The 144,179-nt window shown below is 46.9% G+C and overlaps 1 protein-coding gene and 1 non-coding gene across 2 annotated transcripts; both read right to left on the bottom strand.

Annotated features, from left to right (window-relative positions):
* Window positions 1-39,529: 39,529 nt before the first annotated feature.
* Window positions 39,530-142,304, bottom strand: STS (steroid sulfatase). The gene is made up of 10 exons (XM_088833768.1): window positions 142,172-142,304; window positions 124,668-124,808; window positions 121,261-121,382; window positions 121,049-121,171; window positions 115,246-115,669; window positions 105,389-105,525; window positions 75,965-76,102; window positions 66,548-66,707; window positions 52,753-52,874; window positions 39,530-40,825 (listed from the first exon to the last, which is right to left on the bottom strand). Exons 2-10 carry the CDS (start codon window positions 124,802-124,804, stop codon window positions 40,452-40,454), a joined length of 1,737 nt encoding a protein of 578 aa, XP_088689894.1. The 5' UTR covers window positions 124,805-124,808; window positions 142,172-142,304; the 3' UTR covers window positions 39,530-40,451.
* On the bottom strand, window positions 101,052-101,133 carry TRNAS-GCU (transfer RNA serine (anticodon GCU)). Its single transcript has one exon. It is a non-coding gene; the product is annotated as a tRNA-Ser (tRNA).
* Window positions 142,305-144,179: the final 1,875 nt, after the last annotated feature.

The raw sequence follows: 144,179 nt of genomic DNA, 5'->3' as shown, positions 1-144,179 counted from the left end.
CTTTACCAACTGAGACATCAGGGACAGACTTAATAAGAGAACGATAATAACAATGAATGGTATTCACATATGATCATCCACATGCTGATGTAATTTCTGGAATCAGTCAACATAAGTGCTTTTTCTGGCCCTCCCCTAAGGCTTGTGGGATCTTAGTTCACGGACCAGGGATTGAACCCGTGTCCCCTGCAGTGGAAGCACGGACTCTTAACCCCTGAACCACTGGGGAAGTCTCTTAGCATGGGTCCTTAATGTACCAAGAATGCTAGTTTCACGATGAATTTCCCAGTGCATATCTTTGCCCTCCATCTCCTTGCCCATCAACAATTTGAACCTCAGGCAACACAGACTGGTTTGGTTTATATGAAAGCACAAGAGCACAGAGGAGGACTCTGATGGTGTGACACGTAACATATCCCAGATTCTGCAAGGACAATATCTGGATGACTATGGAGGGTATCCTGTCTGATAGTGATGACACGTATTATTCAGAAAATGCATACAGAAATATGGGCTTCCCAGATGGCTCAGTGGTAAGGAATCTGCCTGCAATGCAGGAGACCTGGGTTCAACCCCTGGGTCGGGAAGATGCCCTGCAGGAGGAAACGGCAATCCACTCCAGTATCCTTGCCTGGGGAATCCCACAGACAGAGGAGCCTGGCGGGCTATAGTTCATGGGATCGCAAAAAGTCAGACACGACTGAGCGACTGAACAATACATCGGAATATAGGAATCATATGCAGTCTTTCCAAGGTCACTGTCAAGTCTCGACTGTGTACTCACACGGTAATACATGTCCATGCATAAGTCTTTCATGAGCAGTAAGTTCTCAGAATATACCAAGCCTGCCTGGCAGTTGTCTGCGGCTGTGTTCATAGGAATGCAGAACGCCAAGGTCCAAAGAGTCTCATGACCACTTTCATTCACTTCAGACATATTTATTCAGCATCTCTGGAATAATGCCTTCACATAACAGCTGCCTGTTTGTGTGAAGGATCGATTCCTCTTTGCCTTCACTATTTTTTTGACGTGATCTAATGGATACAGGTCTTCCCCGGTGGCTCAGATGGGGAAGAATCTGTTTGCAATGCAGGAGACCAAAGTTTGATCCCTGGGTCATGGAGATCCCCGGGAGGAGGAAACGGCAACCCACTCCGGTATTCCTGCCTGGAAAATTCCATGCACAGAGGAACCTGGAGGGCTCCCGTCCCTGGGGTCCCAAAGAGTCGGACATGACTGAGCACCACTTCCATCACCACCACCATTGGACACACTCTTTTCCCATTTGCAAAGAAATCCCAGATCTTACCTTTCTTCCGAGAAATCTGAGAACCCACACATAGGAAAAACACACTGTCATGAAAAGACATGGTCAAAAGACTCACTTATAAAGAAGGAAAAAACCGCCAGGCCGACTGTACATAAACTGCAGCTCCATCATTCCAAGAAAATTAGGTAACCGAGTCCAACTATTTGACACATATTTATTCCAATTAATTTCAATTAGGCAAAACAAGTGTCAATGGGTGTGCAGACAGTCACTTCCCAGACAGCTTGTCTGAGATCATTAGACATGATATTCATATATGACTATTAGGACAACTGGTAGACCAGGAATCAGTCTTTTCAGCAGTTGGTGCCATCGGGTAGAAGTTACATGGCGACAACCCTTAAATTAAACCTTCATTAAGGATGCCAATCGATCTTGACGAGCACATGAGTTCTTTCCCTCCCCATCCCCCCCTTTTTTTTTTTTTTGGTTAAGTAAATTAATAATGCATAAGAATTATGGAAACCAAGCCTCTTTTTCATCTCTTTTCTTGGTGGGGGAGGGGGAATGCTGCACAGAGGCTGGGCAAGGAGGGGCCAGGACTTCTGCAGGAGACCTTAAGTCATGAATATTCAAGGCAGAGTCCCAATCACCCAACATGGCACATCTATCTTGCAACCTGAGATCTACACGGTTGCCCATGAAAGAATGACAATTCTTCCAAGGTCTGCAGACCCTGCAAGGGGTGGAGAGTTATCCAAGAGGAGATCAGACCCATAGAGTCTTTTTCCAGGAAGAGGCTATGAAGAAGAAAAGGTCGTCAAGACCTTCCATAAGCCTAGGCCACAAAGGAAGCCCATGACAGGGTGAGCAGACGGGGTCAGATTAGACTTGTGCAGGGGACCGAGGAGAAGTCACTGAGGGCACTCTTGCTCAAAGCAATTCCTCTGGGAATGTTTTCTTGCGGAAAGGAGGTAAATCATGGGGACAACTGCATTTCTAAAAAATGTCATTTCTCAGCAGTGACAGAGGAAAACGCTTGTGTGAGAATACAGAGTATGTCTCACGCCACACAGCAGGTACACGTACAGAGAACTTGGTATGCACAAAACGTCATATGTAGATTTTATTTCTTCTAACGTCGCAACACTCCTGAGCAGTATATTCTTTCTCACACTCATAGGGCTTCTCTGGGGGCTCAGACAGTCAAGAAGGCCTGCAGTGTGGGAAACCCTGGTTCGATCCCAGGGTGGGGAAGATTCCCTGGAGAAAGGAATGGTAACCCACTCCAGCATTCTTGACTGGAGAATCCCCATGGACAGAGGAGCCTGGTGGGCTACAGCCCATGGGGTCACAAAGAGTCAGACACGACTGAGCAACTAGCCCCAACACACACACAAACCCATTGGTTTTCAGATTCTTTTTCCATATAGGTTATAGCACAATCTGTTCCGTTCTGTTCAGTCGCTCAGTCGTGTCCGACTCTTTGTGACCCCGTGGACTGTAGCCTACCAGGCTTCTCCGTCCATGGGATTCTCCAGGCAAGAATACTGGAGTGGGTTACCATTTCCTTCTCCAGGGGATCTTCCTGACCCAGGGATCGAACCCTGGTCTCCCACATTGGAGGCAGGCACTTTAACCTCTCAGCCACCATGAGTATAATTCCCTGTGATCTACGGTAGGTCCTTACTAGTTACTTATTTTATACATACCAGTGTGTGCATGCTGACCCCAAACTTGTCATTAATCCCTCCCCACCACGTTTTCTCAATGGTAACCGTAAGTTTGTGTTTTTCCAATCTGTGAGTCTGTTTCTGTTTTGTAAATAAGTTTATTTATATCATTTAAAAAATTAGATTCCAGAACAGCTGAGGCAGCAGCCTTATGTAAAAACAAAAGATAACCTAACCCCAAAATGAGCAATGTGAATAGACATTTCTCCACACAAGATGTACAGATGGCCAATAGGCCCATGAAAGGATGCTCAACATCGCTAGTTACCAGAGAAAGGCAAATCAAAACCACAGTGAGGGATCACCTCACGTTGGTCAGAATGGCCATCATCAAAAAGTCTACATATGACATGTGCTATGGAAGGTGTGGAGGAAAGGGAACCTTCCTACACTGTTAGAAAAGAGAGAAAGTGAAATCGCTTAGTCGTGTCCCACTCTTTGCAACCCCATGGACTGTAACCCACCAGGCTCCTCCGTCCATGGGATTCTCCAGGCAAGAATGGAGTGGGTTACCATTCCTTTCTCCAGGGGATCTTCCCCACCCAGGGATCAAACCCGGGTCTCCCGCATTGCAGACGGATGCTTTACCATCTGTGCCACCAGGGAAGCCACCTATACTGTTGGTGGGAATGCAAATTGGTGCAGCGACTGTGGAGAACAGTATGGAGATATCTTAAAAGCTGAAGCATACAGCTACCATATAGATATCTTAAAAGCTGAAGCATACAGCTACCATATATGTGTCTGTGCGTGCATGTGTGCTTACTCGCGTCTGTCTCTCTGCAGGCTCTTCTATCCATGGGATTCTCCAGGCAAGCATACTGGAGTGGGTTGCCATTTCCTACTCCAGGGGATCTTCCCGACCCAGGGATTGAACCTGCGCCTCTTGTGTCTCCTGCATTGGCAAGTGGATTCTTTACCACTGTGCCACCTGGGAATCCCTCCAAATAACCTAGCCATAAATGTTTTATTCCTCTTTCCCAGAAGAAGAAACTGAGGCTTGGAGAGGCGTCGGGGGGTGTCTCCCTTCATCACCACCACAGCTTGGTTACTAGAACCCCGAAACTCTTCCATCTCTGCTAGGATGTCAAGTCAGGGTCTTTATCACAGAAAAACAGCTCAGGGACCATGTGACAAATTAGGTCTTAGGCAGACGTGGAGTTCATAGCACCCGGGATAGAAAACGGTCCCTGATAAGGAATTCATACAAATCTCCAACCCACATTATGCAAAACAAGCTTAAAGACGGGAATGCGGCTGGGCCATGAACATTTAGGGAGACATCTACGTTTTAAGAGCGCGTCCCGATGCAAACTGGATTGATAGAAGGTCAATTATAAAACACTTGCTTTTAGAGGTACGCTGTTATTCAATCTTCATTTTAACGTCTATTTATCTCTCTCGAGTACTGCTTTTATTTACAATTGCTAGTGTTGCCTCTGACACTTATCTCTACGAGCTTTTGAAGGTGCTGTTTCAGGAGAAGGGAATTAAAAGATTGTCTCCATTTGTTTCCCTTTCCAATTCACTCTTTTCTTACTACAAACACAAGGACAGCTGCATCCTCCATGGGGTTTATACGCTTAACTGCATCTTTATTTTCTTTACAGTTTCTTTAGATGGTACATATTTCTTGATCTTTATTTAACAAAGATCTTTGCAGTATTTACTCTTGCAATGTCTCCCATGGATGGAAGAGGCCGGCGGGCCACAGTCCACGGGGTCAAAAAAAAGAGTCGGACACGACTGAGCGGCTAACACTTTCACTTTCAAATGAGTAAAAGCTACAAGCAAATGAATAAACTACAACAAAATTAAAAACGATAGCAACACCACCACCCAAAACTCAGAAGGCTCTGAGTTCAGTTCAGTTCAGTTCAGTCACTCAGTCGTGTCTGACTCTCCGTGACCCCATGAATCACAGCACGCCAGGCCTCCCTCTCCATCACGAAACCCCGGAGTTCACCCAAACTCATGTCCACAGAGTCGGCAATGCAATCCAACCATCTCATTCTCGGTCGTCCCCTTCTCCTCCCACCCCCAACCTTTCCCAGCATCAGAGTCTTTTCCAGTGAGTCAACTCATCGCATGAGGTGGCCAAAGTACTGCAGTTTCAGTTTTAGCATCAGTCCTTCCAATGAACACCCAGGATCGATCTCCCTTAGAATGGACTGGTTGGATCTCCTTGCGGTACAAGGGACTCTCAAGAGCCTTCTCCAACACCACAGTTCAAAAGCATCAATTCTCCGGCGATCAGCCTTCTTCACAGTCCAACTCTCACATCCATACATGACCACCGGAAAAACCGTAGCCTTGACTAGACGGACCTTTGTTGGCAAAGTAATGTCTCTGCTTTTTAATATATTATCAAGGTTGGTCATAACTTTCCTTCCAAGGAGTAAGCATCTTTTAATTTCATGGCTGCAATCAGCATCTACAGTGATTTTGGAGCCCAAAAAAATAAAGTCTGACACTGTTTCCACTGTTTTCCCATCTATTTCCCATGAAGTGATGGGACCAGATGCCATGATCTTTGTTTTCTGAATGTTGAGCTTCAAGCCAACCTTTTCACGCTCCTCTTTCACTTTCATCAAGAGGCTTTTGAGTTCCTCTTCACTTTCTGCCATAAGGGTAGTGTCATCTGCATATCTGAGGTTATTGATATTTCTCCTGGCAATCTTGATTTCAGCTTGTGCTTCATCCAGCCCAGCGTTCCTCATGATGTACTCTGCATATAAGTTAAATAAGCAAGTTGACAATATACAGCCTTGACGCACTCCTTTTCCTATTTGGAACCAGTCGGTTGTTCCATGTACAGTTCTGACTGTTGCTTCCTGACCTGCATACAGGTTTCTCAAGAGGCAGGTCAAGTGGTCTGGTATTCCCATCTCTTTCAGAATTTTCCACAGTTTATTGTGATCCACACAGTCAAAGGCTTTGGCATAGTCAATGAAGCAGAAATAGATGTTTTTCTGGAACTCTCTTGCTTTCTCCAAGATCCAGCGGATGTTGGCAATTTGATCTCTGGTGCCTCTGCCTTTTCTAAAACCTGCTTGAACATCTGGGAGTTCACGGTTCACATATTGCTGAAGCCTGGCTTGGAGAATTTTGACCATGACTTTACTAGCGTGTGAGATGAGTGCAATTGTGCGGTAGTTTGAACATTCTTTGGCATTGCCTTTCTTTGGGATGGGAATGAAGACTGACCTCTTCCAGTCCTGTGGCCACTGCTGAGTTTTCCAAATTTGCTGGCATATTGAGTGCAGCACTTTCACAGCATCATCTTTCAAGATTTGAAATAGCTCCACTGGAATTCCATCACCACCACTAGCTTTGTTCGTAGTGATGCTTTCTAAGGCCCACTTGACTTCACATTCCAAGATGTCTGGCTCTAGGTCAGTGATCATGTTATCGTGACTATCTTGCTCGTGAAGATCTTTTTTGTACAGTTCTTCTGTGTATTCTTGCCACCTCTTCTTAATATCTTCTGCTTCCGTTAGGTCCATACCATTTCTGTCCTTTATCAAGCCCATCTTTGCATAAAATGTTCCCTTGGAATCTCTAATTTTCTTGAAGAGATCTCTTGTTTTTCCTATTCTGTTGTTTTCCTCTATTTCTTTGCATTGATCGCTGAGGAAAGCTTTCTTATCTCTCCTTGCTATTCTTTGGAACTCTGCATTCAGATGCTTATATCTTTCCTTTTCTCCTTTGCTTTTCGCCTCTCTTCTTTTCACAGCTATTTGTAAGGCCTCCTCAGACAGCCATTTCGCTCTTTTGCATTTCTTTTCCATGGGGATGGTCTTGGTCCCTGTCTCCTGTACAATGTCACGAACCTCCGTCCAGAGTTCATCAGGCACTCTATCTATCAGGTCTAGACCCTTAAATCTATTTCTCACTTCCACTGTATAATCATAAGGGATTTGATTTAGGTCATATCTGAATGGTCTAGTGGTTTCCCCTACTTTCTTCAATTTCAGTCTGAATTTTGCAATAAGGAGTTCATGGTCTGAGCCACAGTCAGCTCCTGGTCTTGTTTTTGCTAACTGTATACAGCTTCTCCATCTTTGGCTGCAAAGACTATAATCAATCTGATTTCGGTGTTGACCATCTGGTGATGTCCATGTGTAGAGTCTTCTCTTGTGTTGTTGGAAGAGGGTGTTTGCTATGATTCTGTTAGCCTTTGCCCTGCTTCATTCCGTGCTCCAAGGCCAAATTTGCCTGTTACTCCAGGTGTTTCTTGACTTTCTACTTTTGCATTCCAGTCCCCTATAATGAAAAGGACATCTTTTTTGCGTGTTAGTTCCAAAAGGTCTTGTAGGTCTTCACAGAACCATTCAACTTCGGCTTCTTCAGCGTTACTGGTTGGGGCATAGGCCTGGATTACTGTAATATTGAATGGTTTGCCTTGGAAACGAACAGAAATCATTCTGTCGTTTTTAAGATTGCATCCAAGTACTGCATTTCGGACTCTTTTTTGACCATGATGGCTACTCCATTTCTTCTAAGCAGACGCGAGAGACGCCGGCCCCGGCGCAACCGACCAGGCAAAGACGCGCAGCCGAGAGGAGCTACCCCACGCCTGAGGCCAGAGCCAGTGGCCGAGAGGAGCGGCCCCACGTCCAATAGGGTGTGGCTGCGCGGGCGCAGGAGGGCGGAGAGGATCTGCTCCACGTTCAAGGTCAGGGGGGCGGCCTTGAGGAGATACCCCTCATCCAAGGTAAGGTACAGCGGCTGCACCTTGCTGGAGCGGCTGTGAAGAGATTTTCCACCACCAAGGTAAGAGAAACCCAAATAAGACGGTAGGTATTGCGAGGGGGCATCAGAGGGCTGACACACTGAAGTCATAATCACAGGAAACTAGTTGATCTGATCACATGGCCCATAGCCGAACGTGGTCCACTGGAGAAGGGAATGGCAAACCACGTCAGTATACTTGCCTTGAGAACCCCATGAACAGTATCAAAGGGCAAAATGATAGGATACTGAATGAGGAATTCCCCAGGTCTGTAGGTGCCCAGTATGCTACTGGAGCTCAGTGGAGAAGTAACTCTAGAAGGAATAAAGGGAAGGAGCAAAAGCAAAACCAATACCCAGTTGTGGATGTGACAGATGATGGAAGCAAGGTCCGGTGCTGTAAAGAGCAATATTGCATAGGAACCTGGAATGTTAGGTCCATGAATCAAGGCAAATTGGAAGTGGTCAAACAGGAGATGGCAAGAGTGAACGTAGACATTCTAGGAATCAGTGAATTAAAATGGACTGGAATGGGTGAATTTAACTCGGATGACCATTATATCTACTCCTGTGGGCAGAAGGCTCTGAAGACTGATACAAAAAGAGCCAGGAACAAGTTTCGAAGCTGAGAAGTTTTTGCTTTGGTGTTCAGAGAAGTGATGGGAGACCAAGACAATGATCAATTTAGAGTTTCAGCTGCAGAGCTGATGGGAGAGAAGGCAGGTTCTGAGCCAAGTCCACGTATGCTTTGTGATCTTGTCAAGCATCACTCAAGGATGCCGTCTCCTGTATTCCCGTGCAGAGGTTTGCAGCGTAGACCTCACACCCCTTGGAGTCCGGGAAATAATTCACAGGGTCACTGAGAACACATCCGCATTCGTCATCGTATTGAATTGTCACGGACCATTTCCACCTGGTTCACCGCTGTCCCGACAGTGCCAAAAGTTGGGAAAACTGCTGGCACCTTTCCAGTCATCAAGACATTGAATGCAAACTGTAGAAATATTCATCACCACCATGCTGTGGAATATAAGAATGCCAGTTTCATTTCAGAATGTTGTGTATTTTGGGGATGCTTATTTATTTGACTGCACTAGTTTTATTGGCAGCAAGCAGAAACTTCTACCTTCATTGCACCTAGCAGATCTTTATTTGTGGCATGTGGGAACTAGTTTCCTGACCAGGGATTGAACCTGAGGCCACCTGCATTGGAAGCTTGGAATCTCACCCACTGGACTGACAGGGAATTAATTCCCTAGAATGCTTCAGATGAAGGGGTAAACATAGCTGATTTTCTTAAATATCTAGAGTACAGGTATTTGGATTATCCTTCATGAAGAAATGGGATGTATGTGTAAAGTTCTTCCCTTTCCTAATGAAGTTCAATGTTTATCTCCAGGAAAAAAAAAAAAGTGGGCCACTGTTTGAGAAGCAAGGAAAAACAGTAGCTCCCATTTTTACTTGATACAATTACTCGTAGACCATCTATGGCCATTCATACCCGGGTATGTGGCAGACATTTTCTCGAAATTGAACAAAGTGAACCTGTCACTTCATGGAAAACAACTGACAGTATTTGTTGCCAGTGACAAATTCAAGATTGCAGGAAAAAAAATTAGAATTTCAGACGTCTTACATCTGCCACTACAAACTTGATGGGCTCCCAACACTTAAATAATTCATTCCTGAGCTGGCAATGGACAGGGAGGCCTGGCGTGGGGTCCATGGGATCACAAAGAGTTGGACACGACTGAGCAACTGAATTGAACTGAACTGAATAACGTCAGCGGTGATGTTAATAAGTGTGAGGCTTCTGTCATTCTCGCTGCTCTCTTTGTTTTTATTTTGCCTTCCCCGTTCATACATTGGGAAGAAGAAAACCTCCCAGGCTGCAGCTGCGTCCTTGGAAAGAAACAAAGAAAAAGTTGGGGAGGAACTCAATTTTCCAACACGTGTATCAGCTGACTGCTTTCTCAGTCAAACCTCCAGATGACATCTCAGCCCTGGTGGACACGTGCATTGCAGCCTCGTGAGAAATCACGCTTGGATCATGTAAAGGACCTGATGCCTGGGTTCCTGACCCATGGTGACTGTAGGATGACAAACATGCCTCATTCCAAGCCCTTTGGGTTGTGGCTTGTTGTCATTCAACAATACACAGCGGATACAATGAGTGTGCGGGCATTTCTGCTTCTATGTAAGTGACAGTCAGTATCCATGTGAGTAGCTCTTAGGAAGAGTCACCTGTCATGCTGTTGTTTAGTTGCTTCTGTCATGTCCGACCCCATGGACTGTAGCCCACCCCAGGCTCCTCTGTCCATGGGATTCTCCAGGCAAGAAGACTGGAGTGGGTTGCCATTTCCTCCTCCAGGGGATTCTTCCCGATCCAGGGATCAAAACCAGGTCTCCTGTACTGGCAAACGGATTATTTACCACTGAGCCAGCTGGTTTGTATTAATTGATACCTTTATTATTTTAATTCTTAAGAAGCAGCTTTTTATTTTTTTAAACATTTATTTATCTCCTTGTGCTGGGTCTCAGCTTTTCCTCAGAGCAACTTTATTGACACTGTGTGAACTCTTAGTCGTGGCATATGGGGTCTAGTTCCCGAACCAGGGATTGAACCCAGGGCCCCTGCATTGGCAGCTCAGAGTCTTAGCCGCTGAACCACCTGGAGGTTCCCCAACTGATGTATTATAATTGCTCATGATCTGGACATCAAAGCATCTCAGACATAGCAAGTACTTAACGAAACTTGCAGCAAATTGTTGGGAGAACATACTCATTTTAATTCACAAACACACATAAGGCGTTCCATTAGATTCTGCACATGAATATCAAGGCGATCGGGGCTTGGTTTCAGAGCTCTTGTAATTCATCACGGGTGGAGGGAGGCAGACTTGTAAATAAGCTTCTATAATTAAATATTCCACAAAGTACATTGCTGCACGAAAAGGACATTTGCAAACACTACATCACAATTATACCTTGAAGGAAGCCACAAAGCTAATGCCACTTTAGAGAGACAGACTCTGCATTCTGAAAAATCACTAGGGCTTTTTGTCATAAGTCAAATGCCTCCCCTCCGCCCAGAGATGTCCACACCCTGATCCCTCGTACTGATAAATATGTCAAGTTAGGGCTTCCTTTGTGGCTCAGCTGGTAAAGAATCCGCCTGCAATTCGCGAGACCTGGGTTCGATCCCTGGGTCGGGAAGATCCCCTGGAGAAGGGAACGGCTACCCACTCCAGTATTCCGGCCTGGAGAATTCCATGGGCTGTGTAGCCCTTGGGGTCGCAAAGAGGCAGGCACAGCTGAGTGACTCTCACTCACAGGACAGTTATGTAACTAACGTTACAGACCTTAAGATCTGGAGATACGCCTGTATTACATAGGCTGACCCAATCCCACCTTTTTCTAGCTCGAAAGTGGGAGAGAGATGGCAGAAGCCAGAAAGATGAGAAGCGTAAGAAGGACTCAGGGTCTGGCTGTTGGTTTGAAAACAGGGCGGGCAACATGTCAAGGCACACGCAGAGGGCTATGAGAAGCTCAGAAGGGCGTGGCTGCTGGCTGACAGTCAGCAAGGAAAAGGGGAAGTCAGTCCTACAGCGAGAAGTAGCCGAACTCTTCCAATCACCAGGAAGGGGTTTCTTCCTCTGAGTCTCCAGATCAGATCTCTGGCCTTCCATAACTGTGAGTGTAGTCTTATGGAACGCAGAGCAAAAATATCGAAGACACGTCGTAAACTTCGGACTTTTTTTTTTTCCTGGGAGAAAAGAAACGTGTGATGTTTGAAGCTGCTACATTTGTATTCATCATTTTATGACAGGATTAGGAAACTGATCAAACTGGTTAATCCTAAAGGAAATCAACCCTGAATATCCATTGGAAGGACTGATGCTGAAGCTGAAGCTCCAATACTTTGGCCGCCTGATGTGAAGAACAAACTCATCTGAAAAGACCCTGATGCTGGAAAAGATTGAGGGCAGGAGGAGAAGGGGACGACAGAGGATGAGATGGTTGGATGGCATCACCCACTCGATAGGCATGAGTTTGAGTGAACTCTGGGCGTTGGTGATGGACAGTGAGACTTGGCGTGCTGCAGTCCATGGGGTCGCAAAGAGTTGGACACGACTGAGTAACTGAACAACAATGAAAAAAAAAAAACAAACGGATAGACTTCAGTGGCAGGGGCAGAGGGGTGGGGAGGAGCAAATACACCCAGAACGGTGGTATCTGTTAGCATGAGCCAAGACGTGTGCCTGGGACCAAGGAGAGGAAATGGCAAGTTATCTGATGTGGCTAGATCATAAATGCAGAGAGAAGAGGGAACACAGACAGGAAGATAAGCGTCCCAGTATTTGTCTGCAGGATAGATGGGAGAAGAAGAGACTCTGTAAGAAGGATGATCAATCAGAAATAATCTAGATAAGCCACAACCAGACCCGAAATGGAGACAATGGCATCTGGAATCAATAAAAGTGTACCCACGGAAGGTCAGTTGAGCGCAGTTCAGTTGCTTAGGTGTGACTCTTTGCGACCCCGTGGACCACAGCACACCAGGCTTCCCTGTCCATCACCAACTCCCAGAGTTTACTCAAACTCAGTCCATCACGTTGGTGACGCCATCCAGCCGCCTCATCTCAGCAGTGTGAAACAGTATGAAAAGACAAAAAGCAACAGGCCCCTCTACAGCGGAGTCAACACACGTTGATGCAAATTAAATATAGAGTTTGTGAGACAAAGAGAAGACACCTTGAACATTTTGAGACAAAAGGAATCAGAAGATGGTCATGCAATTTACCCATGAGTGAGAGGTGGTCTGGGGCTTCCCAGGCGGCTTCGTGCTAATGCAGAAGATGTGGGTTTCATCACTGGCTCAGGAAGATCCCCTGGAGGAGGAAACGGGAACCCGCTCCAGTATTCTTGCCTGGGAAATCCTGTGGACAGAGAAGCTTGGTGGGCTGCAGAACTTGGGAGGAGGGGGGTCACAAAAGTGTCAGATATGACTTAGCCGGTAAACAAGAGAAGACTTGGGTGTATGTAATTTTTTTTCTTTCCCCTCCGGGAATGGGGAGGTTAATTCATTCTGTTTGGGATGTGTGGGGTTGAAGCTGTGTACCAATTTACAACACAGATCACAACTTTGAGTCAGAGTAAGAGCTCGTGGCGGTGCTGGAGGAGGCTGGGGTGGGGGGTGGGTGTTGGGAATTATTTCTAAGAGGAAGTAGTTACTGCCAGGAGTGAATACAAAATGAGAGACGAGAAAGCTCAAGGGGAAACTCTCCACATTTAACAGATAGGAAGGAGGGTGGTAGGGGGCTTCCCAAGTGACTCAGCGGTAAAGAATCCGCCTGCAATGCAGGAGACCTGGGTTCTTCCCCTGGGTCAGGAAGATCTCCTGCAGAAGGGAATGGCTACCCAAGGAGAGGAAGAAGGCACAAGGGCACAGGGAAGCTTCAAGATGAGCGATGCCAGCGAAAGGAGCATCAGTCACAGAAGCTCTGTGTGCTCAGTTAGGTAAGGGTCAGAGTGGGGGAAAGGGGACAGGGCTGGAGATGTGAACATAGAAGAGATACAGAATCTTCTGGAGGGTGGGCCAAAGGTACGGGGGTATTCGTAGATGCCAAAGAGTGTATGGCATGCGATCCAGAGGCTGCAACCACTTTGCTGTACCACTGTGTGTGTGTGTTTTAATCACAGCGCATCACAGCCATCCAAGGAGGCACCATCTGTACGTCCACCCCGAGGAGGGGACCTGGGTACAGGGTCACACGACCGGGAGCCGTGGACTTGTAATTCTCCAGGCCAGAATACTGGAGTGGGTAGCCTTTCCCTTCTCCAGGCAATCTTCCCGACCCAGGGATCGAACCCACATATGCCACAAGTAATGAGCCTGCGCCCTGGAGACTGGGAACCTTAACTGGTGAGCTCATTCAACACAAATACTGAAGCCAGAGTGGACTAGAACCTCTGCTCAGCAACAAGAGAGGCCGCCACAATGAGAAGCCCACCCACTGCAACTAGAGAGTAGCCCCCGCCCACTGCTGGCAAAGATCTGTCTAGGCAAAGCTATGGTTTTTCCAGCAGTCATGTATGGATGTGAGAGTTGGACCACTGAAGGCTGAGCGCCAAAGAATGGATGCTTTTGAACTGGGGTGTTGGAGAAGACTCTTGAGAGTCCCTTGGACTGCAAGGAGATCTAACCAGTCCATCCTAAAGGAAATCAGTCCTGAATACTCACTGCAAGGACTGATGCTGAAGCTGAAGCTCCAATACTTTGGCTACCTGATGGGAAGAGCTGACTCATAAGGAAAGACCCCAATGCTGGGAAAAATTGAAGGCAGGAGGAGAAGGGGACGACAGAGGATGAGTCTGTTGGACGGCATCGCTGACTCGATGGACAGGAGTTTGAGTAAGCTCCAGGAGTCAGTGATGGACTGGGGGGCCTGACGTGCTGCAGTCCAAGGGGTTGCAAAGAGTTGGACGCAACTGAGCAACTGGACTGAACTAAAGTGTCTTTTAATTTCATAGCTGCAGTCACTGTCCGCAGTGATTTTGGAGTCCAAGAAAGTAAAGTCTGCCGCTGTTTCCATTTTTTCCGCATCTCTTCTCCATGAAGTGATGGGACCAGATGCCATGATCTTAGTTTTCTGAATGTTGAGTTTTATGCCAGCTGCTCCCCCTGAAACCCACCGTGCACAACGCCATCAGGCGTTGAAAGCCATTTCCACTCCCCACCGTCCCATCCTTTATTTGATCATGGAGTGTTTGATACGGCGCCTCAGAGGCAATAAGAAGCAGCAAAGAACAGTTGTCTTTCTTCCAAGATACGTGGGTTGGCACAGATGTCGTATCTCAAGAAAGAAACCTGTTTGCTGCATCTGCTACAGCCTGAATTCATTTACAATCCTAACGTGATTGAAGTCTGCCTGGTTACACAACACTCAAGTCGCTTGCAAAGATGCTCAGCACAGAGGGGAGACAGGGAAGGGCAGGGAACACACCAGAGCCTCCAGCTTTGCAGAAGAGTCATTTCCTCACCATGCATCCTGTGAGAGAAAAATGAGCCTTTTGTAAAAAAAAAAAGAAAAGAAAAAAAAATGATGCTTGCAATCCTGGAAGGGAGATTCTGAGAACGTTGTTTGCTTTTCTTCTCTGAAGTGCAGAAATATAACTCCCCGGAATATGAGAAGCTCTTGGGCATTTTTCAGCACGCTGTACAGAAGGGGGATGTTTTATCCCTTCCAAGACAACAGGTTTGAGCATCACTTGTCTATAAAGTGACAAACTAACCTAGTTGCTTTAAGGACAAAACCTTGTACATTTCTGCTGATCATCCTTTCACTTGACTAGACCACTGAACTCACCAAGTGGGTGAAACACACAGGCAGCTATTGTGTTTGTTCGTGTGTGTGCGTGCGTGTGTGTGTATGTCTTTAGTCGCGTCCAACTCTTTGCAGCTCCATGGACTACATGTAACCCACCAGGCTCCTCCGTCCATGGGATTCTCCAGGCAAGAATACTGGAGTGTGTTGCCATTTCCTCCTCCAGGGGATCTTCCTGACTCACGGATCGAACTTGCATCTCTTACATTTCCTGCATTGGCAGGCGGATTCTTTACCACTGCACCACCTGGGAAGCCCACTGAGGCAGCTGCTTAAAGCCGTGATGCTATAATTCTCAGGAGCACGTTAGCTCCTTTCTTCAAAACTTCCAAGGCTCCGGTCACCTTAAAAAAAATGCACAACATAGGAGGTGCGAGTTAAGTTTTCTTTGGGGCAAAGTGAGGACTGCAGTCTGTGAGACAGCACCTCAGATGACTCTGCGAGACTGCTCCACAGAGGCAGGGGGAAGGTCAGTATAGATGTGATTTTGGTGGAGGGGGTATACATGCCAAGCAAACACATAATTTTTTGTAGAAAAAGTTTTGCTAGTCATGGGGAGCAGCCATCACCACGAGGAACTTGAGCGCTTTTCGAGATATAAGGAGATGCAAGAATTTGGTTCATCGAGTCAGCTCCTGAAAATATCCAGCTCTCTGAAGACCTGTCCTGCCAGTCTTTCCCTGAGCACAGGCGCCTCCTGTGTGCGGTCCACCCTGAGCTCCTTTCAGGGGATGTTGAAGGTCAGCAGCTGAAGCTGCACGTGTCATAATCCTTGTAGAGGTCCATGGCAAGTGGCCATAGCGAGCACCATTGTGTAGCTGACACGTGCTTCCTCAACCATAGCACTACATTTCAGCCCTTATAATTAACACACACAAAAGCATCCTCAAACACATACAGACACATGCCCATGAATGCATGAATTCAGATACACACACACACACACACACAGGTATACACACACATGAGCCCACAGTCATGAAAACATTAAAGGGCTTCCAATGGCTAGAAATAAAAGAACACTTCACCCTGCCTTCCCTGACGCTCTTTCAACCTAATGCCTACAATTTTGTCACTGCGTCCTTCTCCCGCTGAAAATGACCGCCCTCAAATGAAGTACTTTTTCCCTCACCTATAAATAGACACCATAATTACTCCTTCATGGGTATCTTATGAGGCTGAAATGACAATGGAAACAAGACTGATGACAAGCTGGAAGGCAGGTCATTAGGGAGGGTAGCAGAGGCTGCTGATGGCACCAATATCCATTCTGCACTCCATTCATAATTACAGACTTATTACCTGAGCACAGAGCTACCATGCAAAAGACTACATTTCCCAGAATTCTTGCTAAAGACTACATTTCCCAGAATACTTGCTAAAGACTACATTTCCCCGAATACTTGCTAAAGACTACATTCCCCAGAATCCTTGGTGGCTTAGTTTGCTCATGTGACTGTGTCCCAGCCAATAAGAAATGAAAGGGAAACACAAATTGCAAAATAAGCTCTTGAGTCATCTTGGAAAACAGCTTGAAGGATGATTTAAAAAAAATAAAAATAAAAAAACAAAGGGAACTTCCCTGGTGATCAAATGGCTAAAAGTCCTGGAGAACCATTGAGTGATGGTTCTGACTCCTGGGTGAGAGGAGGAAGCAGGGTTGGCATCAGTCAGTCTGACCTTGTGCCACTCAGGTGCAATCCATCCACGCTGCTCTGTCTCAGAAAAATCCATCCTTTAGACCCTGGAGAGGGCTGTGATGGTCCCAGTCACCCACTCCACACATTCCTACTCCAGGTCTCCCTCTGCAGTTTCACTGATTCATGGGATGATTTTATTTTAGCACACTATTTACCGGAGATGTATTCATACAACTTTTGTTAGCGGAATGGTATCTACGGATGTATCAGTATATTTTCAGAGGGTAATACAATTAACATCACCGTGTGAAGTTGTTGAAGGTTAAAACTGACCAAGGTTTCATTATACAACGTACGACTGTCATTATCATTCACGCTTTGCTCCTTGAGGTTTTTGTTCCAATCTTCTGTATATTATAAATGCAAAATTTTCAAAAGTGTCGCATGGTGAAATTTTGAACGAAGAAGAATTTTTTTGGTGAATTTTAATGCAGATGAATTTTCTGACTGAGTGACATAGATACTAGTGTCTCAGAAGATGACAGGTCTTCAGAATAGAGCTCTGAGTCAGATGATGCAAATATTAGACCAACAAAAAGACAAAAGACCTTGGTGATTGATTCTGATAAAGTGAACAGGAAACTCACACTGCTGGAGAGTGCTCTCTGATTCTACAGAAGCATGGACTGAAGACAACATTTCACAAGAATGAGAAGACTTCACAGGCATGTCAGGTGTAACTACTGAAGGTAATAACCTGCAAAACGTTAGTGAAATAACAGAATTCATTTTGGGCTGGTCAAAACAAAAAACGCCGGCCAGGGCAACAATTTCTGCAAAAATCCTCCGGTCAATAATGAGTGGAGTCAGGGCGGGTGACACTGGAATAGAAATCTGAAGATTCTGCACCAGTGACCTGGTTCCACCAACTACAGAGACTCGTTGGGTTCAGGGAATACCCAGGCAGACCTACCTTACAACTAGTATGTGGATACCCTGGGCATAGCAAGTGGGTCTGGTCTCAGGACTCAGCCCCTTCTTTCATATTGACAGATATCAAGCAGTAGCTAACAACGCTTTCTTTGCAGGACTTAAGTATATCCACTGGCCTAGATGGTAAAGAATCTGCCTGCTGTGCAGGAGACCTGGCTTTTGATCCCTGGGTTGGGAAGGTCCCCTCAAGAAGGGAACGGCAGCCCACTCCAGTATTCTTGCCTGGAAAATCTGAAGGACAGAGGAGCCTGGTGAGCTACAGTCCGTGGGGTCACAAAGAGTTGGAAAACAACTGAGCAACTAACAGTACATGCATCCTTTTTGGCTGCCCCGTCCCTTGCTGTGTAGCCTCCAAGCCATATTCTGTGGCCCTCTGAGATGTTTCCAGAAATTATATATTTTAATATGGACATTGTATGTATTATTGTGAACGAAGAATCCTCCTTGCTACTGACATTGATTTCTGAAATACAGATGTTCTGAATTTGCGATCACCGTGGAGCAGGTGGCAACTCCTTTCTCTCAAAACTTTCTCTAAAATACGTACTATCAAACTTTTGTTCAAACAGCTTATTGGAATGTAACATGGCCCCCAGAGGCCACTAACGCAATTGTTGATGCAAACTGAAATGGAGTCTTTGTGATAAGATGACAGAAACTCAGTCATGAGGTAATTGGCCAGATCACCCAGAATGTTGAGATTGCTTTAAAAAAAAAAATTCCCTTGCACTCTCAATAAAATAAGAATTTGGGAAATCCCTGGTGGTCCTGTGCCTTCCAGGTGGTTCAAGTGGTAAAGAATTCACCTGCCAATGCAGAGGACCAAGGAGATACGTGTTTGATCCCTGGGTTGGGAAGATCCCCTGGAGGAAGGCATAGCAACCCAGTCCAGGATTCTTGCCTGGAGAATCCCATGGACAGAGGATCCTGGCGGGCTACAGTCATGGGGTCGCAAAGACACAACTGGGCATCTGAGCACACAGTAGCGGTTAGAACTCTCTGATTTCACTGCCGAGGGTGTAGGTTCAGTCCCTGGGTGGGGAACTAAGATCCCACAAGCCACACAGCATGGCCAAAGAATAAATAAAAACACACAGCTGATAGCAACTTTATTTTGAAAATGAGACCACAAGGTAAAAAGTTCTGTAGTGAACTGACAGATTCCCTGACAATCTGCAGATTACAATTCAGAAGCAGTATCACAGGGTGTATGCCAAATGTTTACAACTGTCCTGGATCCCACGGTAGGAAGCATCTTTTCCTCTCCCTAGTCTTCTACATCGTGTCAACCACTAAGTGCTATCCACTTCATCTCCTAAAGAACTCTTGAATCTGTCTAGTTCTCACATTCTCCAGGACTACACTGAAGATTCTGATCTCTGCACTGCACCAAGAATGATCTTTTAAGTGGGATCAGCCCTGTCCTCTGATTTAATGAAATTAAAACACTTGCTCCTTGGAAGAAAAGCTATGACCAACCTAGACAGCATATTAAAAAGCAGAGACATTACTTTGCCAACAAAGGTCCGTCTAGTCAAGACTATGGTTTTTCCAGTGGTCATATATGGATGTGAGAGTTGGACTATAAAGAAAGCTGAGCGCTGAAGAACGGATGCTTTTGAACTGTGGTGTTGGAGAAGACTCTTGAGAGTCCCTTGGACTGCAAGGGGATCCAACTAGTCCATCGCAGAGGAAATCAGTCCTGAATATTCATTGGAAGGACTGATGCTGAAGCTGTAACTCCAATACTTTGGCCACCAGATGGGAAGAACTGACTCGCTGGAAAAGACCCTGATGCTGGGAAGGATTGAGGGTAGAAGGAGAAGGGGACGACAGAGGATGAGATAGTTGGATGGCGTCACCGACTCGATGCACATGAGTTTGAGTGAACTCCGGGAGTTGGTGATGGACAGGGAGGCCTCGTGTGCTGCAGTCCGTGGGCTCACAAAGAGTCGGACATGACTGAGCGACTGAACTGAACTGAACTGAACTGACGGCTTCAGTCACCATCAGTGACTTTAGACTACGGGACAGCCTTTCAGTGAGACTGCTCACACAGTGGTCCCTGCCTGTCATCTATCTCCAGCCCCATTTCCCCCTTCTTTTTTCAGCTATTCTCATGAACTCAACATGCTCTGTGATGGTGAATTTTATGAATCAGTTTGCCTGGGCATTGAGCTGCCCAGATCCTTAGCTAAACACTGTTTTCAGGGTGTGTCAGTGAGGTGTTTTCTGGATGAGGTCCATATTTGATATTCCCCTCTGAGTAAAGCAGATTGCTCTCCCGGCCTGGGTGGATCTTATCCGATCAGCTGAAGGACAGAACAGAACCAAAAGCAGAGAAGAGCCTGACCTGCAACGGCTGGCTTACAGATAGAGGAGCCCATGCAGACAGTAGCTCTGCAAATAAGCACTGAGCTTGGAAGATGATCTCAAAGCTGAGGTGAGAACTGTGGTCAGTCCCAGACAGCACACTGGTTCCAAGCTGTGAGATGTACAGCAGAGAACCCAGCTGGGCCGTGCTGCACTTTGGCTTGCAGAACTGTGACTCAACACACGGGTTTTGGTGTTGGCTGCTACGCTGGTGGTGATTCATTGCCTGGCCACGGAAAATTATCTAGGGAACAAGTAGACTTTCTTGCCACCTGCTTCAGCCAACGAAATGTGATCAGAAATGGCTGTTACAGGCAAAGATGCGAAGAATAGCATATGTTTCCTCTTGTCCCTCTGGGTTCTTCTGTCCTCTGCCCTGCTAGCCTGGGTCCCGTTGCATCGCATGGAGCAGAACCATGTCGGAAGACCCACAGGCCAATGAACAGGAGAACAAATGAGTATTCCTATGCCATTGCATTCGACTGGCTTGTTACACAGCATTATTGTAGAAATAGCTGACTAATACATGGTCACTGCCAAGACAAAGTCCGTGGGACTTGGGGCAGAGTTGACATATTTCTCTGAAGGTCTACTCCTGTGGTTGTTCGATATATGGTATTAAGCAGAACTCACGTCAAAGAGCTGAGGACCAAAGCTTCCAACAAACAGCTTCAAAACTGAAGAAATGGTTCAAACCAGAAACTGATGAGAGTATGAAAATAAACCCGTGGAAGTAAACGTCTGTCTTCAATCAGAGCCACTGAATGACACACACTCGAAGGATGTAGGTTATTGACGCAAATAAACCACATCATACATGCCTAAGAAATGTTACCTTTCTAAGTCGCCAAAGTGATGAAGTTTGCTCATTAACCATCTATATTAAGTCGAGTCCGGTGATATTTCAGGCAGTTCAAGAAGGGAGTAAAACCACGCATTCAATTCTAGATGCTAGGATCAGCACGTTAACTCAGACGGATTCTACCTAGAGAAAATCTACATCTTCTTCAGAACAACAAGCCTTAGGAAAACTGTTTCATGACTCCTCTCCCTCGAATGCGGAAACCGCTCAGACAAAAAAGGAATAATTAAACAATCGATTTGATTGAAGGGTAGAAGAAACCCATACAAGTGGTTTTGCCAGCTTTTAAGGCTTTAATTCTATGACTAAAGTTTAATTATCATTCACAAATCCCCAAGTCTCTGATATTATAGATAAGTGAAAGTTGAATGCATGTTATATAGCTTTTGGAATGACTTTAATTAGGCCAAAGCCTTATTCCTATTATTATCTTCAGATATGACTTTAGCTATTTTAAGCAAAAAAAAAACACATTTTTTGCTTTGTGGCTCCAGCATTTTTATTTCCAGAGCTAGCTAGGTTTGCATTTTGATTTTTTATTGCTAAAAATACAAATTCCCCAATATATCATTTGGAGTCTAGAACCCGGGGTAAGTTTAGAAACTGCTATTATAGGATATTCCATGAGAAATTTATTTCAAACTAGCACAAAGAAAAATTTATTTTAAAAAATTGTCCACTAAAGGAAGAAGTGGATACAAGCGTGTATGATACAATCATTTCACTGAGATTTCTAGGTTAATGAAAAATTGCATATGCTATAAATGAATTTAGTTCACTATGATTCTTACGGGACAATTCATTATTTTCAATAAACCATTTATTTTTTAAAGATTTCTTTTTTTTTTTTTTTGATGTGGGCCATTTTTAACGTCTCTGTAAATTTGTTACAATATCTCTCCTGCTTTATGTTTTGGCCAACAGGCGTGTGGGATCTGAGTTCCCTGACCAGGGATCGAACCTGTAGGCCCTGGATTGGAAGGCAAAGTCCCAAACTCTGAACCATCAGGGAAGTCTTAAGACAGCCATTTTTACACAGGTAGTTTGAAACCACTCTAAATGGTATCTGAGCTGAAGGGGAGTCCCTCAATAGTTTATTCACTTTCTGGATGCCTCAGATGACAAGAGGGTATGAAAAGGTGTCCTGCTTGGAAAAGCAATGCTTTCACCTTGACTCTTTAAGAATTTTTCCTGATTGCTCTGCAAAAACCATTGCATCGCCTGAAGAAGGCATGAAGAGGTTCTGACAAAGACTCATATAGGGGTGGGGAAGGGACAGGGAGTCATGGAAGGTAGTCAACATAACTTAAGGGGGCAAATTTTCACTCAGAGGGAACAGACATGACCAGGAGCAGTGGGTTGGGCTTCCCCAGTGGCTCAGTGGAAAAGACTTCATCTGCGACGCAGGAGATGTGGGTTTTGCCCCCTGGGTTGGGAAGATCCCCTGGAGGAGAGCATGGCAACCCACTCCAGTATTCTTGCCCGGGAAATCCCACGGACAGAGGAGCCTAGCAGGCCACAGCCCAGGGGGTTGCAGAGCCCGGCACGATTTAGTGACTGAACAGCAACAACACCCATTTAAGGTTCCTGCATGTCTTTCCTTGACTTGACAGCTCATTTCTTTTTAGCACTGAATGATATCCTAGTGTCTGGATGGGCCACTTTACTTATCCACTGACCTACTGAAGGACACCTTGGTTGCTTTCAAGTTTGGGCAGGTAGGAATACTGCGGCTGTAAACATCGGTGTGCAGGCCTTGGTGTGCAGGTAAGTTTCCAGCTCCTTTGGGACCACTGTGTATTTAATCACCTGTACAACGTGAGCAGAGGAGGAAGAATGGACAGGGAGGTCTGGTCTCGGATTAAATGGTCCAGAGACTTTGGAAGGCATAAACTTCCCAGGGTCCAGAGACGATGAAACGTTCCTGCGAAGGTTTTAGACATCATTCTGTTCAGGTGACATGTGAATTCTAGATGTCCATCCTAAAGGAGATCAGTCCTGAATATTCACTGGAAGGACAGATGCTGAAGCTGAAACTCCAATCCTTTGACCACCTGATGGAAAGAGCCGACTCACTGGAAAAGACCCTGTTGCTGGGAAAGATTGAGGGCAGGAGGAGAAGGGGACGACAGAGGATGAGATGGTTGGATGGCATCAGCGACTCAGTGGACATGAATTTGAGTGAACTCGGGAGTTGGTGACGGACAGGGAAGCCTGGTGTGCTGCGGTCCATGGAGTCGCAAAGAGCCGGACACGACTAAGCGGCTGAACAAGAAAGAGTTGTAAAGGTGAATAAAAAGTGGTCCCTCCCCCAAGGAGCTGATGGTCTAAAACGTATCTCGGATCCACCTATAACACAAGACACAAGAGCAGTGGTTATGAGTTCAAAGGGGGAAACGCCGTGTTTCCTAAAACGGAGATGATTGTAAGATCAAGAGTGGCTCATGGATTTGCGGGTAACAAATGGATGGAGAAGGGGGAATTCAAGGCATGAAGAGTGGCTGGAATATGGCTGGTTTGTTCATTAAGGTGAAGTAAAAAACCAAGTGACATCAAAAGCCCATGGTGGTTTAGCTGCTCAGTCGTGTCTGATTCTTGCGACCCCATAGACTGTAACCCCCAGGCTCTTCTGTCCACGGGATTCTCCAGGCAAGAATCCAGGAGTGGCTCTGACATAAATCAGGGCAATATCCTCTATGACCCACCTCCCAGAGTGACGGAAATAAAAGCAAAAATAAACAAATGGGACCTAATTAAACTTAAAAGCTTTTGCACAACGAAGGAAACTATAAGCAAGGTGGAAAAGACAGACTTCAGAATGGGAGAAAATCAGCAACTGAAGCAACTGGCAAAGAATTAATCTCCAAAATATACAAGTAGCTCATGCAGCTCAATTCCAGAAAAATAAACGATCCAATCGAAAAATGGGCCAAAGAACTAAACAGACATTTCTCCAAAGAAGACATACAGATGGCTAACAAACACATGAAAAGATGCTCAACATCACTCATTTTCAGAGAAATGCAAATCAAAACCACAATGGGGTACCATCTTACGCCAGTCAGAATGGCTGCTATCAAAGTCTACTAGCAATAAATGCTGGAGAGGGTGTGGAGAAAAGGGAACCCTCTTACACTGTTGGTGGGAATGCAAACTTGTACAGCCACTATGGAGAACAGGGTGGAAATTCCTTACAAAAACTGGAAATAGAACTGCCACACAACCCAGCAATCCCACTGCTGGGCATGCACACCGAGGAAACCAGAATTGAAAGAGACACGTGTACCCCAATGTTCATCACAGCACTGTTTATAATAGCCAGTACATGGAAGCAACCTAGATGTCCATCTGCAGACAAATGGATAAGAAAGCAATGGAATGGAATATTATTCAGCTATTTTTTAGAATGAATTTGAGTGAGTTCTAATGAGGTGGATGAAACTGGAGCCTATTATACGGAATGAAGTAAGTCAGAAAGAAAAACACCAATACGGAATATTAACACATGTTTTTGGAATTTAGAAAGATGGTGACGATAACCCTGTATGTGAGACAGCAAAAGAGACACAGGTGTATAGAACAGTCTTTTGGACTCTGTGGGAGAAGGCGAGGGTGGGATGATCTGGGAGAATGGCATTGAAATATGTGTATTATCATATGTGAAACAGATCGCCAGTGCAGCTTCAGTGCATGAGGCAGGGTGCTCGGGGCTGGTGCACTGGGATGAACCAGAGGGATGGGATGGGGAGGGAGGTGGGAGGGGGTTCAGGATGGGGAAGCCATGTACACCCGTGGGTGATTCATGTCATTGTATGGCAAAAACCATACAATATTGTAAAGTAATCAGCCTCCAATTATAATAAGCAAAGTAATTAAAATATGTATAATTGGATCACACACACACATACAAATACTGGAGTGGGTTGCCACTTCTTCCTCCAGGGGATCTTCTCAACCCAGGGATCGAACCTGTGGTACCTCTTCTATATCCTGCATTGGGAAATGGATTCTTCCCTACCAGTGCCATCTGGGAAGCAACATCTTTGTAACCATAGTTGGTTCTATGTCATATCCTTTAATAGGTATAAAAACACTTTGATTTTCACCTTATTTTTTTTATGACAGTAACTTTTTCCTCTTACCACCAGGTTTCCAAAGCTCACCCACAATGTCTTATGTTTCAGCTCTTCATTCCCTCCTGGAGAAGGCTTTCTGCACCGGGCAGGCTCCAAGTCAGCTCAAAACCAGACAAATAAACCATCCCTTAGGCATATGGCAGAAAGTGAAGAGGAACTCAAAAGCCTCCTGATGAAAGTGAAAGAGGAGAGTGAAAAGGTTGGCTTGAAGCTCAACATTCAGAAAACGAAGATCATGGCATCTGGTCCCATCACTTTATGGGAAATAGATGGGGAAACAGTGGAAACAGTGTCAGACTTTATTTTTGGGGGGCTCCAAAATCACTGCGGATGCTGACTGCCGCCATGAAATTAAAAGACGCTTGCTCCTTGGGAGGAAAGTTATGACCAACCTAGATAGCATATTAAAAAGCAGAGACATTACTTTGCCAACCAAGGTCCGTCTAGTCAAGGCTATGGTTTTTCCCGTGGTCATGTATGGATGTGAGAGTTGGACTGTGAAGAAAGCTGATCGCCGAAGAATTGATGCTTTTGAACTGTGGTGTTGGAGAAGACTCTTGAGAGTCCCTTGGACTGCAAGGAGATCCAACCAGTCCATTCTAAAGGAGATCAATCCTGGGTGTTCATTGGAAGGACTGATGCTGAAGCTGAAACTCCAATACTTTGGCCACCTCATGCGACGAGTTGACTCACTGGAGAAGACTCTGATACTAGGAAGGATTGGGGGCGGGAGGAGACGGGGACGACAGAGAATGAGATGGCTGGATGGCATCACCGACTCTGTGGACATGAGTTTGAGTGAACTCCGGGAGTTGGTGATGGACAGGGAGGCCTGACGTGCTGTGATTCATGGGGTCGCAAAGAGTCGGACACGACTGAGCGACTGAACTGAACTGAACTGAGGCATGAGGATTTGCTCAAGCCTGGGCTGATCTTTCCTTTTGTGCCCTTCTAGGGAAGCTGGGGGCTGCTGTTTTCCCAGATTACAGAAGGTTGGATTGTCCTCGCCAAGTTACAGTGCTCCCGAGTCCACTGTTTTTACTGAGATCCAACCATTTTCCTGGAACAAATGTTGCTTGGATTGCGGCAAGCCTTTGGTTAATTTTCGGATTCACGCTGAAGTTATCTCTGACGACTTTTTCCAGCTGTCTCACCGATTTTACGGCGAAGGGAAATTATGCTGGCCCTTGCTTTGCCATTTTCACCGCCGTCAACTTGATTGCTTTCATTGATAAAACTTTATGAAATAGATGCTAACGCTGGCCACAGGTTTTCCCTTCCTTGTACACACGTCCTGTTCTGGTGTCACTCTGTCATTACTCCCTGTGACCGCTGAAATCTACGGATCAATCTTCTGCCTCCGGATATGGCCATGGAACCTGTTCAGAATGGAAAATAATATACACACACCCGCACAGACTTGCAACCTATCTGTACCCTGGGTTGCCCTCACCTACGGATGTTGAAACCACTGGGTCAGACAAGGCTTGAGGACAAGCTTGGGCCAGCCTCCTTCCTGGAGAATGAATGGGCCCACATGGAGAGGGGAACCCCGAGGTTCCCACCGTCACAGGTGAAGTCACAGTAAGCCAGTCACCTCATATAGATGCCAGAGCCAAGATCCGTGTAGACCGTTCTAGACAGGAAACAGCCACCCGGCACAGCCTGAATGTCAAGGTCAGGGGCTAAATAAATGAGTCCTGCATGAAGCCAGTAAGTTCTGCGATGTCGTGACACACACAGAGAACCGTGATGTATTTATGTCTGTTGATCATCTTCCCTCTTTACCCCTATGAAGATAAATACTTACACTCAGGAGGAAAAACAAAAGATGTAACCATTTGGGCAGACTATCTTGCAACGTTAAAACGGCTATGTTCTGATCCAGGCATGATCATGGGAACTTCTAAAATAGTCTCACTACAACTGTATCTGAAGATGGTGACGATGCCTGAAGCTTGGGGGTGAAGTCACAGAGGGGTCAGTATTACAGTCTTTCTACTTCCGGGTTTGTTGGCAGTTTTCCACCCTGCAATGCGTTCTTTTAAAAAAATTTACAGTTAGCAATTGCCTTGCACTCTTTGAATCCTGTGTTTCCGTTTGGAATAACGTCGATGAGACTGAATTTTAAAATGCCAGTGTTCACCCAGTGCCTCTCTCAAGATGCATACTACACTATTTCATTCTAAGCTTTCCTTTCACATTTCTGAGGTTTCACAGGGCAGATTGAAAGCGTTTTCCTGTCAACGTGAACCCCCTGCAATCCGAATCAAATTATAAATAAATGATCCTTAGTCATATCACATGTAATAAAAAAAAATTCAGTAGGGACAGTCTGCTCTAGGTTTGTGTCATATTTTGTGTTTGATGGAAATGTCTTGCTTTTCTAACACCTAAGATACTGGCTGGAAAGATTGAAGGCGGGAGGAGAAGGGGTCGACAGAGGATGAGACGGTTGGATGGCATCCCCGACTCAACAGACATGAGTTTGAGCAAGCTCTGGGAGTTGGTGATGGCCAGGGAAGCCTGGCGTGCTGCAGTCCATGGGGTTGCAAAGAGTCGGACACAACTCAGCAACTGAACAACAAAATATTGGCAACTAAAATGGACCATGTGGTAATCAGAGGGTTGAGTTCTGTGTTGGAAAGAACCCTCTATTTCTCTGCCAAGATAAGAGAAAATGTAGGGCGATGTGATTAACTCCCCGCATTGGCAAATCCATATTTTATGGTTCAGGAAAATATTCTTCTAACAACTAGGAAATGGTTTAGGGTACTATTTCAGTTTGCATTTGTCCTTATAAACTACAATTAAAACAGTAGGAAAGATATATCAGAATGGGTTTTAATGTGGTCCTGCCGAAAACACGTTCTAATTAGGTAATCTTCTCTTATTAGAAGAATTAAAATGCAATCTTCGAAATTGTGTTTAATCATAATGGTGCCTTAAAATTCAGCAACCACTCTCACCATCTTCCATTCTCAGGCGCTGGAGTGACTTACATCATGAAAATTGGATTATTTTATGTTGGAATTCAGTCTTCAAAATTAGTGATTTAGAGTCCCATTCATTCACTTGGTCAAAACCTTTTTCTTCCATGAGAGTGAAAAGTGAAAGTGAAATTAGCTCAGTCATGTCTGACTCTTTGCGACCCCATGGACTGTACAGTCCATGGAATTCTCCAGGGCCAGAATACTAGAGTGGGTAGCCTTTCCCTTCTCCAAGGGATCTTCCCAGCCCAGGGATCAAACCCAGGTCTCCCACATTGCAGGCAGATTCTTTACTATCTGAGCCATCAGGGAAGCCCAACACAGTCTCCAGGGCTGCTAGCAAGCCCAGTTTTGTCACGGCCATCAGTTTCTAGAAAGGGCAGCTCGCCATCCACCTGTTAGGGATCCTGCTTGGCCAGATCTCATTGAAAGAGAATCCAAGGGCCCTGTCACTTCCTAGAACAAATCACCACTTCTTCGGAAGGGATTTCTGGCATTTCTAGGAAACTTCCAGGCCACAGAGAAGCATAGAGGCCATCTTCTGCAGAGACGTATGCATTTTTAGAGCATGGAAAGTGATGATCTGACGCTGGACTCCCTGCATGTTCTAGACGTACAATACACTGAGGGGTGAAGCTCAGAGATTCTGGCTCCCCTGTCTGCCCCAGCGTGAAATAGTTGTGTGGATAGGAGCATTCATCAAGCGCTTTCTCGTGCATTCTTTAGGGTCACCGAAGATGGACGATTACGGGGTAATTGCCACGCTGCGACCCGTGGCGACTTCGCTCCTCTGACCTCTAGTTTATCATCTCTTAAGAGAAACGCACCATAAACAGAAGTGGGGATGATTAAGCTTTGCTTTCACATGCAACCCTAATCTTCCTCTTGCCTTTTCCACCCCCTCTCCTGCCGGAAGACGTTAAGTTACTGTCTCGTTTCCACCTGGCCCTTCTCTTTGAATTGTCATCCTTGTTGAATTTAAGCAAGCATACACAGGCAGAACCATTTTTAGTCCTGGAAAACCTCTAACATTCCTGTGATGGAAATTGCACAATATGGCTTTAAATATTTTTTTCCTAACACAAGTTGCCCTTTAAATTATCGCCATGGGAAAACAATACACTATATAATTTTTCTTTTTTTTTTGGCACCAGAATTCACTGAACAGTCTTGGGCTGAAAATTAAAAGGGCACACAATACGAAGGATAAAAGGTCAGAAGGGGGTTTACTGGCATTTAAACTTATAATAGTAGGATGCAAATAAATATCACTGTTTTGACTATTGTGTTCTTTTTACTTTGAACACAGTGTCAAAAATTTTTAACACACAATTAAAGAAGGTTAAACATTTTGAACATATTGAAAAGGGTACTCAGTGTAGGGCTTGTTGTTATCGTTAAAGCAGACACTCTGAACTCCTACAATCCTCACTAAGTTTCCATGTGATGTAACATGTTACCCAGTGATTTATTTATTTTTTTTACCTCCATGATGTGCATGCAGGAAAGGTTAGGAAATGTGTACATTTCTGCAGATACAGTCAACCTAAATGTTAATTTTTGTGTTTTTTTTAAATTTGTTTGTTTGGTCCTCCTGGCCCAAAGCCATTCTCATTTTTCTTCTCCTCTAACAACCTAAAATCTCTTTCTAAGCGTGCGTAAGCTCAACTATTCCAGTGTTCAAAATGTCCCAAGATTTCTTAGGACATAATCTCCAAGGAGGAAAAAAATGAGAGATGAAATATTTGGCAAAATTTAATCATGATTCCTTTGGAGAGAGGGGTGACATGAGTTAGTCAAAAAGAACATACTTAAAGAGGCAGTGACGACATTTAAACCCTCGGACACTCAAGGAACAAAAGGACTATTCCTGGCTCACCCTGCACGGGCTTCCCTGGTGGCTGAGATGGTAGGAAACACGCCTGCCAATGCAGGAGACCTCGCTTCGAGCCCTGGGTCGGGAAGATCCCCTGGAGAAGGAAATGGCAACCCCACTGCAGTATTCTTGCCTGGAGAATCCCATGTGGACAGAGGAGCCTGGAGGGCTACAGTCTACGGGGTTGCAAAGAGTCGGACACAAGTGAGCGAATAACACTTTCACCCTAGATGGTCACCCTGGGTCCTCTGAGGCTCCGCTTGCTGTCATCTTCACCCAGAGGCCCAACCTCTATCTGAGATGCTGGAAATTTTTCTCCTAGCAACAGGCCCTGCAGCTCTCAGCTAACAAGGGACATTTCTCCCAACACACAAGGTCACTACGCCTGAGGACCACGGATCAACCCACAGGTCTTTAGAAATGGTCTCATTGCCGGCTGCATCACAGTCAATGCACACACACAAAACCACGTGCCTATTTCCTTGAATGCAACAAACCAGCTCCACCAATCTGATCTCTGTTTTAATGAGCAGGACCCTCACACTGTTTCCTTCACTCCGGAAGTGCCCCAGGTCTGTATGCTAGCTCATGGATTCGATGCTTGGGTTGAGTTCACACAATGTTCTCCAGTCCTCATTGTCAGGCCAATCAAAATAACAAGCTCGATCAGTGACTTACGTATCCAGCTCCTTCTCCACCACAGTCTAACCAAGGCTGCCATGTATGGCGGCTCAGGTTGCCCACTGAACAAACAGAGGAAACACAGCCTCCTATGGTGGAGTGTGCCTGTCACCCCCGGAGTTGTGCAGGAGGAAGCACACACAGCCACACATGGAGATTGTGAAGATCTATCCATTTACTTTTTTAAATGAAAACATCACGGCATAAATCTGAGCATAAAGCATATTTACATCCTGTTTTTTGTACGCTTCCTCATCGGTAACAAGAGAATCATAACATCTGATAGACACGCGCGTATGTGCGTGCTAAGTCACTTCAGTCGTGTCCAACTCTTTGGGACCCCATGGACTGTAGCCCGCCAGGCTCCTCTGTCCATGGGATTCTCCAGGCAAGAGTACTGGACTGGGTTGCCACGCCCTTCTCCAGGGGATCTTCCGGAACCTGGGATCGAACTCGTGTCTCCTGAATTGCAGGTGGATTCTTTATCACCAGCACCAGCTGGGAAGCACCTGATAGAGATGTAGTGACGATTCCAAGACCAGGAACCCAGAGAAGACTTGGAATCAGACCGAGGATGAAGGAGTCGAGTCAAACATCATTCCACAGGCCAGCCTATCAGAGCAATGCGTGGGCCCTGGGACCTTTTCCCACTTCACCTTCAGGGCGACGAAATATGTCGCGGAAACTCGCTTATCTCTGCTTCTGCTGGTACAGCTGGGAGCACGGCTCCCTGATACAAGCTCTAATGGATGAGCTGTCTGATGACTCTCTCTCTCAGCAGTCACCGACCCAACGCTTTTGATGAAATGCCACGAGTGCCCTTTTCGGAATTATCTCAAACTCTTAACTTCTCCCAACCTTTTCACGCGGCACTTGTCACCTTTGCTGAGAGGCACTACAGGACGCGGCTTTCCAGCCTGGCTGCAAAAATGCTCCTCAGATTCCAACACGGAACTGATGCTCTGCGTAAACGGAATGTTTTCGATGCTGCCTTATAGAGGGAAGAGGCATCTTGTGCTTTAATTGGATATATTAAACACAAGCTACATGGCACTGTTTCAAAGGCTGCTGAAAGAAGTTGTCATAGAAACATTACGTCATCTTTTGATCTTTTTTTCTAAGGGCAAAATCTGATCAACAGAAACTAAAATATGACATTCGCTGGACTCTTTTACATAGGCACGGGAAATGTTTTTGAAGGTATTTCAAAAGTGATAAGGTTTACAGGGAATGAAAAAAACAATATTCCCTGCAGGATACCTGGTCCTGTCTAAAACTTGCATCAGACATTTGGTCCAGAAGACCAAAAAAAGTTCTTGAAATTCGGTCCTATCAAAGACGTCCACAAGCAGGTGAGGTCCATGCTAAAAGATTTTGGATGGGACGAAATATCAAGGACCTTTTGGTGTGGACCGAGAAGTCTCCATGGGCATTCTGAAAAGGACTGATTATAAGCAAACATCAACAACCTTTTGAGGGCTGCCCTGGTGGTCCAGTGGTTAAGAATTCACCTGCCAGTTTACAGGGGACGCAGGTTCAATCCCTGGTCCAGGAAGATCCCACATCCTGGGTAGCAACTAAGCCCATGGGCCCCAATTACTGAAGTCCGCGTGCTTCCACAGCTTGAGAGAAGTCACTGCAATAAGAAGCTTCCGCACCCCAACCAGAGAGGACCTCCCCCAACCTGTGCAACCAGGGCAAGGCTTCAGGCAGCTGTGAAGACCCTGCACAGCCAAAAAGAAAAGAAGAACATTTAAAAAGAAACTCTTGATACGAATCAAATGCCTCAAGAACATTTTGGACAGGACCAAATCTGGATATTTGGCTAACTAGAATATTTTATATAAAAAAAAATCTGAGTCCCTTTGGTTCACCCAAAACTATCACAACATTATCAATTGGCTACACCTCAATACAAAGTTTAAAAAACAAAGCTTTTTAAAAATGTATTCATTATTGAGTAGGAAATGGCAAACCCACTCCAGTATTCTGCCTGGAAAATTCCATGGACATAAGAGCTTGGCAGGCTACGGTCCATGGGGTCGTAAAGAACTGGACACACCTGAGTGATTGAGACACACATCCAAAGAGAAATAAAGCATACTTGGCAAGAGATGGGACACCATTCAGAAGTAAAAGGAATCTTTAAAAAAAGATATACTCATTAGAAGATTTGCTATTAGAAATAACATCTCTCCTAGGCATCGATAGTATCTTTTTGAAATCTGCTATCTTCCTGTAATCAAGGAAGCTAAATGTCATATTCCGCCATGAGAAAGAATCTCCATGTTTAATCAATCATCAGGTTGTCAGCTGTGTAAAGAATCCAGCTCTGTTTCTCACGCACTGAGACGGTAGGTGCAGAATCAGTTCCCCATTCAGGGCCGTAGGCAGGTGGCGGTCATGCACAGTACATTTTTAAGTTCCTTTTTCCCACCTTCTAAAGGTTGAAGGCCTTTAAAGAATTAAGGCATAGTCCATATATCCATGTCCATTTGATCTGTCAGGGACATTACATAGTCTGTCTATATCAGCTTATACTATGAATAATGATGCAACCAACATGGTGGTGCAGGTATCCCTTTTGAGATCCTGATTTCAATTTTGGGACAAAATCCCCCAGAAGGGGAGATGGCTGGATCATATGGCAGTTCTATTTTTAATGTTTCGAGGAGCCTCCATAATGGTTTGGGGGGGTTCCCTGGTGGCTCAGAGGTAAAAAATCCACCTGCAATTCAGGAGATGCAGGAGACTCGAGTTCCATCCCTGGGTCAGCATTAGGAGATCCAGGAGACTCAGATTCAATCCCTGGGTTGGGAGGATCCCCTGGAGGAGGGCACGGCAACCCACTCCAGTATGCTCGCCTGGAGAATCCCACCGACAGAGCAGCCTGGCGGGCTACAGTCCATGGGGTCACAAAGACTCAGACACAACAAAAGCAATTGAGCACACACCCACAGTTTTTCACAGGAGCAACATCATTTTGCATTCCCACCTATCGTGTAGAGGGTTGCAACTTCTCCACAGCCTTGCCAAGACTAGTTGTCTTTTTTTTTTTTTTTTAATATTAGACACACCTGAACTTTAAAAATGAGGGAAGTCTTGCAGTCAACAACAACATGGATGAATCTTGGTAGGGCAGATGCTCAGTGAACTAAGTCACAGAAGGACAGCCACTTCGTGGTCCCACGTGTGTGAAGAAACACACAGAGGCGGAGAGCAGAATTACGGTTTGCCAAGGGGTTGGATGTTTTTGGGCTCCAAAATCACTGTGGATGTTGATTGCAGCCATGAAATTAAAAGACGCTTCCTCCTTGGAAGGAAAGTTATGACCAACCTAGATAGCATAGTAAAAAGCAGAGACATTACTTTGCCAACAAAGGTGTAGTCCAGGCTATGGTTTTTCCAGTGGTCATGTATGGATGTGAGAGTTGGACTGTGAAGAAGGCTGAGCACCGAAGAATTGATGCTTTTGAACTGTGGTGCTGGAGAAGACTCTTGAGAGTCCCTTGGACTGCAAGGAGGTCCAACCAGTCCATTCTAAAGGAGATCAATCCTGGGTGTTCATTGGAAGGACTGATGCTGAAGCTGAAACTTCAATCCTTTGGCCACCTCATGCAACGAGTTGACTCACAGGGAAAGACTGCGATGTTGGAAAGGATTGGGGGTGGGAGGAAAAGGGGACGACAGAGAATGAGATGGCTGGATGGCATCACCGACTCGATGGACGTGAGTTTGAGTGAACTCCGGGAGTTGGTGATGGACAGGGAGGCCTGGCGTGCTGTGATTCATGGGGTCACAAAGAGTCGGACACGACTGAGCGACTGAACTGAACTGAAAGGGTTGGAAGCTTGGCGTGCTGCAGTCCATGGGGTCGCAAAGAGTTGGACAGGACTGAAGGCCTGAACTGAAGGGGTTATACGGGTGAGGAGAAGGGGGAGTTTCTATCAACAGATACAAAGTTTCAGTTATGCAGAAGGAATAGATCCCCTGTACAACTCTGTGCCTGGGGGTTAAGAAGATTGTATCCTGTCCTGCAAAAGCTAGGAGGGCAGATCTCATGCTGAGCAACGTTCCCATCATAAAGTCAGAATTATAAAGAAAAATTCGTGCATAGGCTTCTACTCAAAGCAACACCAGTAAATTGGAAACAAACAAAACAAACAAAAACCCTTTTTGCAATCTAGGACATTCTCATAAGAGTGTCAGGTTTATATAATATGGCCGTGCAGGCTTGCTTAGTCGCTCAGTCGTGACCGAGTCTCTGTGACTCCATGGACTGTAGCCTGCCGGGCTCCTCTGTCCATGGGATTCTCCAGGCAAAAATACTGGAGCAGGTTGCCATACCCTCCTCCAGGGTGTCTTCCCGACCCAGGGATCGAACCCAGGTCTGCTGCATTGCAGGCGGATTCTTTACCAGCTGTGCCACCAGGAAAGCCAAGCAAGTATATTAGTTGAGATAAGGAACTCCAGCTGCTGTTATGCTAACAACCTCCAAATCTTAGTGTCTTCAAAATAAAAAGAGTAGATCTTTTTTTAAAAAAAAAATTATGTTTATTTGGCTGTAATGGGTCCTAGCGGCAGCATGCAGGATCTTCTGTCTTCATTGTGGAGATGCTTGATTGTTTAGCTGTGTGGGATTCTAGTTCCCCGATTGGGTATCAAACCCAGGACCCTTGCATTGGGAACTTGGAGACTTGCCCACTGGACCACCCAGGGAGGTCCCCAGAAAAGATGAGATCCTGTTCAGGTGTCAGTCTTCTGTCGATCGGGGAAACCGTGGTTTCTCTGGAGCTGCCCCAGGTGGCGACTCACGAGATCCAGGCTATTTCATCACCATCCTCCCGCTTAGGACCATCTCAGAGTCCTTACCCGGATGTTCTGCATTGAGTAGCTACAAATAGAGCTCGGTGTGGGAAACTTTCTGGCTGGGCCTGAGTGCCTCAGTGGCCCCGAAGGTAAAAGAAAGTGGAGAAAATCTTCTTGCCCAGTACCCAGTACCGCGATGACACCACACATGAGACAGTTTCTGCTTCACCTGCAGCTACAGAGGGGTCCCGCCCACCCAAGCAAATGCCACATCTTTGTGTGTGACCGAGTCTTGCACCCTGCGTTACATTTAGATGACATCCATTTCAATAGGCAACTCAAAGTTCATATTCATAGAAACATATTCACTGGAAATGTTTTTTTATTATGCAATCAATCAAAACCATGGAATGAATATATTCTTGTTATCATGGAGATGGTTACAACGGAGTTACGTGAAAAAAAAGATTATAATACAACTGGTTATAATTCATTTCTGTAACATGCATCTGTGTGCGTGTGTAATGTCATTGTATGTGAAAGTGAGGTTGCTCAGTCGTGTCTGCCTCTCTGCAACCGCATGGACTGTAGCCCACGAGGCTCCTCCGTTTGTCCATGTGATTTTCCAGCAAAGAGTACTGGAGTGGGTTGCCATTTCCTTCTCCAGGGGGATCCTCCCGACCTAGAGATTGAACCCAGGTCTCCCATATTGTAGGCGGACGCTTTTACCATTTGAGCCACCAGGGAAGTCCAGCGATTGTGTGTATAAAATCTTAAAAATATACTCAAAAATATTTACGGTGTTTTCTGCTTGATGGTCAGGTTAAAAGTGATTCTTTCTCTTCGCTAGTGTGTATGCTGTATTTTTTTAATAATTATATATTTTTTTGTAATAAAAAATACTTGAAGATAAATATAGGCAAGGGCATAAAGATAGCTAACACTTTCTTAGGACTTACAGCATGCCAGGCACCTTACAACTATGATCCCATTGAATTTACTACAAAGCTTTCATTGGAAATTGACCAGCAGCTGTAGCAACACACAAGTGGGACACGACCTTGGAAGCCAAGAGATGGTCAGGGCGTCCACACTGCCCTCTAATCACGAAAGTCAGGGGCTACCTTATTTATTATTATTACTTATTATTTCTCATCCATCTGTGTACTCCCCACCCTTCCCCGGAGCCTCTGACATTCTGTAAAGATCTACTGAACTGAAACCCTAGCACTTAACATCATACCCCAAACATAGTAAACACCCCGCCAGGCTCCTCTGTCCATGGGATTCTCCAGGCAAGAATCCTGGAGTGGGTTGCCATGCCCTCCTCCAGGAGATCCTCCCAACCCTGGGATGGAAGCCAGGTCTCCCACATTGTAGGCAGACTCTTGACCAGCCGAACATTGTGCACACTTGCTAAATTGAGCCCCGTGGAAAACCAAGCAGGAGAGAATTTTTAATTGCCAGGGAAAAGTTTATTTTCATTTCAAGTGAACGTGACAATGAGATTCTGGGAAACCTTCACAGATGCGACCACGTCACAGATCCCATTGTTCAGACACGTGACAAAGACTTTTCCTGTTTCTTCCGGGGATGTCCTTCAGGCCCACCTGACATGAGTTCCCCTTCCGGAAACCTTCATGACCTCTGACACACAGGTTGCAGTTGTGATTTTCACACAGCCTTAATGATGTTGCCAAATCGTGCCTGTCAATAGGTCACTGTTAGCTGAAGCTTTGTACGCCTGTGAAATGCTAGAAATATAACGATATACATATATTTTTTTTTCAGAAAGAATTTGTTTAAAGCTTCAAAACCCACAAAGAACAGGACATACAAGAGATCATACCAGTGGGAACTCAAATGTCCCGTTGTGCGTTCCAAGCCAAACTTTCAGGTGGCAAGTGGTAATTATGATTATTACAAACAAAGCTGATCTTCAAATACACTGAAACAGAATGGAGATCTAAGCGATTCTGAGGCAAATACTCAAAAGCTCATTGTGAGTCTAGAGGTAAACGTGTCCTTTGTTGGCGGTTACCCGTGTACAGATTAAACAATCAACGCGACACAAAGCTGTGCGTTATCAACATCTGCAAAAGTCCTTCCACTGTTTTTAGCCTCAAACACAATGTTCTGACATCATAAAATGCCTTGTAAAGTCCATGTGCATTGAGTGTGTCCAACTCTGAGCAAATGAGGTCATCTTTTGACACGTAAGTTGGTAACAGGGGCCTTAGATGGGTTTCGCACGATAACAGCAATAATTCTAACACACTAGTAACATGCTTGTCCATCCTTTCATGAGACTATTTCCTGAAACAGCATGACACGCTTCTGGCAAATTTCTAGAAGGAGAAATCTGAATTAAGAGAAAGAATCCTGCTTGCTTTCCAACTCTGAACCATTCCCAGGGAGGCGGAAGGAATCATTTGTCCTTTTTTTAAGACAAAGAAAGATTTAAATCTGAAATAACAGGCTCCTGGTTCATCCACCTCATTAGAACTCACTGAAATGCATTCCCTTTTCACAGGCGAGTAATATTCCTCCATGTATATGTACCAAGTGAAGTAAGTCAGAAAGAGAAAGACAAACGCTGTATATTAACAGATGTATATGGAGCTTAGAAAGATGGTATTGATGATCCTACATGCAGGGCAGCAAAGGAGACAGAGATGTAAAGAACAGACTTTTGGACTCGGTGGGAGAAGGCAAGGGTGGGATGATTTGAGAGGACAGCATTGAAACATGTATATTACCATATGTGAAATAGATCATCAGGGCACGTTTGATGCATGAAGCCAGGTACTCAAAGCCAGAGGGATGGGGTGGGGAGGGAGAAGGGTGGGGTGTGTGGCTGATTCATGTGGGTGTATGGCGAAAACCACCACAATATGGTGAAGCCATTATCCTCCAACTGAAATAATTAATTTTAAAAAATTCTGAAAGAGCAGACCGTAAGGAGGGGGTCGGGAGATGTTGTCGGAGCTTAGACATTGTTCAGCAGGGACAAAGAGTGGAAGGCAGAGACCACTGTCAGACAGCCAGAGACGCGCTTATACACATTTTTCTCCAAAGTGCCTGGACGGTAAGGTCCACGCATCTGGGGTGGGGGGGCGGGCAGAGTGTTCCACTGACCCGCACTCCCATGGGATCGAGAAAACCCTTGAGCCAAGAGCAGACAGACGCAGAGACATGTTCGCTACAGAGATGATAGAGAGGCAGTGGGACCACAGCTCCCGTGCACAGATGAGTGAGTGAATCCTCACCATGTTCTTGGAGCGCGTATAGGGTCTGAAGGTCACCTAGGTATTCTCCACTCAGGGGAACTCTTTGCCCAGAAGGGGCTGGTGGTCCAGACTTGGGAACTATCTCCAGCTGTGGCCCCTGTCTCCCAGTCTCCTCCCCGTTAGGCCTCATCCCTGCATTCCTGAGGTCTCAGGAAATGTAATTCAAACGGAAGCATGCGTGTCACGACCGACTTGAGGCACAGATATTGCTTACCCACAGGGTCAGGCCAACAGAACACAAGGACGGGCATGAACCACCATTTTCTCGTCATGAAATTCGGCATCAATATGTCATGGGTATGGGTCTGCAAGAGCTCGAGATGTCATGGGTATGGGTCGTGGACTGCTTATGTCTGATTGCTAGTGTCTTCGTGGCTATGGGTTGTGGACTGCTTATGTGTGATTGCTAGTGTCTTCATGGGTATGGGTCGTGGACTGCTTATGTCTGATTGCTAGTGTCTTCGTGGGTATGGGTCGTGGACTGCTTATGTCTGACTGCTCGTGTCTTCGTGGGTATGGGTCGTGGACTGCTTATGTCTGATTGCTAGTGTCTTCGTGGGTATGGGTTGTGGACTGCTTATGTGTGATTGCTAGTGTCTTCATGGGTATGGGTCGTGGACTGCTTATGTCTGATTGCTAGTGTCTTCGTGGGTATGGGTTGTGGACTGCTTATGTCTGATGGCTTGTGTCTCCCCCACCCCATATCCCCCGCCCCTGTGAAATAGCATACATTTCACACGCTAATAATTCTGAATCTGTTAGAGGGGATTTCTTGTGAATCTGTTAGAGGGGATTTCTTGGGCTGCAGAATCGCTTAAGTTGGACTTTTAGTTCAGAAACGCCGTTCAGCCAAGGGACAGCAGGAGCCAAACAGCGCGCTACAAATGACAGGCTGGAAACACACGGGCCGGAGAGGTGTGTCTCAGCTTTGACATTTGCTGGGAGAGCTCCCCAAAAGACAGTCACACAAAACACATCTGTGAGCCTCTGTTGCTTCTCCTTCAACAGTGACGAGCTTCTAAATATTGCAAACTTCTCAAAGAAAGACACATATCCACATACAAACATGGATAGCATGAAGAGTGTTTCATACCCATTTGCAAATAATACTGACAGTAATCGCCTTTCAGTCACCAGAAGATGGCAACTTAACCATCATCCGTGATTGGGCAAGATGTTCTTTTACTCAGGGTAAAAAAGTGGCACAGGTTAGATTTCAGTAAACACTTAACATATGCTTCGCTCCCACGCGACACTCTCTAGGGGAAATCCTGGTGGCCGGTGCATCGAGTCAGCTGTAGGGTAAGCGACACCTTTAGCCGTGGATCGCGCTGTCTGAGAGGTCAGCAGCTCGCCTGTGCCCCTTCCTGCCCTCCAGCCGCACAGGTGTTGGACACTCATTGCCCAGTCGCCATCCACGTGAACAGCTGGCCTTGGAAGACGTCACTAACATTTGTGTCTCTGTTTATTGCAAACGTTGACTTTTCCCTCCCCTGGGGGAAACAGGTGTGTGTCTGCGTGGAGGGGGGTCTTGATGGAGCCTCCAGGTGTCTGGGGAGGAGGGAGGCGGCCAGGGATGCCTTCCCCCAGTGTCGATCCTGGGTGCTCATCCCTGATGCTGCCGGCGGGGCGCCCCACCCTCACCCCGTGCACCCCCAGACGCAGCCAGTAATGGCTAAGGGCTCTGTCTCCCATCCTGATCCTCCCGGTCACACTGGCAGGACAGTCCTGACGACGAGCAGCACAGCTGCAGCCAAGGCTTCCAGATCAGGTTCCCCAGGGACAGCTGGTTGGGGACGTCCTGCAGAGTCCGGGCGTGGCGGGCCGCCGCCTCCTGCATGGCCTCCAGGATCTCCCAGAATCGCGGCTCCGATGTTGGGGTTAATGGGTTTCTCTCCCGGGGGTCTCTGGAAATCTCATACAGCAGGGGCGGGTCGTGGTAGGTGACGTACTGTCCGTGACAGAAACACACGTGGGTGGGAAAGCATCCATTGGCGCCTTCGGGGGAGAACTTGGGGGTGAAGAAAAAGGCTTTCCAGATGGATGTGCCTGTGGTGGGACAAGCAGAGAAGCGGGTGTGGTGGGGACAGGGTCATCAGAGTCATCCCCCAAGACAGTGTGCATGGAAAACCACCCTTCTGGGCGCTTCAAAGAAGGCAGAGACTCAGTTATGGATGGAGTGGGTTTATCACACTCAAGGCTCAAAAAAGAGTAAGCATCATAGCTAAAAAGAAAAAGTAAGAAAACATGCGTTGTTATCTAACTGCCAAGGAGGAAAAGACAAAGCTGATTATGCAATAGCTGTTATAATGCAAAAAATGAATTTTTGGGTGGGGGGCTTGCCTCTAGGGGGAGCCCAAAAGCTGCAACCACAGAAGCCATGGGCCCCAGAGCCCACAATGAGAGAGGCCCCCTCAACGACAAGCCCATGTGCCACAACTAGAGAAAGCCCCCCACGCAGCAACAAAGACCCAGAGCATCCAGAAATAAGTAAAATAAAAAAGTTTAAAAAATGTAAGTTCTGTGTTCCATTTGTTGCTGTTGCTCAGGCGCTCCGTCGTGTCCGACTCTTTGCAACCCCATGGACTGCAGCATACCAGGCTTCCCTGTCCTTCACCAACTCCTGAAGTTTGCTCAAACTCATGTCCCTTGAGTCAGTGATGCCATCCAAGTATCTCATCCTCTGTTACCCCTTCTCCTCCTGCCTTCAATCTTTCCCAGCATCAGGGTCTCTTCCAATGACTAAATAGCCATATTAAAATTTTAGGGGAAAAAAACTGATTTACAAACAAATAACTGTGAAATGATTGATTCACTGTTTATCCTACGATGCTGTGACTTTCTGAGAGACGGCTCTGATAGAGGTCTAGGAACTGCATCCTGGGTAGAAAAAGGTGGCAGATGAAAACAGAGTTAACGTGTATAAACCAAGTGAAAGTAGGTTCAGACTGAAACTGTCCTTTTCCGCTTTATCCTTCCAGCTTTTTTATAGAAAACCATGGAGACTGTCCCCCTAGAAAGCATCACACACCTACTTAATTCACTCTGATCATCTGTTTGTGTCACGGAAACGGTGATTTTGTAATTGCACGTATTGAGTGCTCACCCACAGATCCAAATGCAAAATAAACTAATGGACAACAGAAGACAATTAGCACGGCTGTCCACATTCTCCTCAAAAAGCCCCTGACCCCAGACAAGCATATTCAAGGGTGAGTAAGGGTAAATATTCCCTGAAGGAGGGCATGGCAACACACTCCAGTATTCTCGCCTGGAGAATCCCACGGACAGACGAGCCTGGTGGGCTACAGTCCATGGGGTCACACAGAATTGGACGTGACTGAGCAATTGAGCATGCACACACACAGGTGTGAGGACCAGTCAGTAAATAAACCTTAAGCATTCTCACAGAGAGCAGACACGTAGCTCAGACGAGTGCAGAATTAAGGCTTTTCTGAAGATTTGTTTGGTAAGCCATCGAGGTGTCTGCCTTTATAGCGCCCAATCTGGATTTTTTAAAACTTTTTATAAAAAGATACATTGTGCATTCTCTGTATAATTTCTTTAGCCCACTTTGGGTTTGCTCAAATGCATTTTATTGCACGTGCCAGGCTCCTCTGTCCTCGGAATTTTCCAGGCAAGAATATACTGGAGCGGGTTGCCATGCCCTCCTCCAGGGGATCTTCCTGACCCAGGGACTGAACATGCATCTCTTATGTCTGCTGCATTGGCAGGCAGATTCTTTACCACTGTGCCACCTGCGAAAGCCTAGGTTTATACGATATGAAGCCTTAGTTCAGGGTCTGTTCTGTTGTTCACCAGGAAACCAAGAATCAACACTGTGAAAGGTGTCATTTCAACAGAAAGGAGGCGCCTCCTGTCACCTTGCATTTCTAATGTGTCTATTTAATCCTGTTTTTCAAATTTATTTTGATGACGTATTTCATCTGGGATTTCTCCAGAGAGTACTAAAACGTTGTTGAGTTAAAAAAGATTCTTTTGTTTATTGTTAAAATTCCAGGGCACTCCGAAAAAGTTTGCTTTCTGTCTCACCTCTGTCACAGATAAATATTTGACCACCACGGAATCTTAAACTCAGCTACAATTGAGATCCAATGACGGGAGGAAGGAATTATTAAATTTTACAGTGAGAATGCAGGGAAACTGCAGGCAGCATTTTTTCAAAAACAAAAGTATTCTACGTAGTGATGGGAACAATAATTTGACTTCAGCTTAAACGATGCTTCAAAATCTAAGAGAAAGTGAAAGTGACTCAGTCCTGTCAGACTCTTTGCAACCCCATGGATTATATACAGTCCATGGAATTCTCCAGGCCAGAACACTGGAGTGGGTAGCCTTTCCCTTCTCCAGGGGATCTTCCCAACCCAGGGATGGAACCTAGGTCTTCCGCATTGCAGGTGGATTCTTTACCAACTGAGCCACCAGGGAAGCCCAAAATTTAAGAGGGACACCTAAACCGCAAAGATGTCAGTGACTTATTACAGTTGCAGGACGGCTTTGTCACTGTCATACAAAGTGCTACGGAGCTCACTGTTTACCTTTGAAACATTTTTATGTAGAATCACAGCTTAACAGGGGGCTTCCTGGTGGCTCAGACGGTAGAGAATCTGCCTGCAGTGATGGAGACCTGGGTTCGATCCCTGGGTTGGGAAGATCCCCTGGAGAAGGAAATGGCAACCCACTCCAGTATTCTTGCCTGGAGAATCCCATGGACGGAGGAGCCTGGCGGGCTACAGTCCGCGGGGTCGCAAAGTGTCGGACACGACTGAGCGACTAACACTTTCACAGGTTAAAAAAAAAAGTGACTCACTTTCTTTTCAGTCACAAGAAAAGAAAGCTTCCAGTCCTTTGACAAAGTGGCAACTGGAATTTAATTGAGAACAGCCTGATTCCTGAGCTGCACCCTGAATTCAGCCCTTTCCCAGCTTCAAATAAGCGACAGTGCCCTGAGATTCCCTGGGGCTCTGAGGGGCGTGTGAAGCCCAGGACAGGCACCGCTGTTTTGATCTTGATTGCTTTCAGGGACTCGGCCACAAGAAAGGGTTCTGAGGTCTCCTGGCAGACAAACCTCGAGAATGAGCACTCGGGGGAGTGCTCACCCAAGAACAAATGGGGACAATGCAAAGCCCACTGGGCTGTCCACGGAGGCATCAGAAGAACATTCTGCAGATAAAAGATGCTTAATCCCTCCTAACACATGCCAGTCTGCTTTGCAAATCACATCCCACTTCATGCAAAGATTACTTGTGAGTCTAGACCGATGACCAGCCTCCTGGGGACATATCCTTTATTCTGAGCTCGGGACGGTGTCTTGCGTTGGTGGCTCATTGAGTACAATCCGCTTGAACTCTCCCACCCTTTCTATTGGCTGTGACAGGCTGGGTTCCAACCCCAGCTATGCTATCTCCTAGCTGTGGGATGCTGGGCGTGGCTGTTAACCTCTCAGACTCCCGTCTCCTTTCCTGATTTGCTGTTCTTTAGCTGCTCAGTCGTGTCTGACTCTTTGCAATCCCGTGGAGTGTAGCCCGCCAGGCTCCTCTGTCCATGGAATTCTCCAGGCAAGGATACTGCAGTGGGTTGCCACACCCTTCTCCAGGGGATCTTCCCTGACCCAGGGATTGAACCCAGGTGTCCTGCATTGCAGGCAGACTCTTCACCTTCTGAGCCACCAGGGGAGCCCCCCTTTGAACGTAAAGCGGCCAGCAGTCTAAGACGAGACCACTGCTTTCCAGCTGTCCCTCAACCTGTTGCCACTGCAATACAAATCTTAAGACACTTTTTTCCACCCCCGCCATCTTCAGGATTCTTAAAGAACACGAACAACAAAATTTAAAGGGCTTCCACACACTGACTCTTCATTTATCACTCAGATTTTGATGGCCCTTGATGAATGTGGTTTAACTGCTTGTCTTGGCAAGATTAACTTTGCATGCGTGGGGGACTCCGTGTATACATCATCGCAGCCAAATATAGCCATTTGGGGGTTTTGGTCTTAGCAGCCTTTTCCCACTACAAACTGCCACCTTGAAGTGCTTCGAGAGGCATTGCAGGACTTCCCTGGTGCCTCAGTGGTAAAGAGTCCAGCTGCCAATGCCAGGGACACAGATTGGATCCCTGATCTGGGAAGATTCCCATGTGCCTCGGGGCAACCAAGCCCGGGGAGCCACAAGTTCTGAGGCCATGCGCTGCAGCTACTGAAGCTCACATACCCAAAAGCCTGTGCTCCACAACAAGAGAAGGGCAGGCACCGAAACAAGAGAGGAGCCCTCACAGCAAAGAGGACCCAGCACAGACAAAAATAAAGAAAATTACCTTTTTTTTTTAAAAAAAAAAAGAAGCATTTCAAAGACTGCTCTGTTTCCCCCCCGCTGTGTGCCACCCATACCATCCCCTGGGACCCTCAGCTGACGCCCTCCGTAATCTTGATGTCGTCTACTGAACGTGTTACAGGGCAGGGCGGATTTCGGTTCCTCCTTGACTCAGTTTCTTTGCCTTTAACCTTTGCTCTTTGTTGCTTTGATTATTCTAATCATTCATTGGAAGTTGCTGAAGTTGAAGCTCCAACAACTAAAGAGCCAACTCATTTGAAATGACCTTGATGCTGGGAAAGATTGGGGGCGGGAGGAGAAGGGGACGACAGAGGACGAGATGGTTGGATGACATCACTGACTCAATGGGCACGAGTTTGGGTGGACTCTGGGAGTTGGCGATGGACAGAGAGGCCTGGCGTGCTGCGGTTCATGGGGTCGCAAAGAGTCGGACACGACTGAGTGACTGAACTGAACTGACGTTAGTTCAGCCTCAGCCTTCAATACGCTGTAGCTGACCGTTCAGATTGAACTTCTGATCTTCAGATAAAGAAGGGTGTCCGACCAACACCCACCAAAATGATTATGGAACACAAAAACCAGCTCAGCCTTTCTCATGCCGTTTAATTTCTAAGACAAAAGTAGCTGTAATCAGAACATTCTCTCTGCTACTCACTCCCGTATCCTTGCCTGGAGAATCGCCTGGACAGAGGAGCCTGGTGGGCTACAGTCCATGGGGTCACAAAAAGTCAGACACGACTTAGCTGCAGCCGTTACTTTATAGACTTATGTTCATCTTCTCAAAACTCTGCACCAGGATACCAGAGCCAAAAACATCTACCAGTCTTTGAAAACACATTTGACCATAAAATCCAGTTGCCATTGCATTGACTTTATACTAACATAGATGCCTAAGTCAAATCTTAAAGCCACACTTTTTGAATCCATGCTGAACAGGAAATTTAAGTTCAAAATTCCCATCGTCACATAACCAAAGTTATTCGTGTTCTACTATTGCTTTCTTGAGTTCTCCTAAAATGTAATGGGAATAATGATCTCAGATGATGATAAAGTTAAGCCATTCAATGTGCTGAGACAACTAAATTACAGAATCATTAGAATTATAGAATTATTCAATTATGGAGAAGACATTATACATAAAAGCTGAAAGGGATTCATGTTTTAAAAGAGTAGACAGTGTTCTGGCTCTAATGTTTTGGAAAAATGAGTTTTTAACAAGTCTGGAATTGTAAGGTAGTGAAAGTGTCAGTAGCTCAGGCATGTCCGACTCTTTGCGACCCGGTGGACTGTAGCCTGCCAGGTTCCTCTGACTGTGGGATTTTCCAGGCAAGGATACGGGAGTGGATTGCTATTTCCTTCTCCAGGGGGATCTTCCTGACCCAGGGATCGAACCCGGGTCTCCAGCATTGCAGGCAGGGTCTTTACTGTCTGAGCCACCAGGGAAGCCTGTGAGGTCGGACCCTGGTGGTCTTCTTGGCTTCCCCTTCCTGGTGGCCGTCTCGGCTCCTTCTTCCCCTCTCCATCCCCCGCCGGAGGTAAAAAGTCCCGCCAAACCGCTGAGGAATCTCTGACGTAATAACCCTCTGCCGAGATCTACCCTCCTTCCTGAACTCCAGAGTGACCAACCCGGTTTAGCTGACCATTCACAATCTCGCATTCCCGAGCTTTGCCTTATTTAGGTCTGTCCAGGTTTATATGATGTCACTTCCTGCCCCGAAGACATAAAAACCGCACTCTGCCTTTGTTCGGGGCAGAACTCCTCGTGGCCATTCTTGCGGTCAGTGGGTTCTGCCCGGGAGCGCACTGCCAATAAAGCCTGTTACTTTCCCTTGGTGTCTGGGTTATTTCCTTACAGCTTAAGATGCCCATTTTCGCGACCTTACAAAGCCTATATATACATGATCATTTTTAAAACCAGTGCTCACTCTTAGGGAAAAAAATAAATGGAGAATTCTCATCACCTCAATGTGCTGAGACAACCAAGCTACAGAATCATTAGAATTATAGAATTGTTCAATTATTGTAGAGAAGACATTGCATATAAAAGCCAAAAGGGATTCATATTTTGAGAGTAGAAACACCTCTCTGGCCCTAATATTCAATTATAGAGAAGACATTGTATATAAAAGCTGAAAGGGATTCATGTTTTAAAAGAGTAGAAACAGTATTCTGGCTGTAACGTTTTGGGAAAAAAATGAGTATTTAACAAGTCTGGAATTGTAACAGGTAGTGAAAACATCAATTGCTCAGTCATGTCCGATTATCTGCGACCCCGACTGTATGTAGCCCACCAGGCTCCTCTGTCCATGGGATTTTCCAGGCAAGAACACTGGAGTGGGTTGCCACGCCCTTCTCCGGTGGCGGCGGGGGGGGGTCTTCCCAACCCAGGAATCAAACCTGGGTCTCCTGCTTTACAGGTGGATTCTTCACTGTCAGAGTCACCAGGGAAATGTAGGCATCCAACCTCATCAAGACAAACACGAGCTGGACCTCCCCAACGCTGCCACTCCATTCTAGTAGATGGGTACCAGGGTCCTGCTGGAAAGCTCTAGCTTCTCTGAGAGAGGAACACGGTTAACATCTGCTGTGTCAGCCAGTCGCCGTGGTATAGATGCTCCCCACGAGGCTGACTTCCAGGTAGCAACGTGTTCCCCACAAGCTGGGGAGATTCCTCAGCCATCAGGGGCTGGCTCCGGCTCACTGCTGCCCTGGCCCTACATTTACAAACCCTGAGCCTAGATGTCTCTCTTCTTTTCTAACCAAGTATCTGGAGCTCAAGGTGGCAATACTCTCGCCTCTAAGAATTACAGAAAGCGTCCCCCAGGTGGTGATGACCACAATCTCCTGTAAGCATAGATCTCAGATGATCCAAGCCTATCTCTTCTAAACAGTACTAGTTCAATGTCTGTGAATTGCCCACAGTCTCCTATCAACAGAGATCTGAGATGATCCAAGTGATGTCCTCCAACTAGGACTGGTTTAGGTTCTGTGCTAACCCACAGTCTCCTGCAGATATAGATCCAGAAGCTGAAAGACAGCAGGACCTTAAGGTCCTCAGCCTGCCTTTCGTCCTTGAAAAGCCTTAAGCCAAAGAATAAGTTTGGTCAGAGAAGGGAGAACAGGCAGAAACCAAGGAAGACAGTCAGATAACTCCATGACAACCAGACTGTAGCCATGATCTCACCTGCCTTCATTCCCAGAACTGGCCTCAAAGAAATGGAAACCAATCAACCCTGGGACTGAAGACCGTGCACTGCTCTGCTAAGTCATCTCTGTCCTGTGTGACCCTTGGCGACCCCGTGGACTGTAACCCTCCAAACTTCTCTGTCCGTGGCATTCTCCAGGCAAGAATCCTGGAGTGGGTTGCCATACCCTTCTCCAGGGGATCTTCCCCATCTAGGGACCGAACCCACGTCTCTTATGCATCCTGCATCGGCAGCTGGGTTCTTTACCGCTAGTGGGACTGAAAGATGAACTGGACCGAAAAGAATCAAGATGATCCTGATCAGACCACCGACGATCAGTTTCAAGATGACCGTCAGGGCTGACTGTGCTGTTTCCGCAAGGAACCCCCCTCCCTCTGTCTATAAAAGCTTTTACATTCTGACTGTCAAGGAGTCAGCCTTTGGACAGATGTCCACCCCCGCCCCCGCCCCTGGCTGAGAGCATCCCAAATCAAGCAAACTCTCCTTCCTGCCACCTCGCCCTCTTCAGTGGCTTCTGAGCGTCCAGCAGCCGGACCCCACTTTCGGTTACGAGATGATCTAAGCTGTCTCTTCCAACTAGTACTCATGCAGTACTAGTAATCGTCACGGGCAAGGGACGTTTCCTGATACAAGTCTGCATTCCCGGCTGTTTGCCCAGCCTGCAGCTCCCCCCATGACCTAAGAGGCAAGCAACTCCCGGGCAGAGAACTCGGTATATTTTGACCACCGACAGGTGTCCAGTCCAGCAGGCACCACGTGGTAGATGCTCAATAAAACCGTCACCAGGGACAGCCACAGCGGCCACCACCGTGCCTGAGTTTCAGGACACGATCTCCAAAGAAGACAAGATGACTGATTGAAAAAAAAAAAAAGAAATCCAGGGTTTCTTCAGACCCGTTGACTAGACGGATGATTCCGGCATCGAAAGACTGTCATTTTCCCTCCTCTGTCGCTGCCTCGAGGCGGAAGACAGCGATGAGTTGCGTAAGAGGCAATGTCCCTGGTGTCTGTCTCAGCAGCAAATGTGATCCCCCGGGCCTGCTGCCTCTCAGCATCTGGGTCTGGTTTTGCTCACTTACCCCTATTTTCTGCCCCTTCCTGTTTATCCCTCCACATAACTGTTTCCCTAGCCCCTGATCCAATACGTTCCTTCCGGCGGCCCCTGTAAATGGAGGCGGCTGGCTTTACTTAAATGCAATTTGGCACGGCTCAGGACATCTTTAAACAGCCAAGAGCCCCGGAAACTTGGTTCTTTATGGTTCTTTCAGGCTCAGTATAAAAGGAAGCGGGAACGTGGACACACTGCTATGTTTAAGACACATAACCAAGAAGGACCTACTGTATAGTACGGACAACTCTGTCCAGTATTATGAAGCAAGCTACATGGGAAAAGCATGTGAAAAAGAACACATATATGTATATGTATCACTGAATCATGGTGCTGAGCATCGGAAACTAAGGTAACATTGTTCATCAAGTATCAGTTCAGTTCAGTTCAGTTCAGTCGCTCAGTTGTGTCCGACTCTTCGCGACCCCATGAATCACAGCATGCCAGGCCTCCCTGTCCATCACCAACTCCCAGAGTTCACTCAAACTCATGTCCATCGAGTCGGTGATGCCATCCAGCCATCTCATTCTCTGTCGTCCCCTTGTCCTCCCACCCCCAATCCCTCCCAGCATCAGACTCTTTTCCAGTGAGTTAGCTCTTCGCATGAGGTGGCCAAGGTATCGGAGTTTCAGCTTTAGCATCAGTCCTTCCAATGAACACCCAGGACTGATCTCCTTTAGAATGGACTTACTTCAATATAAAATAAGAAGTTAAAAAAAAAAAAAAGGAAAGATGGGGAGGACCACATCTCTCCTTTATGAGATGGCTCAGATTTAAAAGAGATGGTTGGATGGCATCGCCGAGTTTACTTCCAAGAGTATGAGTAAACTCTGGGAGTTGCTGATGGACAGGGAGTCCTGGCGTGCTGCAGTCCATGGGGTCGCAAAGAGTCAGACACAACTGAGAGACAGAACTGAACTGACTCAGATTTAAATGCTGCCAGCTGTTTCGTCACCAAGTCATGTGCGAGTCTTTGCAACCCCATGGACTGAAGTCCGCCAGGCTCCTCTGTCCGTGTGATTTCCCAGGTAAGAGTACTGGGGTGGGTTGCCATTTTTCGTCCTCCAGAAACGCTGCCAATTAACCTAAAAAAAGAGACAGCATGCCTATGGACATTAGGAGTCATGGACACATGGATGAGATAGGTAAACAGGGCCCTTCCGAGCCTAGAATTGTGAGCATGTGGTTTTACCACATTCATCTGCCAGAAATTGTCACAAGGAAGTCATACAGATTTAAACTAGAAAAGTGCCCACAAGTTATCTCAGGGAACTCTTCCAGATTTAAAGGATAAACTTTCGAGGGTAAACCTGGTCTCATTTCTGTGCACAAAGGAAGGCTCACAATCTTCCACTTGAAAAATAATGGAGCAGCTGCTCTTTAAATGATATCTTGGGTAACTCGGCTGGGTGACGAGGATGGGATCAGGACTGCACTGAAATCTGGTATGAGAACGTCCTGAATTTAAGAAGGAGCCACCAGATGCTCTGGGAGAATCTCGCATCTGGGAGCAGAACCCAAAACATGCTAGAGAAAAGCAGAGCTTCATTCCGTCTCTCCAGAGGCACCTGAGAGTCTAACATGAGCGTCGATCTCTAAGATGTACAATAGGCGTAGACTAGGTGAGGGTTCCCACAGACGCCTCGGCATCGCAGTGATGTGATGATGCTGTTCAGTCGCTCAGTCGTGTCCGACTCTCTGCGACCCCATGGACTGCAGCACGCCAGGCCTCCCTGTCCACCACCAACCCCCAGAGCTTGCTCAAACTCCTGTCCATTGAGTCGGTGATGCCATCCAACCATCTCACCCTCTGTTGTCCCCTTCTCCTCCTGCCCTCAATCTTTCCCAGCATCAGGGTCTTTTCTAAAGAGTCAGTTCTTTACATCACGTGTCCAAAAGTATTGGAGCTTCAGCATCAGTCCTTCCAATGAATCTTCAGGACCGATTTTCTTTAGGATGGACTGGTTGGATCTCCTTGTACATAATTTTATGCTTACATGTATGAAAACCAGATGTGGGATTATCGCCACACGTATGATCATCACTTGTTTCCACTTGGTCCTTTAGGCTTGTTAGAAATACATCTGTTGGGACTTCCCTGGTGGTTCAGTGGTTAAGAATCCACCTGGCCATGCAGGAGACGCAGGTCTGATCCCTGGTCCGGGAAGATCCCACTTGCCATGGAACAACTGAACCTGTGTGCCTCAACCATTGAACCTGTGCTCGAGAGCCAAGGAGCCACAATTATGGAGCCCACGGGCTGCAACCACTGAAGCCTGAGCGCCCTACGGCCCGTGCTCTGCAACAAGAGAACCCACTGCAATCAGAAGCTTGCAAACTGCGAGCAGAGAGTGGCCCCTGCTTGCTGAAACTAGAGAAAGCCTCCTCAAAGCAACAGAGACCCAGCGCAACCAAAAACACATACCTGAGTAAAGAAACATTTTTAAGAAAAGGAAATGCACTTTTATATCTGCTGTAGGCAGACCCGAAGGATTGAGTACATCTTGCCACTGACACAGACGGAAAATACACTTGGTCTGGGAACCACGACGCCATCAACGCATCTGAGCATTGTCTTAAACATCTACGGCTAGCAGAGACACACAGAGAATCTGTGACCAAACAGATATCTGAGCATTGTCTTAAACATCTACCGCTAGCACACACACACAGAGAATCTGTGACCAAACAGATCGACAGATCGGTGGGTCATGACCCGCTGCCTTTAAGGCTCAGGGGACAAGGTCAGGTAGACACGTTAAAGCCAGCTAGCACCAGTGCAAAGCTAGAAGACCGCAGGCAGGGGAGATGGCATTTGAGGGGCATCGCGGGAAGTGGGTAAGCTTTTCCAGGTAGGAAAAGAAAGTCATTCCAAGCAGAGGGAACCGCAAACAGAGAACAGCCATGCCAGAGCAGAGGGGCTCTTGGGCAGAAACTCAGACAGAAGGTCAGACCAGGAGATGCAGCTGGGTAGCTGGCAGAGTGGGAAGGAAGGAGCTTCAGAAGCCTGCCGACCACCTGGCACGTCCTCTGCACCCCCAGGAGGAAGGAGCCAGCAAACACTGGCAGAGAGCTGGGCGACGCCCAGGTCTGCTGAGACTACTGGGGTAAACAGCAGGCTCAAGAGAAGAAAGTAGGAAGAGAAGGAAGGACACATCAAACCCAGCTTCTTCGCGGGGCCGGGAGGGGGGCATCTCACGAGAGCAATGCCCTCTTGCGGTTTTCTTCTCTTCCCCTGCCCCTCCCTGATGGCACGCAGCCCTCGAAGCGAGGCGGGGAAAGATACGCGACAGGAGAGACGCGTCTACTCACTGTTGGGTGGGTGCCAGCGCACGGCGTTCAGGTAGAAGTTGCAGTAGTGGAAGAGGAACTCGTGCTCCGATCGCTGGGTCCGCCCCTGAAGCAAGGGCATCAGGTCCCGGCCGTCGATGACCCTGGGGACGAAGCAGGCAGGGCGTGAGGTCGCCATGCCCACCAGGGGACTCAAACACCCTGGCGTCTGAGCTATCCTTCAGTACACGAAGGCGTGATGGGGCTACAAGGTGGTCGTTCAACCAGGAACGCTGAGAACACCAACTTGACCATCACCGGGCACCATATGCCATGCAGGGAGGCAGGTCAGCTCTGCTCACGCCTGAACTGATCTCATCCTCAAAGCGACACCATGAGTTGGGACCGGCGTCATCCTGGGATCGTAATCCGGAGACACGGAGTGATTCTCCCAATGTCATGAGTGTCCGTGGGGTGGACCCACTCATGGGCATATACCCCGAAAAAAAAAAGAACAACCCTAATTCAAAAAGACACAGGCAGCACCAGTGTTCACCACAGCCCTATTTACATTAGCCAGGACGTGCGAGCAACCCACATATCCACTGACAGATGAAGTGACAAACAAGATGAGCTGCATATACAGAACGGAATACTACTCAGCCATGAAAAAGAACAAAACTGCCTCATTTGTAGAGATGTGGATGCACACCACACACACACACAGACACACACACACACGGCACATATGTTAATGCTCTCAAAGGTAAATACATCTCTTCAACGATTATGCCGAAAGGCAAAAGTTTCCAGCTGGCAAGGGATAACTGGATACAATGGGTGATGAGCAAAATAAGACTATTTGGAGGTTTGTTGTTTAGTCGCTAGGTCACATCCGACTCTTTGCAACCCCACGGACTGCAGACCACCAGGCTCCTCTGTCCATGGGATTTCCCAGGCAACAACATCAGAGTGGGCGGCCACTTCCTGCTCCAGGGGATCTTCCCGACTCAGGTCTCAAACCCATGTCTCCTGCACTGGCAAGCAGATTCTTTACCACTGAGCCACATGGGAAGTCCCTTTGGGAGGTTACATAAAGGAAAAGAGAAAAGTCTAAACTTTTGTTTTGAGTGACACATACATGAACCCCCACTAGAGAAATTGAAGGCATTGACACTCTGAGGCTGCTGCCACGGAGACCTGGGGCAGAAAGATACCCGCAAAAGAGTGAGATTGTTGAATTTGAGGGTTTTCTTTTTCTGATTAAAAAGATGCCCAAGGCAAACATCATAATGATAATGCTTATACGTGGAATCTAAAAAAAAAAAAAGGCATAAATGAACTTATCCACAAAGCAGAAAGGGAGCCACAGATGTAGGAAAGAAACCTATTGCTACCAAAGAGGGAAAACGGGGGAGGGATGCATCTGAAGACTAGTGTTGACAGATACACGCTACCATAGACAAAAATGAAAGAAAGTGAAGGCTGCTCAGTCATCTCTGATTCTTTGCGACTGTATAGTCCATGGGATTCCCGGGGCCAGAATACTGGAGTGGGGAGCCTCTCCCTGCTCCAGGGGCTCTTCCTGACCCAGGGATCGAACCCAGGTCTCCCGCACTGCAGGGAGATTCTTTACCAGCTGAGCCACCAGGGAAGCCCAAGAATACTGGAGTGAATAGCCTCTCCCTTCTCCAGAGGATCTTCCCCACTCAGGAATCGAACCAGGGTCTCCTCCATTGCAGGCAGATTCTTAGCCAACTGAGCTATCAGGGAAGCCATATATTAAACAGATACTAATAAGGACCTACGGTACAGCACAGGGACCTCTACTCAATACTGTGTACTAATCTATATGGGAAACGAATCTGAAAAAGAATAGATAATACCGATGAGTCCGTGGTAAAGAATCTGCTTGAAATGCGGTAGACATGGGAGACTCGGGTTCGATCCCTGGGTCTGAAGATCGCCTGCGGGAGGAAACGGCGACCCACTCCAGCATTCTTGCCTGGAAAATCCCACGGACAGAGAAGCCTGGCGGGCTGCAGTCCATGGGGCCTCAAAGTTTCAGACACGATTGAAGCGACTGAGCTCACAGCACATGGTATAAACAAATCACTTTGCTGCGCAGCAGAAACTAACACACCATTGTAAATGAACTACACTCCAACAAAAGTTTAAAAAGAAGAAAAAAAAACCCAACACTCTATGTTTATCCTCTCCTACTATAAGAAATTGGAACTTTAAAAAAATTTATTTTAATCGGCGGCTAATTACTTTGCAATATTGTGGTGGTTTTTGCGGTACATTGACATGAATCAGCCACGGGTGTACATGTGTCCCCCATCGTGAACCTCCCTCCCCATCCCATCCCTCAGGGTCAGCCCAGTGCACCAGCCCCGAGCACCCTGTCTCACGCATCGAACCTGGACTGGCGATCTGTTTCACGTATGATAATATACATGTTTCAATGCCATTCTCCAAAATCATCCCAGCCTCGCCTTCTTCCAGAGTCCAAAAGTCTGTTCTGTACATCTGTGTGTCTCTTGCTGCCTTGCATAGACGGTCGTTCTTACTTGCTCATATAATTTGGGTGAGCACTCTTGAGAGGCCCGATGTCCCTCAGGCTTTTCCTTCCTTTCTTTCTTTTTTGGTGGCACCTTTTGGTGTCACTAAAACCCTCATAAAGTAATTATAGCCTTGCTGCTAAGTGCTCGTCCGGCACCCACCCTGCACGATCCGCCACGCGCTCCGCCAAAGTCCACAGAACTGAAAATACTCCATTACCGCTAAGTTAAAAATAAGAACAAAAGACAGAATTGGCTCGCTTTCAAAGCCTGCTTGCTCCTTGCCATGACAGGAACAGGGTAGACAGACAATTTTATCCAGAAGCAGTGTGTGCTCTGAATACTGTTTCTATGCTGCAATGGCAGGTATTGTGAAATTTCCACAAAGACTCAGTCCTTAAGACTGAAAGTGAAAGTGGCTCAGCCGTGCCTGAGTCTTTGCGACCCCATGGAATGTATCCGTGGGATTCTCCAGGCTAGAATACTGGAGTGGGTAGCCTTTCCCTTCTCCAGGGGATCTTCCCGAGCCAGGAATCGAACCAGTTTCTTCTGCATTACAGGCTGATTCTTCACCAGCTGAGCTGCCCAGGAAGCCCTTAGGAAGCCCCTAGTCAGGTCCAACAATAAGCAAACAGATAAAACCTTTTTGTCCACATGGAGATAAGGCCTTTCCATGACGGTTCAAGACTGGCAACGGATCTCCTCTTCCCCCAGTCAGTCTCTACCTCGCTTTTTTATTTTATTCTCTTACAAAAAATCTTTTATTTTTATACTGCAGTATAGTCAGTGAACAATGCTGTGACAGTTTGTAGCTGAACACTGAAAGGTCTCAGCCACAGGTATACATGTATCCTCAGCCACACATATGCATGCGTCCTTTCTCCCCCAAACTCCCCTTCCATCCAGGCTGCCACGTGACACTGAGCAGAGTTCCCTGTGCTGGACAGCAGGGTCCCTGCTGGTTCTCCATGTTACATACAGCACTGTGTCCATGTCCATCCCAAACTCCCTGGCTATCTCTTCCCCCATCCTTCCCCCTGGGAACCATAAGGTTATTAGAGAGGATTGAGCAGAGTTCCCTGTGCTGTCCAGCAGGTCCTTGCTGGTTCTCCATGTTAAATGCAGCAGTGTGTCCATGTCCATCCCAGACTCCCTCACTACCCCTTCCCCCAGGCAACCATAAGCTAAGTCTGTGAATCTGTTTCTGTTTTGTAAGGAAATTCATCTGCGTCATTTCTTTATATAATACATTTCACATATGAGGCGTGCCATACCATATTTCTGCCTGTCTGTCTGACTTACCTCACTCACTATGAGAATCTCTAGGTCCACCCATGTTGCTGCAAACAACATTAGTTCTACCTCTGTTTCTGGAAGCCGTGTTTCATCATATGCCCCCCCAAAAACCCAGCACTTAAGAACACAGGAATTAGAACCATTTTCTTCAGATCAGTATCTCATGACTAAACTGGGCCTTGATCCTACAAAGGGGGGACTTAATGATAAAAAGAAATCTCCAAGTCTCAGAAACTTCCTTTCTTACTTCCAAGCAAAAGATTTAAGTCTTTTTTTTATTTTTATTTTTAAGGAGAGAAGCAACGTCTGTTTTGCAACCTTCTTTTTCCCCTTGCAATGCAGGGAGAGGTCTCATTTTTAATTTTTTTTTTTTATATCCTGCATCCAACGTGCTCTTTCCTGGAAGCAGGTAATAAATCACACGGTGATGGAAACCACCGTTGAACAGTGCTGCAGAAATATGGCTTGTCAAAAAGAGGCTCATTTCTGCCATGAAAAATGGAAAGTGATTCTACTGAGCTAAACTTTTAAACAGTGTCTGAGCTATCAAAATAGTTGGGATGGCTGGAATGGAAATGTTCCTGCAACATCACATTTTGTGGCAGAGTGGCCCGTACACGCTCAAAATCACACACAGAATCGCCATTCTATTCAGTTTAGTTCAATCACTCAGTCATCTGACTCTTTGCAACCCCATGGACTGCAGCACGCCAGGCCTCCCTGTCCATCACCAACTCCCGGAGTTTGCTCAAACTCAAGTCCATTGAGTCGGGGATGCCATCCAACCATCTCATCCTCTGTTGTCCCTCCCGCCTTCAATCTTTCCCAGCATCAGGGTCTTTTAAAATGAGTCAGCTCTTCACATCAGGTGGCCAAAGTATTGGAGTCTCAGCTTCAGCATCAATCCTTCCAATGTATATTCAGGATTGATTTTCTTTAGGATGGACTGGTTGGATCTCCTTGCAGTCCAAGAGTCTTCTCCAACGCCAAAGTTCAAAACCATCAATTGGCGTAAGGCTTTGGTGTAGTCAATAAAGCAGAAATAGATGTTTTTCTGGAACTCTCTTGCTTTTTCGGTGATCCAACGGATGTTGGCAATTTGATCTCTGGTTCCTCTGCCTTTTCTAAATCCAGCTTGAACATCTGGAAGTTCACGGTTCACGTACTATTGAAGCCTTGCTTGGAGAATTTTGAGCATGACTTTACTAGCGTGTGAGATGAGTGCAATTGTGCGGTAGTTTGAGCATTCTTTGGCATTGCCTTTCTTTGGGATTGGAACGAAAACTGACATTTTCTAGTCCTGTGGCCACTGTTGAGTTTTCCCAATTTGCTGGCATATTGAGTGCAGCACTTTCACAGCATCATATTTCAGGATTTGAAATAGCTCAACTGGAATTCCATCACCTCCACTAGCTTTGTTCGTAGTGGTGCTTTCTAAGGGCCACTTGACTTCACATTCCAGGATGTCTGGCTCTAGGTGAGTGATCACACCACCATGAAGATCTTTTTTGTACTGTTCTTCTGTGTATTCCTGCCACCTCTTATTATTATCTTCTGCTTCTGTTTGGTTCATACCATTTCTGTCCTTTATTGAGGCCATCTTTGCATGAAATCTTCCCTTGGTATCTCTAATTTTCTTGAAGAGATCTCTAGTCTTTCCCATTCTGTTGTTTTCCTCTATTTTTTTTTTTTTTCCATTGATCGCTGGGGAAAGCTTTCTTATCTCTTCTTGCTATTCTTTGGAACTCTGCATTCAGATGCTTCTATCTTTCCTTTTCTCCTTTGCCTTTAGCTTCTCTTCTTTTCTCAGTTATTTGTAAGGCCCCATCAGACAACCACGTTGCCTTTTTATGCGTTTTTTTTTCTGGGGGATGGTCTTGATCCCTGCCTCCTGTTCAGTGTCACAAACGCCCATCCATACTTCTCTATGGGGATTGTCTGATTGGACTTCTCTGTCAACGAACTCAAGCTCTCACAGCACGTTTGCAGGACACCCACGGTGATAAACTTGGATGTGTTCTTTCCTGGTGTCTGCTCACTTCTATGAAAAACATGCTCATTTGAGGTTGTGTCCTGGGTGGCTCAGACAGTAAAGCGTCTGCCTACAGTGTGGGAGACCCAGGTTCTATACTTGGGTTGGGAAGATCCCCTGGAGAAGGAAGTGACAACCCACTCCAGTACTCTTGCCTGGAAAATCTCATGGACGGAGAAGCACGGTAGACTAGAGTCCATGGGGTCGCAAAGAGTTGGACACGACTGAGCAACTTCACTTGCACTAACTTGGAAAGTTAGATGGTTCTCCCCGTGGGGTCCTGACCCCTGACAACCACGAGGATATTAACGGTTCAATATCAAGGAGCGTTGTGGCCGAATTTCAGGTCCAATTCAATAGCTTGGTGTGCCTGTCTCTTTAACATTAAATTAACTAATTTTGGGGGGCTGCGCCGGGTCTTCCTTGCTGCACGGGTTTTCCCGAGTTGGGGGGCTCCTCTCTAGCTGCGGTACGGGGGCTCCTCATCACAGAGGCTTCTCTTGCCGTGCAGCACAGTGTCTAGGGCATGTATGCTTCCATAGTGGGCGTGCTCAGGCTTAGCTGCTCTGGGGCACATAGGATCGTCCCAAACCAGAGACTGAACCCATGTCCCCTGCATTGGCAGACAGATTCTTTAAAAAAAATTTTTTTTGTCTTAACTGGAGGCCATTTACAATATTGCAATGTACAATATTGTCACCTTACTATATTGCAATGTACAATATTGTCACCTTACAATATTGTGATGGCTTTTCCCATACATCCACATGAATCAGCCACAGGTACATATGCGTTAAGATACAGTATTTGCCTTTCTCTTTCTGACTTAACTTCACCGTGTATCATAGGCTCCAGGTTCACCCACCTATTAGAAGTGACTCAAATGCACCCTTTTTCATAGCCGAGTAATATTCCATCGTGTATACGTACCACAGCCTCCTTATCCATTCATCTGCCAATGGACACCTAGGTTGGCAGATGGATTCTGTACTACAAAGCCACCAGGGAAGCCTGGGTGACTTTCATGTTACTGAAAAGGGCATGCCTGGGGAACTTTTCAGGGGGACCGTGACGTCATTCCCCGTGAATGTGCCATCTCTCCCTCTCTCTGCTCTGAAAACAGGGAATCATCTACCTGGGGATGTTCCCACGACTGCCTTTGCCTGGTTCACCCTGAGAAGGATCTGACCATCGTAACAGAAGGGGAAGGTTTGGGAGACTGACAAAGAGGTTACCTTGGGGGTACACTATGAGTTACCTGTTGTCATCCTGCAAACAAAGTGATTTTTTTTTCAGTGTAGAATAGGAAAAGAAAAATTTTTAGGAGAAAGCGCATAGATCTTTGACAAACTAAAGCAAATCCCAAGCACCCAGAAAGTCACTTGCATCATTAAGGCAACGTCTCTGCTCGTAAACATTAAACACTCTGATATATATATATGAACAGAAAGCAAGCTCATTCACAAGGAGTTCCTTGTGCATGAAGAGTTTCAAGTCTTATTCTGCAAAACGGAGCTGAACTAGGTACAGCTCACTGAACTGTTTCATTTGCAGGGCTCCATGGAAGAAGTCTTGCGTGGTCACCCAGCTACATATCAGCAAAAAAAAAATTTTTTTTTAATCCTGTTTTGCTGTTGCTGGTGGCCGTACCTCATGGCTGGCAAGATCTCAGTTGCCTTATCAGGGACTGAACCTGGGTCATGGCAGTGAAAATCGGGACTCCTAACCACCAAGCCATCAGGGAACTCCCCAACATCAGCCAAACTCACTGGGAGAACTAAGTCACTCCCCCTGCCTTCTTGAGACATAATGATGTCAAACATTTGGATTTCTTTCCCAAACTTGAAAAAAAAAAAAGAAAGAGAATTCTAATTATGGAATGTGTGTGTGCATGTTAGTCACTTGGTCGTATGTGACTCTTTTGCAATCCCATGGATTGTAGCCCGCCAGGTTCCTCTGTCCATGGGATTCTCCAGGCAAGAATACTGGAGTGGGTTGCCATTTCCTTCTCCAGGGGATCTTTCTGACCCAGGGATCAAACCCAGGTCTCCTGAATTTCAGGCAGATTCTTTACCAACTGAGCCACTAGGGAAGCCTAGGTGTATGTACACCCCCTCTTTTTTTTTTTATTTCCTTCCCACTTAGGTCACCAAAGAGCATCGAGTAGAGATCCCTGCCATATACGGTAGGCTCCCATTAATTATCTCTTTTATACACGGCATCAATAGTGTAGGGGCTTCCCAGGTGGCTCAGTGGTAAAGAATCAGCTTATCGGAAGACAAGGGGGGAAAGGATTTTTCTGCACATACTGGGGTGACGGCCACAGGTAAGCTATGGCACCAAAAGCCAACATACCCCTCAAAAAGGCCTGGAGGGAAGTTTCGCTGTGGATGGGCCTCCAATACAATGCACACCACGAGGCTGAATCTGAGAAACCTCACGGCGGAGACTCAGCCGCACGACAGTCTCTCTGTGTAACCCCGGGACCACTGCTCTTCATAGCTAAGTAGAAACTCTTCATGGAAAGGCTTTCATTTCTCACCGAGCTAGGGTTGATCAGGAGAGGGATCTACCAGACATGAGATGCTTCTTCAGAACGACAAGGCTGTCCTTGTCCTTGCCGAGGGTCTTCTGAACAAAAGACCATCTCATGTGATAAAACGTGTGGAAAAATGTAAGGACGCTTCATTAAGCGATTGTCCCGTAACCTGGGCCTGACCCTCTGAATGTGCTTTTTCTCCTGAGAAACGTCTCTTTAACATTTCTCAAGTGAGCGATCAGGAACGCTGATTCCCATCCATCGTAGTGGCAAAGAGTTCGGGTTGTTTTCTAAAGAGGAAATATCCAGGTGTCGGCTTTATAGATGGATATGGATATATAGGGGCCGTCCCTGGAGGTTCAGACTGTAAAGAATCTGCCTGCAGGAGACCTGGGTTCAGTCCCTGGGTTGGGAAGATCTCCTGGAGAAGGGCATGGCAACCCACTCCAGTATTCCTGCCTGGAGAATCCCATGGACAGAGAAGCCTGGTGGGCTACAGTCCATGGGGTTGCAAAGAGTCAAACACGACTGAGCAACTAACACACACACACATATGGATGAATGGTGGGCGGGCTTTCCAGGTGACTCAGTGGTAAAGAATTTGCCTGCAATACAGGAGACCCATGTTTTTGGTCCCTCAGTTGGGAAGATCCCTTGGAGACGGAAATGGCGACCCACTCCAGTCATCTTGCCTGGAGACTCCCATGGACAGAGGAGCCTGGAGGGCTTCAGTCCACAAGGTTACAAAGGCTCGGACACGACTGCAGAGACTCAGTACACACGCACGGATAAATAGGAGAATATTATCCAGCTGTCATTATTGAAAAGTTGTAATAAGGTTGTCCTTTTAACAACATTTTCCATGAAGGGGCAATAATAAGCTTCTGAGCAGAATTCTCAGTCTCAGCACCACTGACATATTGGGCTGGATCACTCCTTCTCATGGAGGGGTACTGTCTCCCGGGGTCATCCCCCAAATTCTGGGCTGTTGAGGGGCATCTCTGGCCTCCACCCATGAGATGCCAGCAGCATCGTGAGTCCCGACAATCAAAAATGTCTCTAGACATTGCTAAACGGCCCCTGGGAGGAACAGTCACCCCAGGTGAAAACCATCCCTTTAGATGATCAAAGTCACAGGGGCAGATACCGGAGGATGTTTTTCGGACCTGGTTGCTAACATTATCTAAATAGAACACTGAGAACTCATTTTATTCCCATGAGTGACATGGAAGCAGATCTCTGTTTTCTTTGCTTTGCGGCCTCCAGGATGACAATGAGATCTAAGAGGGACCTCCACCCAGACACAGTATCATTGGGCTGGATAAGACCATTAGCGGAGGAGATCCACAGGAAGAACCTTCAATATTCAGAAAGGGCTCTACTGGAGATAGCTGCTCACACAGAAAAGACTTGGGGATGATTAACAGTGGTGCGGGCTGGCTTCCTCCACCAAAGGGCAAGAGTGAGAAAACCAGGTTGATTTACGTCACCCTCAGTTTGGGGTGGGGAGGAGGTGCCAGCAGTGAGATTTCCCCTTGAAGAATCTCCCTGTTTGCCTCTGAACTTCTGCCTTCCCTGGCCTCTTCCCAGTGAGATGGAAAACCATTTAAAGATGCTCTGAGAGCCCATGGAACGTCCCTGGTGGTCCAATGGTTAAGAATCCCCCTTGCAATGCAGGGGACATGGGTTCGATCCCTGGTTGGAAAACGAAGATCCCATATGCCTTCGAGCAACTAAGCCTGCATGCCACAGTTAGAATCCGCAGGTCACAGTTAGAGAGCCTGCACATGGCACCAGAAGATTCCACAAGACGCAGTGGAGATCCTGAGGGCCCCAACTACAACCCGATGTGGCCAAAAAAAACACTATGAGAGAAAAGATCAGTGATGATATGACATCAGGAGCCAAGAATGGATGCTTCTGAACTGTGGTGCCAGAGAAGACTCGAGAGTCTCGTGGACAGCAAGGAGATCCAACCAGTCCATCTTAAAGGAAATCAGTCCTGAATATTCATTGGAAGGACTGATGCTGAAGCTGAATCTCCAATCATTTGGCCACCTGATGCGAAGAGCTGACTCATTGGAAAAGACCCTGATGCTGGGAACGATTGAAGGCGGGAAAAGAAGGGGACGACAGAGGATGAGATGGTTGGATGGCATCACCCACTCAATGGATGTGAGTTTGAGCAAACTCCGGGAGTTGGTGATGGACAGGGAGGCCCGGCATGCTGCAGTCCATGGGGTCGCAAAGAGTCAGACAGGACTTAGTGGCTGAACAACAGCAATCTGAACAGTCCGTGTGCACTGTTCCCAATACTATTCACATTTATACCAAGGGAAAGAACCAGCGCTAAAGAGCTGATAAAGGAAGCGGGGAGACTTCTGATTGTCTACAAGAAAAAACGTTTGGGACTTTCCTGATGGTCCAGCAGTTAAGACTTCATGCTTTGACTGCAGGGAGGCCACAGGTTCGATCCCTGATCAGGGAACTAAAAATCCCTCACAGCACAAAAGATGGAGAAATAGATAAAATAAAATCTCTTTAAAGGAAAAAAAATGAGACTTTTGATGAGTTCCCACTCCTGAGTTTTCCATCATTAGAGGAAAGGCAGAATAGTGTGACTGGAAGGTAAGATCTTCAAAGCCCCCCTGCAGCCTTCAAAGTGATGACCCTCTAACCCCCGATGGAGATTAAATGTGGGAGTTGCAATAACTCTTTTTCTCTACGGTGGACGAAGCACAGGGGACAAGTATTCATGCTCCTCCACTCTGCACTTGCCAGCCTCTGATGCTTTCCATCTTCACATCAGCCCATACAGGGGCGTGCAAGGCTGAACCCATTTGCAGAAGACACCAAGGGCCAGGGAGTTCGGGGCTTTGGCAGCTGTTAAAACAGCCAAGATGCAAAGCCCTGCATGCAGTATGGCCCCAGGATCTCTGTTCTTCTCCGGAGCACCAGCTGCTCTCCAGGTGTGGTCCAGAGACCCGCAGGCATTCCCTGAGGTCTACGAGCTGAAACGATCGCCATGGTGATTCAAAACATTCTGTGATCTCTTGCATCACCGGTCTTTCACAAGTTCACGGCGCGGTCTCTCCCCAGCGGCTCCGTCATCACTCTGCCAGCCGACTCAATGTTTGCTTGGGCGCTCTTGCGTTTAAAGACTCTGATTTGAAGATCTGATTACTAATATGGCAAACACAGATAGATCCCACCCACAGAAGCAGAGGACCTTTGGGTTCTTCAACCGGTGAAGTGTTTGTGAGAGGGTCTTGAGATCAGAACTCCATGAAAACAATTAATCAGCATGTCTCACTTAGAACTCTGCAGATGGCTCATAAGACGTAAGGAGGGCTACACTCTGTAAGCTCACCTTCCTCATTTATGTGTGTGTGTGTGTGGTGTGTGGGCACACTTCTGGAAGAAGGTAAACCCTATGTAGAAATTTGAAAAAAAAAAAAAAGTAAGAGTGAACCAAGCTTGCACACAATGGAGCTGAGCAAACCTCCGCCTGGACTCAGCTCTGGCTGAGCTGTTGGTTTTGCCCCTGCTTTCAACTCAGCAGCTGAATTTAAACCAGATTTGTGGCCCATGTACCCCCGTGGCGTGCCACCCCACTAAGGAAAACAATTAATCAGCACGCCTCACTCAGAACTCTTTGGATGGGTCATAACACTTAAGGAGAAACTGTTGGCGATGTCATCGGAAGTTGTATTTAAATGGAAGAGAAAGACATTTTGTTTAGAACCTGCTAGATGAAGACATGCTGGGGAAACAGGCTTGACGGAGGAGCCAGCTGCCTTTCTCGGGGCTCCTGCAGCAAAGAGCTGCTGGGGGTGCCTGGGAGGAGGCGTGTGTGATGACAGGAGGGGGCCTACTCTGTCCAGTTGCCCTGCTGCAAGCCGATGAGACAGAGGGAGAGAAAATCCATCAAATGCCAAAAGAGGGAGGCTCACCTAAAGACTGCAATCCCATTCCTGGGTATATACCATTCAGCCCATGGAATTCTCCAGGCCAGAATACCACAGTGGGTAGCCATTCCCTTCTCCAGGGGAATCTTCCTAACTCAGGGATCGAACCCAGGTCTCCCACGTTGCGGGCAGATTCTTTACCAGCTGAGCCACCAGGGAAGCTCATCACAACTGTAAAAGACACACATACTCTGATGTTCACTGCAGCATTATTTACAGCAGCCAGGACATGGAAGCAACCCAGCTGTCCATCAACAGGTGAAGGGATAAAGAAATGGGACACGTCTACAATGGAATATTACTCTGCCATGAAAAAGAACAAAATGGGATCTTTCCTAGAGACGTGGATGGACCCAGAGACTAGAAGAAATCAAGTCAGCTGACACGAATACTAGATACTGATGCATATACGGAATCCGGAAAAATGGTAGAGATGAACCCATTTGCAGGGAAGGGGTACAGATGCAGACGTAGAGAAGAGACTCGTGGACACACAAGGGGGAGGAGATGATGGGACGAATCGAGACAGCAGTGCTGACACACATACACGACCGTGTGTAAAACAGACAGCTAGTGGGAAGCTGCTGGATAGCACCGGGAGCTCAGCACAGGGCTCTGTGATGACCTAGAGGGCTGGATGGGGGCTGGGAGGGAAGCTCAAGAGGGCGGGGATATATGGATCCTTATAGGAGATTCACACTGTGGTATACAGCAGAAACCAACACAACTTCGTAAAAAGCAATTATTCTCCAATTAAGAAAATGCAGATCCAACATGATAGGAAAATAAATTTTCAAAGAAAGAACACAAAACAGAACAAAGAAATGGAGCACCCATCCCCATCAGCCCTCGGACTTTGTTTTCCCCTGGGATAACGGGATGGACAGAGCCATGCTTACGTTGCTGGACCCACCAGAGCCACCAGGGAAGCCCAAGAAGACTGGAGTGGGTAGCCTATCCCCTTCTCCAGGGAATCTTCCCGAACCAGGAATCGAACCGGGGTCCCCTGCATTGCAGGAGGATTCTTTACCAGCTGAGCCACCAGGGAAGCCCAAGAAGACTGGAGTGGGTAGCCTATCCGCTTCTCCAGGGGATCTTCCCGGCCCAGGAATCCAACCGGGGTCTCCTGCATTGCAGGCGGATTCTTTACCAGCTGAGCCACCAGGGAAGCCCAAGAAGACTGGAGTGGGTAGCCTATCCGCTTCTCCAGGGGATCTTCCCAGCCCAGGAATCAAACCGGGGTCTCCTGCATTGCAGGTGGACTCTTTACCAGCTGAGCCATCAGGGAAGCCCCTTGACTCACTGGTAACTTCCATAACTGGGGGTGGATGGATAACCCGTCCAGCTGCAGGCAGCCTGCCATGGAGCAGGTGAATCAGAGCTCCCTTGCCTGCAAAACCTGAGTGAGAGTATCCCAGGGAGCTGGGAGTCAGGGTACCTGTCTTGCGGCAGAGGAGACCCCGTGAGTTTGGCCACCGTGGGAAAGACGTCCATGTTGCTGGTGGGCTCATCAATCTCCAGGCCGGCCCGGATCACTCCCGGCCACCGGACGATGCCGGGGACCCGGATGCCTCCTTCCCAGTTGTTGGCTTTCCCCCCTGGAACGCAGAAGGAGAGGCGTCAAGGAGATCTGTCTTTCCAACACTCGTCCGCAGGGCCCTCTTCAACACTCGACCTGGGGCGGCCAGTCTGGAAGAACCAAGTGCTTTGATGACAGGGATGCGGTGAGAATCTCATGGTATCTGTGGCTTCTCTGGAGGCTCAAGTGGGAAAGAACCCGCCACCCAAAGCAGGAGATGCGGGTTTCAACGCTGGTCTGGGAAGATCCCATATGCCTCAGAGCAACTAAGCCCATGAGCCACAGGTATTGAGCCTGTGCTTAAAGCTCGGGGGCCGGAATGACTGAGGCCGTGAGCTGCAGCTACTGACGTCCGAGTGTCCTGGAGTCTGTGCTCCATAACAACAGAAGCCACTGCAACGAACAGTCTGAGCACAGCCATGAGAGAACAGCCCGCGGTCTCCACAGCCAGAGAAAAGCCCGAGCACCTATGAAGACCCAGCACAGCCAAAAATAAAGAAAATTATTAAAAGATACATCGTGCCTGTTGGGATGAAAAATATATACAGTATATAAAGTTATATATGATGATACGGAGAAGGCACTCCAGTACCCTGTCTGACCCCGTAGACGGCAGCCCACCAGGCTCCACCGTCCCTGGGATTCTCCAGGCAAGAACACTGGAGCGGGTTGCCATTTCCTTCTCCAATGCATGAAAGTGAAGTCACTCAGTCATGTCCGACTCTTAGCGACCCCAGGAAAGGAGAAAGATGGCTAGCAGAGCAAGGCAGAGGGGCTGTTAAGCAAGATACAAGAAACAAAAGAGGTGATGGAGGCTGGATTCGTTCTTTCTGAAAATGCCTGCACAGAGAAAAGAGCACGGTCTAAATTTAAAACCCTGGTCGAGTCACTGTCAAATTCGCACGTTTAACATCCTGCTGGTACTCGGTCCTGATGGGGAATCAGAAACGGACGATGACTCAGTCAATCTTTCCGCAAAATTCCTCCACCATTCACTCCGAGGCTCTTGGTAGGAAGAGCTGTCTCCAAACCAGCCTTCCATTTCTCTCTGTCGAATACTGCCACCCGGCCGGTCAAATGCCTCTGAGTGGCAGGAGCGTATGCTTGTCAGTCTTTTGCCTCATCTGGGCACAGAGTTTTATGAAATATCCCGTTTGTCATTTTTCCCTCCTCTTAGGTGTCTCCCTGCCGAGATAACACGGATTCCCTGGGTTGGTGTGAGCCAGAAGGAAGCAGAGGCTTCCCTGGCAGCTCAGTGCTAAAGAACGCACCTGCAAATGCCTCTCAAGAGTGCTCACCCAAATTAAAGGACCAAGCTACAGCTCCAGTGTCTCCATTTCTCCCAGTAGGAGGGGACAGGCATAGAGCATTGGGTATTTAAAAAACAAACAAACCTGTTATTGGAGGGTGGTTCATTTAGAATATCGTCTTCGTTTCTGATTCGCAGCAAAGCGATTTGTTTATACACACATACATCTATTCGTTTTCAGATTCTTCGCCCACTTAGCTTATTACCAAGTATTGAGTCGCGTTCCTGTCCTATACAGGAGGTCCTTATTGGTATCTCTTTTATATCTAGCAGTGCGTGTGGGGGGTTTCCCAGGTGGCGCTAGTGGTAAGGAACGTGTCTGCCAGTGCAGGAGACTTTAAGAGATGTGGGTTTCATCCCTGGGTCCAGAAGATCCCCTGGAGGAGGGCATGGCAACCCACTCCAGTATTTTTGCCTGGAGAATCCCCATGGACAGAGGAGACTGGTGGGCCACAGTCCACGGGGGTCACAAGGAATGTGACACAACTCAGCAAGTAAAGAACAACAAGGAAGCATGTGACAAACGTCAATACCCCAAGCATCATCTCACCCAAGAGACTCTAGCTTCCATTCTCCTCCTCGATGGATTCACGCAAGGGAATAAAAGGCCATCAGATGTAGACGGGACAGGGCACAAAACTGCCCAGCTTCTATCAAAGCATTATCCACCACTGAACAGGGCAAAAAGAAAGAACAGCTGTCTGCTCACGCCACGGATGGAGGACAGGTGAAGGACTCTGCAACACCCTTAAAATAACTGACCTGGTTTGAAAAGTTGAAGCTGACAATTGAAGCAAGAGATCAAACAGCAACATTATCTGAGCCAAGCATTGACATGTGTTCTTTCTCCAGAGCTGGGTGGGGGGGCAGGGGTGGGGAACGGCACTATTTTACGGAGTGTCGGGGGTCTGCCCAAGTTCTCAGAAGCCCAGAGACAGCAGGGCCAGACTCCAGTAAGTGAGGATGGCTTTATTTCAGGCAATCCTGATCTACCAAAGCAGCCATCAGACTGCATCTGGCCCAACTGCCGTAGTCTGCAGAGCACTGCTCTTTTTTTTAAAAAATAATTGGAATATAGTTGATTTACAACATTGTATTAGTTTCAGGCATACGATAAAGTGATTTGGTTATGCATGATCCAGTATATACTCTGTCATCTTTACAAAGATCAGCCCTCCATCTACATGTTAGATCTCATGATCTCCTTGGAAACCTGACATCCTCATGGACCCCAACTATCTTCACTGCTCCTGTGTGCTCAGGAGCTTCAGTTGTGTCTGAGTCCTTGCGACCCCATGCACTGGAGCCCACAAGGCTCCTCTGCCCATGGGATCTCCAGGCAAGAACACTGGAGCGGACTGCCATTTAGGATCTTCCTGACCCTGGGACTGAACTCACGCTGATGTTCCGTCGCTAAGTTGTGTCCATTTCTGCGACCCCATGGATGGCAGCATGCCAGGCCTCCCTGTCCATCAGCAAGCTCCTGGAGCTTGCTCAAACCCATGTCCATTGCGTCGGTGATGCCATCCAACCATCTCGTCCTCTGTCGTCCCCTTCTCCTCCTGCCTTCAGTCTTTCCCAGCATCAGGCTCTTTTCCAGTGAGTCAGCTCTTCTCATCAGGTGGCCAAAGGATTGGAGCTTCAGCTTCAGCATCGGTCCTTCCAATGAGTATTCAGGATTGATTTCCTTTCGGACCGACTGGTTTGATCTCCTTGCAGTCCAAGTGGGCCTCGGGAAAGTATTGCTATGAACAACGCTAGTGGAGGTGATGGAATTCCAGCAGAACTGGACTATTTCTCAGCATCCATTGCTACAGACCATGTTCTTCCCCGGACTGTCTTCTCTCCTGGTTATGTGTCATTTCCCTGTCACTCTTTCTGCTGCCTTGTTTGTTGGATCATCTACCATCTCACCTGCTACATTCAACACATCTTCTTATTCCAAATGACCCACAACCCAATACGGGTCTCTGCTCAGGAGACCCAATTCCTCAAGGGAACCTCTACCTACCCAATCACACCAGCCACAAACCATAATGATGGTTTAATGGTTGATGATGGTTGATACCTTCTTCTCCCTCAAATGCCATATCCAATCCGTTGCTGCTATCAATGGATTTCTTCCAACACAATCACGCTCTTCCATTGCTTTCTTCATTGAGTTAAACCATTGATCCTTTGGTTTCCCTAGTAGCTCAGTTGGTAAAGAATCTGCCTGCAGCGCAGGAGAGCTGGGTTCGATCCCTGGGTTGGGAAGATCCCCTGGAGAAGGGAAAGGCTATCCACTCCAGTATTCTGGCCTGAAGAATTCCGTGGACTGTATAGTCCATGGGGTCTCAAAGAGTCGGATGTGACTGAGCAACTTTCACTTTCACTGATCCTTGAAACCCAAGCTCAAGTGTTTTTTTTTCATTTACTTATTGACTCAAAAATCACTCCTTTTTAAGTATGTATTTACGTATTTATTTGACCACACCAGATCTTAGTTGCAGCATGCAACCTCTTTAGTTTCGACATGTGGGGTCTAGTTCCCTGACCAGGGATTGAACCCAAGCCCCCTGCATTGGGAGCTCAGAGTCTTAGCCACTGGACCAGCGGGGAAGTCCCTGAAGAACCATTTCCTACAACATGTCAGGCACTGCTGTCGGTTCTGGGGATACAGGTGATGTGGGTAGAATGTGTCTGCCAGCGGCGGTCTTGCACTCTGGCGGTTATGGAACAGTCAACCCTTCCCTCACGAAGGGCAGTGAGGAGACACTCTGCACACACAGCCTTTTAAATCATTGTGACAATGCTCTCCGACGTTCCTACAAGGACAGTCCTGTCATTCCAGCTCTAAAGACTGGGAACCGAGTCTCTGCCCAGGAGTCCTAATTTCCTCAAGGAATTTAGCCTCTCTCCTCCCAGTCAGACCAGCCAGAGGCACGAGATGTTGGGTACCATTCCTGACTTCATCCTTATCCTGTCTCCTTCAGCCTTTCCTTACACCAGATTTGAGAGCTATTCTTGACCTCCAATTTTAACCACTACCCAAATGGAAATAACTGCATACAAACAGACATATATATATACATATCCATATATACGTGTGTGTGTGTCTATACACACATTTATTTTGTTTCTTTCCATCCGTTCATCCATCTATATGTATCCATCCATCTCTATCAATTCATTGATCTATACGACGAGTTGACTCACTGGAAAAGACTCTGATGCTGGGAAAGGTTGGGGGCGGGAGGAGAAGGGGACGACGGAGAATGAGATGGCTGGATGGCATCACCGACTCTGTGGACATGAGTTTGAGTGAACTCTGGGAGTTGGTGATGGACAGGGAGGCCTGGCGTGCTGTGATTCATGGGGTCGCGGAGAGTCGGACACGACTGAACGACTGAACTGAACTGAACTGATAACTGAATCACTTTGCTGTACGCTTGAAACTAACAGAAGATTGTAAACCGACTCTCTCTGTGTTCAGTCGCTTTGTCGTGTCCGACTCTTTGTGACCCTGTGGACTGTAGCCCGCCAGGCTCCTGTGTCCATGGGATTTCCCCAGGCAAGAATACTGGAGTGGGTTGCCATGCCCTCCTCCACTAATCCAACTATATTTCAATTTTAATATATTAATGTAAAGTAATTTGCATCCAATAAAAAAATAAAATAAAAGAAGAAAAAAAAAGAATGACAGGAAAAACTAGTTAGTGACACTATCCCTCCAAATCCATAATGTTAATTTTTAAAAATGCAGACTACAGCAGGATCTGGTGTTCCTCTGATTAGAAGGGATTTGCTGTTGAACTCTGGTAAAGTGATTTGATCACAGACATTCTATCAAGGTGGACCAGTGAGACAGATCTGACTAGGGAATACCGGGGGATCACTGAGCTTAAACAGTACAGATGTTTCTGAGCAGTTCTGATTAAGACGTGAAATCAGTATTGTTCAGAAAAGGATGCTCTTTTGATCGGTGAGTTTAAATGGCGTGATTCCCCTGTGTTTGCATAAATCATAGGATGTATGTGACTTCACAGCTTTAGAAAACCAGCTGCCTTGACCTTGTTAAAAACAAGCTATCTCAACCTTTTGAAGTTGTTTTGGCCATTCCCCATAGCTAGAAGGAAGTCACATATTTTACTCATTTATTTATTATTTTTTTGGAGAGCATGATATAGTAACAGTGTTTCAGGGTGAACTTGATTCCAACTAAACTTGACGAAGGGATAATGCTCCGCAATAGAGTAGCGACGGAGGTACATACAGTGTCACACATCCATGGTCTTTCTAGGAGTCAAGAAAAGCATCTCTAACACGTCCAGTATGTTTAACACTGGAGAGGATGCGGACGACAGAACCCTCCTGCACTGCTGGGGGAAAAGTAAATTGATGACAGTCGCTATGGAGAAGAGTATGGAGATTCCTTACAAAATTAGGAATAGAACTACCCATACGACCCGACAGAGCCCCTCCTGGACACATACCCTGAGAATCTTGAGAGTCCCTTGGACGGCAAGGAGATCCAACCAGTCCATCCCAAAGGAAGTCAAGCCTGAACATTCATTGGAAGAATTGATGCTGAAGCGTCAAAACTTCGGCCACGTGAGGCAAAGAGCTGACTCACTGGAAAAGACCCTGAGGCTGGGAAAGATTGAAGGCAGGAGAAGAAGGGGGTGACAGAGGATGAGATGGTTGGGTGGCACCGCCAGCTCAATGGACATGAGTTTGAGCAAGCTCTGGGAGACAGCGAAGGACAGGGAAGCCTGGCGCGCTGTGGTCCACGGGGTTGCAAAGAGTTGGACATGACTCAGCAGCTGAACAACAGTCTTCATTGCAACACGTTTGACCATAGCTAGGATGTGGAAGCAACCTAGATGCCTACCGACAGGTGAATGCACACAGAAACTGTGGTACATATACACAACGGAATGTCGCTCAACCAAAAAAAAAAGAATGTATTTGAGTTGGTCCCAACGAGGTGGGTGAGCATAGAGCCTATTGGACGCAGAGAAGTAAGCCAGAAAGAAAAAGACAAGTATATTAACGCATACATATGGAATCAATTGCACTCAACGTACACGCTAGTAAAGTCCTGCTCAAAATTCTCCAAGTCAGGCTTCAGCAATATGTGAACTGTGAACTTCCAGATGTTCAAGCTGCCTTTAGAAAAAGCAGAGGCACCAGAAATCAAATTGCCAACATCCGCTGGATCATGGAGAAAGCAAGAGAGTTCCAGAAAAACATCTATTTCTGCTTCATTGACTTTGCCAAAGCCTTTGACTGTGTGGATCACAGTAAACTGTGGAAAATTCTGAAAGAGATGGCAATCCCAGACCACCTGACCTGCCTCTTGAGAAACCTGTATGCAGGTCAGGAAGCAACAGTTAGAACTGGACATGGAACAACAGACTGGTTCCAAATAGGAAAAGGAGTACGTCAAGGCTGTATATTGTCACCCTGCTTGTTTAACTTATGTGCAGAGTACATCATGAGGAACACTGGGCTGGAAGAAGCACAGGCTGCAATCAAGATTGCTGGGAGAAATATCAATAACCTCAGATATGCAGATGACACTACCCTTATGGCAGAAAGTGAAGAGGAACTCAAAAGCCTCTTGATGAAAGTGAAAGAGGAGAGTGAAAAGGTTGGCTTGAAGTTCAACATTCAGAAAACTAAGATCATGGCATCCGGTCCCATCACTTTATAGAAAATAGAAGGGGAAACAATGGAAACAGTGTCAGACTTTATTTTTCGGGGCTCCAAAATCACTGCAGGTGGTGACTGCAGCCATGAAATTAAAAGACGCTTACTCCTTGGAAGGAAAGTTATGACCAACCTAGGTAGCATATTAAATAACAGAGGCATTACTTTGCCAACCAAGGTCCATCTAGTCAAGGCTGTGGTTTTTCCAGTGGTCATGTATGGATGTGAGAGTTGGACTATAAAGAAAGCTGAGCACCGAAGAATTGATGCTTTTGAACTGTGGTGCTGGAGAAGACTCTTAGAGTCCCTTGGACTGCAAGGAGATTCAACCAGTCCATTCTAAAGGTGATCAGTCCTGGGTGTCCATTGGAAGGACTGATGTTGAAACTGAAACTCCAATACTTTGGCCACCTGATGCAAAGAGCTAACTCATTGGAAAAGACCCTGATGCTGGGAAAGCTTGAGGGCAGGAGGAGAAGGGGACGATAGAGGATGAGATGGTTGGATGGCATCCCCGACTCGATGGACATGGGTTTCGGTGGACTCTGGGAGTTGGTGATGGACAGGGAGGCCTGGCGTGCTGCGGTTCTTGGGGTCGCAGAGAGTCGGCCACGCCTGAGCGACTGAACTGAACTGTTGGAATCTCAAAAGATGGTACTGCTGCTGCTAAGTCACTTCAGTCGTGTCCGACTCTGTGTGACCCCATAGATGGAAGCCCACCAGGCTCCCCTGTCCCTGGGATTCTCCAGGCAAGAACACTGGAGTGGGTTGCCATTTCCTTCTCCAATGTGTGAAAGTGGAAAGTAAAAAGTGAAAGTGAAGTCGCTCAGTCGTGTCCGACCCTTAGCGACCCCACGGACTGCAGCCTACCAGGCTCCTCCATCCATGGGATTTTCTAGGCAAGAGTACTGGAGTGGCTTGCCATTGCCTGATGAACCTATTTTCAGGGCAGCGTTCCAGAACAGACTTGAGGCCACAGCCGGGGAAGGAATGGGTGGGATGATTTGCGAGAATGGCATAGAAACACATACACTACCGTGTTTAAAACAGATGGGAGCTTGCTGTGTGACTCACGGAGCTCAACCCAGGGCTCTGTGACAAGCGAGAGGGGTGGGATGGGGTGGGAGGGAGGTTCAAGAGGGAGGGGCAGTTTGTATACCTGTGGCTGACTCACATCGATGCAAGGCAGAAACTCACACAGTATTGTAAAGCAATTATCCTCCAGTTAAAAAACAAAACAGGGAGGGGCAGTGAGCATGCTTTGCAGACTGCACGAAAACCGCAAACCTGCAGGCAGGCATCTCTCAGACCTGTGACCCTCTGTTTCTGACCCAGCCTCACCATCCACTTGGGTTTCTGAAGACTCAGCTATCATCACGAAATCCCACTACACCCTCCTCCTTCTCTGCTCCCCCAAACGGGGGCTCCATTCCACTGTGTCTGTGACTTTCTTAAATAACGCATCACCTGCTCACCGCTTGCGTTACTGTGACTTATGCATACATCTCAGCAACAGCCGCTAAGCTGCTTTGGAACCTAAAGGACCCTCTTTGGGGGAATGAATGGACAGCGTGGGGGGTGGGGTGCGCGGCACATGAAATTCCGTCCATGACTGCATCTCGAGAGAGGCTACCATGTATTGAAATAACAAAAACAGCTTTCTGCACACAGCCCATAACCTCATGGAAACAGGAAAAAAGCACCTCATTTTCTGACATAGGAATACAAGCTTCCCACTTCTCGCCACTTGAAAATGACAGTGAAAACAGAATCATTTTACTAAAGAGTTCCTGGAGGGCTTTGCTGGCGGTCCAGGGACTACGAAAGCATGCTCCCAAAGCAGGGGGCCCCTGTTTGATTCCTGGTCAGAGCAATACATCCCACATGCCACAACTAGGAGATCACGTGAAAAAGTGAAAGCGTTGGTCACTCAGTCGTGTCCGACTCTTTGCGACCCCATGGACTGTAGCCCGCCAGGCTCCTCCATCCGTGGGATTTCTCCAGGCAAGAATACAGGGGTGGGTTCCCATTTCTACCCCCAGGGGATCTTCCCAACCCAAGAATTGAATCCGCATCTCCTGTGTCTCCAGTTTGGCAGATGGATTCTTTACCACTGAGCTACCTGGGGAAGCCCAAATACACAAATAGATATGCATATTTAAAAACAGAACAGGACTAAGGTCCTCCAAGGTCCAGAAGAAGGTGAGCGAGGGCTGAGCTGGGGGGCCCAGGGCTGATACCACAGGCACTGCCCACCCGAACATATTTCTTACCTTTGTAGATCCCGTTACTGCCTCCTTGAACTTCCCCTTTGACGGTCACCTCCTCTACGTGAGCTCCTTGGTCGGAGGAGAAGTAGACCAGGGTGTTATTAGCGAGTTTCAACTCATCGAGGACGTCCAAGATCTGCCCTGTAGGGGAGGAAAACACTCAAGGTTAAAACAGCACAATCTTTACAAAAGAAACACAGATGATCTGCGCTTGTGCACTCGTCCGGGAACTGGTGATGCTGAGGAGGAGACAGTCTTACACCCTGAGCCCTCCTGCCCATGCGGATTCTAATACGGGATGTGTCATAATCAGAAGGACCAACAGTGGCTGGGCACTTGGCAGAGACAACGAGAAAGGTTAGTCACGGTATTACGTATCATCTGTAACCATCATTTGAACCTCTAGGCATCGCGGGGCAATCCTCCAGGGAGACTCGATAAAGCATTCTAGAAGAACCAGGCTCACAGATTATGAGCTCTTTTGAGGAAGATGCTAGCAGACAGAGGGAAGATTATTGCAATCATCAGCTGGCCTTGGTCGTAAGGGCCTAAAATAGTCTACCAGATGCCATCAATATGTGTTAATATACAGGCTTTGTTTTTCTCCTTTCAACTTACTTCACTCTGTATGAAAGACTCTAGGTTCATACACGCCACTACAAATGACCCAATCTTGTTCCTTTTTTATGGCTGAGTAATAAGGGACTAGATCTGATAGATAGAGTGCCTGATGAACTCTGGACGGAGGTTCGTGACATTGTACAGGAGACAGGGACCAAGACCATCCCCATGGAAATGAAATGCAAAAAAGTAAAATGGCTGTCTGAGGAGGCCTTACAAATAGCTGTGAAAAGAAGAGAAGCGAAAAGCAAAGGAGAAAAGGAAAGATATAAGCATCTGAATGTAGAGTTCCAAAGAATAGCCAGGAAATATAAGAAAGCCTTCCTCAGCGATCAATGCAAAGAAATAGAGGAAAACAACAGAATAGGAAAAACAAGAGATCTCTTCAAGAAAATTAGAGATTCCAAGGGAACATTTCATGCAAAGATGGGCTCAATAAAGGACAGAAATGGTATGGACCTAACGGAAGCAGAAGATATTAAGAAGAGGTGGCAAGAATACACAGAAGAACTGTACAAAAAAGATCTTCATGACGAAGATAATCACGATGGCGTGATCACTCACCTGGAGCCAGACATCTTGGAATATGAAGTCAAGTGGGCCTTAGAAAGCACCACTACGAACAAAGTTAGTGGAGGTGATGGAATTCCAATTGAGCTATTTCAAATCCTGAAAGATGATGCTGTGAAAGTGCTGCACTCAATATGCCAGCAAATTTGGAAAACTCAGCAGTAGCCACAGGACTGGAAAAGGTCAGTCTTCATTCCAATCCCAAAGAAAGGCAATGCCAAAGAATGCTCAAACTACCGCACAATTGCACTCATCTCACACGCTAGTAAAGTCATGGTCAAAATTCTCCAAGCCAGGCTTCAGCAATATGTGAACCGTGAAATTCCAGATGTTCAAGCAGGTTTTAGAAAAGGCAGAGGCACCAGAGATCAAATTGCCAACATCCGCTGGATCATGGAGAAAGCAAGAGAGTTCCAGAAAAACATCTATTTCTGCTTCATTGACTATGCCAAAGCCTTTGACTGTGTGGATCACAATAAACTGTGGAACATTCTGAAAGAGATGGGAATCCCAGACCACCTGACCTGCCTCTTGAGAAACCTGTATGCAGGTCAGGAAGCAACAGTTAGAACTGGACAAGGAACAACAGACTTGTTCCAAATGGGAAAAGGAGTACATCAAGGCTGTATATTGTCACCCTGCTTGTTTAACTTATATGCAGAGTACATCATGAGGAACGCTGGGCTGGAGGAAGCACAGGCTGGAATCAAGATTGCTGGGAGAAATATCAATAACCTCAGATATGCAGATGACACCATCCTTATGGCAGAAAGTGAAGAGGAGCTCAAAGGCCTCTTGATGAAAGTGAAAGAGGAGAGTGACAAAGTTGGCTTGAAGCTCAACATTCAGAAAACAAAGATCATGGCATCTGGTCCCATCACTTCATGGGAAATAGATGGGGAAACAGTGTCAGACTTTATTTTGGGGGGCTCCAAAATCACTTCAGATGCTGATTGCAGCCATGAAATGAAAAGACGCTTACTCCTTGGAAGGAAAGTTAAAACCAACCTAGATAGCATATTAAAAAGCAGAGACATTACTTTGCCAACCAAGGTCCGTCTAGTCAAGGCTATGTTTTTTCCCGTGGTCATGTATGGATGTGACAGTTGGACTGTGAAGAAAGCTGATCGCCGAAGAATTGATGCTTTTGAACTGTGGTGCTGGAGAAGACTCTTGAGAGTCCCTTGGACTGCAAGGAGATCCAACCAGTCCATTCTAGAGGAGATCAATCATGGGTGTTCATTGGAAGGACTGATGCTAAAGCTGAAACTCCAATCCTTTGGCCACCTCATGCGACGAGTTGACTCACTGGAAAAGAGTCTGATGCTGGGAGCGATTGGGGGTGGGAGGAGACGGGGACGACAGAGAATGAGATGGCTGGATGGCATCACCGACTCGATGGACATGAGTTTGAGTGAACTCTGGGAGTTGGTGATGGACAGGGAGGCCTGGTGTGCTGTGATTCATGGGGTCGCGGAGAGTCGGACACGACTGAGCGACTGAACTGAACTGACTGAATATTCCCCTGCATATATGTAGCACAACTTCTTTATCCATTTGCCTCGAGGAGTCCGATGACGGGGTGGGGAGGAGGTTCAAGAGGGAGGGGATATACGTATACCGACAGCTGACATGTTGTACAGCATAAACTAACTCATCATTGTAAAGCAAATATTCTCCAGTTAAAGAAAAAGACGTCTAGGCAATGGCAAGCCACTCCAGTTCTCTTGCTTGGAAAATCCCATGGATGGAGGAGCCTGGTAGGCTGCAGTCCGTGGGGTCGCTAAGAGTCGGACACGACTGAGCGACTTCACTTTCACTTTTCACTTTTACACATTGGAGAAGGAAATGGAAACGCACTCCAGTGTGCTTGCCTGGAGAATCCCAGGGACGGGGGAGCCTGGTGGGCTTCTGTCTATGGGGTCACACAGAGTCGGACACGACTGAAGTGACTTAGCAGCAGCAGCAGCTTTCCTCATCACCTGGGAAAAATACTAAGCCATCAGGGCTCCTCGTGTATGAGGAAACATCTCTATAAATACTTTTTGATGAAGGAGCTTTCAAATAGTTACCATAGATACCCAGGCTTAAAACTGCCCATCATGAAAAAATCTATTTTCTTCACACTTTCCTGTTCCTTATCTTGTTTCACCCAAACTTCATGTTCTAGACTATCCCTAACATATTGCTGTTGTTGTTTGGTTACTAAGCGGTGTCCAATTCTTTGTGACCCCGTGGACTGTAGCCCGCCAGGCTCCTCTGTCCGTGGGGTCCTCCAGGCAAGAAGACTGGAGTGGGTTGCCCTTCCCTTCTCCACGGGATCTTCCCCACCTGGGGATCAAACCCGGGTCTCCTGCAGTAGAGGCAGATCCTCCACAGTCTCAGCCACCAGGGAATCCTAGGAAGTGGCACACACACAAGAAAGAGTGAAGTCTGATTCCAAAAGCCAGACTCTCAAAGCCAGCACAGCTTAGCAGATGAACAGAGCCATGGATGGCATGGTATGACAGCTTCTCTCTTCATCACATCCACCCAGGAAGATGGGAAGCGAGTACAGAGCACGGATGACCCTACATCAGCTATGACTTCATCGATTGGTAAAGCTGAACCCAGGACACGTGGCGCCTGACTGCACATTTCTCTGTTTATACCTCAAATTTTTCATAAGAAAAAAAAAAAAAAACAGAAATGAGCTGAAGATGGAAGAATGGGCTGAAATACAGCCGCTGGGATTAGGGGCTCTCATCTGGGCTTCCCTCATAAGTCAGTTGGTAAAGAATCTGCCTGCAATGTGGGAGACGTGGGCTCCATCCCTGCACTGGGAAGATCCCCTGGAGAAGGGAAAGGCTACCCGCTCCAGTATTCTGGCCTGGAGAATCCCATGGACCGTATAGTCCATGGAGTTGCAGAGAGTCGGACACAACTGAGCGACTTTCACTCAACTTACTCATCTGCTCTCAAATCAGAAGAAAATGATGGTCAGACTAGAGGTATCTAAATTATCATTTCCACAGAGATCCCTTCGAGTCCCATGGTGCTGGCTTCATCGGGTCAATGCATCCAGCTAGTTATACTGTGGGGTATTAAAGGGTCTGAGTTGGTTTTCTGAGGTCTGCTAAGAGCTTTAACTGCTTCTCAAGTGGCTCAGTCATAAAGAATCTGCCTGCCGATGCAGGAGACATGGGTTCGATCCCTGGGTCGGGAAGATCCCCTGGAGGAGGAAATGGCAATCCACTCCAGGATTCTTGTGTGGAGACTCCCATGGACAGAGGAGCCTGGCGGGCTGCAGTCCATGGGGTCCCAGAGAGTCGGACACGACTGCGTGACTAAATCACCGTCATCACCCCGTGGCCGACACTCCACGCTCCCAATGCAGGGGGCCCGGGTTCCTTCCTTGATGAGGGAACTGAAGCCCACCGGCTGCAACTGAGAGTTCAGAGGTCACAGCTGGAGACCCCCACGTGCCATGGTGAACATCAGCCATCCCGTGTGATCTCACATGTGGCAACGGAGATCCTGCTCAGCCAAATAGATAAATATTTTTAAAAAAAGACTAAATAAAAAAAAATTAAAAATTACAAAAATAAAGATTAAAAACTTTTTAAAAAAGACAATAACTGCATATTGGTAATCGGCCAAATAAATAAATATTAAAAAAAACCAATAATCAAATATGGGTAATCGGCCAAGTAAATAAATATTTAAAAAAAGACAATAACTGAATATGGGTAACTGGCCAAATAAATAAATATTTTAAAAAAGACAAAATTAAAAAATTATAAATTAAAAAATAAAATAAAGCTTAAAAAAAAAACAGTAACAAAATATGGGTAATTGGCCAAATAAATAAATATTAAAAAAAAGACAATAAGTGAATATGGCTAAGCCTATCCAGCAGACAGATCAAGCTCCCCCGTGGAGTCAGGCCCTCCACCCCGGGGGCTGCACCCTGACTGACTTTGTCTAAACAAAGGGGGTAAAAAGCTACAGAGTCCACCCTCCGTGGAGGTGGCAGACATGATTTCCAATGCAAAAGCAACATCCGATTCATCTGTCACCAGACATATTCTTGCTATCTGATTGCAACGCCACAGGCTACAGGACGTTCAATCTCTCTCAATGCTTCATTCCAAACGATAAACGTTCCTGGAAGCCGCGCCACGGAGATGAATGTCGTCCTCAGGATCAAGGGATAAGACGCACAGGATCGTTTCAGCGAGTTGTCTCCCGTGATCAATCATCGCCAGCCAGACATTTATTGGGCTATGCTTTGGCTCAGCTCTGCAAACCACCTGTGCACCCAGGATTGGGGTAATTGGACTCTGACACTAATTTAAGGCTCATCACTTTGCGAATGGTAATTAGTTTAATGAGTTCGCACAGGAAGGAGCAACAAGGCAGAGATATAACCCCAACGTACACTCTGACGGAGAAGGAAATGGCAACCCACTCCAGTATTCTTGCCTGGAGAATCCCATGGACAGAGGAGCCTGGTGGGCTGCTGCCCATAGGGTTGCAAAGAGTGGGACACGACTGAAGTGACTCCATGCATGCACTGGAGAAGGAAATGGCAACCCACTCCTGTGTTCTTGCCTGGGGAATCCCATGGACAGAGGAGCCTGGAGGGCTACACTCCATGGGGTCTCAAAGAGTCAGACACGCCTGAGTGACTAAACACACACACACACAGACGTGAAAGGAGTCGATCTGAAAAGGCTACACACTGCATGATTCAACTCTGTGACACACTGGACGACGCAAAACCACGCAGACGGTAAAAAAATCGGTGCTCATCAGGGGCTGGGGATGAGGGAGGGCAAGTGTTGTGTATGACACTGTAATAATTACACATTTGCCCCAACCCATAGACAGTACATTGGAAAAGACCCTGATGCAGGGAAAGGTTGAGGGCAGGAGGAGAAGGGGACGACAGAGGATGAGATGGTTGGATGGCATCACTGACTCGATGGATGTGAGTTTGAGCAAGCTCTGGGAGTTGGTGATGGACAGGGAGGCCTGGCGTGCTGCGGTCCATGGGGTCAAAAAGAGCTGGACACGCCTGAGTGACTGAACTACAAAAATACAAGGTACAAATCCAATAGTGACCTGTAAGGACAACTATGTATTTTAACTGATATTAATGGGGTCGCAAAGAGCTGCACATGATTGAGCCACTGAACTGAACTGAACTCAATGTATCAATATTGACTCGTCAGAAGCAACACATACACTGTGCAAAGGTGGTCTAGTGGTTGGACTTTTGCCTTCCAATCCCGGGGGTGTGTGGGTTCAATCCCTGGTGGGGGAGCTGAGATTCTACAAAAAGACAAATGAACAACAAGAACAAAAAAAAAAAAAAGCAGAAGCAATAGCATAACAAATTCAATAAGGACTTTAGAAATGGTCCACATCCAAAACAAAAAGCTTAAAGAAAAAAGAGACTACAGCAAATCGTGTGCAGAAGAAATGAATATCATAAAACTCTGTGCTTTCTGCTCTGTTTTCCTGTAACCTTAAAACTGCTATACAAAGAAAAATAGTCTACTGCGAATTTCCTGGCAGTCCAGAGGTTAGGACTTTTATGTTTTCACTGCCGAGGGACCAGGTTCGATCCCTTCCTGGAGAAGGAAACGGCAACCCACGCCAACATTCTTGCCTGGAGAGTTCCATGGACAGCGGAGCCTGGCAGACTACAGCCCGTGGGGTCGCAAAGAGTCGGACATGACTGACAGAATAACACTCGGGGAACTGAGATCTTCCAAGCTTCTCGGCTTGGTTAAAAAAAAATTAAAAAGAAGCGTTATTAAAATAAACAAGCAGTTTAAAAAAATCCTCTGCAAATTTTTAAAAGATGCCTTTCAAATGCCATGATGGCTCCCACATTCAACCCGTGTGGACAAAAAGCCTACTGAAAAAGGGATTAACAGAGGAAAATTTATGCGTCGAACCTGGACTGGTCACTTATGATAATATACATGCTACAATTCCATTCTCTCCAATCATTCCACCTTCACCCTCTCCCACAGAGTCCCAAAGACTGTTCTAAATGCCTATGTCTCTTTTGCAGTCTCTTATACAGGGTTCAGGTTACCATTTTTCTAAATTCCATATATATGCGTTAATATACGGTATTGATGTTCTTCTTTCTGGCTTACTTCACTCTGTATAATTGGCTCCAATTTCATCCACCTCATTAAAACTGATTCAAATGCATTCTTTTTGATGGCTGAGAAATACTCCATTGTGTATATGTACCAAAGCTTTCTTATCCATTCATCTGCAGATGGACATCTAGGTTGCTTCCACGTCCTGGCTATTATAAACAGTGCTGCAATGAACATTGGAGTACATGTGCCTCTTTCAATTCTGGTTTCCTCGGTGTGTATGCCCAGGAGTGCGATCGCTGGATCATATGGCAGTTCTATTTCCAGTTTTCTGAGGAATCTCCACACTGTTCTCCATAGTGGCTGTACTAGTTTGCATTCCCACCAACAGTGTAAGAGGGTTCCCTTCTCTCCACACCCTCTCCAGCACTTATTGCATGTAGACTTTTGGATAGCAGCCATTCTGACTGGTGTGAAATGGTATCTCATTGTGGTTTTGATTTGCATTTCTCTGATGATGAGGGATGTTGAGCATTTTTTCATGTGTTTATTAGCCATCTTTATGTCTTCTTTGGAGAAATGTCTGTTTAGTTCTTTGGCCCATTTTTTGATTGGGTCACTTAGTTTTCTGGAATTAAGCTGCAGGAGCTGCTTGTATAATTTGGAGATTAATCCTTTATCAGTTGCTTCATTGAAAAAGGGATTAAAAATCAGAGCGTGCAGAGGGTTGGGAATGGCGGACGTTTGATCCCAGAGCCCCCTGGTTGACCGCTACCTTTCCTCAGGCTGCTACATCCTCCCATGACCGTTTTCCCTGCAGGCTGTTTTCAAACCCAGACAACCCAGCAGCCGCACTCACCACACACAACCCTTCTACTAAAATATATCTCACATCTTCCATCATCTTCACACTCCTCCCTAGATATCTCCTCCAAATTCCAATATTTGAAACGACCATGGTAAGATATTTCGTTTGCCCCCATCCATTCCTTCGCTCCATCACCAAGAGTGATAACTTGATCATTTTCATCAAAAGGACCATATACCACTGGGCTGGGATTAAGAATCCCAGAGAATCTAGCTGATGCTCCCACGCATGGATACCTGAAAAAGCGTCGCATTTCTGAATCTCTTTCACTTCTTTTTCCCCCTGAGAGAGGCACCCTCGTATCTCATACTATTTGGGTCTTAAACGCCAGAATCTCATTCGAAAAGCCCATTAGCCGTTAGATGTTTCATGACACTGATCCTATAAAGGTCTAATATATTTCTCGTCTAAAAAAATTCTGCAGTGAAATCTCCGGTGGCAACAAATGCCGCTGTATTATTCTTGCTTTCAGACCCATACGCTGCAAGTCAGAGGTCCGCAAATATTATCCTTCAGAGGTTCTCAAGGTATAATGACACCAATTTATATCGGATGATAGTTCTGAATTACCGGTGGAGGGCTGCAGGATAGCGTATAAATGAAATGTTTTATTTCCACAGCTTCCCCAAATTCTTACTGAAATGAAACAAATACAGAAAACAAGCCATTTTCGAGAGCACTTTGTTATCTAACTGGAGACAGCAAGATTGACTGTATTGGGGAGGAAAAAAAATGAGGGCTTGCTGATGAAGGTTCGGTCGTTTTAAAGCGGAAATCTTGGAGGTGTGAAAATGACAGTCCCTCCTCCCACAAGCGTGAACGCAGGTTGAAAGATGCCTGGGTTCTGGGGAATTGGTTCCTTCCACTGATTCATGCCACAAGCAAGAGTCATGTCACATTCCCCTGTGATGGACAAAGTGACATAGAAGGTTTTCCAGTCCTCAGGCAGAGTCCTAGGTCTTGCCTGAGACTGAGTTGCCATCATGGCGAATTAACTGCTCAGGGTATGGCCTCCAAGTCTTGGGTCCCTGGTTTGCTCACTGCGGTTCTTGACCTCTGAGTGGGTGCACGCGTGCTAAGTTGCTTACGTCATGTCTGACTCTCGGTGACCTTATGGGCTGCAGCCCTCCAGATTCCTCTGTCCGTGGGATTCTCCAGGCAAGAGTACTGGAGTGGGCTGCCATTTCCCTCTCCATCTAAGTTGGAGGTCCTAACATATAACAGTAGAGGGTTGCCATGAGTGATGACAGAGAACTGCATTGCAAACTCCCAGACCAGGATTGAGTACTCAATGCAGTTTAGCTCTTCTTACAGCAGAGTTCAAAATCAGAGTTAAACCATCAGCTTGCCTGACATCAAAACTACAACGAGGTACTACCTCCCACAGGTCAGAATGGCCATCATTAAAAAGTCTACAAATGTCAAAGGGGTTGTGGAGAAACGGGAACCCTCCAACACTGCTGGTGAGAATGTAAGTTGGTGCAGAACAGGATGGATGTTCCTTTAAAAACTGAAAACAGAGCTACCGTATGATCCTGCAATCACACGCCTGGGCATATATCCACAGAAAACTGTAATTCAAAAAACATACATGCATCCCAATGCTCACAGCAGCAGTAGTTACCATAGCCAAGACTTGGAAGCAACCTACATGTCCAGGGAGAGAGGAAGGGAGAAAGCAGAGGAGGTACACATGCAGAATGGAATTTTCAGTTCAGTTCAGTTCGGTCACTCAGTCATGTCCGACTCTTTGCAACCCCATGAATCACAGCACGCCAGGCCTCCCTATCCATCACCAACTCCCGGAGTTCACTCAAACTCACCTCCATCGAGTTGGTCATGCCATCCAGCCATCTCATCCTCTGTCGTCCCCTTCTCCTCCTGCCCCCAATCCCTCCCAGCATCAGGGTCCTTTCCAGTGAGTCAACTCTTCGCATGAGGTGGCCAAAGTACTGGAGCTTCAGCTTCAGCATCAGTCCTTCCAATGAACACCCAGGGTTGATCTCCCTTTAGAATAGACTGGTTGGATCTCCTTGCAGTCCAAGGGACTCTCAACAGTTCAAAAGCATCAATTCTTTGGCAATCAGCTTTCTTCACAGTCCAACTCTCACATCCATACATGACCACTGGAAAAACCATAGCCTTGGCTAGACGGACCTTGGTTGGCAAAGTAATGTCTCTGCTTTTTACTATGCTATCTAGGTTGGTCATAACTTTCCTCCCAAGGAGTAAGGGTCTTTTAATTTCATGGCTGCAATCAGCATCCACAGTGATTTTGGAGCCCAAAAAAATAAAGTCTGACATTACTCAGCCATAAAAAAGAGCGGAATAATGCCACCTGCAGCAACAGGTATGGACCTAAAACTTGTGATATTGAATTAAGTTAAAGAGAGAAAGACAGACGGCATATGATATTGCTTTATACGGAATGCAAAAAGTGATGCAAATGAGTTCATTCGTAAAACAGAAACAGACTCACAGACATAGAACACCCACTTGTAGCTACCAAAGAAGACAGGTCGGGAGAAGGGATAAATTACGAATTTGAAATTAAAAGATATACAGTACTTTACATAAAGCAGATAAACCATAAGGACCTACTGTATAGCAGAGGGAACTATACTCAACACCTTGTAACAATCTGTAACAGAAAAGAATCTGAAGAAGTTGTGTGCGTCTATATAAAACTGAATCGCTTTGCTGTATATCCGAAACATTGTAAATCAACAATACTTCAATAAAAAAAATTTTTAACCAAACTGTCTAACGGAAGACTGGCTATTTCAGCAAATCTGGCTTTTCTCTTGTTTCCTGTAAGGAAGGTCGATTCAGGCAAAACATGGAAACAAAAATGCCGTGACGTCGCTATTCACTCTTCTGGAAACACCGAGCTCATTAAGGAAAGAGAATATCTCCCGAAGCAGACACCCACCAGGAATATATAAGGAAGAATTTCCACCTACTCAGTGTAATGCAGGGAACACAGGAAACGCTAGAAAAGTTTCCCTAAAACTATTTCATTAAGTCCTTCCTGTGATCAACAGGTGAATGATGGGACGCAGATGTTCCTGAAGAGGGTAGGCTCTGAAGATAAATAAGAGAGTATCTGTTAGTAGTTGCACCAGCTGGTGGCAGCTATGACTCTCTGCGGAGCTTGGGGAAGTACTAGGTATTGTTTCAGGGAGCAAGCTTCACCTTATGTTCTGATGCCCCCCTGAAACAGTTGCCAGGACAGACAAATTATGCTGTCATTGAGCCTACAAAGGCAATTCTTCATTAGCTTACGTGGGATGAGCAGTATAGCCAACATGGCCATCTTTGTCAATGTACTGACGTTGTGTGCCTGCTCAGTTGCGTCCAGTGCTTTGCAACTAGCACTGGAGCCCATCAGGCTCCTCTGTCCATTGTCCAGGCAAGAAGACTGGAGTTTGGGTCGCCATTTTCTCCTCCAGGGGATCTTCCTGAACCAGGGATTGAACTGCTGTTTCCTGCATCGGCAGGCAGGTTTTTTTTTTTTTTTAACCACTGAGCTACCTGAGAAGACCTTTATGTTGCTGTGTATTGTTCAGTTGCTCAGTCGTGTCCGACTCTGCAACCCCGTGGACTGCAGCATGCCAGGTTTTCCTGTCCATCACCAACTCCCAGGGCTTGCTCAAACTCATGTCCATCGAGTCGGTGATGCCATCCAACCATCTCATCCTCTGTCATCCCCTTCTCCTGCCTTCAATCCTTCCCAGCATCAGGGTCTTTTCCAATGAGTCAGTTCTTCGCATCAGGTGGCGAAAGTATTGGAGTTTCAGCTTCAACATCAGTCCTTCCAGCGAATATTCAGGGTTGATTGGCTTTATGATTGACTGGTTTCATCTCCTTGTAGTCCAAGGCACTCACAGGAGGCTTCTCCAGCACCACAGATCGAAGGCATCGGTTCTTTGGCGCTCAGCCTCTTTTATGGTCCAGCTCTCATATCCGTACATGACCACTGGAAAGACCATAGCTTTGACTAGACGTACCTTTGTTGGCAATGTAATGGCTCTGCTTTTTAATATGCTCGCTAGGTTGGTCATTGCTTTGACTAAATACAATAGATAGATAATTAGGATGATCAGGGTAACTAAGCAGCATGAAGCTGCGGGATGGAAATGTTTTCTATGAAAGATCCTTTCCTGATGTGGCTTCATTTCACTTCTCAGGTTCCCTCCTGTCTGAGTCTCCAGGAAATTCATGCTTATTCTGTGTTGCCCCTGGTAGCTATGACTACACGGAGATTTCCTCTATTAAGCCCATCTCTGCCTTCATCGCAGCTAAACTGTGAGATTCCCTGCTCCAGCATGTGTTCCCCACCACTTGGGATGCTTCCAAGGCTCTGCTTAACTATCTTCTCCGATTAACAATAAATTCTGTGTTTTTTCCATGCCCCCCAGGGTGTTGGAGAAGGAAATGGCAACCCACTCCAGTGTTCTTACCTGGAGAATCCCAGGGACAGGGGAGCGTGGTGGGCTGCCGTCTATGGGGTCACACAGAGTCGGACACGACTGAAGCGACTTAGCAGCAGCAGGGTGTTGCATGGGATGGAAATGATTTTAATAACTCCAACCAGTCCTTCTTAGAGAAGGAAATGGCAACCCCCACTCCAGTGTCCTTGGCGGAGCCTGGTGGGCTGCCGTCTATGGGGTCACACAGAGTCGGACACGACTGACGTGACCTAGCAGCCGCAGCCGCAACCAGTCCTCATTCTCAGCGAGCATGCCTGTGCTTTTGCGCACGTACACAACAGCAGCATCACCGTGTGTGTTCAGTGGCATTGCACGTGTGAGTCTGGGGGGGAAATCAAAGTCAACATGCCTTCAGGTCGGAGGAAGATTCTGTGGTCAGTGTGGTCATCGCCTCCCCAGGAGGATAAGTGTCACAGAGAACTGGTTGACCCGGGCAGCGGGCGCTCAGACAGCAGGCAATCATTTCAGAGGGCAGCTCTCGGGAGGGAACACAGGTCTCCCCGCTCTTGATGGACCTACGCCTCTGCATCTGCTGGTCTTCTCTGGGTTTGCAGAGAAGAAAGCCTGCATCTTGTTTGCTCTGTGCAAACAGCCACCGGTTGAACTTGCCAGGGGAGGTTATCCCCGCTTTGGGATGGAGACTGATATTGCCCACTGGTCCAGGGGGCGCTTTCTATGGCCAGCGCAGAGCTCTAGAAAGGGATCGGCCAGAACTTCTCCAGCGATGGGAGAGATGACCATTACACTTTCCACGTTGCTCAGTTGCTAAGTTGTGTCCAACTCTTTGAAACCCCGTGGACTGCAGCACGCCAGGCTTCCCTGTCCTTCACTGTTTTCCAGAGTTTGCTCAAACTCATGTCCATTGAGTCGGTGATGCCATCCAACCACCTCATCCTCAGCTGTCCCCTTCGCCTCCTGCCCTCAATCTTTCCCAGCATCAGGGTGTTTTCCAACGAGTCAGCTCTTCACATCACGTGGCCAAAGTACTGGAGCATTTGGGGCATAGTCAGTTTACAATGTTCTGATAGTTTCAGGTAAACAGCAAAGGGACTCAACAATATATACATATACATGTATCCATTCTCCCCTAAACCCTCCTTTCATCCAGGTTGCCACATAACATTGACCTATCCATTTTTTAAATCTCAGGATTAGATTTTTTTCCCCCTTTGGCATTGCATTGGACCATCTATAAGGCTGAGGATACCAAATGGAAAAATGATGCTTCTGTTTGCAGACACCTTGACATTATTCACAGATTCAACTCCTCCTCACCATTCAGATTAAAACCTGGACATGCTGGGACTTTCTTGGTGGTCCAGTGACTAATAGGATACCACACTTGCAATGCAGGAGGCCTAGGTTCGATTCCTGGTCAGGGAACTAGATCTCACATTCCACAACTAAGAGTTTGCATGCCACATCCAAAGACCCTGCATGCTACAAAAGAGTTTGCATGCCACAACCAAACACCCTGCATGCTACAACTAAAACTTGGTGAGGTCAAATAAATAAATATGTATTTTAAAAAAAGTGGATACATTGACTACCACCCCACCAAGCTCCGGTCTTATGTCCAAGTGACCTCCAGCTTGCTGCCTGCAGCTCCTGAAATGTCCATCTAACTCTGGGGTGACAGGCTGACTTCACGGGGAGAGCCCAAGCTCTTAGAAGCAATTCAGTTCTGTCCCTAAGATCCTGAACACCAAAGCCACGGGCAGAAGGGCTCTGCAGGGAATGTGAAGTCCAGAGTGAACATTTCAAATAGAAGATGAAATAGCGACAGTGCCGTAAAAAACCCACAAGATGGTCCAAACACCTGTCTCCTTTTCCATCACGGACTTTTTTTTTTTTTCTCATCCATGAGTTTTCTACTCAATAGAATGTGGGTTATATGTACATTTTCAGCAAACATGCTTCACCCATCTGTGAAAGGGAGAGTAATAATAATAGCAATAATAATAATAGAAGCTAGCATTTATTAAGCACTTGTTGCATACCCAGCACTGTGCTGACTCTTCTAAGTATGTGACTTCATTTCATCTGACTAATTCAACTCATTCAAGCAGGTGTTAACACATCACATAGCAGGAGTTTTTTTAACGTCTTTACTGAATTTGTTACACTGTTGCTTCTGTCTGAGGGTTTGCGTTTTTGGCCTCCAGGCCTGTGTGATCCTAGCTCCCTGACCAGGGATTGAACTCCCACCTGGGGCATTGGAAGGCAAAAATCTTAACCACTGAAACCACCCCCCTCACAGGGGAAGTCCGCATGCATAGGAATTATTGCTTTTGACCTTTCGACAAGCGCTAACTGGGTGTCACGACTGGAAAGCAACAAGTATTCAAATCTGCTCCTCACCCCTAATTTTGATCTCACCTTTCAAATATAGACACTGGTCCTCCGTGGAATACCATTTAAACATTGCTTTAAGTCCATCTCTCAAATCCTAATTTATCTTTTCTTGCTATGCCTAGACATATTTGATTAGCAAATTAAATGTGCTAACCAGAAGCGGCTGAGGGAGAAGGCAGTGTTATACACAACACCCCTGTGATACCCAACATGCACACGCTATTCTTTTCTGCATCTGTTTAATTTTTTCTTTTTTCTTTTTAGTTGGAGGATAATAGCTTTCCAGTGCTGTTGTACAGGTTTCTGCTGTACATCAAAGTGAATGGGCCATGTGTAAACATATTCCCCCTCCTTGTGAGTCTCCCTCCAAACCCCATCCCAACGCTCTAGGCCATCACAGAGCGCCGAGCTGAGCTCCCGGTGCTACACAGCGGCTTCCAACCTGCTCTGTTTTACACGTGGTCGTGTCCAGATGTCAGTGCCACTCTCTCAAATCGTCCCACCCTCTCCTTCCCCCACTGCATCCAGAGGGCTGCTCCCTATGCCTCTGTCTCTGTTCCTGCCCTGGAAAAAGGCTCATCAGTACCCTTTTTCTAAATTCCATATGTGTGGGTGACTGTGAGCTGACGTACAATATTTCCTCTTCTCTTGCTGACTTATTTCACTCTCTACAACAGACTCTAGATCCATCCACATCCCCACAAGTGACTCAAATTCTTTCCTTTTCACGGCTGAGTAATATTCCACTCTCTCTATATAATAAAGTTCAGTTCAGTCGCTCAGCCTTGTCCGACTCTCTGCGACCCCATGAATCACAGCACGCCAGGCCTCCCTGTCCACCACCAACTCCTGGACTTCACTCAAACTCATCTCCATAATATCGCATATAATATATATATATTCCATATAGAGTGGAATATATATATATATTTTAGAGTGGAATAATATATAATATTATATATTATATTATATGTATTATATTAATATATTATAATATATTATATAATATATTATATTATATATAATTTAATATATATTATATTATTCATATATTGAGCTTCCCTGGTGGCTCAGAGGTTAAAGCGTCTGCCTCCAATGCAGGAGACCCAGGTTCGATCCCTGGGTCGGGAAGATCTCCTGGAGAAGGAAACGGTAACCCACTCCAGTATTCTTGCCTGGAGAATCCCATGGACGGAGAAGCCTGGTAGGCTACCGTCCACGGGGTCGCATAGAGTCGGACATGACTGAGCGATGGAATGGAATGGATGGAACGGAACGGATTCATATATTATATTATATTATATTAATATATTATATTATAATATATTTATATTGTATAATATATTTAATATATTGATTATATTAATATAATATATTTATTAAATAATATATAATATAAATATATATTTAAATAAATATATTATATTAATATAATCTATATATTAAACATATAATATATATTTATATAATATATATTATTATATATTATCATTATATTATATTATATATTATATATAATGTTATATATTGTATATATTATATATTTTATATTATATAAATATATTATAATATATAATATTATATATTATATCATATATATCACATATATTATATTATTATATTTTTATTATTTTATTATTATATTATATATAATATAGTATATATTATTATACATTATTATATTATATTATATATTATATAATATATTATTATATTATATATTATATAATATATATATTATTATATTATATATTATATTGTATATATTATTATATTATGTTATATATTTAATATATAGATTATATTATAATATATTATTTATTATATAATATTATATAATATTCCACTCTAAAATATACATATATATATATTCCACTCTATATGGAGTGATGGAAGGACTGATGCTAAAACTGAAACTCCAATACTTTGGCCACCTCATGCGACGAGTTGACTCACTGGAAAAGACTCTGATACTGGGATGGATTGGGGGCGGGAGGAGAAGGGGACGACAGAGAATGAGATGGCTGGATGGCATCACCCACTCGATGGACATGACTTTGGGTGAACTCCGGGAGTTGGTGATGGACAGGGAGGCCTGGCATGCTGTGATTCATGGGGTCACGGAGAGTCGGACACGACTGAGCGACTGAACTGAACCGATATGTATTCCACTCTATACATGTTCCACAACTTCTTTATCCATTCATCTGTCCATGGACATCGGGGGTGCCTCCATGTCCTAGATACTGCAAAGAATACAGACCTCTCTAGAGTGTGTGAGACGAAGTCAAGAATGCAGGGAGGGATGAACTCCTAGGATACAGAAGTAGGAGGAAAATCGTTGGAGGCCTTTGCTCCAAAGAGTCTTGTCTTATAGATAAGCCGCAGCTGGAGAGGAGACAAGTCTACTTTCTCAATTCAGTCAACAAACTGGAAGTCTTTTCTGGCTACAGAGAAGCAGTGTGGCTTACTGGTGCCTGGGCAGTCTTACACAAGTGACTGAACCTCTCCAAACTTCACTTCGTCACCTTCAAGGATGATGACAGTCTCTTAGAACACCACCGATAGGCCACCACTAAAGAATCCACGTGAGACGTTAGAGACTAGCATATGCCAACTTTAGATTTTCGCTACTGTGAGTCAATAAACACTTACTATGCTTGTTGTGATAGCTGCTGTGGTTCTGGAGCCAGAAATTGTATTAATGCTGTTTGACTCAAAAGGGCAACTTGATTCGTCGATAATTTATGGTATTATCTTCTTTAGGGATATGATTTTGCGGAAGAGCGTTAAAACATACTCATTTTAATTTGAGATGTAAATTCAAGGTAAAATAATATGCACCCTGGGCTCAAGAATATAAAAATTAAGCTTCGGGCTTTGCAAAAAAAAAAAATGGTAACATGATTACAGAGTTTATGAAGCCCAGAGGTTGACGATTTATAGGGTAAATTAATTTGGAGAATGAAAATCAATATTCTACATAGTGAATTTCTAACTAAACCTTATGGCCAAAAGTCTGGATTAACAGACTGCAACTGTTCCTATCCCAGGGCTGTCTCCCCATCCTAACTGGCCGACTCTGTACTGTCTGCATGTCTAACCTGAGGCTGAAAAAACTGAATCTTTCTGCAGAAGATTACTATTTTGTCACAAATACTGGAAACTCACACAGGAAGGGAAGATAACTTGAAAACATATATAAAGTTTGTATATAAAACTTATGTTTTACATGTATATATTACGTAATACATATATGTGCTTGCTTGCACGCATGTTAAGTCACTTCAGTCGTGTCTGACTCTTTGCGACCCTATCGACTGTAGGCCACCAGGCTCCTCTGTCTATGGGATTCTCCAGGTACGACTATTGGAGTGGGGTGCCATTCCCTTCTCCAAGTGATCTTCCCGACCCAGAGATTGAACCCGTGTCTCTTACACCATCTGCATTGGCAGGCGGGTTCTTTATCACTAGTGCCTCGTGGGAAGCATACATATATATTATATATATAATATATATACATCCAGTGGTCATGTATGGATGTGAGAGCTGGACTATAAAGAAAGTTGAGATCCAAAGTATGGATGCTTTTGAACTGTGGTGCTGGAGAAGACTCTTGAGAATCCCTTGGACAGCAAGGAGACCCAACCAGTCCATCGTCAAGGAAATCAGCCCTGAATATTCATTGTAAGACTGACTGAAGCTGAAACCAATTCTTTGGCCACCTGATGGGAAGAACTGACTCATTGGAAAAGACCCTGATGCTGGGAAAGATTGAGGGCAGGAGGAGAGGGGGACGACAGAGGATGAGATGGTGGGATGGCATCACCGACTCGATGGACTTGAGTTTGGGTCGACTCCGGGAGTTGGTGATGGACAGGGAGGCCTGGTGTGCTGCTATTCATGGGGTTGCAAAGAGTCGGACACGACTTAGCAACTGAACTGAACTGATATGCAACCCCGTGGACTGTAGCCAGGCTACTCTGTCCATGGGATTCTCCAGGCAAGAATATTGGAGTGGGCTGCCATTTCCTTCTCCAGGGGATCTTCCCGACCCAGGGATCGAACCTGGGTGTCCCTCATTGCAGGCAGACGCTTTACCCTCTGAGCCACTAGGGAAACCTTATATACACACACACACACACACACACACACATGTATATACATAAATGTAAGCAGATACATTTTGCTACCCTATCATTTGATTTTCATTGATATTTTCTGATAATTTATATGAAGCTTCCCAGACGTGCATACCTCACAGACATATAAAATCAAGACTAGATTAATAGAGAAAAATTGCACTTTGGCAGATAAAAAGATTCATTTGCAAGAGCAAAGCATTGAAAATTAATGCCATTGATGCAGATGGCCAATAGGCGCATGAAAAGACGCTCAACATCAGTAATTATTAGAGAAAAGTGAAAGCGAAGTCGCTCAATCGTGTCCTACTCTTCGTAATCCCGTGGACTGTAGACAACCAGGCTCCTCCCTCCATGGGATTCTCCAGGCAAAAGTACTGGAGTGGGTTGCCACTTAATTATTAGAGAAGCAGGGATCAAAACTCTTAACGACCTATCACCTCACACTGGTCAGAGTGGCCACCATCAAGACGTCCACAAATAATACATTCTGCAGAGAGTGTGGCGTGAAGAACCCTCCTACACTGCTGGTGGTGACGTAAATTGGCACACTCACTATGGAGAACAGTACAGTTGCTCCTTAAAGAACGTAACATACAGCCACTGCTTGACCCAGTGATCCCACTCCTGGGGGATATATCCAGAGAAAACCACAATCTGAAAAGATACATACTCCTCAGAGGTCATTTTTGTTTGTTTGTTTAGTGGCTCAGTCGTGTGCAGCTCTTTGCAACCCCACGGACTGTAGCCCGCCAGGCTCCTCTGTCCCGGGAATGTTCTAGGCAAGAAGCAGTATTTACAACAGCTAGGACATGTGTGCTAAGTCACTTCCGTCGTGTCCAACTCTGTGCGACCCTACAGACTGTAGCCCGCCAGGCTCCTCTGTCCATAGGGGTCTCCAGGCAAGAGTACTGGAGTGGGTTGTCACGCCCTCCTCCAGGGGATCTTCCCGACCCAGGAATCAAACCCCCATCTGCCATGTCTCTTGCATTGACAGGAGGGTTTTTACCACTCACTGGGACATGGAAGCTACCCAAATGTCCATTGACAGATGAGCGGACAAAGAGGTGATGCGTATGTACACAGCAGGATGTCACTCAGCCGTAACAACATAGATGGAAATAATACCATTTGCAAGCAACATGCATGGCCCTAGAGATTCTCACACTGAGTAAGTCAGACAGAGAAAGACCAACATCTTGTGATATCACTTATATGTGAGGTCAGACAGAGAAAGACAAAAACCATATGATATTACTCATACGTGAAATCTACAAAAATGACACAGATGAGAAACAGATAAGACAGACTCACTGAAGTACAGAACAGACTTCTGGTTGCCAAGCGGGAGGAGGGGCAGGGGGAGGAACAGACTGGGAGTTTGGGATGGGCAGAGGCAAATTATTTTATATAAGACGGATAGACAAGAAGGCCCTAGGGAACTGTACTCGGTATCCTGTGATAAACCATAATGGGAAAAGACATGAAAAAGAACATATATATATATGTCTGCAAGTATAAGTGCATCAATTTGCTGTACAGCAGAAATTAACCCAACACTGTAAATCAACCATACTTCAATAAAAATAAATAAATAAATCAGGAAAGAGACAAATAAAATGTATGGAGAAGGATTTTATGGAAATTGGTTCCTTGATGACCCGGCTTGGCCCATTCTTCTACTGCTTGGGAGCAAAGAAAATGTCTCAGACAGTCAGTCGGCTGTAAAGACACTTTCCTTCCCAAACACATGATCTGCCGTTCCGTGCATGCACGCTCAGGCGCTGGTGAGTGTGCATTCTACCCTGGAGTCATCACCACCCACAACACCTCTGTCGGTTGCAACTGCATGCAGACGGTCCTGCTCACAGGTTCCCTGTCCTTCAACTCAATCGAAGGGACCACTCCCTCCTTGATCAGCGATGCCTGACGCAGCCTCACTCCTGAGTACAAGATCGGTTTTTTGTTTTTGTTTTTTTTTGCACACAAGCATTCCTGTGTGGGATGAGGCAACAAAGATCAGAAGCATCCACTCTGTTGGCACCCAGAGGCACTCCCTCTATTCCCAAGTTGACAGCAGTGCCCTTTCTGGAACTCTCCCCTCTACCCACCGCGGCCCCCAACCCCGCCCCTGGCTTAATTACAAAGCAACACCAAGCAAAATGCAAAGGCCACGTTGTTGAGACAAGGCAAAATGACTTATCTCAAAGACAGCGCTTGAAGCTTCCAACATCGTCAGAGACACATATTTCTTGTAGCTTTCTCTCTTCCGAGCGCACGGCTTATTTACGTGCTGAAAATCAGATGCATAAATGCACGAATAAGATGATTGTTACCGATGAGATTTGGCAGGTGGGCAACGGGGTGTCGACAGAGGTAGGTGACGGGCAATTCTGCTTTCAAATGATCCAAGTTAAAAGGCTTAAAATGCTGTAATGCTGTCATTTGCACTCTCTTCTGACTATTGTCTTACTTCCGAGTGAAAAAAAAAAAATACTATGACAACAGTATTCCTTTTCTAACGGTTTTGTGTGAACTGAAAACATGTTCCCCAAATCACAGTCTGTCACGGCTGACTCCAAGAAGAGCGTGTAGTTGAACGCCACCGGGCGTTCACTTTAAAATCGAAGGGAACTGATAAACTAGACAAACGTGTCCTTGGAGTCCAAGAGTGGGTCTGATGTTAGTGACCTTAATGAATGGAATTTTTTGATAACTGTAGCAAGCACTCGGAAAACTCCAGAACCAACAGTTTTGTTTCGTTTGAGTTTTCTGCATCACTCATATCTGGGGTACCCGATGGACAAGATCCATTTTGGATGGAGAAAGGAGTTTGTTTATGGAAATACGCTACTTGAAGACCTCACCTCTCTTTTCTTCTACTGCTTGGGAGCAAATAAAGTGACTTACACAGCCCTCTGTAAAGAGACTTTGCTCCCAAATGCTTCCATGCTAACTGAAGAGTATAAAATCAGGGGCTTTTCTGGGGGTCCAGTGGTCAAGACTCTGCACTTCCAATGCCAGGGGTATGGATTCAAAGTCTGGCTGGAGAACTAAGATTCCACATGCCGTGAGGGGTGATCAAAAATGGTTTTTGTTCAGTCGCTCAGTCGTGTCCGACTCTTTTCGACCCCATGGACTGCATCACGCCAGGCTTCCCTGTCCTTGCCTATCTGAGCGGGCACATATACGTGTGTGTGTGTGTGTGTCTGGTTGTGCATGTACAAGTGAGTCACTCTGCTTTATAAAGGAAATTAACGCAACATTGTAAATCAGCTATGTGGCGGTTTAGTGTCTAAGTTGTGTCCGACTCTTGCGACTTCATAGACTATACGTAGTCGCCAGGTTCCTCTGTCCATGGGATTCTGCAGGCAAGCATACTGGAGTGGGTTGCCATTGCCTTCCACTTCAACAAAATTAAAATAAATAAAGGTATCCTCCAGTAACAACATCCCATTTATTAGTTTCCAGAAGCCTTGCATTTCAAAATCTCGCAGTCAGCTCTCCCAAATGTCCTAACAGCACGGTTTCTTAAGTTTCTTTGGCACACGTCCTGAAGTTTAGTCTCTGTGTTTGGAAACTGAGCAGGAGAACTTTTTCGAATCCTGTCTTGTTATTTGATATATTTGACAGCCGCGGAAAGAAAATTGGACATAGGTGGGTCTGTATTAGTCCTTCTCTTTTACAGGGCACAGGTTGTCATCGCCTCCTAAATGTTTTCTTGCAGTTTTGAAACCTCAATACGTATCTCGCGATTCGGGTAAACAGTGGTCTGTAACGGAAACAGGTTCATCTCTCTCCTGTCTAGATCTGCTTGAATAAAAAGCCTGCTCATTAGGGCAGAGGTTTCTGTAATGCTAGACCCTGTCAAAAGTGCCAGCAAGGATGCTTTCTGCAGCCTCTGTTTCCTGATTATCTGGGTAACCAGAGATTACAGCGATTGCACCCGAGGTCATATTCTATCTGTCACAAAGCTAAGCTGCCATCCTGAGCAGATATCCAAGATTTGATACTCTGGAATCCACTGGTGCATTTCCTTTAAAAAAAAAAATTCAGTTTCCACTTTGGGTATTTAGAATCCCATGGAACTTACTGAATGAAAAGCAAATTTTTACAAACTCAGGCATTTTTTTTTTAAAGGTGTGTTACTAAGGATACCCTGGAAGAGAAACTTAATGCAAAAGGACAAGTGGAAACACGTCCCTCTGTCTCTTGCCCCCCAGAGAACTTAAAAGTCTTTTGAAAATTCCAAAATGGAATTTTTCAAGAAAGGAAGGTACCAGGGAGAAAATGAGGTCCGATTTGTTGCCTGAGTTGAGTTTTAATGACCGTGTCATTGACGGCTCGAGAGTCAGAAAGAAAAACTGTTTGCTGAATATTTGAAATACGTTTTGTAAGCCAATCTTAGAGGTACGATTAGCAGAGAAGAACTCGTGAAAAATTCAGCCACGAAGGACAGGGCTTGTGAAAGGATCTGACTCCGCTTGATAAATAAGAGATTTTTTTTGTTGTTTAATTAAAAAAAAAAATGAAAGAAAACTGTCTGACCTCTTTAGGAATCAACGTGTGTGTGCATGCTAAGTCACTTCAGTCGTGTCTAACTCTTTGCGACCCCATGAACTGCAGCCCGCCGGGCTCCTCTGTCCATGGGATTCTGTAGGCAAGAATACTGGAGTGGGTTGCCATGCCCTTCTCCAGGGGATCTTCCCCATGCAGGGATCCAATTTGTGTCTCTTAATTCTCCTGCATTGGCAGGCGGGTTCTTTCCCACTAGCGCCACCTGGGACACGGTAACTTTCCAAAAAAAAGATGCCTTCTTTCAGTATAAACTATCATGCACAAAGTAAGTTATAAAGATGTATCGTACATCATGGGGAATGCATGAAATAGTTTATAATGTAACTATAAGTGGAGTATAACCTTTCAAAGCTGTGAATGATGCCTACCTGGTACACTTGTAACTGATACTGTATCTCAACTACATTTCAATACAAAATTAAATTAAAAATTGATAAAAAATAATAGAGTTACCACCTTTCACCCATCCTAGTGACATTTTATCCACCTGTTCCTACCCCAAAGCTTTGCTGCCGGGGAATTAACTGGGGTTGGAAATCAGACCACAACTGCCCAAGGGCTTCCTCAGAAAGTGTGTGTCCTGCTGAAATGCTGAGCCAGGCCACTGGCCACATATGGGGACTTGTCCCTTTCTAAAAATCTCCAGGCTCCTCTGAACCTCCTTCCAGACATTCATTCATTCCTCCTTCCTCTGGGTTATTTCAAAATCACTTGGAAGAATCTTAACTCCCGTGTTGCTGTTTCCCAGTTGCTAAGTCATGTCCAGCTCTTTGCGACTCCATAAACTGCAGCACGGCAGGCCTCCCTGTCCATTACCAACTCCCGGAGCTTGCTCAGATTCACTTCCATCGAGTCGGTGATGCCATCCAACCATCTCATCCTCTGTCTTCTCCTTCTCCTCCCACCTTCAATCTTTCCCAGCATCAGGGTCTTTTGAAGTGAGTCAGTTCTTCGCATCAGGTGGCCAAAGGATTGGAGTTTCAGCATCAGTCCTTCCAATGAATATTCAGGACTGATTTCCTTTAGGATGGACTGGTTGGATCTCCTTGCGGTCCAAGGGACCCTCAAGAGTCTTCACCACAGTTCGAAAGCATCGATTTTTGCATGCTCAGCCTTCTTTATGGTCCAACTCTCACATATGTACATGACTACTGGAAAAACCACAGTGTAAGACTATACAGACCTTAACTCCCTTGCTGCTACTGCTAAGTCACTTCAGTCGTGTCCGACTCTGTGTGACCCCATAGACGGAAGCCCACCAGGCTCCCCTGTCCCTGGGATTCTCCAGGCAAGAACACTGGAGTAGGTTGCCATTTCCTTCTCCAAAAACAAGAGCCACCCCTCACAGACTCAGCCAGCCGACGAGGATGGGATTCGAACCCACGCGTGCAGAGCACAATGGATTAGCAGTCCATCGCCTTAACCACTCAGCCACCTCGTCTAACTCCCTTAGGAACCCCTATATTCCCATAAGCCAAGGTCTCATCATATATTAGGCACACAGTGGCATGTATTAAAGGCGATGACCCTTTCCCTGTGACTTGCTGTGGACTGCACACCATTCTGATGGAAAAGGAACACCGCCCTGACCGCTGACATCACAAAGTGGTGGTGGGGGGGGGGAAACACGTGTGAAGGTAACACCAGGTGCAGGCAGGGCATGTCCTTTGCAGGCAGTGACTGTAACCAGTGGAACACTGCCCACCTCTCAAACTGCACGGCGGTGTCAGAGTTTCAGGATTTCCGCCACCCTTGTGGACTTTTACCGCCAGCCGTCTCATGTGTGGGCTTCCCCGGGGGCTTAGTGGTACGGGATCCAGCTGCTGTAAGAGATGTGGGTTCCATCTCTGAGTCGGGAAGTTTCCCCTGGAGGAGGAAATGGCAACCCACTCCAGGATTCTTGCCTGGAGAATCCCATGGACAGAGGAGCCTGGCAGGCTACAGTCCATGGGGTCGCAAAGAGTCCAACGAACATTAGCGACTAAACAGCAACAACAACCCATGTGTAGAGCTTACACCGTATCTCTGCGGTCTGTCCTTTCTGGGTCATAATAATAATACAAACAACAGTGATCACACAGCTGAGAACAAAGCCGTCCGAAGCTCCACAACGTGGGGTGAGATTGGCCATGGCGGACATTTAAATAAAAAAGGATCTTTTATGAATATGCTTTTACGGGTATGGAGAAACCCGCAGTGGGGAAAGTTATGCTCTGGATAGCTATGCTGTCTCCAAACATTTAGAAAGAAAACGCCCTAAACTTTAGAGTCTAAAGGACAGAGCTACAGCCCGTCTGCCTGATGGCTTGTAGCTCAGACTCCCATGGTATTTGAGGTGTTTCTTTTAAGCTGATACCTCTGTGTCATTTTACTACAGTTTCACCCAGAGTCCCCTTCTCGGTGACAGAGAAAGGGTCTTCCTGGAAAGAAGCCATATTGTTCAAAATGCTCAGAGGTAACATCCTGAGCCATGAATGTAATGGCTTAAGGGGAGGATTTTATTTTGGGCAAAAAAGAAAAAAAGGAAGAACACAACCACCCATTAATGATACCAGGGTCTATGTAGATCTCAAAGATTCAAAAACATGCTCCATTTTACTCACAACGGGTGAGGAGCAGAAACACACTGGCAGTTAGACTTGTTTTTCATGAGTGAGGGTAGGAAGATGTGTTGATCTAATTAAATGAAAAGTAATCAATACATGTGATGATCCTAGCAAAAGCCTGCTTGCCAGCCAAGACACGTCAGAGAGCTGGATACAAAACCGGTTACATTAACACACAACACTCATTAAAGAGATAAAATATTCTACTGAACCACACGACGAAGGACTATTCTACTGATTTACACTACCAAGGTGTGGAAAATGTAAGCTCATTTACATGCACCATTTTAAGAAGCAGAAATGAGAGAGGGAGGGCTTGTACGAGCTGTATGTCAAAGCCCCGAGTATAATGAATTCTTCTCACCGATCTCATTAGGCGGAATGTTCCGGCCGCCTTTGTTTTTGCTAGTACGTGTTCATCATCTGACTCACTGGTGTTCTCCGAGAGCATTACAGAGGAGGTTAGAAAGAAACTCAGAAGGTGCTTTGTCTGAACTCATCAGTCACAGAGATTTAAGACATCGGTCAAGTTCACACAGATAGTTAGGGAAAGACCTAGATGCTGGAATGGGGCTTCAGTCACCTTGTCCAAAAGACGATGCCCCTCCCAAGGTTTAAATGAAACGAAACAGAAAAGTTGTTCTTGTCATCGCCATGGTCGGTGACCCTTGTTAGGTTCGATGCGCTCTTAACACAAACCAACAAAGAAAACTCTATGGCCACATTCAAGGATCTCCTAAACACCTTGCTGAGAAAAACCCTGAATTCAGGGAGGTGCCAGGAAAGGAAGTACAAGAGAAGGGGCGAAAGGGAAAAAAAAAAAAAGGAAATATGGCAAAAATCATGAGCAATCTGCTGACGGTGAGTCTGACTCACTTCGTCCAATTTTGTGCAGAAGGAGCTAACGACCTTAGCACCAGAGACACTCAGGGAGTGAATGGGAAGTTCAGAACTCACGGATTTTCGATCCGTCTGTTTTACCCACACACGCTGGCTTCCCCTGCACGCTGCAGAAAAAACCCTGAGGCTGAGAAGCTGTGCAAGAGAAAGCGCAGGTGTGCACCCTCAGTTGTGTCCCTACGTTGTGTCCAAACCCTTTGGACTGCAGCCCGCCAGGCTCCTCTGCCCATGGGATTTCCCAGGCAAGAACACTGGAGTGGGTTGCCATTTCCTCCTCCAGGGGGTCTTCCCGCTCTAGGGATCAAACACATGTCTCCGATGTCTCCCTGCACTGCAGGCGGATTCTTCGCCCGCTGAGCCATCAGGAAAGTCCCAAGAGAAAGCGCAGTCATCATGATTTCATGTCGACGTACAATGCACAGTTTACAAAGTAACACCTCAGGGACTTCCCTGGTGGTCCAGTGGTAAAGAATCTGCCTTCCGCTGCAGCGGATGCACAGGTCTCGATCCCCGCTTGGGGAACTAAGATCCCACATGCCAAGGAGCCACTGAGGCTGCTCACCGAAACTATTGAGTCCCTACACCCACAACTAGAAAATCCATGCATTACAACAACAACAACAAAAATCCCAGATGACACACACACACACACACACAAAATCCCAGATGACACAAGTGAGATCGCACATGTCACAAGTGAGACCCGATGCAGCCAAGTGAAATACACATTAAAAAAATATATCTTCTAGAAAGGAAAAAAATTCACTACAAACTCTTTCGGGTTCCTCCGGAAAACGTGCCACGTGTCTCAGGAAATAGGGTAACCCGCTTAGGGAGCAGGGGCACGGAAGGCAAGGGAACCCCCGCCCTGCTCGCAGACGCAGCAGGAAGCACACAGGCTGGAGGGGAAGGAGATACAGTGCGGGCGAACAGGAGCCGCAGAAGAAGAAGACCTCAAGGTTACTGCAGCGAGACTGTCCACAGCTGTACCCGCCGGGCGAGTCCTCCGCCTCCCACACCCGCCCTGTACCCAACTGTGCCAGAGACAAGGGGCTGCTCAGATTCAACGGCTGAAAGAGTCAGCGGTGGGAACCCCCTGGCGGTCCAGGGATTAAGAAGCCGCCTTTCCGAGCAGGGGACTCGGGTTCAATCCCTGGCCGGGGAATTAAGATGCCACGTGCCACACGGCAATGAAGCGGGCATGCACCAACTACTGACCCCAAGCTCTGCACTCCTTGCTCTGAAAGGTTATGGAAGGCACCTCAATGAGAAGCCCGAGACCCTCAATTAGGGAGGAGCCCTCACTCGCCCCAACTAGAGAAAGCCCACGCACAGCAAGGAAGACCCAGGGCAGCCAAAAATTAAAATAAATACATAAAGAGAGCGTAACGGGAGGAAAGAATAAATGCTTGACTCTTTTCCTTCATGCATCTCTTTGATCAGCAGCCCACAGACCCAGACTCCCTGGCGCTGTATCCATCAGGAACCTCAACCGCACCCGGGGTTAAGATGCTTCTTATATGCTGCTTACCTGCTGTTTGATCCCTGAGCTGGAAGGGCCCCTGGAGGAGGAGATGGCTACCCAGTCCAGTTGCCATGGGTAGAGGAGCCTGGCGGGCTATAGTCCATAGGATTGCTAGAGTCGGACGTGACTTAGCAATTAAGCCACCCACTCCAGTATTCTGGCCTGGGGAATCCCATGGGCAGAGGAGCCTGGCGGGCTACAGTCCACAGAGTCACAAAGAGTCAGACACGATTGAGCGACTAACACTTTCACTTTACCTGCCACGCTGAGCATTTGTCTGGGGACTTTTCTTTGGAACACAAACAAAAACAAACAAAATGCAGCACGTGCTGTCTCTGATGGTATCAGACACACAGGCAGAAACTCAGAAGAAATAAGCTAGGAAGCAGGAAAGGTCATAGCTACTTCTGAAGTTCAGACTGAAGACTGTTGCTGCTTAGTTGCTAAGTCATGTCTGACTCTCTGTGACTTCATGGACTGTAGCCCGCCAGGCTCCTCTGTCCATGGGATTCCCCAGGCAAGAACACTGGAGCGGGTTGCCATTCCCTTCTCCAGGGGATCTTCCCCACCCAGCGATCGAACCTGCGTCTCTTGCATTGCCAGGCGGATTCTTAACCACAGAGCCACCCGGGAAGCCCACAGACCAAACATACAGGGATACATACCGACACTCCAATCCATCTCCTCAGCGGCATCCCCATAGGCGCCGTGTTGACTTTTGCCGGCAAAGTCCTTCGAAGAGAAGAGAGCCGTATGCACATGCAGGAAGGACAGGACAAGCAGGAAAGGGGTCTCGGCATTCCTGAAAAGAAAAGAAAAGCCAAGGGCAAAATGAGCGTGGTGGACGCCGTTTGCTGTTGCTGTTTAATTCTGAAAGTGAAAACGGTTATTCCCTTGGTTAAAAAAAAGAGAGAGAGAGAAATATCCAGCTTGCAAAAATAAAATCAAACTGTGAGGATTTCTCCCCTTGGTTAAAAAAAAGAAGAAGAGAAATATCTAGCTTGCAAAAATAAAATCAAACTGTGAGGATTTCCCCCCTTGGTTAAAAAAAAAAAGAAGGCAAATATCCAGCTTGCAAAAATAAAATCAAACTGTGAGGATTTCCCCAATTGGTTAAAAAAAAAAAAAAAGAAGAGGAATATCCAGCTTGCAAAAATACAATCAAACTGTGAGGATTTCCCCCTTGGTTAAAAAAAAAAAGAAGAGAAATATCCAGCTCGCAAAAATAAAATCCAACCCTGACAATTCCCCCCCTGGCAATAGAGGTGTCATCAGTGGAGCCCTGGGAATGTAGCCTGGACAGATTGGTCGTTCTGCCCTGCGCACATCCTTGGGTGTGATGGACAGCTTGCTCTTTTGGACGAACAAAGATCCCCTGGACAAGGGAAAGGCAACCCACTCCAGTATTCTTGCCTGGAGAATCCCATGGACAGAGGAGACAGGCGGGCTACAGCCCATTGGGTTGTAAGAGTCAGACACGACTGAGCGACTAAATCACCCACTCCAGTAGTCTGGCCTGTACTGGGACTGCAAAGAGTTGGACAGGACTGAGCAACGTGCACTTTCTTTTAGGAACTTACGCTCAGCCGTCCTTCCAGAGAGATGGCAGGAAAAGACCCTCACAGTCCCATCTCTCGTCCTCTCTATGACCTTGAAAACTAAAGGAACACTTGAGCAAGCTGGCAAGAGGGAGATCTTCCCATAACAGCTTCACTCCATTCTTTTTTTTTCTTTTTATTAGCTAAAGCACTTCAGTAAACAACTCTTTTGAAAATATACTGTATCCAGCCTCGCAGGCTGTGTGAAGAGAGAACTTTTCGGCTGCTAGATGCCTTCTATTTGTTACAAATACAGAAGGCGGCTCTACACCTTGCCAGCAACCAGTGATCATGCCAATCTCAAAATTACAAAGATTTACATCCTGTCCTCCCCTGGGAGTGAAATCCAGGCAGTAAGACAGCTACAATGTAATTCTTCTCCTGCCTGGTACCAAGGTCTTGCATAGTATATTCCTCTTCTGAGAAACAAAGTGTCAATCGTGTCAGACTCTTTGCAACCTCATGGACTACAGCCCGCCAGGCTCCTCTGTCCATGGGATTCTCCAGGCAGGAATACTGGAGAGGGTTGCCATGCCCTTCTCCAGGGAAACTTCCTGACCCCGGGACTGAACCTGGGTCTCCCGCATTGCAGGCAGTTTCTTTACCATCTGAGCCATTAGCCAGTGCCTCTTCTTCTGAGAATGTGAGCTTTATTAATCACTGAGCGTTCCCATTTGCGTCAGCATCGGGAATAACCAGAATGCAAATACAGCTGTCTATGGATGGCTTCCAAAGGCCCTCGGAAGCTGGCAATTGGAAAAAGGTATAAACCAAGAGATGGTGAAGGACAGGGAAGCCTGGAGTGCTGCAGTCCATGGGGTCGCAAGGAGTCGGACACAACCGAGTCACTGAACCACGGCCATAAACCAGACAGGGATAACAACATCCAGCCAGCCGGAGTTCAGGTGACCAGCGCTCTGCACTCGCAGATGGGCACGTCCGGTTGTTCATTTCATCCCCCAAAGCCTCTGTCAACTACTGTGCCCACACGGCACCAGGCACTCAGAATATAAAGCCAGGATGGACCATGCCCTGCCATCCAGCCACCCAAAGTTCAGAAGAGACCATTTAGAGTCGGGTGGTCTGAGCTGCTCAAAGTGCTCTGACCGAACGTATCAGAGGATGGATAAGACGAGGAGTGTGAAGCTCAACCTGGCAGCGGTCAGAACCCACTCCTGGAAAGAGCGGGCAAAGTTCCTGCTGTGCGCCAGTGTGTGTGAGCGCTTTCCCTAACTGTGTCAGGGTCTAAACCACTATCCCTCCAGCCACTAATACAGATATGCGCAGACACAACCCGAGCTCCTCAAAGCATGGTTTCTATGGCACGTGGCTCTTCATTGAACACACTTCAGAATACACTTTTAACTTTTTAACAGATTTTTTTTTTTGATGTGGGTAACTTTTAAAGTCTTTATTGACTTTGCTACAATATTGCTTCTGTTTTATATTGTGTTTTTTTTTTTTTTTTGGTCACTAAGCATGTGGGATCTGACCTCCCTGACCAGGGATCAATCACACCCTACAATATTGCTTCTGTTTTGTTTTATTCTTATCTTTTTTTTTTTTTTTTTGGCTACAAGGCATGTGCGATCTGACCTCCATAACCAGGGATCACACCCCACACCCCTTGGCTTGGAAGGCAAAGTCTTAACCACTGGACCACTGGAGAAGTGTCAAGTTTTTAAAACAAAAAAATATATAGATTTTTACACTGACTGAAAGATATCGTTAATGGGGCTTCCCAGTGGCACAGTGGGAAAGAATCCGCCTGCAATGCAGAAGACCTGGGTTCAATCCCTGGGTCAGGAAGATGCCCTGGAGGAGGGCACGGCAACCCACTCCTGTATTCTTGCCTGGAGAATCCCATGGACAGAGGAGCCTGGTGGGACACGACTAAGCACACAGCACACACACACACACACAGATTACTAATAGGAAGGCCAATAGTTGAGGTGATGTGCAAGCAGCAAAGACCACCAACAATTTGAGCTCCCTAGCTTTTTTACATTTTTATACCGCTTTCATTATTTTCAAAGTAGTACGTGCTATTTTCAGAATCACAGAAAAATGAAGATACATCTTAAACATAAAAAGGAATACAGGGTGGACTACCCTGGTGGTCCAGGTGAGTAAGAACTCCATGCTTTCAATGCTAACAGTATGGGTTCAATTCCTGGTCAGGGAACTAAGATACCTGATGCTGCATGGTGCAGCCAAAAACTAAAAGTTAAAAAAAAAAAAATAGCAATAATTAAAAAGAAAAAAAACTGAGGACAGGAATACGATGGAAGCCACCTCTTCCCCAGGAAAACAGAGAGAGAAGATAGAGATCCCGGGGTGTCAAGGTCGGCGTGTGTAACAAGATTTCAGATAATACCCTGACTTTCAGTTCTGCGGGCGTCCCTCCAGCTACAACAAGAACCCCAGCTTGCGCAGAATGGCCTCATCTGTCAAGCGTCCCGATGGGCTCTGTCTGTGAGACGACCCTTTCACAGACAGCCCTGCCTGCGACTCTGTATTATTCCTGTAGATAGGGGTCCCCAGCCTCCAGGGGATGATCTGAGGTAGAGCCAATGCAATCATAATAGAAATAAAGTACTCAATAAAGGAAACCCGCTTGAGGCATCCCCAAACCACTCCGCCCGCCCCCACGGCCCCCAGTCCGTGGAAAAAACTGTCTTCCATGAAACTGGCCCCTGGGGCGGAAAAGGTTTGGGGGACTGGTGCAATGGAGCCTATGGCTTTGTACCCACAGTTAGACTCAGGACTCGACTATGGACATCATCCACGATGAGGCTGACCCTGGCACGCCCATCTGAACTTCAAAGTGCTGGGAGCTCACCCAGACAGGCCGACCCCCGCCCCCAGAACACAGGGATGGAAAATCCTTTGATGTTTCCGGTTTTAAATCACCCGGCACGCATTTGTTAAGTATTATAACTCAGAGACTGGAAGGTATTGAACGTCTGTTGGAAAAAAAGAAAAAAAAGTCAAATGTCTTCATGCTTCAGGTAATAGGAAAGAAAGTGTTAGTCTCTGAGTCGTATCCGACTCTCTCTGACCCCAGGGACTGTAGCCCACCAGGCTCCTCTGTCCCTGGGATTCTCCAGGCAAGAATACTGGAGTGGGTTGCCATGCCCTTCTCCAGGGGGTCTTCGTGACCCGGGGATTGAACCTTCATCTCTTAAGTTTCCTGCATTGGCCAGTGGGTTCCTTACCACTAGCGCCACCTAGGAAAGAAGTAACAGTTGAAACTTGGAATAGGGCCACCTGACAGTCAGCAGGAAGAGTGAGTTCCAAATGCTTCTTCTGTTTTTACTTTTTCTTCTCCTCCTGTTTCTGCCTCTTCTTTTTTTTCTTCTTCTTCTTGTCTCCCACTTCCTCCTCTTCCCCTTCTTCTTTGTCTTCTCCTTCTGCCTCCTCCAAGTCTACCCGAGGCCCCTTCAGTCCCTGGGCAAAGAAGACAGGCTCAACGCCAAACTGATTAGAGTCACCGTCCACTCTCCGCTCCCCTCCTTCCCCTCTGGAGGAGGCCCTGGTTAGGTGGCTGCAAGGGTCCTCACAGGCTACCTCTGGGGACAATGCAGGTGGGGACCACCTAGCCCCGCGGGTTCATCGTGACATGTTCCGGAAGCAGCGAGAGGCAGTATGGCTGAGTGACGGATGCCAGCCATTCAAGAGGGCTCTAAAAGGTTTGGGGTGCATGGGCACAGCACAGTGCAGGGGCGCGGCCCCTTGGATGGATCGTTTGAGGAAAACAAGACAAGTAGCATCCACTGAAAGAAGACAGTTCAGTTCAGTCGCTCAGTCGTGTCTGACTCTTTGCGACCCCGTGGACTGCAGCACGCCAGGCCTCCCTGTCCATCCCCAACTCCCAGAACTTTCTCAAACACACATCCATCGAGTCGGTGACGCCATCCAGCCATCTCATCCTCTGTCGTCCCCTTCTCCTCCTGCCTTCAATCTTTCCCATCGTCAGGGTGTTTTCAGATGAGTCAGCTCTTCACATGAGGTGGCCAAAGGACTGGAGCTTCAGATTCAGCATCAGTCTTCCAATGAATATTCAGGACTGATTTCCTTTAGGATGGACTGGTTGGATCTCCTTGCTGTCCAAGGGTCTTCTCCAACACCACAGTTCCAAAGCATCAATTCTTTAGCGCTCAGCTTTTCTCATAGTCCAATGGTCACATCCATACATGACTACTGGAAAAACCATAGCCTTGACTAGAAGGACCTTTGTTGGCAAAGTAACAAGACAAATCTTAATTTATTTACCCACTTTTGTTGCTTCCCTGATGACTCAGCTGATAAAGAATCTTCCTGGAATGTGGGAGACCTGGGTTCGATCCCTCAGTTGGGAAGATCCCCTGGAGAAAGGAATGGCTATCCAACTCCAGGATGCTGGCCTGGAGAATTCCACGGACTGCATACTCCAAGGGGTCACAAGGAGTCAGACGCTTTCCACTTCCAAACACGTGTGTGTGTGTCCCCATGTGTCACCATTAACCTTGCCTCTGATTGACTCTTCTCTCTGTGAATTAAAGTCAACATGGCACCTCTTCCTTGTTGGCTAACATTCTTATTTAAACTCATAAAATCATCCCAAGATCCCTCTGCTCGAAAGAAGCGTCGTACCATGTGACAGCTCTTCGTCACAGCCCTAGACACGGGGGCCCAGCCGGAAAAGGTGAAAGCCCAGGGTGGAGGTGACCGGTAAAAGAATCCCACGATCGCCGCTTTGGGAAACGGTGATGGAACTGGGACAGGAGGCAAGGCCAGCTCCTCGCGATGATACATTCATCAGCTGTCCCAGGTTTCGGGGCGTTAGGATGACACAAGAGATGCTTGTACAAAGCCATGTCTATTTACTGTAAAAGTGCAGACCACGGGCTGCCCCGGTGGTCCAGTGGCTAAGCATCTGCCTTGCCACACAGGGAATGCAGGTTCAACCCCTGGTAGGGGAACTAAGATTCCATGTGCCACGGGGCTCCTAAGACCCTGCTCTAGGGCTACTGAGCTCGAGTAGGGCAAATAGAGAGTCCAGCATGGAGACGAAGAACCGAGGCAGCCAAAAGGAGTGAGTAAAATATTAACAACTACAGACCGAAGAAAAGGGTTGGTGATGGCGGGAGGGTTGGTGGGGGGGGGGTTGGGGGGGTGGGTTGATGGTGGTGGGGGGTTGGTGGTGGAGGGGGTTGGTGGTGGAGGGTTGTTGGTGGGGGATTGGTGGTGGTGGTGGTTGGTGGTGGGGGTTGGTGGTGGGGATTGGTGGTGGGGATTGGTGGTTGTGGCGGATTGGTGATGGGGGTTGGTAGTAGTGGGAGGGTTGGTGGTTGGGGGTTGGTGGTGGTGGAGGGTTGGTGGTGGGGGGGGTTGGTGGTGGTTGGAGGGTTGTTGGTGGTGGTGGGGGTTGTTGGTGGTGGAGGGTTGGTGGTGGTGGGGTTGGTGGTGGTGGGGGATTGGTGGTGGTGGCGGTTGGTGGTGGGGATTGGTGATTGTGGCGGATTGGTGATGGGGGTTGGTAGTAGTGGGAGGGTTGGTGGTGGGTGGTTGGTGGTGGTGGGGGTTGGTGGTGGTGGGTGATTGGTGGTAGTAGGGAGTTGGTGGAGGGGGTGGGTTGGTGGGGGGAGGGTTGGTGGTTGTGGAGTGTTGGTGGTGGTGGGGGCTTGGTCATGGTGGGGGGGCATGGCTCTTCCCCATGACTGCCCCCAAGTAAATGACCTTTCCATGGGGATGTTAACACCCTGGTTCACACATACTGGCCCCAAATCCTGATGTCACCTGTCTTCCCTGTGGGGAGATGTCAGCGACTAGGGTTTGGTAAAACAGGAAAAGGGGATCTCACCACTATGAGGAATCTGGTGGAAAGTAGCCCTCTACGTCATCCCCAGCTTTGGGACTTGCTTCCTGGGAGACCCTAAAGGATACTTTTATGAAACACAAGACATATCCGGAAATGAGGTTCAGTGAAAATGGTTAGCATACATTTTACCTCTGGTTATACACTTTAAATATATGTATACAAAATCAATGAAAATGGTTAGCATGTATTTTACTTCTATTATACACTTTAAAGACATATAATCAATGAAAATGGTCAGTATGTATTTTACTTCTGATTTTATATATATATATCTCTTTAAAGTATATAGAAAGAAGTAAAATACATACTAACCATTTTCACTGAGGCTCATTTTTGGATATGTCTTGTGTTTCATAAAACATACATATAAAGAGACAGATACACAAATATTTCTCTCTATATACATATATCTGAGATATTTATATGTCTGAAATTTCTGTCTCTCTGACAGATGATTTCTGTCTCTCCATATATAGATACCTGTGCTGTGCTGTGCTCAGTTGTTTCACTTGTCTCCGACTCTTTGCAACCCCATGGACTGTAGCCCACCCGGCTCCTCTGTCCATGGGATTCTCCAGGCAAGAATATTGCAGTGAGTAGCCTTTCCCTTCTCCAAGGGATCTTCCCAACCCAGGGATCAAACCCAGGTCTCCCACATTGCACGCAGATTCTTTACCAGCTGAGACACCAGGGAAGCCCAAGAATACTGGAGTGGGTAGCCTATCCCTTCTCCAGTGGATCTTCCTGACCCAGGAATCAAACTGGGGTCTCCTGCATTGCAGGCAGATTCTTTACCAACTGAGCTATCAGGGAAGCCTAAGATGTCACAGAAAAATCCAAATGAACTTTTTGGTCAACCTGATACATTGGAATCACCCCTTTGAAGACAAAACCCTTTAGAATTAACTCAGTAACCACAACCACCAACTATAGTATTGCTGCTGCTGCCGCTGCCAAGTTACTTCAGTCGTGTCCGACTCTGTGTGACCCCATAGACGGAAGCGCACTAGGCTCAGGCTCCCCTGTCCCTGGGATTCTCCAGGCAAGAACACTGGAGTGGGTTGCCATTTCCTTCTCCAATGTGTGAAAGTAAAAAGTAAAAGTGAAGTCGCTCAGTCGTGTCCGACCCTTAGCGACCCCATGGACTGCAGCCTACCAGGCTCCTCCATCTGTGGGATTTTCTAGGCAAGAGTGCTGGAGTGGCTTGCCATTGCCTTCTCCGATAGTATTGCTAGATTATCCTAAACATCTAGTTCTGGAAGACAATTGCAGAAACCTCAGTAAAATCAAGATAAACTGGATGGACAGGTAAGTATTAGAGAAATGCAAATTCAGTCTGCAGTGAGGTACTAGCTGACACCAGTCAGAACACCCAGTATCAGAAAGTCTACAAATAGGGACTTCCCTGGTGGTCTAGTGGTTAAGACTCTGTGCTTCCAATACAGGGGTTGTGGGTTCAATCCCCGATCGGGAAACTTACATCCCACATGCCATGCAGCATGGCAAAAAATTAGACAAACAAAAACTCTACAAATAATAAATGCAGGAGAGGGTGTGGAGAAAGGCAACCCTCCTACACTGTTGGTGGGAACGTGAATTTGTGCAGCCACTATGGAGAACAATATGGAAATTCCTTTAAAAAAATTAAAAATAAAACAATCGTATGATCCAGAAGTCCCACTCCAAACCCATAATTAGAAAAGATATGTACACCTTAATGTTTACAGCAGTGCTATTTAGAAAAGCCAAGATATGGGAATGATGCAAATGTCCACCAACAGAGGAATTGGTAAAGAATATGGAATATTACTCAGCCATAAAAAAGACTGAAATAATGCCATTAGTAGCAACTTGGATGGAGCTAGAGATGATCATACTTAGCGATGTTAAGTCAGACAGAGAAAGACAGATACCACATGATATCACTTGTGACCTCTTACCGGATGATGCTGTAAAGCACACATCTTCCAAAGTTCAAAAGCTTTTGCTGCTTTCTAGAAAAACGTGGCCAGGGGGTCGCAAAGAGTCAGACGTGTGTGTTAGTCACTCAGTCGTGTCCAACTCTTTGTGACCTTGTGGACTATAGCCCGCCAGGCTCCTCTGTCCATGGGATTCTCCAGGCAGGAATAATGGAGTGGGTGGCCATGCCGTCCTCCAGGGAAATCTTCCCCCAAAGAGTTGGAGACAACTGAGCAATTAACACTTCCACTTTCTTTTTCAGGCAGCTTAACAAGAGGAGAAACTTTCTCTAAGAGGAGAAACCCACAGAGGGACTTCCCTGGAGGTCCAGTGGTTAATAACTCACCCGAAGTTACTTAGCACACACACACAGGAGCACTCTGAACACTTCCCAGGTGGCTCAATGGTAAAGAATCCACCCACCAACTCACCCAGGTGAATCTCACCCACCTGGAGATCCAGGTTAGATCCCTGGGTCGGGAAGATCCCCTGGAGAAGGGAATGGCAACCCACTCCAGTATTCCTGTCTGGAGAATCCCATGGACAGAGGAGCCTGGTGGGCTACAGTACATGGCGTCGCAAAGAGTTGAACACGACTGAACACAAACACACACTTATTTGCACAGGATGTGGGGGCACTGTGGCTCTGGGAGGAGTGAGCCCACAGCAGTGCAATTCCCAAGCCCCGCCTATGTCAGTTCAGTTCAGCCACTCAGTCGTGTCCGACTTTTTGTGACCCCATGGACTGCAGCAGGCCAGGCCTCCCTGTCCGTCAACAACTCCGGGACCTTACTCAAACTCATGTCCATCAAGTCGGTGATGCCATCCAACCATCTCATCCTCTGCCGTCCCCTTCTCCTCCCGCCTTCTATCTTGCCCAGCATCGGGGTCTCTTCCGCTTGCTCCCCACACCCAGCTCTGCAAAGCAGGCCATCTCAGTTTCCACGTGCATCCTTTGGAGGCATCCCCCCCAAGCACAGGAGCTTGGAAATGTGGCTCGCCAAGCACCCCGGTGCCCCACTCCCCTCTGCCTCCGCCCAGACACCCGGGATGGCTCCGTCCGCGCACCCCAGGCTCCGTCGGGCCGGGAGAGGAGACCCACCGCCGTAAGAAGCGGGCGGCATCCGCCGTGAGCCTCTGCGTGAGGTTGTCGTAGGACAGGGGCTGCTGCGAGATGTCACGGTTGCGCATCAGGAAGCAGTTGAGCGGCCGGAAGGAGTGCAGGAAGCCGAGCAGGAGGCCGAGGATCAGGGCGGCCAGGAGGAAGAGGAAGAGGAACACGCAGCGGGGCACCCGGAAGAGCCCCAGCCACCTGAGCACAGCCAGGGTCAGCAGGGCCACGGCGATGAGCTGCAGGGGCAGGAACACGAGCAGCCGGAAGGCCCGGGTGAACACGCTGCCCTCGCCCGGCTTGCAGTCCCGCAGGTTGGTCACGGGCAGCCCGTGGAAGTAGTCAAAGCCGTGGCTGGTCGGGTGGTGACAGAAATCGCCGCGGGTCTGGCAGCTGATGCCCAGGTGCCACTTGCCTGAGGGAGGCAGACCACAGGGGCGGCGAGTTTAGAGCCAGCGGATAAAACCACCCACGGTGCCCAGCTCAGCTTTGGACGCCTGTGGGCCGACACCCCAGTAGGGCCTCTCTGCTGGATCATCAAGATACATCTATTCCATCCCGTTCACCTCCTTTTCCCTAAATGGTCTAGGGTAGGAACTACTCATGCCACCAGAAAACAAGAGGCGATTTGGGGACTGGGAAAAAAAAAGCCCCAAGACCAACATCTTGCATCCTTCATGTTGCTGAGTGATTAAGTTGTGTCCAACTGTTTGCAGTCCCGTGGACAGTAGCCCACCAGGCTCCTCTGTCCATGGGATTCTCCAGGCAAGGATACTGGAGCAGGATGTCATTTCCTTCTCCAGGGCATCTTCCCAACCCAGAGATGGAACCTGGGTCTTATAAATCTCCTGAACTAACAGGCGGATTATTTTACCACTGAGCCACTAGAGAAGCCCCACATACTTCATAGGCAGGAGGAAAAAACTACAGAAGAAAACACCAATGTTTTTCTGGGATAAGTGTTTATTTTTCTGTTTTAAGTATTCTTTTTTTTTTTTTTTTTGACATGTGCCTGCTAAGTCGCTTTATTCATGTCCAACTCTTTGCGATCCCATGGACTATAGCCCAACAGGCTCCTCTATCCATGGGATTCTCCAGGCAAGAACACCAGAGTGGGTTGCCATGCCCTCCTCCAAACGATCTTCCCAACTCAGGGATCGAATCCCCATCTCCTACGTCTCGTGCACTGGCACGTGGGTTCTTTACCATTAGGGCCACCTGGGAAACCCTTTTTGGACATGGACCACTTTCAAAGTCTTTATTGATTACAATACTGGTTCTGGTTTAGTTTTGTTGGCCATGAGGTATATGGGATCTTAGCTTCCCAACCAGGGGTTGAACCCACACCCTCTGCATTGGAAGGAGAAACTTTAACTACAGGACCACCAGGGACATCCCACAGGTGCTTTTTTTAAAAGACATTTCCATAAAAGGAAAGTCTTAGAACCAACTTGACTTTCTTCCTTGAAAGTGAAAAGTGGACATGAATCCTTACATAAAAATGACCCCCAAGACATGAGGAAATCTTACTCATAAGTCGATAATTATTTTAAACACCTCTAAACATGTCTTACAAAATGTGAAGTGCATCGGTGAATTAGTGAGCCCCTCACACAAGAGAAAAAGTGATGGTGGCTTTATGACAAGATGTGGGAAGGAAGCGAAGGGTCGTTTTGGTCCCATGAGATTTTCCATGATTTGTCTGATGACCTACGTAGACCCAAGCTCATCAAGGGAAAGGGGAGAAGGAGTCATTTCCTATCAAGGGAATAAAATCAATGGGAATGACAAATGAGAAACATTCAGAGGCAATTTTATTACTGCCATGTAAGGTGAAAGTCTTTATCAATAGTGTGGTGTGGGGGGGGTCTGTGTGTGTGTGGGGGGGGTGTTGTTTCTGTGTGTGTGCAAAACTACGCATTTTTCTGTTATCTGCCATATATTTCAACTTTCTGCCTCTGCGTCTCATCCATCCAACATGCAGCATCCACTCATTCACCAGCCACCATTCACTCACGCATCCAATCACTCACCCACTGACCCACTCACCCTTCATCTACCGTTCATCCAGCCAGTCAGCATCCACTATTCATCCACCCACCCATCTATGGACTCATTGTTCATCCATCCATCCGAGAGCCATCATCCACCATCCATCCATCCAGCATCCACCATCCGTCCAGTATCCACTATCCATCATCTATCCACCCACCCACCCACCATCCATCCACCATCCAGTATCCACCATCCATCTACCATCCATCCATCTACCATCCATCCATTATCCATCCATCCATCCACCATCCATCCACCATCCAGTATCCACCATCCATCTACCATCCATTCATCTACCATCCATCCATCCACCATCCATCCACCATCCATCCACCATCCATCCACCATCCATCCATCCACCATCCATCCATCCACCATCCATCCATCCACCCATCGATGGATTCATTGTTTATCCATCCATCCAATATCCATCATCCACCTACCATTCATCCATCATCCATCCACCCACCCACCCACCATCTATCCATCCATCCACCATCCATCCATCCACTATCCATCCATCCATTATCCATCCATCCATCCAGTATCCACCATCCATCCACCATCCATCCATCATCCTTCCATCCACCCACTATCCATTATCCATCCATCCATCCACCATCCATCCATCCATTATCCATCCATCCATCCATCCAAAATCCACCATCCAACCACCATCCATCCACCATCCACCCACTATCCAGCCAGCCAGCCAGTATCCATCCATCCATTATCCATCCATCCATCCATCCAGTATCCACCATCCATCCACCATCCAGTATCCATCATCCATCTACCATCCATCCACCATCCATCCACCATCAATCCACCCACCATCCATCCATCCACCCACCATCCATCCATCCACCCACCATCCATTATCCATCCATCCATCCATCCATTATCCATCCATTCACCCATCGATGGATTCATTGTTTATCCATCCATCCGATATCCATCATCCACCTACCATCCATCCATCATCCATCCACCTATGATTCATCCATCCAGTATCCACTATCCATCATCCATCCACCATCATCCATCCACCCACCCATCCACCATCCATCCATCCACCCACCATCCATCCATCTACCATCCATCCATCCACCATCCATCCATCCATCATCCTTCCATCCACCCACTATCCATTATCCATCCATCCATCCACCATCCATCCATTCATTATCCATCCATCCATCCATCCAAAATCTACCATCCATCTACCATCCATCCACCATCCACCCACTATCCATCCATCCAGCCAGCATCCATCCATCCATTATCCATCCATCCATCCAGTATCCACCATCCATCCACCATCCAGTATCCACCATCCATCTACCATCCATCCACCATCCATCCACCCACCATCCATCCATCCACCCACCATCCATCCATCCACCATCCATCCATCCATCCATCATCCATTATCCATCCATACAGCCACCATCCATCCATCCATTATCCATCCACCCACCATCCATCCATCCACCCACCATCCATTATCCATCCATCCATCCATCCATTATCCAGCCAGCCAGCCAGCCAGCATCCACCATCCATCCACCATCCAGTATCCACCATCCATCTACCATCCATCCACCATCCATCCATCTACCCACCATCCATCCATCCACCCACCATCCATCATCCATCCACCCAGCATCAATCCATCCATCCATCCAGTATCCACCATCCATCTACCATCCATCCATCATCCGTCGACCATCCATCCTTCCATCCAGTATCCACTATTCACCCACCATCCACCTGCCATCCATTATCCATCCATCCATCCGCCATCCATCCATCCAACCAGTATCCACTATCCATCTACCATCCACCCACCATCCACCTACGATCCATCATCCATCCACCCAGCATCCATCCATCTATGGATTCATTGTTCATCCATCCATCTGATAGCCATCGTCCACCTACCATCCATCCATCATCCATCCACCTACCATCCATCCATCCAGCATCGACGATCCACCCACCATCCATTATCCATCCATCCATCCATCCACCATCCATCCATCCATTATCCAGCCAGCCAGCCAGCCAGCATCCACCATCCATCCACCATCCAGTATCCACCATCCATCTACCATCCATCCACCATCCATCCACCATCCATCCATCTACCCACCATCCATCCATCCACCCACCATCCATCATCCATCCACCCACCATCCATCATCCATCCACCCAGCGTCCATCCATCCATCCATCCAGTATCCACCATCCATCTACCATCCATCCATCATCCGTCGACCATCCATCCTTCCATCCAGTATCCACTATTCACCCACCATCCACCTGCCATCCATTATCCATCCATCCATCCGCCATCCATCCATCCAACCAGTATCCACTATCCATCTACCATCCACCCACCATCCACATACCATCCATCATCCATCCACCCAGCGTCCATCCATCTATGGATTCATTGTTCATCCATCCATCTGATAGCCATCGTCCACCTACCATCCATCCATCATCCATCCACCTACCATCCACCATCCAGCATCGACGATCCACCCACCATCCATTATCCATCCATCCATCCATCCACCATCCATCCATCCATTATCCAGCCAGCCAGCCAGCCAGCATCCACCATCCATCCACCATCCAGTATCCACCATCCATCTACCATCCATCCACCATCCATCCATCTACCCACCATCCATCCATCCACCCACCATCCATCCATCCACCCACCATCCATCATCCATCCACCCAGCGTCCATCCATCCATCCATCCAGTATCCACCATCCATCTACCATCCATCCATCATCCGTCGACCATCCATCCTTCCATCCAGTATCCACTATTCACCCACCATCCACCTGCCATCCATTATCCATCCATCCATCCAACCAGTATCCACTATCCATCTACCATCCACCCACCATCCACATACCATCCATCATCCATCCACCCAGCGTCCATCCATCTATGGATTCATTGTTCATCCATCCATCTGATAGCCATCGTCCACCTACCATCCATCCATCATCCATCCACCTACCATCCATCCATCCAGCATCGACGATCCACCCACCATCCATTATCCATCCATCCATCCATCCACCATCCATCCATCCATTATCCAGCCAGCCAGCCAGTCAGCATCCACCATCCATCCACCATCCAGTATCCACCATCCATCTACCATCCATCCACCATCCATCCACCATCCATCCATCCACCCACCATCCATCCATCCACCCACCATCCATCCATCCACCCACCATCCATCATCCATCCACCCAGCGTCCATCCATCCATCCATCCAGTATCCACCATCTATCTACCGTCCATCCAACATCCATCCATCCACCCAGCATCCACAGTTCCCCCATCAGCCATTCACCCATCACCCGTCTCATCTACTGAGCTACGCTCCCTGTCTCTGGCACCTAACTCAACTATCTTTCCATCTGTCAATCCATCTGTGTGTCTGTCATTATCTGCCTATCATCCATCCATCCATCCATCGACACACAGACACACAGATACATAAATAAGGAGACACATCCACACATTCAAACAGTGTATACACATGCCTGCTGTTTTGATTTAGAGTTGAAATGGCTTCCTCCCTGTCTACAGCTGTGCAAATTCTCGCAGTCATGTCACCCTAAAGATGGCTGCGGTGACGCCCTCCCCACTCTCCCAATCACCCCACCCAGATCCTCCGTCCCCACTCCCAGACGCCCATACCTATCAGAGCTGTGGAATAGCCTTGATCCTTCAGAAGCTTGGCGAACGTAATCTCACTGGGGGGCAGTCCTCCAGAAGAGGCCGAGAAGAGGAAAACTCCCACTTGGGACCGAGATGCCATTCCTGAGCCAGGAGAAATCTACCATTAAGACGGGGAGGGCCATTACAACTGACAGGACCGCAGTGCTGGAGCCGGGGGAGGGGGGCGTTACCTGAGCGGACGGGGTACCGGCCGGTCATGAAGGCCGCCCTGCTGGGCGTGCAGAGGGGCGATGCCGCCAGGTGCTGCGTGAGCTTCACGCCCCCTCTGGCCAGGCGGTCGATATTCGGAGTCCTGGAACAGAGACTCGCGGGTCATTCGTCACGATCTTAAGAAGAAAGCTTCCTAGGGGGCTTTTGCACAGTGAGTCAATTCTCAGTAACCCAGGGAAATAGAGCTGTGTGTGTTGGTGAGAAGGGGACGACAGAGGATGAGGTGGTTGGATGGCATCACCGACTCAAGGGGCATCTGCTGCTGCTGCTGCTAAGTCACTTCAGTCGTGTCCGACTCTGTGTGACCCCATAGACGGAAGCCCACCAGGCTCCCCCGTCCCTGGGATTCTCCAGGCAAGAACCCTGGAGTGGGTTGCCATTTCCTTCTCCAATGTGTGAAAGTGAAAAGTGAAAGTGAAGTCGCTCAGTCGTGTCCGACCCTTAGCGACCCCACGGACTGCAGCCTACCAGGCTCCTCCATCCATGGGATTTTCCAGGCAAGAGTACTGGAGTGGGGTGCTATAGCCTTCTCCGCGATGGGCATCAGTTTGAGCCAATTCCGGGAGACGGTGATGGACAGGGAAGCCTGGCGTGCTGCGGTCCATAGGGTCGCAGAGAGTCGGACACGACTGAGCGACTGAACTGCAACACATGATGGGAAGAAGGGAAGGAAGGGGAGAGGGCACGGTAGCACGGCTCTGAGAAAGGACAAAACCACGCTGAGGGCTCCACGACCGAGGTCAGCCCTCTCTGGGGGACCTCACTCACCCCGGGCTCTGAGCTTCTGGTTTGGGAGGGAGAAGACGTGTTGAGAATGGGCTGCTGGGACCAGGGGGATGGAGACGTTTCAAGGTCTCTCTCTCCTTCCCACCTGTCCCCACCAATCGCCTCCGTATCCCCGCCAGTCACCTCTGTGCCCCCAAACGAGAAAGCTCTGGGGGCAGCCTGACCTTCCTCTTCCCAGCCACAGCCAAAGAGAGGCTCTTAAGGAGTTTTCATCAGGCTCTGCCTGGTGGCTCAGATGGGAAAGAATCTGCCTGCAAGGCGGGAGACCTGGGTTCAAACCCTGGGTCGGGAAGATCCCCTGGAGAAAGGACATGGCAACCCACTCCAGTCTTCTTAGCTGGAGAATCCCATGGACAGAGGAGTCTGGCGGGTTACAGTCCATGCAGTTGCAAAAAGCTGGACATGACTGAGCAACCCACACTTTCACTTTTTGAGGGAGAAGGGGGTGATGGGACCCCCCCAGGAGCAAAGAAGCAAGGGCTCCAGGTGAATCTACCAGGGAACTACCCGGGGTTCACAGAGTCCAGGGCAAAGCTGGAAACAGGTCAGGCCGTGACTCACTCACACCTTCTGTGGACTCCAGGGTTTTCATGCCGAAGCGATGCCCACGTCGGGGTTCACTTTGAGGATGATGCATTGTGCGGCCTTTGCTCCAGGAAGGTCATGGCCCTGTCACCTCGGGAAATCACGGCAGACTTCCCCGGTACAGGGAGGGGGAGTTCTCACAGGTCTGGGGCCATGCTGAGTGGTTATCCCATACCCTTTTAAAGAAGCCCTGGTCCCTGCCACTCTGCCCATCTTCTAGACTTTGGTCCTGACCATACATGGGACCCCCTGTGGCCTCCCTGTCCTGTGGGAGGAGCCTGCTCCATCAGTAGGATGTCTGTCTATCCCCCATCTCACCAGCTGCCATCACAGCATGGATGATGTGATTAACCACACTCCCTTCCTGGCCTGTGGGATGGGGCATGTTATATCATTCACAGCGGCCCCACCCTGCGTGGTTCAGTGCCCAGAGGCCAATCAGGTAACAATGAAAGTATAAGTGAAAGTTGCTCAGTCGTGTCCGACTCTGTGATCCCCATGGACTATACAGTCCATGGGATTCTCCAGGCCAGAATCCTGGAGTGCGTAGCTTTTCCCTTCTCCAGGGGATCTTCCCAACCCAGGGATCGAACTCAGGTCTCCCGCATTGCAGGTGGATTCTTTACCATCTGCACCACCAGGAAAACCCAAGAATACTGGAGTAGGTAGCCTATCCCTTCTCAGGCGGATCTTCCCGACCCAGGAATCCAACCGGGGTCTCCTGCATTGCAGGCAGATTCTTTACCAGCTGAGATATCAGGGCAGCCGGTGTAATACCACACACCTCAGTGGGGAAGATCTTCGTACTTCACCGTCATCTCAAACTCCTCTCCCGTTTATTAGCTTACTTTATCCATTTAATTATCAACATTTCCACTTGGCTTTGGCCTTATATTACAAGATGCTGGGAATACTGAAGTCGTATGTTTGACTAGTGCCTAGATTGGCTACTGAGAAACCTGTTTGTGGGTGTGATATTATAAAATGGAGCATGGCATTCAGAAAGAGCTGGGGTTGGGGAGAGGGATAAATTAGGAATTTGGGATTGGCAGACATACACTGTAAAACAGATGAATAGCAAGGAGGTCGTGTACAGCATACGGAACTATATTCAATATCTTGTAACAAACGATAATGGAAAAAATTAGAAAACAGAATATACACATATATAAAAGAGATATGTATGTGTGTGTGTGTGTGGGCTTCTCAGCTGGCGCTAGTGGTAAAGAACCTGCCTGCAAAACAGGACACGTAAGAGATAAAAGTTCCGTCCCAGGGTCGGGAAGATCCCCTGGAGAAGGGAATGGCAACCCACTCCAGTATTCTTGCCTGGGAGATCCCATGCACGGAGGAGCCTGGCAGGCTACAGTCCATCGGGTTGTAAAGACTCCAGCATGGTTGAAGCAACTTAGCACACAGCACACACATATGTGTATATATATATACTAAAACAATATTGTAGATCAACTGTACTCCAACTAAAAGAAAAAGAATTGGATGCTAATGTGGAGAACAAGATAGATTTAGGGTATTATTATGAATTTATTATTTTATTACATTCTTACCTATGACTGTATAGCCCTTTTCTTCCTTTTGATAATTAGCAGACAGTGAACTTTAAAGACTTCATTGCAGTTTTTTAAATTAAGACCCCTTAGTGGGACCAGTTACCTATTACATTAGTAAATTTTAGGACTATCACGTCTCATAGTGTATCTAATATGAACTCTTGTTGTCGTTCAGTCATTAAGTTGTGTCCGACTCTTCCGGACCGCCAGGGAATTCCCTACAAGGGTGAAGATGAAGCTCCCTCTTTTCGTGACCTCAGAACACCGTGGCTTACATGGCTCAAGGGCAGTCTTCATTGTGACTGATACACATAGCCACACAGGAAAGTGTGCAGCTGGAGGGGAGGGTGGGCTTGGCACGTCTCCCCGTGGCCTGTCACGGGGCGGCCAGCCCGTGGAGGGGGCCCTGCGTTGACCCATCGCCGCACCTGAGGGTCTTGTTGCCATAGCACCCGGGGTCCCCGATGCCAAGGTCGTCAGCCATCAGCAGGACGAAGTTGGGCTTTGACGCTGCCCGGCTCTGGGCCTCACAGAAGAGCAGCAGCAGAAGCAGAAGGGTCATCATGTCCCTGCAAAGGGCAAGGGCAGGAGAGTCGTGAAGGGTGCTGGCAGGAGGGACCGTTCCCCTCCTCTGGGATTCTCCCTTCTCCTAGAAGAAAGGGTACTGTCCACCCACCCGCCCGGGATGGTACGGGATCCAAAGCAACTCAGAAGTCACGTGCGTGCTCAGTCACTTCAGTCGTGTCCGACTCTCTGCGACCCCTTGGACTGCAGCCCGCCAGGCTCCTCTGTCCATGCGATTCTCCAGGGAAGAATACTAGAGAGGGTTGCCGTGCCCTCCTCCAGGGGTCTTCTCCAGCACAGGGACTGAACCCGAGTTTCTTACGTCTCCTGCGTTGGAGCCATCTGGAAAGCCTGAGACATCACCATAGAAAGAACCGCATCCTCTCTGCCCTGTGTGTTTCTGCAACAAACAAACATTTCTTTCTCCCTGCACAGCACGGACCTCTCCTTTCTACCTCAAACCAAACACAGGCTCTGTCTGGAAAAATGAAAACACAGTCATCTCTTCTCCAAAAATGAACACAATCATCTCTTTAAGGCAGGCTCTGTCATCAGCTAAAAGTTCTCTGTTCTGCACTGGAAAAAACCAAAACAACAACAAAAAACAGGCATTTCAGGATAATCCAGTTGTCTATGTCAACTCCTTTCTAAAATTAGCCGCGACTGTTGCCTGTCAGTGCCCCAGCTCTTAAAAGGGAAACCTGTAGACATGGGAGTGTGGCAAACCTTTCCAAGCTCAGGGAAGACAAGGTTCGTTGCCTGGGGCAGCACTGGGTACTAAGTTCAGTTCAGTTCAGTCGCTCAGTCGTGTCCGACTCTTTGTGACCCCATGAACCACAGCGCGCCAGGCCTCCCTGTCCATCACCAGCTCCCGGAGTTCACTCAAACTCATGTCCATTGAGTTGGTGATGCCATCCAACCATCTCATTCTCTGTCGTCCCCTTCTCCTCCCGCCCCCAACCTTTCCTAGCATAAGAGTCTTTTCCAGTGAGTCAACTCGTCGCATGAGGTGGCCCAAGTACTGCAGTTTCAGCTTTAGCATCAGTCCTTCCAGTGAACACCCAGGATTGATCTCCTTTAGAATGGACTGGTTGGATCTCCCTGCAGTCCAAGGGACTCTCAAGAGTCTTCTCCAACACCACAGTTCAAAAGCATCAATTCTTTGGCGCTCAGCTTTCTTTATAGTCCGACTCTCACATCCATACATGACCACTGGAAAAACTTTAGCCTTGACTAGACAGACCTTTCGGAGAAGGCAATGGCACCCCACTCCAGTATTCTTCCCTGGAAAATCTCATGGACAGAGGAGCCTGGAAGGCTGCAGTCCATGGGGTCGCTGAGGGTTGGACACGACTGAGCGACTTCACTTTCCCTTTTCCCTTTCATGCATTGGAGAAGGATACGGCAACCGACTCCAGTGTTCTTGCAGAGAATCCCAGGGACGGGGGAGCCTGGTGGGCTGCCGTCTACGGGGTCGCACAGAGTCGGACACGACTGAAGTGACTTAGCAGCAGCATCAGCAGCAGCAGCAGACAGACCTTTGTTGGCAAAGTAACGTCTCTGCTTTTTAAGATGCTGTCTAGGTTGGTCATAAGTTTCCTTCCAAGGAGTAAGCGTCTTTTAATTTCATGGCTGCAGTCACCATCTGCAGTGATTATGGAGCCCAGAAAAATAAAGTCAGCCACTGTTTCCTCATCTATTTTCCATGAAGTGATGGGACCGGATGCCATGATCTTAGTTTTCTGAATGCTGAGCGTTAACATTCAGAACTAAGGGTCCTAAGAGGTGGCAGCAAACACAGCGGAAGGAGTGAATTCATCACATCCCACAACAAAAGATCCCACATGCCACGGCTAAGACCCTGGCACCGTCAAATAAATAAATAAATATAAAAACATAGCTTTAAAGGAACTATGTCTCTAACTTCTGTATACATTCCGTTCCGTCCCGTCGCTCAGTCGTGTCCAACTCTTTGCGACCCCTTGGACTGTAGCCTACCAGGCTTCTCCGTCCATGGGATTCTCCAGGCAAGAATACTGGAGTGGGTTACCATTTCCTTCTCCAGGGGATCTTCCCGACCCAGGGATCGAACCCGGGTTTCCCGCATTGGAGGCAGACGCTTTAACCTCTGAGCCACCAGGGAAGCCCAACTGGATAGAATATACAAATAAGAGCTCGGAAGCAATTCTGTAAGCCTGACCGCCTCACTTTGAGCATCGCTGACTCTATCTTTACGACTTGGTCACCTTAAAAACAAAGAATGTTCTACCTAAATGCCCGTCGATGCATGAATGGATAAAGACGTTGTGGTACGTATACGCGGTGCAACGCTACTCAGTCATGAAAAGGGACGCGTTTGAGTCAGTTCTCATGAGGTGGATGAACCTAGAGCCAGTTAGACTGTGAAGTGAGTCAGAAAGAAAGACAAACAGCACGTATTAACACTGGGTGTTCATTGGAAGGACTGATAGTAAAGCTGAAACTCCAATCCTTTGGCCACCTCATGCGACGAGTTGACTCACTGGAAAAGACTCTGATGCTGGAAAGGATTGGGGGCGGGAGGAGACGGGGACGATAGAGGATGAGATGGCTGGATGGCATCACCGACTCGATGGAGGTGAGTTTGAGTGAATTCCGGGAGTTGGTGATGGACAGGGAGGCCTGGTGTGCTGCGATTCATGGGGTCGCGGAGAGTCGGACACGACTGAGCGACTGAACTGAACTGAGCTGATGGAACGTAAAAGACGGTTCTGATGAGCCTATTTGCAGGACAGCAATGGAGATGCAGACGCAGAGAACAGACTTGGTGACACAGTGATGGGCAAGGAGAGGGCGGGAGGAATAGAGAGAAGAGCACTGACACACAGACATTATCACGTGTGAAACAGACAGCCAGTGGCACTTTGCCGTGTGATGCAAGGAGCTCACACCGGTGCTCTCTGACAAACTAGAGGGGCGGGCTGGGCTGGGAGCTTCAAAAAGGAGGGGACATATGTATTCCTATGGCTGATTCATGTGGATGTATGCCGGAAACCACACAATATTGTAAAGCAATTATCCTCCAATTAAAACTAAATTAAGAATAAAAAAGGATGTCTGGAATTTTATCTTTCTTCATAGTCACTTACAATCCCACTGCATGAAGACTATTACCATAATAACCAGAACTTTTTTTTCACCCACAAACATGGAGTAGAACAGGTGTTCCCAAAGATGTTTCAAGCTCTTAAAGGAGTTAGTTGATAAAAGTACTTAAAATGAAATAAAAGTGCTCTAAAATATTAAGAGTATAGCATATTAATTTTTAAAAAAGAGCAAATGGTCCTCCCTGAAAAAAAATTATTTTTCTGAACAAACTTCATTTGGCAAAGAAGAAAAACAAAGTTTTTTTTTTTTTTTTTGAGAACATAGCTATTTCTAAAACTGAATTATTCTGCAGCAGAGAGACAAAAGAACTTTTTCATAGCTAGCAATGTAATTACATTGAATCTGTTCATTATAAGAAAATTAACACTGCTCTGACATAATGGAAAACTTTACCATGGCAACCCACAAGTTCCCAATCTATTTGCCAGATGCAGAAAAGGTTTACCGGAAGCAGAGAAAAACCTACATTGCAAACTGTATTTTGTTTAGAAGCGATGCTGTTTTGGTCAATTTGAGCCATGTATCACCAATGATATTTCATCAAGTGTCATCTACATAGATGACCTATTTTAAAGTCGTGAAGAAATACTGTCTGACATTCAGTTCAGTTCAGTCGCTCAGTCGTGTCCGACTCTCCGCGACCCCATGAATCACAGCACGCAAGGCCTCCCTGTCCATCACCAACTCCCGGACTTCACTCAAACTCATGTCCACAGAGTCGGTGATGCCATCCAGCCATCTCATTCTCCGTCGTCCCCTTCTCCTCCCGCCCCCAACCTTTCCCAGCATCAGAGTCTTTTCCAGTGAGTCAACTTGTCGCATGAGGTGGCCAAAGTATTGCAGTTTTTAGGGCAGGAAAAATCCCATCTGAATATGTGGTCTTTTTAAAAGATTTTTTTTAATGTGGACCATTTTAAAAGTTTTTATTGAATTTTTTACAACATTGCTTCTGTTTCATGTTTTGGTTTTTTGGCAGCGAGACATGTGGGATCTTCCCTCGCTGATAGGCATCCAACACACACCCCCTGCATGGAAGGTGAAATCTTAACCACTGGATCACCAGGGAACTCTCTGAAAATCTGTTTTAATAACTGTTTTTATAGACTTAAATATATATTTATATTGCTTTTGTTTTTTTAATGAAGTATAGTCAAAGCTATGGCTTTTCCAGTAGTCATGTATGGATGTGAAAGTTGGATAATAAAGAAGGCTGAGCACTGAAGAATTGATGCTTTTGAACTGTGGTGCTGGAGAAGAGTCTTGAGAGTCCCTTGGACTGCAAGGAGATCCAACCAGTCCACCCTTAAGGAGATCGGTCCTGGGTGTTCATTGGAAGGACTGATGCTGAAGCTAAAACTTTGGCCACCTGATGTGAAGAGCTGACTCATTGGAAAAGACTCTGATGCCGGGAAAGATTGAGGGCGGGAGGAGAAGGGGATGACAGAGGATGAGACGGTTGGAGGGCATCACCAACTCGATGGACCTGAGTTTGAGCAAAATCTGGGAGATGGTGATGGACAGGGAGGCCTGGCGTGCTGCAGTCCGTGGGGTCCCAAAGAGTCAAACACGACTTAGCGACTAAACAACAACAAATGGGTGGAATTTTAAGTAAAAAAAAAATACAAATGGGCTTATTCGTTTCGATTTCTAATATTTAGTATGAAGGAATGGGCCAACATTTATAGGCTAGTTGGAGAGAATGAAATGTATAATGAGAAAACAATAGAATATGAAGCATAAGCTTTGTAGCAAAAGAGAAAGGGAGGGATTTGGAAAAGGCTTGACATTCTTTTTTTTATTATTTTTATTTGGACCACTTTTAAAGTCATGTGGGATAAATGCTCCCTGACCAGGAATTGAATCTGCACCCCTTGCAGTGGAAGGTGAAGTCTTAACCACGGCATCACCAGGGCAACTCCGGTGACATTCTTCTTTCCATCCTGATATTGTCATCTGTCGGGCTTCCCTGGCGGCTCAGAGAGTACAGCGTCTGCCTGCAAAATGGGAGACCCGGTTCTATCCCTGAATCGGGAAGATCCCCTGGAGGAGGAAATGGCAACCCACTCCAGTACTCTTGCCTGGAGAATCCCATGGACGGAGGAGCCTGGTGCAGGCTACCGTCCATAGGGTCGCAAAGAGTTGGACTCGACTGAGCACAGCCAGGATTGGGGCCAAGCTTGATGGCTGTAACAACCAGATTAGATCACGAGCCAAAGACGGCTCCAAACAAGAAGGATGTGTGCTAAGTGCAGGGCCAGCTGCCACTCCCAACCCCACCCTCCAGCAAAGCCAGAGAATCTCTCCACATTGGAACCATTTCATACAAACTTTCCTTAGCCTGGCCATCCGTCCAGGCAGGATGGGGGTGCCCCCTTCCCCAGCCCTCACACAATCACTGGTGTTCTTTTCAAGATTATAAGCAAGTGCAGAGAACACTTACTATAAGCAGAATGCAAAGGCCTTTTAACAAAAAAATGCTTTGGTAGTTAAGACAGTGGTACAGCTGAGAAGCACAGTCTAACCACAGTCAGGATATTCTGCCAGGCATAAAATCCAGCCAGACGACATTTTTGTTGTTTATTCTCAGCCACGTCTGACTCTTTGTGATCTTGTGGACTGTAGCCCACCAGGCTCCTCTGTCCATGAGATTCTCCAGGCAAGAGTAATGAAGTGGATAGCCATGCCCTCCTCTAGGGGTCTTCCCGACCCAGGGATCGAACCCCCGTCTCCTGCATTGCAGGCAGATTCTTTACCACTGAGGCATCTGGGAAGTCCAGCCAAACTTAACCAGGTTAAACTTGTCCAAAGTGATGGAACGACCACATCCTTGGTTGTGAGTCTGCACAGAATCCTCCTCGAGACGTGTGGGAACTGTGAGCTGGCCTGACATCCACAATTAGACACCGGGATCCTGCAGCAAACAATCCTGTGTGTTCGGATGTCTGCACAGCCTTCCCTGGCTCAGAAGGTAAAGAATCCGTCTGCAGTGCTGGAGATCTGGCTTCACTTCCTGAGTCCTGAAAATCCCCTGGAGGAGGAAATGGCAACCCACTCCAGGATTCTTGCCTAAAGAATCCCATGGATAGAGGAGCCTGGCGGGCTACAGTCCATGGGGTTGCAAAGAGTCGGACACGACTGAAGTGACTTAGCAGGCACTCAGATAGTCTTATCCAGTCCTCTGCTTGCCACTGCTGCCTGAGTTTGCTCATGTCATGGAAATGTTTGAGGACCCCACCAAGAGAAACCACATATGTCTGCAGAGGTGATTTGAGAGCAGTGTGGTAGCTGTTATTTTCCTGAATAAAAACACAACTCCTGAATAATGCAGAAAAATCAATCAGGAGGTCTTAAAAATGTGGTTCCTTTTCATGTGGGAACAGGTGTCATTTTTAATAAAAATGTTAAGCTATGAAAATGGATTACAGGAAAAGAATATGAATTTGCTTGCCAAAGCCACACCGATGAATTATCCTCTCTGATAACTCAATATGTCTGCATCGTGGATCAGATAATAAGTACATTCACAGTATTTTTCAGCCTAACTCTGGTGAGTTCTTCATATTCTACTCAACAGAGGGACGCCCTTGCCTTTTCTTTAGTGCTCTTGGATTGTACAGTTCTGTGTTTACCTGCAGTGGAAAAGAAAAGCTTGAATGACTGATCAATGGGACAAGATGCTTTAATCACCGTATTGGGATGAAACATTTGCCATAGCCACTTTTATTAAAATGATGGACCAGGACTTCCTTGGTGATCCAGCAGTTAAGGATCTGCCTTCCAGGGGCTTCCTGGGTGGCTCGGAGGTAAGGAATCTGCCTGCCAAGGCAGGAGACACAGGCTCAATCCTTGGTCTGGGACAATCCCACATGACTTGGAGCGACTAAACCCGTGTGCCCCAACTACTGTAGCCCACACTCCCTAGAGCCGATGCTCAGCCACAAGAGATGCCACGACAACGAGAAGCCCACACAGCACAAGGAAAAGTAGACCCTGCTCAGCAAAACTAGAGAAAGCCCACGCACAGCAGTGAAGACTCAGTGCAGCCAAAACCAAAATCAGTTCAGTTCAGTCACTCAGTCACGTCTGACTCTTTGCAACCCAACGGACTGCAGCACCCCAGGCCTCCCTGTCCATCATCAACTCACAGAACTTTCTCAAACTCACATCGGTGATGCCATCCAACCATCTCATCCTCTGTCATCCCCTTCTCCTCCCACCTTCAATCTTTCCCAGCATCAGGGTCTTTTCCAGAGAGTCAGCTCTTCGAATCAGTGGCCAAAGTATTGAAGCTTCAGCTTCAGCATCAGTCCTTCCAATGAATATTCAGGACCGATTTCCTTTAGGATGGACTGGTTGGATCTCCTTGCAGTCCAAGGGACTCTCAAGAGTCTTCTCCAGCACCACAGTTCAAAAGCATCAATTCTTCGGTGCTCAGCTTTCTTCCCAGTCCAACTCTCACATCCATACATGACCACGGGAAAAACCATAGCCTTGACTAGATGGACCTTTGTTGGCAAAGTAATGTCTCTGCTTTTAAGTATGCTGTCTAGGTTGGTCACAGCTTTTCTTCCAAGGAGCAAGTGTCTTTTAATTTCATGGCTGCAGTCACCATCTACAGTGATTTTGGAGCCCGAGAAAATAAAGTCTCTCACTGTTTCCAAGGATAAATGAGTTTCATCTTAAGAAAAGTAAGAGCCAGATTGGCTTTTGTCTTTTTTCTTTCATATTTTTCCCCATTTTTAAAGTCTTCATTGAATTTGTTACAACATTGCTTCTGTTTTATGTTTTGGTTTTTTGGCCAGGAGGCATGTGGGATCTTACTCCCCAGCCACAGATCAAAGCCACATCCTCTGCTTTGGAAGACTAAATCTCAACCTCTGGACCACCAGGGAAGTCCCTGGCTTTGGTCTTTGAGTAATCACAGCAAAACGGCAGAGGACAAGCATCGGCTGCAAAATCCAGAGGCAGACTGATTTCCGAACCAGAGTTTTAAACCAGCCAAGGCACGGGGGCCAGAGCTGCACGGGCCCACGAACAGGGCCCATATAGGCATCACATGCCAACAGTTTTCAATTCAGGAGGACGCTCTCTGCTTTCGAGGAAGCTGCTACGCAGGGTGGGGAGAGAGCCGTCTGGCACTAGCTGACCACACTTGAAGTTGTTGCTTTCCATCCAGTCGGCGATGCCATCCAACCGTCTCATCCTCGTGATAGATAAGTACCTGCTATTCTAGACCAACGTGAAGTCAGAGGTATAAAACCCAAAGAGGGATCTTTAAAGAGAAGCTATTCCATAAATGGTAAACTGGGGAGGGGGGCAATTTCAAGGCCAAGAGAAAGTCCAGCCTCTCCACATTTTATTTTATTTTCGATGCTATGTTCGTCTCTGCCTACAATGAAGTGAATCAGCCATATGTATACATATGTCCCTTCCCTCTTGCCCCCTCCCATCCCCTAGTCCACCCCCGAGCTGAGCTCCCGCTGCTGTGCAGAGGCTTCCCACTAGCTGTCTGTCTGCCTCTTTTACAGACGGTCGTGTATGTACGTCAGAGTTACTCTCTCAGTTCATCCCACACACTCCTTCCCCCCCGTGCCCACAAGTCCATTGGACGTCTGCACGTCTATTCTCACCCTGCAAATAGGTTCATCTGTAGCACTGTTTCCGACTCTACACGCGTGTGTTAATATAAAAATGTTTGCTTTTCTCTTTCTTAGTTCTGACATCTATTTTATTTTTTTTAATTAATTTATTTTAATTGGAGGCTAATTGCTTTACGATATTGTAGTGGGTTTTGCCATACATTGACATGAAGCAAAACCCACAAGTAACTTAGGAAATGGCATCTATGTGTGATTGTAAATGTATGGTAGCTTATGCATTTGATCACCCCCCCTCCCCGAATATCAGACTCTAGCGATAAATAAACTTGAAAGACGACTAGAAGCAACCCAGGATCCCCATCCATCTGATATGAAATGTTACACAATTAAATGCACTCAGCAAAAACCGTCAGGCTCTGGAAACAAACTGCAAAAAAAAATAAAAAATCAAAGAACTAGAGACTAATGTACAGTTAATAACAATTTCAAATTCTAAGAAACAACCCATGTTTTCAGTTATGAAAGTGGGGGATTAGGAAAACTAAAAATGAATTGGTAAATTTCCATTATGCTTTCAAATCCAGAGGGGATTTTAATAAAAATAGAGAAACAAAGCCCTGTAGAGAAAAGCAATATAGAGATGCTGTTAAAGTTGAAACATAGAAATACAACGGTATAGGTTAAAACAGTATTATACCAACTACTCATTGGCAATAGATGATATAATTCTAAAACCCAAACACTGCAGTCCTAAAATGATAAAACCTAACTGCAGACATTTTATTGCTATCACGGCCTTCCAACGTTTTATAGAGAAACACAAAGAATTATAGGTTGTTGTACAGATTATTTGCTGATTTCAAATAGGACATTTTATACCTGAAACAGTATCATAGACTATCTTACCATACAATTAACCTCTAAAATGCAGATTTCAACATATGGGGAAAAAAAATCTAAATAAGCAGAACGTCTGACATGTAGCATAAATATTGGAACTGCAAGAGCTGCACGTCAATGGCTGTCACTGAAAAAACTAATAAAATAGACGCAGTGAAAAATGGCAGAAAATCCCAGTTACTTAGTTTAAAATTGTGCTTCATTCTTTACAGAAAAAAAAAAAAAAAAGCACTTGCTTGGGCCAGGTGGCTCTGTTCCTCTCTGGAATCCTAGGTAGCCGAGTGGGAGGTAATGTTTAACAGGTATGGAGTTTCATCATATCTGGCCAACAGGAAGGTTGAGACATCCCAGATAAGAGGGAAAGATCATTGCCTACATGTAAGTTAGAGGCCAAATCAATCAGGAAGGACACTTTTTGTTTTTTAACAATGTAACCTTCTTAGTTGATTAAAATCCAAAGAATATCGTTTAATGGCAGGATTGATATAGTGGAGAAGGCAATGGCAACCCACTCCAGGAATCTTGCCTGGAAAAATCTCATGGACGGATGAGCCTGGTAAGCTATAGTCCATGGGGTCGCAAAGAGTTGGACACGCCTGAGCGACTTCACTGTCTTTCACTTGATACAGCATAGGAACCATTTTTTTTCTCATCCATGTATTTAAAAAAAAACTACTTTTTTCTTTGACTGCACCAGATCTTCATTGCAGCATGCATTATCTTTAGTTGTGGCATGTAGGATCTTAGTTCCTTGACCAGGGATCAAACCCGAGACCCCTGCATTCAGAGCACAGAACCTTAGTCACCAGACCACCAGGGAAGTCCCAGGGTAAGGTCTTGAAGCTGGGACTCAGAGCAAGGGTTTCAACAATAATTCAGTAATTACTTACTAAACGTCTACAAGGCACCCTGCGTTGCTGGAACACCGTGAGTGAGCATTGTATGTTTCCTGTGCTTGTGGAGATGATTTAGTCGCCGTGTCTGACTCTTTTGCAACTCCATAGACTATACAGTCCATGGGATTCTCCAGGCCAGAATACTGGAGTGAGTAGCCGTTTCCTTCTCCAGGGGATCTTCCTAACCCAGAGATCGAACCCAGGTCTCCCATATTGCAGGTGGATTCTTTATCAGCTGAGCCACCAGGGAAGCCCTCCTCTGCTTATAGAGCTTGCAAAGTGAAAGTGTCAGTCATCCTGTCGTGTCCAACTCTTTCTGACCTCATGGACTTAGCCCACCAGGCTCCTCTGTCCATGGGATTCTCCAGGCAAGAATACTGGAGTGAGTATCCGTTCCCTTCTCCAGGGGATCTTCCCGACCCAGGGATCGAACCTGGGTCTCCTGCTTTACGAGTAGATTGTTAACCATCTGAGCCACCAGGGAAGCCCCATATAGAGCTTACAAAAACACATGGCATTTAAATGCAAAAGCATTTGCAAAAACACATGGGATTTAAATCAACGCTGGCCAACGAATACATCGACATTGATATGAAACTGTCAATGGGACCAGCGTGTGCGGACTGTGGTATGGTTGTTACTGGCCGGAGGCCCAGGGCAAGGAGAAGCTGGCTGGTGTCCAGAGGAGGATCAGAACATGGCTAGTGGGGGGCGGATTTCATAACATGAGAAGAAAATAAGGGCGACCCACATGCTAGAAGGGCCTGATGGGGAACTCCAACTGCAGCTCTGTGATAGCCTGCACAGGTAGGGTAAGGGTGGGAGGTTGGAGGGAGGTCCAAGAGGGAGCCGACATATGTATGACTCTTTGTGACCCCACGGACCATACAGTACATGAAATTCTCCAGGCCAGAATACTGGAGTGGGTAGCCTTTCCCTTCTCCAGGGGATCTGCCCAACCCAGGAATCAAATGCAAGTCTCCCGCATTGCAGGCAGATTCTTTACCAGCTGAGCCACCAGGGAAGCCCAAGAATACTGGAGTTGGTAGCCTGTCCCTTCTCCAGGGGATCTTCCCAAGCCAGGAATTGAACCAGTCACCTGTATTGCAGGCGAATTCTTTACTAACTGAGCTATCAGGGAAATCATGACATGTGTACACTTATGGCTAAATCATGTTGCTGTATGGCAGAAGTCAAAGCAATACTGCAAAGCAATTATTCATCAATTAAAATAAACATTAAAAAATATATGGGTGGGAAAAAGGGGCCAGAGGAACACAGAGGGTGCTGGGAGCCAGATCATAGAGACCATTCGAGCCATGGTTCTGGAATTCCACCTGCCTTCCAAGGGAGAGGCACTTGGAGAGCTCAGGGACGCCTGGCGTGCTGTGATTCATGGGGTCGCAAAGAGTCGGACACGACTGAGCGACTGAACTGAACTGAACTGAACTGAACACGGCCATAAGGACAGAAAGGCGTGGCGTGCTGCAGTCCATGGGGTCACAAAGAGTCGGACACGACTGAGTGACCGAACAACAAACAGGCCCAGCGGTAGGATCAGAGCTGGGTCCTGAGAAAGTCCCCCTGCCAGGGTGATGGGGAAGGTAGTGATGGATGTCGACAGGTCACTGGAGGCCACACCCGTGAGATGAAGCCAGCTCAGCCCCAGGTGTGACCGGTCCAGAAGGAGAGACAAGGGACAGCTAAGAAGGTGATCCAGGGGCTGTGGGACCTTTTATTTTTTAATATTAGAGGGTTGCTGTTGTTGCTGTTCAGCCACCAAGTCGTGTCCAACTCTTTGCGACCCCATGGACTGCAGCACTCCAGGCCTCCCTGTCCATCACCAGCTCCCGGAGTTCACCCAAGTTCATGTCCGTCGAGTCTGTGATGCCATCCAACCATCCCATCCTCTGTCGTGCCCTTTTCCTGCCTTCAATCTTTCCCAGCATCAGGGTCTCTTCCACTGAGTCGGCTGTTGGAAGGAGTGACGCTGAAGATGAAGCGCCAATACTTGGGCCCCCTGATGCGAGCAGTCGACATGAGAGAGCTTTGTGTCTAAAGGCAATTTCTTCTGAGATAATCCCTGTGGCTTGACAGTCACGCCACTAAAGAAATCTCAGCTAGGATGCAGGGGAGGACACACAGAGTTCACCTGTCTCTATGTAAATAACTGAGCAGGCATCGGCCTCATGGCTTAAACGACAAACAGGCGGAGAAATCAGGAGGCACTACTTATTTTTATTCCCATCATCTTTAGAGCCACAGGGATCCGGTTTCCCCAAGGACCACCCACCACCACACTGCAGACTGACGGACTAAAAGAGGCCCAGAACACCATGGCCAGCACAGGCTTCCCAGAGTCAGGGAAAGGAAGACACACAACATCAACAACATCTTACGATTGGTCCTCGGTAACATTTTAAAAACAAAAATGTCAACAGAACAAAACCACCTGTTCAAACAGGAGCAACAAAAGAAAACTTCATATGCATTCCCCCCCCCAACAAAAAAACCTTTAACACATTTTTTTTTTCAGCTCTACAAAATAGTTGAAAGAATGAGAACAAACCCAGGTAGAGTCCTTCACTTAGGATGGCTAAGTGTAAGTGTTGACACATACAGATGAAACTATGCATTCATCATACACAGTGGGAAATGGCAACCCACTCCTGTATTCGTGCCTGCGAAACCCCACGGACAGAGGAGCCTGGCAGGCTACAGTCCATGGGGTCCCAGAGTCGGACATGACTGAGGGGCTGACCACATGCGTGCACCATATAGTTTTTCTGCATCACAAGGTGTTAAAAGGATAGGGCTTCCCTGGTGGCTCAGTTGGTAAAGGATCCGGCTGCAAGGCAGGAGACCCCGGTTCAATTCCTGGGTAGGGAAGATCCCCTGGAGAAGGGAATAGTATTGAAACATGTATATTATCATACGTGAAACGAATCGCCAGTCCAGGTTCGATGCGTGAGACAGGGCGCTCAGGGCTGGTGCACTGGGATGACCCTGAGGGATGGGATGGGGAGGGAGGTGGGAGACGGGGGATGGGGAACACGTGTACACCCATGGCCGATTCACGTCAATGTTTGGCAAAAACCACCACTATCTTGTAAACTCATGAGCATCCAACTAAAATAAATAATTTTTTTTTAAAAAAAAAGGGCTGCGATAACAAAGTGTCCCACCCTTGGGGGTCTCTTGGTTAGCAGGACAGCCTCCAGATTGCTCTAGTTCATGTTCCACTGTCCCTCTTCATGGACCTTCTCCATCATTTTTTTCTGAGACGCACAATACAGTCACCATAATTTTTTTTTTTTAGTTGGGATTATCTTGACACCCAAATGTGCCTATGATCATGGGTATTTGCTGCCATCAAATATCCTTATTAAGGATTTGCAGTCCACTTGAGGAACCTTTTCATCATCATTAAAGGATTAAAGAGAAAAAAGAAAAAAACGACTTGACTCTCTCACCAGATAGTTAGGCAGAGTAAGAGACAGACTGCTGGCAGGTCTGGTCAAATAAAATGACATCGCGTTAAAAGAAGATTTTTTTTCCTGTTTTTTTAGTTCACAAGAAAACTTTAATGTCTCTAAATCTTTTTTTTTTTTTTGATAGAAATAAATTAGAAAGAGGAGAGAGAAGATCAAAACATTTCCTTGATTATTATCAAAGTCTTCATCCACTCAAAGGAAAGGGACATTTTTATATATAAGAACCCCAAGCTCCAGGTTTTCAAGTACACTGAAATACCTGGTGAGGGGACTTCTCTGGGGGAGGGGTGGTCCAGTTTTTAAGTCTCCTTGCTTCCCTTACAGGGCATGTGGGTTCGATCTCTGGCCGAGGAACTAAGATCCCACATACCCTGCTGCGTGACCAAAGAAAATACCCCTCGAGGATGCCTTTGTGTTGGTAAGATATAATGGACATTGTCATTAGGTATTTACAAAGAGGTATTTTAACCCCCACTGAAAGATTCTCACTTTGCATCAGAACATTCAAAACGGATAATGCATTGTCATATTAATTTATTATGAATTAATCATGAGTCTTTTTTCAGCTGCACATTTTTAATTAGCTACCAACTCTGTGAAATTTTTTCCCCCAAGCTCTGCTAGCTGCGTCCAAAGAATGTCAATCTCCTTGTAGACTAAAACAATAATAATAATAATAAAAATTTCTCAAAGCATTTCCTTGTAAAATGTACTGCTGTTTTCCAGAGGAATAAAAATAAAACTCTTACTTAGCAGGTGCTTAAGGCTTTGAAAGCTGGGTCGGAAATCAAAGCCGGGTCCCACATTAACAACACGTGGAGGAAATAAAGTATCCCCTAGAAAATCCCCCAAAAGTTGGTTTCTCAAAAGGGAAAGGAACCCAAGATCCTTTTAAAGAACAAATTACAGAAATCACAATAGAAAATGAATCTGTTAAGCCGCTCAGCGTTAAGAAGGAACACAAGCCCAAACTCGAAACCTCTGGGAATTGTTTTCTCTACGACCAGAAAACCTCTGCTTCGGGGGTTTAAATTTAATACAAAAAAAAAAAAAATTCCTAAAAGGTCATTGTCTTTTTCTACTCTTTAATTTGGATTCTAACTCTAATCCGTCAAAGTGAAATACCAGTGACTATTTTAGGAAGAAAAAAGATTTAGTCTCCTGTTGCATGGATCACGGTTTCTCCACTTGGCGGTCCTGACATTGGAAGCTGGGGTAACAAGTGACTGTGGGCTGTGTGTGCGTTTCCAGAAAGGTGACCAGCATTTCTGCTGCCACCACACTGACACCAGGAGCCAACCCCTTCCACACTTAGGAAACCCAAAATACCCCCCCCCAGTTCAGTTCAGTTCGGTCACTCAGTCATGTCTGACTCTTTGTCACCCCATGAACAGCAGCACACCAGGTCTCCTTGTCCATCACCAACTTCTGGAGTTTATCCAAACTCATGTCCATCGAGTCTGTGATGCCATCCAACCATCTCATCCTCTGTCATCCCCTTCTCCTCCTGCCCTCAATCCTTCCCAGCATCAGGGTCTTTTCTAATGAGTCAGCTCTTCACATCAGGTGGCCAAAGCATTGGAGTTTCAGCTTCAGCATCAGTCTTTCCAATGAACACCCAGAACTGATCTTCTTTAGGATGGACTGGTTGGATCTCCCTACCATCCTAGGGACTCTCAAGAGTCTTCTCCAACACTGCAGTTCAAAAGCATCAATTCTTCAAATATATCCCCCAGACATTGCCAAATTCCCTCTGGAAGGCAGAATCGCCTTCCAGGGAGAAGGACTTGCCATCAGTAACCTCAGAGTCCCAAGCTGCATTTGGAGGACAGTTACATCTGTCTGTGGGCTTCCCAGATGGCCCTAGTGGGAAAGAACCCAGCTGCCAATACCGGAGCCATAAGAGACCTGGGTTCGATCCCTGGGTCGGGAAGATCCCCTGGAGAAGGAAATGGCGACCCACTCCAGTATTCTTGCCTGGAGAATCCCATGGACAGAGGAGCCTGGAGGGCTACAGTCCATGGGGTCTAACAGAGTCAGACGGGACTGAATAGAATTAACATGCATGCACCTACATCTGCAACCCACCATCTCAGCTGGCAGGACCATCCAGGTGTTCACCGTACTTCTCCCAAACAAAGCGCATCCGTTACATTTCATAATCGCCCTTGGCACCTCCACTGTATGGAGGAAACCCCGGGCACAGGAAGGTCAATCCACTCTCTGAGACCACGAGGCCAGCAGGGGGCGGGGTGGGGCTGGCATTCAAAGCCTTGACTCTGCATGGTTCCACCTCTGGGAGCCTTCGGGTACCACTGTGAACTGTTATCTTCTCTGACAGCATCTCCATGCCCGTTCCCCGGGTCTGTTGCTCTGGAGGTCAGTGAACGCTGCCTAGCGCCACCCTGATAGCACACTATCAGAGCATGACGAAGATGCAGCCTTTGAGACTTTCCCAGAGGCCGAGTGGTCAAGAACCCGCCTGCCAAGGCAGGGTATGCGGGTGCGATTCCTCACCTGGGAAGATTCCACATGCCTCGGAGCGACAAAGCCCACACGGTTCAGTCGCTAAGCCAGGTCTGACTCTTTGCAGCCCCGTGGACTGTAACCCACCAGACTCCTCTGTCTCATGGGATTCTCCAGGCAAGAATACTGGAGTGGGTTGCCATTTCCTCCTCCAGGGGGTCTTCCCGACCCTGGGATCAAACCCATGTTGCCTGCATTGGAAGGCGTATTCTTTGCCATTCGCACCATCTGGGAAGACCAGTTTTATTTTTTTTTTATTTTAATTTTAAAAATTTGGGAGCTGGGTCATCGTAAGTATCATGCACGATCCTAGTTCCCGGACCAGGGATCAAACCTGTGTCCCCTGCAGCGGAAGTGTGGATTCTTAAGCAGAGAGCCACCAGGGGTGTTCCACGAAACAGTACCGTTCAGTTCAGTTCAGTCGCTCAGTCGTGTCCGATTCTCCACGACCCCATGAACCACAGGACGCCAGGCCTCCCTGTCCATCACCAACTCCCGGAGTTCACTCAAACTCACGTCCATCGAGTCGGTGATGCCATCCAGCCATCTCATTCTCTGTCGTCCCCTTCTCCTCCCGCCCCCAATCCCTCCCAGCATCAGAGTCTTTTCCAGTGAGTCAACTCGTTGCATGAGGTGGACAAAGGATTGGAGTTTCAGCTTTAGCATCAGTCCTTCCAGTGAACACCCAGGATTGATCTCCTAAAGGGTGCCAAATACCCACGTGACTCAGACAACATGGCGGGAGCGCGGTGTGAAAAGCCGGTGACATTTTCAGACTGAAAACATCCGTGTGTCTGGTACTTACACTGACAACAGTTTCAGACGGTCTTAGGCGGTCGTCCTCCGGATGTTCCGTTACAGAGACCACCATGTGCAAGGAGGGAGACGTGGACGGCCCCTCTCAGCAGACAGACGCGTGGTGCTCCGCGCTTATCCTGTGAAGCCATCCAAAAGGAGAAGAATCGGATACCGAGTGATCACATTCTGAAACAATTCCGCGAAGCGAGCTCTTTCTGGCTTCGGGGTAGCCTCCTGCTGCCTGTTGCTTCTTTTCACGCTCTGCCCAACTCCTACTCATCCACAGGAGTCAGCTGAGGGGGCCACCTCCTCAGGGAAGCACCCCGTGATTTACACAGTCTAAAGCAGTTGCCCCACGATTGATGAATCCTGACACTGCTCCCTATCCTCCCCAGAGCAATTGTCACTATTTGCCATAGTCTATTTGTTTGGTTTTGTTTTATGTTGTTATCCTGTCCTTTGCATAGCCTCGAAGGGTCAAGAGGGCAGGAACATTTTTTTCTCATAGCAAGTTCTCTACAAATATTTTCCCAGTAGAGCTGGACTCACAGACTAAAGCAATGGGACTATGTCCCTGCCTGGTTTTGGAGCCAACTAAGAAGGTTTTCATATTTTTAAATGGTTGAAAAATGAACATTATTTGTGACACATTAAAAGAACATGAAATTCATATTTCCAGGTCCATAAGCAAATTCAAAAAGTACTGCAACACTCACTCACTTACTTATTATCTGTCTGCCCCATGCTCTGAAGTCCAAGTTGAGCAGTTGTGACAAAGATTGCTTGGCATGAAAACCTGAAAACATTTTACTATCTGGCTGTCTATAGGAAAAGTTTTCCAGTCTCTGGTCTAGAAGCCCCACATGAAATGAAAATGAACTCAAAGAAAGTCAGATCAATGGTTTTGAACATACTATAGAATATGTGTGTGTGTGTGTGTGCATGCGTGCATGGTAAGTTCCTTCAGTCGTGTCCTACTCTTTGAGACCTCGTGGACTGTAGCCTCCTGACAGGCTCCTCTGTCCATGGGATTCTCCAGGCAAGAATATTAGAGTGGGCTGCCATTTCCTTCTCCAGGGGATCTTCCCGACCCAGGGATGGAACCCATGTCTCCCTGTGTCTCCTGCATTGCAGGAGAATTCTTTACCCACTGAGCTACCTGGGAAGCCCACATACAGCCACATAGACACACACACATCACACACACTTGTATGCATATACACACACATATATACGCATATATATACATACTCCAATCTATACACATATACATTGGGCTTCCCTGGTGGCTCAGTGGGTAATGAATCTGCTTGTAATGCAGGAGACTTGGGTTCGATCCCAGGGTTGGGAAGCTCCCCTGGAGAAGGAAATGGCTACCCACTCCAGAATTCTTGCCTGGAGAACCTCATGGACAGAGGAACCTGGCGGGCTACAGTCCATGGGGTCACAAGAGTTGGACACAACTTAGCAACTAAAGTACCACCATACATATGCACAGACATCTGATACATAAGGACATACTTGAAACTAAAGTGAAAATCGCTAAGTCGTGTCCAGCTCTTTGTGACCCCATGGACGATACAGTCCATGGAATTCTCCAGGCCAGAATACTGGAGCGGTTAGCCTTTCCCTTCTCCAGGGGATCTTCCCAACCCAGGGATGGAACCCAGGTCTCCCGCATTGCATGTGGATTCTTTACCATCTGAGCCACCAGGGAAGACCAAGAAGACTGCAGTGGGTAGCCTTTCCCTTCTCCAGGGGATCTGCCCGACCCAGGGATCGAACCTAGGTCTTCTGCATTGCAGGCGGATTCTTTACCAGCCAAGCCACTAAAACAGCATTGTAAATCAACCCTACTCCATTCAAAAAACTAAAAGTTTAAAAAAATTTTAAATAAAATGAATTTTTTCTTTCATTGAAAAAGCAAAGCATGGGAACGGTGTGATGGCAGCGTTGACCCTTCACCTCTGGCAGGCACGGTCACCTCTCCTGACCCTTCACCCTCATACCATCTC

The sequence above is a fragment of the Moschus berezovskii genome, chromosome X, assembly GCF_049115385.1.
Source record: "Moschus berezovskii isolate FMDL1 chromosome X, NW_MosBer_1.0, whole genome shotgun sequence".
In the NCBI taxonomy this organism is placed as follows: domain Eukaryota; kingdom Metazoa; phylum Chordata; class Mammalia; order Artiodactyla; family Moschidae; genus Moschus; species Moschus berezovskii.
Note: the sequence above shows the minus strand (reverse complement) of the source record. Positions and strands in the feature narration are given on the sequence as shown.

Coding starts and splice junctions, on each gene's coding strand:
- STS (XM_088833768.1), bottom strand. CDS start 124,804: ATGATGACCCTTCTGCTTCTGCTGCTGCTCTTCTGTGAGGCCCAGAGC. Junction 121,172..121,260: donor CCGGTACCCCGTCCGCTCAG/GTAACGCCCCCC, acceptor CTCCTGGCTCAG/GAATGGCATCTCGGTCCCAA. Junction 105,526..115,245: donor GCCGCCCGCTTCTTACGGCG/GTGGGTCTCCTC, acceptor TTTTCTTTTCAG/GAATGCCGAGACCCCTTTCC.